This window comes from Cervus elaphus, chromosome X (assembly GCF_910594005.1).
Source record: "Cervus elaphus chromosome X, mCerEla1.1, whole genome shotgun sequence".
NCBI classification, from domain to species: Eukaryota; Metazoa; Chordata; class Mammalia; order Artiodactyla; family Cervidae; genus Cervus; species Cervus elaphus.
Genome location: NC_057848.1, coordinates 102,325,021 through 102,462,567, shown reverse-complemented (window position 1 = coordinate 102,462,567; position 137,547 = coordinate 102,325,021). Strand labels below are relative to the sequence as shown.

The 137,547-nt window shown below is 36.7% G+C and overlaps 1 protein-coding gene across 1 annotated transcript; it reads left to right on the top strand.

The window, feature by feature from the left end:
* Positions 1–43,521: 43,521 nt before the first annotated feature.
* On the top strand, positions 43,522–128,129 carry LOC122690430 (sodium/hydrogen exchanger 2-like). Its single transcript, XM_043897413.1, has 9 exons — positions 43,522–43,914; positions 44,442–44,692; positions 64,436–64,653; positions 69,274–69,470; positions 80,185–80,274; positions 86,891–86,961; positions 99,038–99,149; positions 107,418–107,552; positions 128,019–128,129. Exons 1-9 carry the CDS (start codon positions 43,522–43,524, stop codon positions 128,127–128,129), a joined length of 1,578 nt encoding a protein of 525 aa, XP_043753348.1.
* Positions 128,130–137,547: the final 9,418 nt, after the last annotated feature.

The following is a 137,547-nucleotide window of genomic DNA, read 5'->3' as shown; positions in this document are numbered from 1 at the left end:
TCTTTTTCTTCTCTGATTGCTGTGCCTAAAACTTCCAAAACTATGTTGAAAAGTAGTGATGAGAGTGGGCACCCTTTGCTTGATCCCGACTTTGGAGGAAATGCTTTCAGTTTTTCACCTTTGAGGATAATGTTTGCTGTGGGCTTACCATATATGGCTTTTATTATGTTGAGGTATGTTCCTTCTATGGCTGCTTTCTAGAAGCTTTTTATCATAAATGGATGTTGACATTTGTCAAAGGCTTTCTCTACATCTATTGAGAAAATGATGTGGTTTTTATGTTTCAATTTGTTAATATGTTGTATCCCGTTGATTGATATGCAATTATTGAAGAATCTGGGTTAAGGCCCACTACGTCATGGTGTATGATCTTTTTAATATGTTTTCAGATTCTCTTTGTTAGTATTTTGTTCAGGATCTTTACATCTATGGTCAGCAGTGATATTGGTCTGTAGTTTTCTTTCTTTGTGGCATTTTTGTCTGGTTTTGGTATTAAAGTGATGGTGGCCTCATAGAATGAGTTTGAAAGTTAAACGTCCTCTGCCTTTTTCTGGAAGAGTTTGAGTAGGATAGGTGTCATTTCTTCCCTAATTTTTGGTAGACTTCACCTGTGTAGGCAAATGACCCTGGGCTTTTGTTCGTTGGACGATTTTTAATTACAGTTTTAAGTTCTATGCTTCTGATGGGTATATTTCCTCCTGGTTCAGTTTTGAAAGGTTATACTTTTCTAAGAATTCATTCATTTCTTCCAAGTGGTCCATTTTATTGTCATATAGTTGCTGATTGTAGTCTCTTATAATCCTTTGTATTTCTGTGTTTTCTGTTGTGATGTCTCCATTTTCATTTCTAATACTGTTTATTTGATTCTTCTCCCTTTTTTCTTGATGAGTTTGGCTAATGGTTTGTCTATTTTATTGATCTTCTAATAGAACCAGCTTTTAGTTTTGTTGATTTTTGTTGTAGTCTCTTTTGTTTCTTTTTCATTTATTTCTGCCCTAATTTTTATGATTTCTTTCCTTCTACTAAACCTGGGGCTCTTCATTTTTTCTTTTTCTAGTGCTTTAGGTGTGAAGTTAGATGATTTATTTGATTTTTCTCTTGTTCCTTGAGGTAAGCTTGTACTGCTATGAAATATCCCCTTAGCACTGCTTTTGCTGAATCCCATAGATTTTGGCTTGTCGTGTTTTTATTTTCATTTGTTTCTACACATATTTGGAATTCCTTTTTGATTTCTTCTGTGATTTGTTGGTTATTCAGAAGCATGTTGTGTAACCTTCATATGTTTGTAATTTTAGTAGTTTTTTTTTCCTGTAGTTGACATCTCATCTTACCACATTGTGATTAGAAATGATGCTTGAGATGATTTTTTTTTTTAATTTACCAAGCCTAGATTCATGGTCCAGAATGTGATCTATCCTGGAGAATGTTCCGTGTGCATTTGAGAAAAAGGTGAAATTCTACATTTTGGGGTGAAATGTTCTATAGATATCTATTCGGCCTAACTGGTCCACTGCATCATTTAAAGTTTTTGTTTCCTAGATAATTTTCTGTTCAGTTGATCTATCCATAGGCGTGAGTGTGGTATTAAAGTCTCCCACTAATACTGTGTTACTGTTAATTTCCCTTTTCATACTTGCTAGCATTTGCCATACATATTGTGGTGCTCCTATGTTGGGTTCATATATATTTAAAATTGTTACATCTTCTTCTTGAATTAATCATTTAATCATTATGTAGTGTCCTTCTTTTTCTCTTTTCATGGTTTTTATTTCAAAGTTTATTTTATCTGATATGGATATTGCTACTCCTTCTTTGTTTTTTTCTCCACTTGCATGAAATATCTTTTTCCAGCCCTTCACTTTCAGTCTGTATGTGTCCCTTGATTTGAGGTGGGTCTCTTGTATACAGAATATATAGAGGTTTTGTTTTCATATCCATTCAGACAGTCTTTATCTTTTGGTTGGGGCATTCAACCCATTTACATTTAAGGTAATTATTGATAAGTATAATCTTATTGCCATTTACTTTGTTGTTTTGGGTTCAAGTTTATAAAACTTTTCTGTTTCCTGTCTAGACAAGATCCTTTAGCATTTGTTGAAGAGATAGTTTGGTGGGACTGAATTCTCAGCTTTTTCTTGTCTGTAAAGCTTTTGATTTGTCCTTCATATTTGAATGAGATTCTTTCTGGGTATAGTAATCTGGATTATAGGTTTTTCTCTTTCATCACTTTAGGTATGTCCTGCCATTCCCTTCTGGCCTGAAGAGTTTCTATTGAAAGATCAGCTATTATTCTTATGAGAATCCCCTTGTGTGTTATTTGTTGCTTTTCCCTTGCTGCTTTTAATATTTGCTTTTTGTGTTTGATCCTCATTAATTTAATATGTGTCTTGTGGTGTTTCACCCTAGGTTTATCTTATTTGGGACTCTGGGTTTCTTGGCCTTGGGTGGCTATTTCCTTCTCCCTTTTAGGGAAGTTTTGAACTATTATCTCCTCAAATATGTTCCCATGCCCTTCCATTTTGTCTTATTCTTCTGGGACTCCTATGATTTGTATGTTGGAGCATTTCACATTTTCCCAGATGTCTCTGAGATTGTCCTCATTTCTTTTAATTCTTTTTTCTTTTTTCCTCTCTGCTCATTTATTTCCATCAGCCTATATTTCACCTCACTTATCCTATCTTCTGCCTCAGTTATTCTACTTTTTGTTACCTCCAGAGTGCTTTTGATTTCAATTACTGCATTATTCATTATTAACTGACTCTTTTTTTACTTTTTCTAGGACCTTGTTAAAGATTTCTTGCATCTTCTCAATTCTTGTCTCTAGTCTATTTATCTTTTAGTCCTTTTTGTTTTCAAGATTTTAGATCATCTTTACTATTATTATTGTGAATTATTTTTCAGGTAGACTCCCTATCTCCTCCTCTTTTGTTTGGTTTAGTGGGCATTTATCATGTTCCTTTACTTGCTGAATATTTCTCTGCCTTTTCATTGCTGTGTTTGGGGTGGTCTTCCTTTATTCTTGCAGTTTGTGGTTCCTCTTTACTGTGGAGGTTTCTCCCTGTGGGTGGGGTTTGGACTAATGGCTGTCAAGATTTCCTAGTTAGGGAAGCTTGTGTCTGTGTTCTGGTGGGTGGAGCTGGATCTCTTCTCTCTGGAGTGCAATTAAGTGTCCAGTAGTGAGTTTTGGGGTGTCTATGGGTTTGCTGTGACTTAAAGAAGCCTATATTTTAATGCTCAGGGTTATGTTCCTGCGATGCTGGAGAGTTAGCATGGTATGTCTTGTTACGGAACTTGTTGGCTCTCTTGTGGAGCTTGGTTTCAGTGTAGGTTTGGGTGCTTTTGGATGACCTCTTGTCGATTAATGTTCCCTGGAATCAGGAGTTTTCTGGTGTTCTGAAGTTTTGGATTTAAGCCTCCTGCCTCTGGCTTTTGGTCTTATTCTTACAGTAGCCTCAAGATTTCTCCATCCACACAGTACTGATGATAAAACATCTAGGTTAATGGTGAAAAGATTCTCCACAGTGAGGGATACCTAGAGAGGTTCCCAGAGTTGCATGGTGTAGAGAAGAGGAAGGAGGGTGATAGAGGTGAACAGGAGGAGAAGAGGGGGTGTCAAAAGGGGAAAGACCAATCTAGCCAGTGATCAGTTCCCTGAGTGTTCTCCACAGCCCAGAACACCCAGAGAAATTCACAGAGTTAAGTAGAGAAGAGAAGGGTTATGGAGGAAATAGAGGTGACCTGGTGGAGAAAAGGAAGAGTCAAAAGGTGAGAAGAACTGGAACCAGTAATCAGGCCCCTAAGTAAAAACAGGTACTGAAGATTAGATTCTTAAAGGTGAAAAATTGATAACAAATACCAAAAAGCAAAGAGTAGATGTTAGACTGTCAAAAATATAATATTAAAAATACAAAACAAAATAAATCACAAAAAGCATAATATATATATATATATATATATATACACATACGAAATTTGCTTTAAAAATAGGATCTCTCTTTTTTTTTTTTGCAAGGTAATCGTGGGTTATAAAAATGAAAATTAAAGGAGTAATAAAGAACTCAAAATAAATAACAATTAAGAAATATTTTAAAATGTTAATAGTAACAATATATCTAGTAATTTCTCTGGAGCTGTTGAGGGCAGTGTGGGGTCAGTTCAGTTTCAGATAGTTACTTGTTCCAGCTTATATTTCTTCCCCAGGTCTATAAGCCCCTTCCAATCCTTAGTCAATGCAAACTACAGGGTTTCAATCTGTTTCACCTATCAATTCCAGAGCAGTTCCCACTTCTTTGTTCATTTTGGCTTCCTCTGTTTGAAAGTCTCTTCAGGGTCTAATTTCCCCCCTGACACAAGGGGACGAAGGTGGTCATTTATTTAGGCTCACTTGTTCAGTTGTGCCATGGAGAAGGAGGAACACTGCAATCAAATATCACTGGCATGTGTGGGGATTGCTCGCAATGTATGGACCACACTGGGTTTGACTCAGCTCAAGGTGGCGTGTGATTTCCCAGCTACACTGCTCAGGCTCCAGGGTGTTCTGCAGTGCACTGTCCAAAGTGGACCCTGCCTTTTGTGCACTTCTAGGGTCTAAGCTGCTCAGGTTCAGGTTCTTGTGTACTCCACAAAGGCACAGACTCGGTCAGGCGTGCATTTTGTGCCCTTCCCAAGTCTGAGCAGCTCAGGTGACCAGGCGCTTATTGAGCGCACTGTCCCAGGTAAGCCATGCATCTTAATCACTTCCCCACTCCTGACTGCTTGGTTTCCTGGGTGTGCCACAAGAGCACCCTCTCAGGTGTGCCAGATGTCTCCTCTGGGGAGCTGATATTAGGCTGTGATCCTCCTGTCAGATGTCAACTGTCCAGGTTCCCAGGAAGACGTGGTAATCAAAAGGGAGCCTGCTCACAGTTTGGTGGAGGATGCCATCTCTGGGGCTGAGATTGCCCCTTGCCTTCCGGCCTTTGCTGTCGCACACCTGCCTCTCTCCCTCCGGTGGGTGGAGGGGCTGACCTACAGCTGGCTAGCTCTCCTTTGGTTTTCTCTCAATCCTTTGTTCTATGAGCAGGCCAGGCTGTGCCTTAGGTTAGAGCTTTTCAGGGGAAAGTTCTCTCTCTCTCTCTCTCTTTTCCTCTCTCTTGCTATCCCACAGTTTGGGTTGCTACCTCATGTTAGCTCACTCATATTGTCCTCATGGCATTGAGGCCAGGTCCTTATCCTAAGCAGGCAACCTGTGCCTCCCTGTGCAGTTCCCATTCACTGGTGGCAGATGTGAGCATCTGGGCTACTTCTCCACTGGGAGTTGTGGTTAGGTGCATATTCTTTGTGTGTGTGTGTGTGTGTGTGTTTTCCTCTCGGTTATGCTGCCCTCTGAGATTCTAAAACTCCCCACAAACCCACCAGTAAGAGGATTTCCTGCTATTTGGAAACTTCTACTCCTTCACTACTCCCTCCCTAACTCTTTTGTCTCACTTTTTTGTCTTTAATATTTTGTTCTACCTCCTTTCGAAGAGAATAGACTGCCTTTCTGGATGCCTGCTATCCTCTCCCAGTGTTCAGAAGTTGTTCTCTGAAAGTTGCTCAGCACTCAGATGATCTTTTGATGAATTTGTAGGGGATAAAGTGATCTCCCCATCCTATTCCTCTGCCATGTTAGGACCACCCCCCCATAACTATTCTTAATAAATTTTATTTATAAGTTATATTTACATTTTCTCTCCTTAAATGTTTCTTCACATCAAGTTACTTTCCTTGCTGACAAATTTGCTGTACATATAACAAGATTTAGCTTATATTAAATCTAGGTGTAATAAAAATATTATACTTACTGTTGATGACTCTTAAGATGTCTATATTAATTAGATCAACAATCTCAAACATTAATGTCACATATTAATTTTTGAATATTTCCCAGTTCACATGAACCTGAAATTAATTCTAGCCAGTTATCTTCTATATTTTTTGATAGTTAATATAAGTTCTTAATTTCCTTTAATCTGATTAAGTAGATTTCATTTGCAAATTAATTTCTGATAGTATCATTCAAAGGTAAAATAGAGATTATGCATACATAAACACAGACACAATGAGAGATCTTATAGCTTCATTTTCTAAATTTAGTAATGAATCAGATATCACAATCTAAAACCCGTTTGTTTTAAATGACTGTTGGAATAAGAAAAACTGTTAAAAGCCTTTATCCACTATTTTTTTCTTAGTTTCAGAAGTTAGAGATGGTCTAGATAAGATAATTGATCTTGGGCACTCGGGTCTGAAGGCACAGTGAGAGAAAATCAGGTTCTCTTGAAAGTGAAAGTCTCTTGGTCCTGTCTGACTCTTTGTGATTCCATGGACTATACAGTCCATGGAATTCTCCAGGCCAAAATAATGGAATGGGTAGTCTTTCCCATCTCCAGGGACTCTTCCCAACCCAGATATCAAACCCATTCTCCTGTATTGCAGGTAGATCCTTTACCAGCTGAGCCACAAGGGAAGCCCAAGAATACTCGAGTTGGTAGCCTATCCCTTCTCCAGCAGATCTTCCTAACCCAGGAAATGCACCGGCTCTCCTATATTACAGGCAGATTCTTTGTTAATTTAGGATTTATTCCCTCAGTGTCAGAATTCTGAAGAGACATACATATTATTTTTTCAAGCTAGCTTTCTTTAATGTTTAGGAATTAAACAGGGGTCAGTTAACCTTCAAATTGCCAACATACATTGGATCATAGAAAAAGCAAAAGAATTCCAGAAAAACAACTACTTCTGCTTCACTGACTACACTAAAGCCTTTAACTGTGTGGATCACAACAAATTGTGGAAATTTCTTCAAGGTATGGGGATTCTAGACTACCTTACCTACCTCCTGAGAAACCAGTATGCAGGTCAAGAAGTAATTGTTAGGAATGGACATGGAACAACAGACTGGTTCCAGTGTGGGAGACCTGGGTTCAGTTCTTGGGTTGGGAAGATCCCTAGGAGAAGGGAATGGCTACCCATGGCAGTATTCTGGCCTGGAGAATTTCAAGGGGTCACAAAGAGTCAGACACTACTAATCAACTTTCACTTTCACTTTCTAAATTGGGAAAGGAGTAAGTCAAGGCTGTATAGAGTCACCCTGCTTATTTAACTTATATGCAGAGTACATCATGTGAAATGCCAAGCTGGATGAACCACAAGCAGGAATTAAGTTCTCCAGGAGAAATATCAATAACCTCAGATGGACAGATGACACCACCCTTATGGCAGAAAGCTAAGAGGAACTAAAAAACCTCTTGATGAAGGTGAAAGGAGAGAGTGAAAAAGCTTACTTAAAACTCCACAGTAAAAAAAAAAAAACAAAAAAACAACAAAAACTAAGATCATGGCATCCGGTCCCAACACTTCATGGCAAATAGATGGGGAAATAATGGAAACCGTGACAGACTTAATTTTCCTGGGCTCCAAAATCACTGCAGATGATGACCACAGCCATGAAATTATAAGATTCTTGCTCCTTGGAAGAAAAGCTATGACAAAACTAGGCTGTGTATTAAAAAGCAGATATATTACTTTGCCAACAAAGGTCTGTATAGTCAAGCAATGGTTTTTCCAGTAGTCATGTATGGGTGTGAGAGTTGGACAATAAAGAAGACTGAGCACTGAAGAACTGATGCATTTGAACTGTGGTGTTGGAGAAGACTCTTGAGAGTCATCTGGATAGCAGGAGATCAAACCACTCAATTCTAAAGGGAAACAATCTCGACTATTCATTAGAAGGACGGATGCTGAAGCTGCAGTTACAATACTTTGACCATCTGATAGGAAGAGCTGACTCATTAGAAAAGACCCTGATGCTGGGAAAGATTGAAGGCAGGAGAAGGGGACGACAGAGGATGAGATGCTTGGATGGCATCATTGTCTCAATGGACATGAGTTTGACCAACCTCTGGAAGATGGTGAAGGACAAGGAAGACTGACGTGGGTCTTCAAAGAGTAGGACATAGCTGAGCCACTGAACAACAGTTAGACTTCAGCTTGCATTGTGCACTTAATTGGCACAATTGAAAGTTCATTATTGTCGTATATATCCCCTTTTTCTTCCTTTTTATTTAATTAGTTAATTTCAACTGGAGGCTAATTACTTTACAATATTTTGGTGGGTTTTGCCATACATTGACATGAATCAGCCACGGTGTACATGTGTCTCCCATCCCAAATGCCCATCCCACCTCCCTCCCTATCCCATCCCTCTGGATTGTCCTAGTGAACTGGATTTGAGTGCCCTTTTCCATGTATCGAACTTGGACTGGTCATCTATTTCACATGTGGTAATATACATGTTTCAATGCTGTTCTCTCAAATCATACCACCCTTGCCTTCTCCCAGAGAGTTCAAAAGTCTGCTTTTATCTCTGTGTCTCTTTTGATGTCTCACATATAGGGTCATTGTTACCATATTTCTAAATTCTGTATATATGCATTACTACACTATATTGGTGTTTTTCTGACTTACTTCACTCTGTATCATAGGCTCCATTTCATACGCCTCATTAGAACTGATTCAAACCCAGTCATTTCATAGCTGAGTAATATTCCATTCTACATATGTACCACAACTTTCTTATCCACTCATCTGCTGATGGACATCTAGGTTGCTTCCATGTCCTAGCTATTGTAAACAGTGCTGTGAGGAACACTGGGGTACACGTGTCTCTTTCAATTCTTGTTTCCTAGGCGTCAATGCCCAGAAGTGGGATTGGTGGGTCAAATGGCAGCTCTATTTCCAGTTTTTTTAAGAAGTCCCCACACTGTTCTCCATGGTGGGTGTACTAGTTTGCATTGCCAGCAACAGTTGTAAGAGGGTCCCCCTTTCTCCACATGTTCTCAAGCATTTATTGTTTGTAAGCTTTTTGATATCAGTCATTCTGACCAGGGTGAGATGGTACCTCACTGTGGTTTTGATTTGCACTTCTCTGATAATGAGTTATTTTGAGCTTCTTCTCGTGTGTTTGTTAGTCATCTGTATGTCTTCCTTGGACAAATGTCTGTTTAGTTCTTTGGTCCATTTTTTGATTGGATCGTTTATTTTTCTGGTATTGAGCTGCATGAGCTGCTTGTATATTTTTGAGATTAATTCTTTGACAGCTGATTCATTTGCTATTATTTTCTCCAGTTTTGAAGGTTGTCTTTTCACCTTGCTTATAGTTTCTTTCTCTGTGAAAAAGTTTTTAAGCTTAAGTATGTCCTATTTGAGTAATTTTGCTTTTATTTCCATTATTCTTGGAGGTGGGTCATAGAAGATCTTGCTGTGATTTATGTCATAAAATTTTTTGCCTATGCTTTCCCTTAGGAGTTTTAAAGTTTCTGTTCTTACATTTAGATCTTTAATCCATTTTGAGCTTATTTTTGTGCATGGTGTTAGAAAGAGATCTAGTTTCATTATTTTACATGTGATTGACCAGTTTTCCCAGCACCACTTGTTAAAGAGATTGTCTTTCCTTCATTGTACTTTTTTTCCTCCTTTGTCAAAGATAAGGTGTGTGGATTTGTCTCTGGACTTTCTATTTTGTTCCATTGATCTATATTTCTATTTTTGTGAAGGTACTATAATGTCTCGATAACTGGAGCTTTGTAGTATAGTCTGAAGTCAGGCAGGTTGATTTCTCCAGTCCCATTCTTCGTAAAGATTGATTTGGCTCTTTGAGGCCTTTTGTATTTCCATACAAACTGTGAAATTATTTGTTCTACTTCTGTGAAATATACCGTTGGTAGCTTGATAAGGATTGCATTGAACCTGTAGATTTCTTTGGGTAGTATACACATTTTCACTATATTGATTCTTCTGCTCCGTGAACATGGTATATTTTCCCATCTATTTGTATCATCTTTGATTTGTTTCATCAGTGTTTTATAGTTTTCTATATGCAGGTGTTTTGTTTCTTTAGGTATATTTATTCCAAACTATTTTATTCTTTTCATTGCAATGATGAATAGGATTATTTCCTTAATTTCTCTTTCTGTCTTCCCATTGTTATTGTATAGGAATGCAAGGGACTATGTGTATTAATTTTCTAACCTACAACATTAGTATAATCATTGATTAGCTCTAGTAATTTTCTGGTGGTGTCTTAAGGGTTTTCTATGTTGAGGATTATGTCATCTGCAAACAGTGAGAGCTTTACTTCTTTTCCATTTTGGATTCCTTTTATTTCTTTTCCAATCTTTATTCTTTTTATTTCTTTTTCTGCTCTGATTGTTGTGGCTAAAACTTTCAAAACTATGTTGAATATATTTGTGAGAGAGGACACCCTTGTTCCTGAGTTTAGGGGAAAAGTTTTCAGTTTTTCACTATTGAGGATAAAGTTTTCTGTGGGTTTTTCATATATGACTTTTATTATTTTGAGGTATGTTCCTTCTATGACTGCTTTCTGGAGAGTTTTTATTATAAATCCTTGTTGAATTTTGTCAAGGGCTTTCTCTGCATCTATTGAGATAATCATATGGTTTTTATCTTTCAATTTGTTAATTTAGTGTATCCCATTGATTGATTTGTGCATATGGAATCATCCTTGCATCCCTGGGATAAAGACCACTTGCTCATGATGTATGATACTTTAAATATGTTGTCGGATTCTATTTGCTAGGATTTTGTTGAGGATTTTTGCATCTGTGTTCATCAGTGATATTGGCCTGTAGTTTTCTTTTTTTGTGTCATCTTTGTCTGGTTTTGGTATTAGGGTGATGGTGGCCTCATAGAATGAATTTGTCATTTTACCTTCCTCTGCAATTTTCTGGAAGAGTTTGAGTAGGATAGGTGTTAGCTCTTCTCTAAATTCTTGGTAGAATTCCCCTGTGAAGCTTTCTGGTCCTGGGCTTTTGTTTGTTGGATGATTTTTTATTACAGTTTCGATTTCCATGCTTCTGATGGGTCTGTTAAGATTTTCTTTTTCTTCCTGGTTCAGTTTTAGAAGGTTGTACTTTCCTAAGAATTCATTCATTTCTTCCAAATTGTCCATTTTATTGTCATATAGTTGCTGATAGTAGTCTCCTATGATCCTTTGCATTTATGTGTTGTCTGTTGTGATTTATCCATTTTCATTTCTAATTTTGTTGAATTGATTCTTCTCCTTTTTTTTTTTTTTTCTTGATGGGTCTGACTAATGGTTTGTCTATTTATCATCTAATAGAACCAGCATTTAGTTTTGTTGATTTTTGTTGTAGTCTCTGTTGTTTCTTTTTCATTTATTTCTGCCCTAATATTTATAATTTGTTTCCTTCTACTCACCCTGGGGTTCTTCATTTCTTCTTTTTCTAGATGTTTCAGGTGTAAAGTTAGGTTATTTATTTGATTTTTCTCTTGTTTCTAGAGGTAATCTTGTACTGCTATGAACTTTCCCCTTAGCATTGCTTTTACTGAATCCCATTGGTTTTGGCTTGTCATGTTTTTATTTTCATTTGTTTATATGCATATTTTGATTTCCATTTTGATTTCTTCTGTGATTTGTTGGTTATTCAGTAGCATGTTGTTTAGACTCCATATGTTTGTATTATTAATAGTTGTTTTTTCTTCCTGTAGTTGACATTTAATCTTACCACATTTGATATGGAAAGATGCTTGAAATGATTTCAATATTTTTTTAATTTACCAAGGCCAGATTTATGGCCCAGGGTGTCATCAATCCTGGAGAACGTTTCATGTGCACTTGAGAAAAAGTTGAAATTCATCATTTTGGGATGAAATGTCCTATAGGTATCAATTAAGTGTAACTATATAGAGCTTCTCATATATGCCTGCAAAGAATATAATCAATCTGATTTCAGTGTTGACCATCTGGTGATATGCATGTGTAGAGTCTTCTCTTGTGTTGTTGGAAGAGGGTGATTTCTATGACCAGTGCCTTCTCTTGGCAAAATGCTATTAGCCTTTGCCCTGCTTCATTCTGTAACGGGAGGCCATATTTGCCTGTTACTCCAGGTGTTTCTTGACTTCCTACTTTTGCATTCCAGTCCCCTATAATGAAAAGTACATCCTTTTTGGGTGTTAGTTCTAAAAGGTCTCATAGGTCTTCATAGAACCATTCAACTTCAGCCTCTTCAGCATTACTGGTTGGGGCATAGGCTTGGATTACCGTGATATTGAATGGTTTGCCTTGGAAACGAACAGAGATCATTCTGTCATTTTTGACATTGCATCCAAGTACTGCATTTTGGACTCTTGTTGACCATGATGGCTACTCCATTTCTTCTAAGGGATTCCTGCCCACAGTAGTAGTTACAATGGTCATCTGAGTTAAATTCACCCATTCCAGTCCATTTTAGCTAGCTTATTCCTAGAATGTCAACATTCATTCTCTTGCCATCTCCTGTTTGACCACTTCCAATGTGCCTTGATTCATGGACTTAACATTCCAGGTTCCCATGCAATATTGCTCTTTACAGCATCGGACCTTGCTTCTATCACCAGTCACATCCATAACTGGATATTGCTTTTGCTTTGGCTCCATCCCTTCATTCTTTCTGGAGTTATTTCTCCACTGATCTCCAGTAGCATATTGGGCACCTATCGACCTGGTGAGTTCCTCTTTCAGTATCCTATAATTTTGCCTTCTCATACTGTTCATGGGGTTCTCAAGGCAAGAATACTGAAGTGGCTTGCCATTCCCTTCTCCAGTGGACCACATTCTGTCAGATCTCTCCACCATGACCCATCCGTCTTGGGTGGCCCCACAGGGCATGGCTTAGTTTCAGTGAGTTAGACAAGGCTGTGGTCCATGTGATCAGATTGGCTAGTTTTCTGTGATTAAGGTTTCAGTGTGTCTGCCCTCTGATGCCCTCTTGCATCAGATTTCTACCCTCTTACTTGGATTTCTCTTACCTTGGACGCGGGGTATCTCTTCACAGCTGCTCCAGCAAAGAGCAGCCACTGCCCCTTACCTTGGACGAGGGGTATGTCCTCACAGCCACTCCTTCTGATGTTGAGTATGGAGTAGCTCCTTTCGGCACTCCTGCAACCACGCATCCGCTGCTCTTTGGATGGTGCAGTTGCTCCTCTTGGCCACCACCCCAGACCTCAAGAAATGTACAAAAAAATATCTTCATGACTCAGATAATCATGATGGTATGATCACTCACCTAGAGCCAGACATCCTGGAATGTGAAGTCAAGTGGGCCTTAGAAAGCATCACTATGAACAAAGCTAGTGGAGGTGATGGAATTCCAGTTGAGCTAATTCAAATCCTGAAAGATGATGCTGTGAAAGTGCTGCACTCAATATGCCAGCAAATTTGGAAAACTCAGCAGTGTCCACAGGACTGGAAAAGGTCAGTTTTCATTTCAAGCCCTAAGAAAGGCAATCCCAAAGAATGCTCAAACTACTGCACAATTGAACTCATCTCACACACTTGTAAAGTAATGCTCAAAATTCTCCAAGCCAGGCTTCAGCAATATGTAAACCGTGAACTTCCAGGTGTTCAAGCTGGTTTTAGAAAAGGCAGAGGAACCAGAGATCATATTGCCAACATCTGTTGGATCATCAAAAAAGCAAGAGTGTTTCAGAAACAAACAAACAAACAAATACACATCTATTTCTGCTTTATTGATGATGCCTAAGCCTTTGACTGTGTGGATTACAATAAACTGTGGAAAATTCTGAAAGAGATGGGAATACCAGATCACCTGACCTGCCTCTTGAGAAACCTATATGCAGTTCAGGAAGCAACAGTTAGAATGAGACATGGAACAACAGACTGGTTCCAAATTGGAAAAAGAGTACATCAAGACTGTATATTGTCACCCTGCTTACTTAAATTATATGTAGAGCACATCATGAGAAATGCTGGGCTGGAGGAAGCACAAGCTGGAATCAGGATTGCCAGGAGAAATATCAGTAACCTCAGATATGCAGATGACACCACCCTTATGGCATAAAGTGAAGACGAATTAAAAAGCCTCTTGATGAAAGTAAAAGAGGGGAGTGAAAAAGTTGGCTTAAAGCTCAACATTCAGAAAACTAAGATCATGGCATCTGGTCCCATCACTTAATGCGGAATAGATGGGGAAACAGTGGAAACAGTGTCAGACTTTATTTTGGGGGGCTCCAAAATCACTGCAGATGGTGATTGCAGCCATGAAATTAAAAGACGGTTACTCTTTGGAAGGAAAGTTATGACCAGCCTAGGTAGCATATTAAAAGGCAGAGACATTGCTTTGCCAACAAAGGTCCATCTAGTCAAGGCTATGGTTTTTCCAGTGGTCATGTATGGATGTGAGAGTTGGACTGTGAAGAAAGCTGAGCGCTGAAAAATTGATGCTTTTGAACTGTGGTGTTGGAGAAGACTCTTGAGAGTCCCTTGGACTGCAAGGAGATCCAACCAGTCCATCCTAAAGGAGATCAGTCCTGGGTGTTCTTTGGAAGGACTGATGCTGAAACTCTAGTACTTTGGCCACCTCATGCGAAGAGTTGACTCATTGGAAAAGACCCTGATGCTGGGAGGGATTGGTGGCAGGAGGAGAAGGGGACGGCAGAAGATGAGATGGCTGGATGGCATTACCGACTCAATGGGCATTAGTTTGAGTAAATTCTGGGAGTTGGTAATGGACAGGGAGGCCTGGCGTGCTGCAATTCACGGGGTCGCAAAGAGTCGGACACGACTGAGCAATTGACCTGAATTGAATTGTGACCGGGATGAGGTGATACCTCATTGTAGTTTTGTTTTGTGTCTCTCTGATAATTAGAGATGTATTATTGAAAAGAGGTTGAGTATGTTTTCATGTTCCTCTTGGCCATCTGTATGCCTTATTTGGAGAAATATCTATTTAGGTATTCCTCTCATTTTTTGATTGGGTTGTTTCTTTTATTGATATTGAGCTGAATAAACTGTAGATTTTGCAGATTAATCACTTTTTGATCACATCATTTGCAAATATTTTCTCCCATTCTGAGGGTTGTCTTTTTATATTGTTTATGGTTTCCTTTGCTGTTTAAAAGCTTTTACTTACAGGTCCCATTTGCTTATGTTTGCTTTTATTTTCATCTCTCTAGGAAGTGGTTCAAAAAAGATATTGCTGCAGTTTATGTCAAAGAGTGTTTTGCCTATGTTTTCTTCTATGAGTTTTATAGAGTCTGGCCTTATATTTATATTTATAATCCATTTTGAGTTCATTTTTGTCTATGATGTTCTAGAGTGCTAATTTTTTTTTTCTTTTACAAGCAGCTATCCAGTTCTCCAAGCACCACCTATTGAAGAGAAATTTTGCTCTTCATTGTATAGTATTGCCTCTTTCATCATAGTTTAAATGATCATTGGTGTGCATATTTGTCTCTGGACTTTCTGTCCTGTTCCACTGATCTATTTTTTCTGTATTTGTACCAGTACCATACTGTCTTAATTACTTTAGCTTTGCAGCATGGTCAGAAGTCTGGGAGTCTGATTCATCCAGTTCCATTTTTCTTTTTCAAGATTGCTTTGGCTATTCAGGGTCTTTTGTGTTTTCATACAAGTTGTAAAATATTTTGTTCTAATTCTGTGACAAATTATATTGGTAATTTGATAGGGGTTGCATTGTATCTGTAGATTCAGCTCAGTTCAGTTGCTCAGTCGTGTCCGACTCTTTGTGACCCCGTGGACTGCAGTATGCCAGGTTTCCCTGTCCATCACCAACTCCCAGAGCCTACTCAAACTCATGTCCATCACATCGGTGATGCCATCCAGCCATCTTGCCCTCTGTCGTCCCCTTCTCCTCCTGCCTTCAATCTTTCCCAGCATCAGGGTCTTTCCCAATGAGTCAGTTCTTTGCATGAGGTGGCCAAAGTATTAGAGTTTCAGCTTCAGCATCAGTCTTTCTTACGAATATTAGTATAGTAATATACTACAGTATAATCATTTTCACATGACTATGTAGTATAGTCATTTTTCACAATATTGTTTCTTCCAATAAAAGAACCTTGTATGTTTTTCCATCTGTTTGTATCATCATTGATTTCTTTCATCAGTATCTTATAGTTTTCTGAGTACAAGTCCTTTATCTCCTTGAAAGTGAAAGTGAGTGTAGGTCTTTTGTATCCTTTGGTAAGTTTATTCCCAGCTATTTTATTATTATTATTATTTTTTAAAATTTTATTATTATTGTTGCAATAGTAAATGGGATTGTTTTCTTAATTACTTTTTCTGATTTTTCATTGTTAGTGTATAGGAATACAAGAGATTTCTGTGTACTAATCATGTATCCTAAAACTTTACCAAATTCATTGATCACCTTTAGTAGTTTTCTGGTGAATTCTACAATTTTCTATGTATACCGTGTCATCTGTGAACAGTGAGAGTTTTGCTTATTCTTTTCCAGTTTGAGTTCCTTTCATTTCTTTTTCTTCTTAGTCGTACCTAGGATTTCCAAATCCATGCTGAATAATAGTAGCGAGAGTGCACATCTTTATTTTGATCCTTATTTTAAGGGAAATGTTTTCAGTTTTGCACCACTGAGAATGATATTTGCTGTACATTTGTTGTATATGGCCTTTATTATGTTAAGGTAGGTTCCTTCTACGCCCACTTTTTGGAGCTTTTGTCGTAAATGTGTGCTGAATTTTGTCAAAAGATTTCTGTATCTATTAAGATGATCATATGATTTTTATTCTTCAATTTGTCAATGTGGTGTACCACATAGTTTGATTTGTATATATTGAAGAACCCTTGCATCCTTGGGATAAATCCCACTTGATCATGGTGTATAATGGTTTTAATGTGCTGTTAGATTCTGTTTGCCAGTATTTTGTTGAGAATTTTTGCATCTATGTTCATCAGTGATATTGTCCTGTACTTTTCTTTTTTTATGATGTCATTATCTGGTTTTGGTAACAGGGAGATGACGATAGCATGCATTAAGTTTTCCTTCATCTGAAATTTTTGCAGTAGCTTCAGGGTAATACGTGTTAGTTCTCTCTAAATATTTTGCAGAATTCACCTGTCGTTCTTCTTTAAGTGCTTTAGTTGTAAGGTTAGGTTGTGTATTTGAGGTTTTTCTTCCTTCTTGAAGTAAGATTGTATTGCTATAAACTTTCCTCTTAAAACTGCTTTTGCCACATCTTGTGCATTTTGCATCATCTTGTTTTTGTTGTAATTTGTTACTAGGTATTTTTTGCTTCCTCTTTGATTTCTTCAGTGATCCATTGGTTATTTAGTAGGATATTGTTTAACCTCCATGTGTTTGTGCTTTTTACAGATTTTTTTTCCCCTGTGACTGATTTCTAACCTCATAGTGTTGTGTTTGGAAAAGATGCTTAATATAATTTCAATTTTCTAAATTTATTGAGGCTTAATTTATGACTCAGATGTTATCTGTCCTGGAGAATGTTCCATGTGCACTTGAAAAAACATGTATTCAGCTGCTTTCAAATGGAATGTCTTATAAATATATCAATTTCCTATCTGATTTAATGTGTCATTTAAAGCTTGTGTTTCCTTATTAATTTTCTGTCTGGATGATGCATCCATTGATGAAAGTGAGGTGTTAAAGTCCCCCATTGTCATTGCATTACTATTGATCTCTATGTTTATGGTTGTTAATATTTGCTTTACATATTGATGTGCTCGTATTTTTTAAATTTTTATTATTTATTTTTATTAGTTATTTTTATTGTGTAAAAATGATTTTGTACTTGTAAAAGTATGAATAAAAATAGAAAAAAATGTATTTGTAAAAATGGCTGTGTATTTTTATTAACAATTTTTACTATATCTTGGATTGATACTTCAATAATTATGTAGTGTCTTTCCTAGTCTCTCACGAAAGTGTTTAATGTTTATTTTGTTTAATATGAATATTGCTACTCCAACTTTCTTTTTATTTCAATTTGCATGGTATGTTTTTCTTCTCCTCTCTTTTTGTCTGTATGTATCCCTAGGTCTGAAGTGGTTCTCTTGTAGACAGCATATATATGGGTTTGCTTTTGTATCCATTCAAGCAGTCTGTGTTTTTCCATTGGAGCATTTAGTCCATTTAAGGAGCATTTATTACCATTTAAGGTAATAATTGATATGTACATTCCTATTGTCATTTTCTTAATTTGTTTTTACAGATGTTTTTTCTTCCCTTCCTCTTGTTTTCTCCTCTACTATTTATCACCTGGAAAAGTTCCTCTAGCAATTGTCCCATGTGAGTTTGAGATGAATGTTTATTCTGCTGTTGTTGGGTGTAACAGTCTATAGATGCTACTTATATTCTGTTGATTTATGGTGCTGTGGAATTCAACTATGTCCCTACTGATTTTCAGCTTTCTGGATCAGCTCATTTCTGTTAGAGGAGCGTTGAAGTCTTTAACTACAACAGTGAATTTTTCTACTTCTCCTTGAAGTTTTATCAGCTTTTTTTCTTGCATATTTTGATGCTCTGTTTTTAGCTGCATATATTTGGGTCTTCTTTGTAGCCCACTCTCTCAGTCTATCATTTAATTAGTGTGTTAGACCCTTAACATTAAAATGATTATTGATATGTCTTTATCAATATTTACCATGTTTAATATTGTTTTCTATTTTTTCCCTTTTTTCTTTATTTTTATTTTTCACACTTTCTCTGCCTTTTGTGAGTTTTAATTGAAAATTTTGTATAATTCCATTTACTTTCTTTTCTTAACATATCAGTTCTACTTTTTTTCACTTAAAAAATATTCCTATTTCTGCCTTCCCATTTTCTGCATCATTGTTATTATTCATTTATTTATACATAAACATATATAAGTATATAAATATACATAAACATAGAAAGCTGAATATTTTGTCATTATTATTATTTTGCACAAGGTATTATCCATTAGACCAATTAAGAATAAGAAAAAAGGTTTTCTTCTATTCCTTCTCCAATTCCCTTTCTTTCTTTATATAAATCTGAGTTTCTGACATATATCATTTTATTCTCTCTGAAGTAGTTAGCCTCCAATTAAAATACATAAATTTATATTATAAAAAAAGATAAAAAAAGATTTCTTGCAAAACATGTGTACTGGCAATAGATTCTCTCAATTTTTATTTGTGAAAGAAATTATTTCTTCTTCACTTTTCAAGAATAATGTTGCAAAATACAGAATTTTAGTTTCGTGTGTGTGTTTCCTCTCAACACTTTAGGTATTTTGCTCTACTCTCTTTTTTTTTTTTTTTTTTAAATTTGCTCCTATATAGGTAAGATACTTTTTTCCTATGACTTCTTTCTAGATCTTTCTTTATCTTTGACTTTCTACAGTTTGAATAGGCTATGCCTGGTTGTAGGATTTTTAGCATGTATCCTCCTTGGTATTCTCTGGGCTCCATGGATTTTTGAATTAATGTATGACATTAATACTCATTCACTATTCTTATTTATTCATTCTTCATTATTGTTTTTAAAAATCTGTTATTTTCTATATTATCCTTCTTTTATTCCTGTTATATATGTGATACATTTTATTGTGTCTGTCTTACATTTCCTGGACACTCTGTTCCATTTTATTCAGTCTTTGTGCTTTTGCTTTTTAGTTTTGGAAGTTTCTGCTGCAAAAATGTCTGCCAAATTCAGAGACTTTTTTTCCTCAACTGTGCCCTTTATTAATTAGCCCACTAAAGGCATATTTCATTTCTATTTTTTGCCTCTATAATTTTGACTGTTTCTTTGAATTTTGATCCTTCTGCTTATATTGTCTATCTATATTTTCATGTTGTCTACTGTTTTTCTTTAGCCTCCTTATCAAAATAGTAGTAGTAGTTTTCAGGTCTCAGTCTGATAATTCCAACATCCTTGCCACATCTGAGCTTGGTTCTGATGCTTGTTCTCTCTTTTCAAACTGCATTTGTGGCCTTTTAGTATGTCTTTTAATTTTTTGAAAGCCAGATATGATATACTAGGGTTAAGACATGGTGGCAAATGTGTTTTTGGTGGTAGAGTGGTAAGGTATAGGACGGGAGAAGCAGTCTTTAACTCTATGATTAGGTCTTTCAGTGAACGTGTGTCTCTGGTCTATGCATCTCAAAAATATTTATCAGTTTCTTCACCTTCTTAGGTGGGGCAGGATAACTAGCATGGACAGAAATTGAAGGCTTTGCGTGTGTTTGTGTGTGTAAGGCTAGAGAGGACTTGAGCTTCCCCCCAGGTCAGTTGGGCTCCTAATAGCTTAGGCTTTGGTAAAATAGTTTATCCTGAGGGCAGATTTTGTTTAAAAGAACAAAATGCTGTGGTGTATTTCAAAATGACTATTTTTCCCTTCCCCACTTTAAGAAACACAATAGGAATTTCTCTCTTCTTCTATATTCACTGTGAGAACATGGTAGACCTTCTAGAATTAAAGCATGGGAACCCTTTGTAACTGCCCTTCCAGAGTTTTAAAATTTTAGACATGCCCACACTGATCCTCTAGGAATTTGTCAATTGAAGTTTAAGATTTTGTACCCTGGTACTTGCCTCAGGAAAGTTTTCTGCTTGTGAGTTTTTGCTCCAGAAGCTTGTGATACTCTATATTCCAAGTCTACAAAAAGAGAAAGTAGTTAATGAAGAGTAGAATATAGTGCATATTGAAGGTGATGGTAGAGTGTATGTCTGGAGTAGGGAGTCATTTAACTATTTAGTTCAATAAATATTGATAAAAATTGCTATTTTCCAGCCACAATGCTAAGAACAAAGGATCTATAAAATAAGAAGGTATTCCCCTGAAGGGGCTCATAGTATAGTATGGAAAATAGTAAAGACTAAAAATTATTTCAATATAGCAAATAAATACAGTGATAGATGCATGGTGTAATATGGGACATTGAGGAGGGCTATTTAGTACAATTTAATTTCCTGGAGAAAATGACATCTGAATTGCAACTTGAAAGATGAATAAAAGTTATCTAGGTTGCTTCCATGTCCTGGCTATTATAAACAGTGCTGCGATGGACATTGGGGTACACGTGTCTCTTTCAGTTCTGTTTTCCTTGGTGTGTATGCCCAGGAGTGCACTGGGATGACCCAGAGGGATGGGATGGGGAGGGAGGTGGGTGGGGGGTTCAGGATGGGAAACACATGTAAATCCATGGTTGATTCATGTCAAAGTATGGCAAAAACCACTACAATATTGTAAAGTAATTAGCCTCCAACTAATAAAAATAAATGAAAAAAAAAGGCATCAAGCAAAAAAAAAAAATTGTCTAGAGCAGAAATGTAGGTATGGCTTTCTGGAAACAACTAGAGCTATGATCATAGCATAGAGGTGAGGAATATCATGTTTTATGAGAGCAATCATAAATATTTTTGTGTTATTAAAGTATGATATTAGAGGAAGAAAGTGGAAAAGACAGTGGATAGGTACATATGATTGAAATAATGATCAGCATTTTTCATGTTTGAATTTTATTCTCTTTGTAGTTGAGAGCCAATGTGTTTTATACATGGATTGACCTTATCTAGTTGATAATTCAGAAAGATAACATTGGCAAGCATTATGTTGAATGGTTTGGATGATGATGAGAACAGATATAGGAAGAACTGTTAGGAGGTGATTACACAGGTTCCAGGGAGAGATGCTGAGGCCACAAACTGATACAGTGTAAACAGAGAAGAGAAACATATGAGAAAAGGATAGGAAATGAAATTATTTGGATTTGGTAATATATTTGATATATAATGTAAGGGAGAAATGTCAGGAATAACTCCCAGGTTTCTAGCATGTGTGAAATGGTGGTACTGTTAGAAAATCAGGATTAGAGTAGAAAATAAGAGTAATATATACAATTCTGAACAAGTTGAGTAGGAGAATGGAGTTTATAAACATTGTATATGTTTTAAGAAATGAATATATTTTTAATGATATAGCTCTCTGACTATAAATGCTTCCATTTTAGTCTTGATACTTTTTAAGGGGAACATTTGAGTGCATTTAGACCCTTGTGGCTCAGAGGTAAAGAATCCACCTGCAATGCAGGACACCTGGGTTCGACCCTTGGGTTGGGAAGACCCCTGGGGGGGTGGCAACCCACGCCAGTATTCTTGCCTGGAGAATCTCCATGGATAGAGGAGCCTGACAGGCTATAGTCCATAGGGTTGCAAAGAGTTGGACACAGTTGAGCGACTAAGCATAACACAATATAGGCTTCTTTTTGGTCCAGATGGCAGATTGGGATAGTGTGTGTGTGTGTGTGTGTGTGTGTGTGTGTGTGTGTACAGAAGCATGTTCACATGCTTGCAGAACCAGCATATGTTAAAAAAAGGCCTAAGCCCTGCATTGATCTAGGAGAGGTATATAGTGGTGTGAAATTGCAAGTACAGTCTTGGACATGCCATCAATATCATATTACTTACTTTAAAACATCAAATTAAAGTTAATTTTGAGGTCCCATAGTAATCAACTGGTATTTCAATCTCAGTCACTGTATTTTGCATGAATACATCTGTGTGTGTGTGTGTGTGTGTGTATGTGTGTGTATTTCCTTTCTTTAGAATCTCACAGAAATCTGGAGGTTATACATGATTTCTAGAGATCTTGTCTTTTCTGCAACATCAATGTTATTGACTTGTTCATTGTCTGAATCTACATGATACCTTAAAGGCCCATTTTACTTGTGTCAAGGTTTGGCATGATATTTGTCAAGTTTGGAAGCTGTCCTGTCTATGGTCCAGCTTCCCTGGATTGCTATATCACAACTCCACTCTCAGAAGGTCATGGCATCTTTCTAAGGCATCCAATTTAGAGCATAGGTTGTCTGTTGTTTGTGGAACTCCAAGCCATAATCCTTTTCCTGGTCTTGGGGAATTTTATTCTATTTCATTGCTTATGCTTCTCTCTCCTCAATTTTATATATTTTATTATTTGTTTCCAAACCTATTGACCTCAGGTTACTTAAGATCCTGGAAAACAAAAAGTAGGAATATTATATTTTCTGAAAACAACTTCAGCATTTAACACTAAGGGCAGTTTCAACCCTCCCCTAAGATGAGAAACACAAAGGAAGGGAAAAATACAGCAAGAGTGAAATATATATGTCTTCTCCTGGATTATCTTCAAAGCTGAGACTGATTCAAAAGCTTTTTCATGCATGTAGTTTATTTGGGAATTGATCTTAGACAATGGGGATGAGGAACCAGAGAGAGTCAAACAGGGAAGGAGAAAAATCAAATTATGTGTAATTAAGTTGGCTACTGCTGTAGATAGTTGATATCACTCTAGATAGACCATTCTGAGGAGATATATAGGTTGCACCTCAGAATGACCACTGATTTAACAGGTGTTGTCTTTCCATTGACTCCTGGCCATAATTTAGTTGAGGATTATTTTATTGAGATGAGGTACTGTCAGCATGAACTGGGATTAAAGCTTGCAGACCACTTTTTGTCATTATATGGCTGAAATCAAACCTGAGGGTGAGATGCTGTAAGATGTGTCCTATAAAGTCCACCCTTTGCATTTACTGTTTCTCATTCTCTCCATTAAGTATTTTTCCATTAAGCTGAGATCAACTGCTTTCTCTAAAACTGACAATACACGGGGGAGATTAATGGGACATGCTACTATTGTTCCTACCATTTCAACTGGTCTCAAGTTTGTGTTTAAAATCCCTTATGATTTTACAGTGGAAGTGACAAATAGATTCAAGGGATTAGAACTGATAGAGTGCCTGAAGAACTATGAGTGGAGGTTCATGACATTGCACAGGAGGCAGTAGATCAAGAAAAATAAATGCAAAAAGGCAAAAGTCTGAGGAGGCCCTACAAAGAGCTGAGAAAAGAAAAGACACAAAGGGCAAAGGAGAGAAGGAATTATATACTCATTTGAATGCAGAGTTCCAAAGAATGGCAAGGAGGGATGAGAAAGCCTCCCTCAGTGATCAATGCAAAGAAATAGAGAAAAAGGATAGAATGGGAAAGACTACAGATCTTTTGAAGAAAAATAGAGATACCAAGGAAATATTTCAAGCAAAGATGGGCACAATAAAGGACAGAAATGGTATGGATCTAACAGAAACAGAATATATTAAGAAGAGGTGACAAGAATACGCAGAAGAAGTATACAAAAAAAGATCTTCATGACCCAGATAATCACGATGGTATGATCACTAACCTAGAGCCAGACATACCAGAATGGGAAGGCAAGTGGCCTTTAGGAAGCACCACTATGAACAAAGCTAGTGGAGGTGATGGAATTCCAGTTGAGTTATTTCAAATCCTGAAAGATGATGCTGTGAAAGTGTTGTACTCAGTATGCCAACAAATTTGGAAAACTCAGCAGTGGCCACAGGACTGGAAAATGTCAGTTTTCATTCCAATCCCCAAAAAAAGGCAATGCCAAAGAACGCTCAAACTACCACACAATTGCACTCGTCTCACATGCTAGCAAAATAATGCTCAAAATTCTCCAAGCCAGGCTTCAACAGTATGTGAACTGTGAGCTTCCAGATGTTCAAGCTGGTTTTAGAAAAGGCAGAGGAACCAAAGATCAAATTGCCATCATCCTCTGGATCATTGACAAAGCAAGAGAGCTACAGACAAAATATCTATTTCTGTTTTATTGATTATGCCAAAGCTTTTGACTCTGTGGATCACAACAAACTGTCGAAAATTCTTAAAGTGATGGGAATAGCAGACCACCTTACCTCCCTCCTGAGAAATCTGTATGCAGATCAAGAAGCAACAATTAGAACTGGACATGGAATAACAGACTGGCTTCAAATCAGGAAAGCAATACATCAAAGCTATATATTGTCACTCTGCTTATTTAACTTACATGCAGAGTACATCATGAGAAATGCTGGGCTGGATGAAGCACAAGCTGGAATCAAGATTGCCCGGAGAAATATCAATAACCTCAGATATGCAGATGACACCACCCTTATGTCAAAAAGCGATGAACAAAGTCTCTTGAAGAAAGTGAAAGAGGAGAGTTGGCTTAAAGCTCAACATTTAGAAAACTAAGATCATGGCATCCAGTCCCATCACGTCATGGCAAATAGATGGGGAAACAATGGAAACAGTGATAGACTTTATCTTTTGGGGCACCAATATCACTACAGATGGTGACTGCAGCTATGAATGTAAAAGATGTTTGCTTCCTTGAAGAAAAGTTACGACCAACCTATATAGCATATTAAAAAGCAGAGACATTACTTTGCCAACAAAGATCCATCTAGTCAAAGCTATGGTTTTTCCATTAGTCATGTATGAATATGGGAGTTGGACTGTAAAGAAGGCTGAGTGCTGAAGAATTGATGTTTTTGAACTGTGGTGTTGGAGAAGACTCTTGAGAGTCCATTAGATTGCAAAGAGATCAAACCAGGTGATCATAAAGGAAATCAGCCCTGAATATTCATTGGAAGGGCTGATGCTGAAGCTAAAACTCCAATACTTTGGCCATCTGATGCAAAGAACTGACTTATTTGAAAAGACCCTGATGTTGGTTAAGATTGAAGGTGGGAGAAGAAAGGGACAACAGAGGATGAGATGGTTGGATGGCATCGCCAACTCTATGGACATGAATTTGAGTATCCGGGAGTAGGTGATGGACAGTGAAGCCTGGCATGATGCAGTCCATGGAGTTGCAAAGAGTCGGACATGACTGAGCAACTGAACTGAACTGATCAGCTATATGTGCAATGATTGTGCTTTATAATAGAAAGATTGTGCCTCAACCCTGTAGGGGGTAGTCACAAATGGAACATTCACTCAACATCTGCTAGGTGATTCCATTTGACTGATCTCAGATGATGTGATATATAGTAGAACTAGTGGATCTCAGATAGAAGAGGAATTATGTCATTTACCAGCCACAAAAGCTGGCTGTTTTGTTTGAAGGATCATATTATATTGAGCCCTCAATACCAGTCTCTGATGCTGGTAGATTGGGCATTCAGCCGTAAAGTAATTATTTCAGCCTAGGTTAGAGAAAGCCTTTGTCTAGCTCTCAGTGCTGTCATTGTAGCCACTTTATTCATAGTTCCATTAAAAAAGCATTGGGATATCCTAGGAAAGAGGTTGACTGAATCTATAAAGTGAATTACCCTATTCACTTAAATGTTGAGAACTTCCTCAACATTAATATGTGTTACAAATTTTGTCATGTTTTTCCCATTCCTATGTGTCATTCACATGCCTTTACTGTAGACTTCTTTGTCTCCAGTATTTTAATATTTTTATTTACAGGCCTCTTATCAGCCAGCCAAGCCATTTATCATTACCCAAAAGTCTATGGATATACATACTTCCAGCCATTTCTCCTACATTTTATCAGTTAGCTATTGCTGCATAATAAATCACTCCAAAATTAAGCTGTTTAAAACAGTAAATACATATTTTCACTCATGAGATTTTGGTCAGCTGGATGACTCTGTTTTTCTAGACCATGCTTGGTTGATCTCAGTTGGTCTTATTCATGCATCTGTGGCCAACTAGTGCATCAGCTGAGAGACAGATTGGTCTAGGGGGACTTTTCTCACAGGTATGGTATTGCCTAGCATAAGTTGGGGCAAGGGTACATGCATCTCATCACCCAGCAAACTATCCTGAACTTATTCATATGATCATCTCAGAGTTCTGAGAGAGAGGAAAAACATAGAAAACCTCTTGAGTACTAGGCCATGAACTGATACTTAATGCTATATCCAATGGACCAAACAAATCATGAGGCCAGCCCAGGGATTAAAGGGGTAGAGAAATAGACTCTATCTCTTAATGGGAGGATTTGAGAAATTAGAAAGAACAGGTTGAGGAATTGTGGTCATTTTTCTAATTAATTTATTATATACAACAAATTGATAACCAGGTGTACTATGTAAAACTTTGCCAAGTGGTAAGATTTTCACTTATTTCTGTCCTTTAGGGACATCTATATATATGGCTGGTAGAAGCATTTACAACAGCATATTGAACCTACTATATGTGAACAAGGACCTCTCTCTCTTTTTACAGTTGATCATATGGTACACTAGGAGAGGGAGAGGCATCAATGCAACAGAGGTAAATGACATGAGATCTAGGCTTTCTGTTTGTGTAACTTACTTGAGACTTTAGGACCAGTCTATTGTATGATGGATTGCTATTGACATGGTGCATCTGATAATAACCAGCTTATGATGGTCAACTCTATTAGTAGTCACTGATGTCCCTTAGTCATGTGTTTAGTCTCTACTAGGGTCTAGTGTTAGTTGCTCAGTCATGTACAACTCTGCAACACCAGGCACTGTAGCCCACCAGGTTCCCCTGCCCATGGGATTCTCAAGTCAAAAATATTGGAGTGGGTAGCCATTCCCTTCTCCAGGGTATCTTACTGACCCAAGGATTGAACCCAGGTCTCCCACATCACCGGCAGATTCTTTACCATTTGAGCCACTGGGGAATCCCTTACTAGGGTCTAGTAGTGCATTTAGGTCTTCTTTTCAAACATCAAGTAGTTATCTGCTGCAGAAAGCATGGACTTGTTCCACTACCCTTTGAGTCCGTGTTATAACTCTAATTGGGGTCATAGAATCCATACAACATCCCCATCCACTATACCTTTAATACCATCAAATCTGCCTGATCATATGACCTAAAAACAGGCAGTTTTCACCTTCATCTTTTCCAGAGCTTCTGTGATAGGTCTAAAATTAAGGTCAAATATTATATGTTCTCTTGATATCTGAAACCAGAAATGCCCCAAGTGGCTTAAAGCAAAGTTCCCCTTTGTGGATAATGTCTCCTAGTCAGACCACCCTCCCTATCAAGGGTGCCAGGCACAGTTCCTGCTTATCCCTGGATAGTGGGTTTCAGTTCTCTACCAGCCATAATTTTTATTTATTTATTTTTAATATAAATTTATTTATTTTAATTGGAGGCTAATTTCTTTACAATATTGCAGTGGTTTTGCCATACATTGACATGAATCCAACATCCTGAACATCCCTCCCACCTCCCTCCCCATCCCATCCCTCTGGGTCATCCCAGTGCACCAGCACCAAGCACCCTGTCTCATGCATCGAACCTGGACTGTCTGCCAGCCATAATTATCCAAACAAACCAATTTCATGTTCTGACAAAAACTAGGCAACACCCTACTCTCTTGACACTATAAAGCCTGCCTTCTGCAGCCCTTTCTTGTTAACTCAAGTTGCAACACACAGGTAGTATTATGTGACATATGATGTCCTCCTTCTTTGGACTGTGAGTATATATGACTCTTAAACTGCTGTTAATTTCCTCTGTCCAGTTGTTGTGTGTTTGACCAATGCCAGAATTCTAGGGTGTTTCTCACCAATGGGGATGAATGGGAAGCAATTAAAACAACCTTTCTTGCTGCTCCTAGCCTTACTCAAAACTGTGCCTTTTAAATGTCTTGATAAATGGGTAAGAACAGTATTTCCAAGTGCAATATATTACTACATCGAAAGTTCAGTGATGACTGCCAATCACTGGGTTGCTTTTATATTGGAAGGGGATCCAATATAATATTTCTGCCAGATATTGAATATACTCCAAACCAGTTATTACCCATGGACTGCAGAAATAACAATGACATGGGTCCATAGAATCTCTGGCTCCACTGTCAGATTGATTTAGGTCAGAATTCCATGTATCATCCCAGCCTCCTTAAGCTCCCATCTTATCGAATATGTCAGGTCCTTTAAAATCAGTGTCATCTCCAAATTTACATCAAAGAGGTTTTTCCTTGAATCTCTTTTGCCAGATATTAATATTGTTATATTCCTTTTCATTTTAAAAATTTTTATTTTATTCTTTGCATTTTCAGAACTTGTTTTCGTATCTGTGGACACAGTGGTCTTGGTCAACGACTCACCCATATTTTCTGCGTCTACATGAAGTACTTTTGCTAAAGTTCTTAATAATGCCTTTGTGGCCCTATGGCACATAGAATGGTGATGATTTGCATTTCTCTGATAATAAGTGATGTTGAATATCTTTTCATGTGTTTGTTAGCCATCTGTATGTCTTCTTTGGAGAAATGTCTGTTTAGTTCTTTGGCCCATTTTTTGATTGGGTCATTTATTTTTCTGGAATTGAGCTGCAGGAGTTGCTTGTATACTTTTGAGATTAATCCTTTGTCTGTTGCTTCGTTCACTATTATTTATAAAACACTGATGAAAGAAATCAAAGAGGACACAAACAGATGGAGAAATATACCGTGTTCATGGATTGGAAGAATCGATATTGTCAAAATGGCTATACTACCCAAAGCAATCTCTAGATTCAATGCAATCCCTATCAAGCTACCAATGGTATTCTTCACAGAACTAGAACAAATAATTTCACAATTTGTATGGAAATACAAAAAACCTCGAATAGCCAAAGTGATCTTGAGAAAGAAAAATGGAACTGGAGGTATCAACCTGCCTGACTTCAGACTATACTACAAAGCCATAGTCATCAAGACAGTATGGTACTGGCACAAAGACAGAAATATAGATCAGTGGAACAGAATAGAAAGCCCAGAGATAAATCCACGAACCTATGGACACCTTATCTTCAACAAAGGAGGCAAGGGTATACAATGGAAAAAAGACAACCTCTTTAACAAGTGGTGCTGGGGAAACTGGTCAACCTTTTGTAAAAGAATGAAGCTAGAACACTTTTGGACACCATACACAACAATAAACTCAAAATGGATTAAAGATCTAGATGTGCTGTTTTTTGAAACATCCCACCCTCACCTTCTCCCACAGAGTTCAAAAGTCTGTTCTGTATTTCTGTGTCTCTTTTTCTGTTTTGCATATAGGGTCATCATTACCATCTTTCTAGATTCCATATATATGTGTTAGTATGCTGTAATGTTCTTTATCTTTCTGGCTTACTTGACTCTGTATAATGGGCATGTATACTATCTATGGTGAAACAGATCACCAGCCCAGGTGGGATGCATGAGACAAGTGCTCGGGCCTGGTGCACTGGGAAGACCCAGAGGGATCGGGTGGAGAGGGAGGTGGGAGGGGGGATCGGGATGGGGAATACGTGTAAATCTATGGCTGATTTATATCAATGTATGACAAAACCCACTGAAATGTTGTGAAGTAATTAGCCTCCAACTAATTAAAAAAAAAAGTGTAAAAAAAAAAAAAAAAAAAAGATCTAGATGTAAGACTAGAAACTATAAAACTCCTAGAGGAGAACATAGGCAAAACACTCTCCAACATAAATCACAGCATGATCATCTATGACCCACCTCCCAGAATATTGGAAATATAAGCAAAAATAAAGAAATGGGTCCTAATGAAACTTAAAAGCTTTTGCACAACAAAGGAAACTATAAGCAAGGTGAAAAGACTGCCCTCATATATTTGTATTTTGAATAGTTTTTTTTTTTTTTTCCTGTAATTGACATCTAATCTTACCATACTGTGATCAGAAAAGATGCTTGGAATGATTTCATTTTTTTGGAATTTAACAATTTTAGATTTATAACCCAGGATATGATCTACCCTGGAGAATGTTCTCTGTGCACTTTAGGAGAAGGTGAAATTCATTTTTGGGGGGTGAAATGTCCTATAGATATCAATTAGGCCTGACTGGCCCATTGTATCTTTTAAAGTTTGTGTTTCCTTGCTAATTTTCTGTTTGGTTGACCTATCCATAGGTGTGGTGAAGTGTGAGTCTCCCACTATTGTTGTGTTACTGATAATTTCCCCTTTCATAGCTGTTAGCATTTGCCTTACATATTGTGGTGCTTCTATGTTTGGTGCAAATATATTTACAATTATTATATCTTCCTCTTGGATTGATCCTTTGATCATTATGTAGTGTCCTTTTGTCTCTTTTCATAGCCTTTATTTCAAAGTTTATTTTCTCTGATATGAGTATTTGCTTCTCCTGCTTTCTTTTGGTTTCCTTTTTCATGAAATACCTTTTCCAGCCTTTCACTTTCAGTCTGTATGTGTCCCTGTTTTGAGGTGGGTCTCTTGTAGATAGCATACATAGGAATCTTGTTTTTGTATCCATTCAGTCAGGCTTTGTCTTTTGGTTGGGGCATTCAAACCATTTACATTTAAGGTAATTATTGATAAATATGATCTTGCTGTCATTTACTTTGTTGTTTTGGGTTCAAATTTATAAACCTTTTCTGTGTTTCCTGTCTAGAGAAGATTCTTTAAGATTTGTTGAAGAGCTGGTTTGGAGGTGCTGAATTCTCTCAGCTTTTGCTTGTCTGTAAAGGTTTTCATTTCTCCTTCATATTTGAATGAGATCCTTGCTGGGTATAGTAATCTGGGTTGCAGGTTTTTTGCTTTTTTTTTTTCTCTCATCACTTTGCATATGGCCAGCCACTCCCTTTTAGTCTGAAGAACTTCTATTGGAAGATCAGCTGTTATTCTTAAGGGAATCCCCTCGTGTGTTATTTGTTGCTTTTCTCTTCCTGCTTTTAATATTTGCTTTTTGTGTTTGATCTTAGTGAATTTGATTAATATGTGTCTTGGGGTGTTTTGCCTTGGGTTTATCCTGTTTGGGACTCTGCGTTTCTTGAACTTGGGTGGGTATTTCCTTCCCCATTTTAGGGAATTTTCCAACTATTGTCTCCTCAAATATTTTCCCATGCCCTTTCTTTTTTCTTCTTATTCTGGGACTCTCCTATGATTCAAATGTTGGGATGTTTAGCATTGTCCCAGAAGTCTCTGAGGTTGTCCTAATTTCTTTTAATTATTTTCCCTTTTTTTCCTCTCTGCTTCATTTGTTTCCACAATTCATCTTCCTCCAAACGTATTCTATCTACTGCCTCAGTTATTCTACCCTTGGTTACCTGCAGAATGCTTTTGACCTCAGTTATTACATTATTAATTACTGCTTGACTCTTTTTTATTTCTTCTAGGCCCTTGTTAAACATTTCTTTCATCTTCTCAATCCTTGTTTCTAGTCTCTTTATCTGTCACTCCATTTTGTTTTCAAGATTTTTGATCATCTTTACTATCGTTATTCTGAATTGTTTTCCAGATAGACTCCCTATTTTCTCATTTTTGTTTGGGTTGGAGGGCATTTATCATATTCCTTCCAGTTCAGTTCAGTTCAGTTCAGCTGCTCATTCAAGTCCAACTCTTTGTGACCCCATGTCCCACAGCACGCCAGGCCTCCATGTCCAACTCCAACTTCCAGAGTTTACCCATTAAGCCAGTGATGCCATTTAACCATCTCATCCTCTTTAGTCCCCTTCTCTGCTGCCTTCAATCTTTTCCAGCATCAGGGTCTTTTCAAATGAGTCAGCTCTTCACATCAGGTGGCCAAAATATTGGAGTTTCAGCTTCAACATCAGTCCTTCCAATGAACACTCAGGACTGATCTCCTTTAGGATCTACTGGCTGTTTCCCCTTGCAGTCCAAGGCACTCTCAAGAGTCTTCTCCAACACCACAGTTCAAAAGCATCAATTCTTTGGCACTAAGCTTTCCTTATAGTACAACTCTCATATCCATACATAATTATGGGAAAAAAAAAACATCGCCTTGACTAGATGGACCTTTGTTGCCAAAGTAATGTCTCTGTTTTTTAATACGCTGTCAAGGTTGGTCATAACTTTCATTCCAAGGGGTGAGTGTCTTTTGATTTCATGGCTGCAGTTACCATCTGCAGTGATTTTGGAACCCCGCAAAATGAAGTCAGCCACTGTTTCCAGTGTTTCCCCATCTACTTGCTATGAAGTGATGGGACTGGATGCCATGATCATAGTTTTCTGAATGTTGAATTAAGCCAACTTTTTCACTCTCCTCTTTCACTTTCATCAAGAGGCTCTTTAGTTCGTCTTCACTTTCTGCCATAAGGGTGGTGTTATCTGCATATCTGAGATTATTGATATTTCTCCTGGCAATCTTGATTATAGCTTCTGCTTCAACCAGTCCAGCATTTCTCATGATATACTCTGCATATAAGTTAAATAAGCAGGGTGACAATATACAGTCTTGATGTACTCCTTTTCCTATTTGGAACCAGTCTATTGTTCCATTTCCGTGTTCTAACTGTTGCTTCCTGACCTGCATACAGATTTCTCAATGGGTAGGTTAGGTGGTCTGGTATTCCTATGTCTTAAAGAATTTTACACAATTTATTGTAATCCACACAAAGGCTTTGGCATCGTCAATAAAGCAGATATAGATGTTGTTCTGGAACGCTCTTGCTTTTTGATGATCCAGCAGATGTTGGCAATTTGATCTCTGGTTTCTCTGCCTTTTCTAAAATCAGCTTGAACATCTGGAAGTTCATGGTTCACTTATTGCTGAAGCCTGGCTTGGAGAATTTTGAGCATTATTTTACTAGCGTTTGAAATGAGTGCAATTGTGCGGTGGTTTGAGCATTCTTTAGCATTGCCTTACTTTGGGATTGGAATGAAAACTGAACTTTTCCAGTTCTGTGGCCAAGGCTGTGTTTTCCAAATTTGATGGCATATTGAGTTCAGCACTTTCACAGCATCATCTTTTAGGATTTGAAATAGTTCAACTGGATTTCCATCACCTCCACTAGCTTTGCTCGTAGTAATGCTTCCTAAGGCCCACTTCACATTCCAGGCTATTTCTCTTTAGGTGAGTGATCTCACCATCGTGATAATCTGGATTATGAAGTTCTTTTTTGTGCAATTCTTCTGTGTATTCTTGCCACCTCTCCTTAATATCTTTTGCTTCTGTTAGGTCCATACCATTTCTGTCCTTTATTGAGCCCATCTTTGCATGAAATGTAAAAAAGCTGAGTTCTCCAACTCTCTGAGTGTGGTACTTGGTTTCTCGAGTACTGGTTTCTGCAACAAGTGAACATGACTGCTAATGTTTTAGCTTCTGCCAGATCATTCTGGCCACACTGATAAGTTTCCATCTTCTCTCTTCAGCCTAGGGGTAGTAGTAGCTTCTTGTTGTTGTTAATCTTTCTAATCTGTCAACTTTATGTTTTCCTTGTCATGTCTATTTCAAGTTGTTGCCATTTCTCAATAGGTCTCAATGTCTTTATTCATGTGGTGTGCTAAGTCGCTTCAGTCATGTCCGACTCTAAGAGAACCCATGGCACACCAGGCTCTTCTGTACATGGAATTTTCCAGGCAAGAATACTCAAGTGGGTTGCCATGCCCTTCTGCAGTCTTTATTCATACTGTCGACTAAAAAATTATAGTCACAACCTGAAAGTAAAGAGTTATTTTATTTGATGGGAATGCTTAGGACTCTGAGCCTGAAGACAGCATCTCAGTAGCTCTGAGAAAACTGCTCCAAGGAGGTAGGAGGGGAAGTCAGACTATAAACAAGTTTCCAACAAAGGGAGTAGGTAGCCTGAGCATCAAGATCAGGTATCAAGTTAAGGAATTTAGCATGCTATGTATGGGGAAATGTAAGCCTCTGGGCTCATCAAAATTCATTCCTTTCATATGCACTTCAGCTACCTGGGGCCAGTCCTGTTTCCTTGTTCACCTCTTGCATTGCCCCAGCTCCTGAGCAATCACTGTCAGGGGGTGGCATCATCCCCTGGATAGCAGTTTGGGGAGCCTCATTCACATTTGGAGGCTGGAAATTGCTGATGGCTGTGACATTTCTTATTTATTAATAGGGCAGGAGATATTTTCATTCCACAGTACCTTTTATTTAAGATGCATTCACCTTTTTTTTTTTTCCATTCCCAGAATTTGCCATGATCTTTCTCTGGTTGCTTATGTCTCTATTTTGTTTTGGCAGTGAATCTTATCCTTTTTCTTTTTTTTTTTTTTTTTAGCTATCTCCAACTTTTCCTCCTTTGAGTCTCAGTTAAGATTTTTTTCCCAGGACATTTTTTCAGCCTTTCTTTCTTTAGTCTGGATTAAGAACCTTGACCCTGTGCTCTCATGTGTTTTGTACTCCCCCAGGATCTAATTGTATTGCATTAGGATTGGATTTTTAATTTGTGTCTCTCATTAGTCTGTACCACAAAGGCCAAACCTATATTGAAAGTATTTAGCATCATGTGCCCAGTACCTAGCAGCAAATGCATAATGAACACTCGATAGACAGCTATTGGTTGTATATGTATTGTTGAATGAACCTCACTTATTATATTCTAATGACCTTAGCTGTTTATGTGCCTATTTTCCTCTCTAAATCATAAGTTTCTTGATTGCAGGGTATTAGTATTATCCCTCATGTCTACAGCATGGAGTTCTATACCCACATAGTATAAAAAGTACATACAAGACACAAATGATTTTGAACTCTAAACATTATTTTTGAAAAGGAGTAAATAGAAGTTCACAAAGGTTAAGTAAACTGACTAAGGGCATCAAACTAGGACCTAATGGTGAGACGAGACTCCAGTCTCCTAATTCATAGTTTGTTGATCTTTTATATTTACCAAATCCTCTGAGTTCAATAATTTATCCGATACCATGAATTTAAGTTAACAATTACCTTCTTTACAGATTTACACTGCTGCTGCTACTGCTAAGTCACTTCAGTCGTGTCCGACTCTGTGCGACCCCATAGACGGCAGCCCACCAGGATCCCCCATCCCTGGGATTCTCCAGGTAAAATTACTGGAGTGGGTTGCCATTTCCTTCTCCAAAGCATGAAAGTGAAAAATGAAAGTGAAGTCGCTCAGTCGTGTCCGACTCAGGGAACCCATGGAGTGCAGCCTACCAGGCTCCTCCATCCATGGGATTTTCCAGGCAAGAGTACTGGAGTGGGGTGCCATTGCCTTCTCCGACAGATTTACACTATATAAGTCTTAATAACAATGGACTACAGAATTAAATATTTGTCTTGTATTTTTAAAAGGAAGGAAATATCTATCAATTACATGCATAGACAATTATCCCCTCAAAATGAAAAAAAAGAAAAAAAGACATGCATCAACCAAAACTTGTTCACCAATATTCATAGCAACCTTTTCCACAATAACCAAAACTAATAACAACCCAAATGTCCATCAACATAAGAATAGATAAATTGTGATATATTTTATAGTGAAACACCACTTGGCATTAAAAAGTACTAAACTAGTGATGTGCATAACAACGTGACTAATTACCATGCTGATTGAAAGAAGCCAGACACAAGACAGTACATACTGTTTGATTTAATTCATATACAGTTCAAGAATAGACAAAAACTAATCTATATTGAGAAAAGAATGGTGCTTGTTTGTGTGTTAAGGTGAGGATAAGCTGAGAAGTAGCATGAGACAAAGGTTCAATATCTTCTTTGGGTGGTAGTTATAAAGGTGTATGTAAATTGCCAAAGCATGAAGCTGAACATTTAAAAACTGTGCATTTTATTAAATATAAATTTTGTCAAAACATCAAGTTGAACATTTAAAAACTGTACATTTTATTAAATATAAATTATACTTCAATAAAAAGAGAAAAGAATGGAGAGGTGCTTTTCTGGGAATAAACTTCCATAGATCTTAAAACCACATTATGTGTCTCTTCTATAAAAGGCTAGACTTGATAATTTCGACAGCAATATTGAGTTGTTATTGTTGTTCAGTAGCTCAGTCATGTCCAACTCTTTACGACCCCGTGGACTGCAGCACACCAGGCTTCTCTGTCCTTCACCATCTCCTGGGGCTTGCTCAAACTCATGTCCATAAGATTACTCCAGAACTTGGTCTAGTGGAAACCTGGAAAATAATTACTAAGAATAGTGTGTGAATGTGTGCTCAGTCATATCTGATTATTTGTGATCCCATGGACTATAGTCTGCCAGACTCCTCTGTCCACGGAATTCTCCAGGAAAGAATACTGCAGCAGGTTGTCATTTCTTACTTCAGGAGATCTTCCTGACCCAGGGATCAAACCCATGTTTCCTGCTTCTCATGCATTGACAAGTAGATTCTTTACCACTGAGACACCTATAATGGTTAGTGTCAAATTTGCAATCTTTGATCTGAAAATAAAGTAAATAGCTAAATGCTGTGTATAGGATGATGATAAATAAAATTGCAGTTGGAGAAATTTACAGGGAAATTAAATTTTCAAGATTTTTAATTTATGCCCCACTTAAAAAAAATAGATTTATTTTCAAGAAGACTGCTCGTTGACATATTAAAATCATATATATTGGTGAGTTTGTGTCTTCAAATTATTCCTTTTTTGTTGAAAAATGGGTCATTGATTTATCATTAGTTGTTAGCTTAAATGGTGTTAGGCAACTAAGGAAAAATGGGTCATTGATTTATCTAATAGCCTCGGGCTCCCATACTTTAATTACCTGTGTTCTCCATGAATAGTTAACTATGGTAGTAGCCCCACATCCTGTCCTGTGAAATATTTACTTATCTCAGCCTTCATTTCTTCTTTCCTCCTTCCCTTCCTTCCTTCCTCTTTTTCTATGTGTGCCTATGTATATGTAATTTTTGCTTTCTATCAGAAAGGCAAGTGTGACTATTATTAAAACAAGAATTTACCAGGAAATCATTTACCCACTTTTACTGTATTATTTTGCTGTATTCTGAGCACACAAAAAACAAAAAAAATACTTTTCTTTGGTATCATAAATATCTATATTTTCCATAATGCTCAAAGTGTACATCACTCTAAAATAGGCTCATTAACATCCTCCATGATTTTTTAAATTGCATACTTATTGCAAACATTGCTATGTAAACATATGTCTTTCTATTAGCAATATGTACAAAGCAATGTTTTTACCCTGAGAAAATAGTGATCTATTCGGGTCTATTTAATTTCAGAGGGCGAAAATACAAAATATTTATAGGAAAGAGATAATACTTATAAATGATTTTATGATATTATGGGACAAATACAAAGATGTAGTTCAAAAATACGATAGTAATCAGAGAAAATTCATCATTTTTGTCAACATGCCACAGGATTCATATGTATATTATTCATAGTAACTGTTAACTATATGGACAGTGTGCTGTGGATGCTTAGCACTGAAAACTCAGGGAAAGAACTCAAACAGGTATCGCATAAACCCTTTCCTTCCGTTGTTCATGTGTGCATGCTCAGTTGCTTCAGTAGTGTCTGACTCTTTGTGACTCTATGGACTGTAGCCCACCAGGCTCCTCTGTTTGTAGGATTCTCCAGGCAAGAATGCTGGAGTGGGTTGCCACGCCCCCCTCTAGGGGGTCTTTCCCACCCAGGGATGGAACCCGCATCTTCTGTGGCTCCTGAATTGCAGGCAGATTCTTTACCACTGAGCCACTGGTGAAGCCCTTTCCTTTTTTTAGACTGGCTCTATTCTTTCTCTGAAACTAATAACACAATACATTTGTTGATGAAAATAATCAACAAGCAATCCATAACAGAAATAGAAAATAATTTTAGTTGAGCCAAACTGAGAACTCTAGCTCAGAAGATAGCCTCTCAGATAACTCTGGGGAAATGCTCTGGAGAAGCATGGTTTTCAGTACAATCTTATATATCTTCAGAATAAAGAACGTTAAACATGCCAGGAATGCATTCCTTTAAGGTTTCAAAAAACACAGATTAATACATACACAGTGAGTCACTATGGCTTTGGCACCTGGGAAGGGAATCTTATCATCAAAGAAATACCAGCATTGATGTCCAGGAACAGGAGGCATTTAATCTTTACTTTTAACATGGCCATTATTTACTTCTGGTCAATCTGCATGTTTCTTTATTATTTATTTATTTATTTTAGTTTTCGCATCTTGTTAAAAAACTTTCAAGAAACAATACAAACCATGGATAGCAAAATACACAGCCTCATTATAGGAATAAATTCTGTTAGAAGAACAAACGAACAAATGTAGGATGGGTGGGGTGAGCAACAGGACGATTGAAGAGATGTCAAGCCCAGGTTAGAGTAGTAACCTCTTCCACCCTTAGTGCCTCAGAAGAGGGGAGAAGAAGCCCTGCTTGCTAACACAGCATTGGAAGGGATCTCCCAATCCAGAACCCTCATTTCTATCTACTAGGAGGTGGGGGAGTAGCTAGAATGAATACTTGGGGGTCAGAATTCAACAGTCAGGAAGATCCAGTTCCTGAGTAAAGGGGAAATCAGGAAGCGTTCTGAATGTTAGGAAGAAGGCTGTCCTCTGTAGAAGATACCCTCTGTATTCAATGGCCATGTGTTCAATAGTCCACAAATGAGCTGTTCAGTTAGCATAAAAATCATGTTTACTTATGTAAGACAGAAAATGACTTTCTCATACTTTAATAAGGGAAAACTTGCATCACTTTCCACTTTTAATTGCATATTTTCTCAGTTGCCACAGGCAAACATGTAGTCAGCATTAAACTTGTGATGCCATTTCATTTGGTAATCTATATACCACATCTATGTAAAGAGTTTGACAAAGGAAAACAACAGAAAGGAAGACATCAGGTTTAAAATCATGCTAAATTGGAGGATAATAAAAATGAAAAGGGCACAATGATACAAAGAGAAATGTAACTATTTGGTAAGTCAGTCTCTCTGGTGAAATCTCACTGATGTTATAAGGAACCAGTACATGTTTTTCATGGTGAAACCTGAGAAAATTGATTAACAAGTAAAATAGGCATAATTTACATGGAGTAGAAGTGGGAGCAGAAAGTTCTTGTCCTTCTTCTAGAAGTTATATTGAAAGATATCCCATTGAAGATAGGAATTATGGTTAAAAAAATAGTACTTGTATCCTGCTCTTAAGTACTAGGGCTCTTACTCACACTAAAGAAAAGTTTTTCTCCTGGAATTTTTAGGAGCAGATGATTTAAGTTTGTCAACCCCTTCACCTCTCTCTGTGGAAACAAGGAGCTCTAAGTTTAGAATTTTGCCCAAGAGGCAGCTTGAATTTGGCATCCTAGTTAAGGTTCTCTTATGCACAGTCCTTGATAGTCTTTGGAGATTTAGGAATTCTTCTTGAACAGTTTTCCATATACTTTATGAATTGGAGTTATCTTATAGTAAGAAAATAGATTCCTAAGTGGCCAGAATCCAGTTCCAGTAGTTTTCTTCCCCTGGAAGTTAGGACTTTTCTATGTCAATCAATGAATTTGTTCCAGTTTCCTCCCTTTGCTGGCTCAGACTCTAATTTCATTCCAGGGCATCACAGCCCAGCATTTCTCTTCTGGGACTCCAGGGAGCTGCTGAAATTTTCACTGATCATTAAATACTAGCCAGGGAGACTAAGGGTCAAGGACAGCAAACCACATTTGTGAGCAGCTGCAGTTGGAGAGGAGATCAAATACTTAAGCAAGCACAGCTGGAAGAGCTGGTGATGGCTCACAGGCTGGGGCTCCTGTTGCCTCTGCTGCTGGGTCAGCTCTGTTCCCAGCTTCTGGGAACCTCTGGGAATAGCATGCTGCATTATTGGAACCTGAGGGCAGAAAATGGCAGCTGGGGATCCAAAAGAATTCAGGATAATGCTTCAGTGGTGTCTGCTCACACACTCCTCTTCTCTCTGGATTACCAGCATGTGCAGACTCCTTTTGAGATCACACTCTGGATTATGTTAGCCTCTCTGGCAAAGATAGGTAAGTGAGGAATTTCCTGAGGCTTTCCCAGGGAGTTGCCTAATAGGGACAGTGGGGCAGGGAGTGGGCGGGGGGATCTCAGGGCTTTTCCAGATGTTAAGAAAGGGACCCTTTTCCTAATAGACCAGAGAAAGGCAAACTGGAATATCTGCCTCCTGTGTTCTGCCAAAGTGATCTTTATCTTCATATCTCAAACCTTCTTGCAGTGATCATGTTCAAATGTTGGTGGTCTCCCAGTGGGAGGAGGCAGGAATAGGCCCAGCAAAGGGACTTAGACTGAAAAGGGTCCCAGTTGTTCAAGGGTTGAGCAGACAAAGCATAATTTTAAAAGGGTGAACAGAGTATAGAATGATTCTAACTGATCTGAGTCTTTAGACAGCCTTTTTTCCTCACAGGATGCTTGCTATCATTGTCAGGTAGTAACAAAGTGGGACAAGTCCGTTTTCTATTTTTTAAAAGATAAGCCTTTATGTCATTACTCAGAATTTAAGAGAAAACACAAACTAAGACCAAATCCAGCAAGAAAAGAACTGTTGTTTTAACTACTTCAACTTTATGAACACCCTGAATTTCTAGCGTTATGATTCTCTTAAAGGGGTTTATTTCATTTTTCCTTTTATGTTCTTTAATAATTTATCAGACCTTTGCCTTGATGGTGTTAAAAGTATTTATGATCAAGTTATCATTTTCATAGGTTCAGAACATAAGCAATGTGGGCAAAACATCAAAGTATATAGAATTTTATTTTAAAATGAATTTCTTCTAAAATAAATCATGTTCAGCATTTCAAAGTTTTATTTAAGTGACTTTATATGCTAAAGCTTTACCACTCATGAAATATATTATTTAATGATGACACACAAAATCCATGATTCATAGCATGATAGGTTGTCAGAGCTGGAAAAAACCTTAGAAATCATTCTTATCCAACTCCTTTATTTTGTAGATAGGAAATCTGAGGCCCAGGAAGAGAAGATGCTTTGTGAAGTTCAACAAACCGAAACTAGAATGCTCATTTCATGCCTCCTTGATTAGAAGTACATACTGTCTTGGATGATAATAAAGAGCAATTGTGTATTCTTTTAAATTATTAAGGTTAATAATTAAAGTTAGTAGGGTGCAGATTCTTTTAAATTATTTTTATATTATTAGATATGTTGATTGTATTAATAGTCTAATTAAATGCTAATTTCAAGATTGTAGGGCAAAGGAACTTCCCAGTAGTCTTCCATTCCCATTTGTTAAAGTAGGAACTTATTGAACTATCACTGACAGATAATTTTTTTCTGTGACCTTGTAAGAGAATGTAAATTTAAAAAGCTAACCAAAAATAAAAAAAATATATAAAATAAAATAAAAATTTAAAAAGTCTTACTTGTTAGCAATCATTCAACACATTTTTTTAACACATTTTATGTGTGAAGAATTATACTGGGGCCAGGGGCTACAGTGATGAATAAGGCCCCATCCTTCCCAATGAGAAGTTTTCAAATTATTTCAATAACTAGAGAAAATAAGTGATTCTGTAGAGGATAAAGAAGGACACATCATGGTTTAGTGGAAAGATAAGATTACTATGAACTATTTAATATTTGCTCAAATTAGGAGCCAGTGCCTGGCACATAGACAATCAATATATATGTGTTAGATAAGTAAAGTACTTCTTTGTTTCATATTTATCATTTCTAATATGAAAATAACAGCATTTACATTGCTATGCTGGTATGATGGGCTTCCCTGGTGGCTCAGATGATAAAGAGTCTGCCTGCAATGCAGGAGATCTGGGTTAGATCCCTGGGTCAGAAAGATCCCCTGGAGAAGAGAATGGCAATCCACTCCAATATCCTTGCCTGGAGAATTCCATGGAGAGAGGAGCCTGATGGGCTACAGTCCATGAGGTCTAAAAGAGTTGGACACGACTGAGTGACTAACACTTTGCTGTTGCTTTGATGAGAGAATCAAATAGAAGCATTTATGTGAAAACACTTTTGAAAAAGACTTTGAAAAGTCTGGCATAGGAACCAACTGGCTTTCTTTTCTAAAATGTGTTTATTATTTATTTGATAAGTATCTGTTGAGCTATTTCTATGTGCTAGCAATGTGCTAGGGGATTATTGTAAAAACTACCCTCAATCCTTGAGAAAATTGTAGTCAAATTAACTAACAAATATATTAGAAAGGGATCTCAGCAGTGTATTGGTGAGGACTGGATTAGACAGGAAGGAATGGATTAGCTCAGATGATCATTAAGATCCTTTCTATAATAGAGAGGATTGATGATAGAGTCATTTTCTGTAGGCTTCATGTAAGCTAGAGCATGATGATGTGGAATATAATGTGGGCAGAGGAAAAAGAATACAGGATAAAACAGAGAACTGCTGCCATGTAGGTGGCTAGAGATGGCTGTATTTCCCTCATGGGAAGAAAGAGTCCTATCATTCTATGAAGAACAAACTTTATAATTGGGGTTGTATTTTGATAATTCAGTAGTATGCATTAATGTAAGCCCATATCTGTCAATCATACTAAGTGAAAGTTTGGGATAATTAAATGAACATTGAGCTAAAAGTCAAGATACCTGTCTGGGTTGTCATCCCAGCTCCACCACATACTTACTGTTCAGCCATGAAAAGTAGCTTCACTTCTTTGGCCTCAGTTTCCTTATAAATAATTATGATTCCTTATCAATGAAGAATCAGTTATGATTACTAAAGCCCTTTTCAACTCTTATTATTCAAAGCAGGCATTTGAATTATGGTTGTCTTTTCTATATTTTTAAGTTTCTGATGTCTTTTACTATGATCATGAGAAGAGCAGAAGAACATTGCAAGCTGATAAATGTGTTGTTTCTATTTTAAAATACATACTCATATTTGAAAATGATTCAGTGGGCATATGAATAAACTTGCTGTTAATTGTGAATATTTTAATTCTATTAGTAAATATTTTCCATTGTAAAGGAAAGTGTCTCCACTAGTGCCTCTGCATCTCTTTATTAAGTCATTATTGAAATGTAAAATGACTGAGAAACTATCTTCCTGACATCATGAGACTTGACAAGAAGGCTGACATAAAGAGATGATTGATAATAAAGACATTTATTAGTCTATCTTTTTTTCTTTTTTCTAGGATTTCACCTCTATAATAAGATACCCTCAGTTGTACCTGAAAGCTGCCTTTTGATATTTGTAGGTCTCATCATGGGAGGACTAATTTACAGTTTAAATGACAAATCCCCACCAGTCATGAACAGTGATATATTTTTCTTGTATTTACTTCCACCAATAGTCCTTGATGCAGGATATTTTATGCCCAGTCGGCCATTTTTTGAAAACATAGGAACCATTCTGTTGTATGCTGTAGTTGGAACGATTTGGAATGCATTTGGAATAGGCCTTTCCCTCTATGGCATATGTCAGGTGAAGCTCTTCAACCTTGAAGATGTGTCATTGCTCCATAACCTTTGGTTTGGTAGTTTGATTGCTGCTGTAGATCCTGTGGCTGTACTCTCTGTATTTGAAGAAATTCATGTGAATGAAAAGCTTCACATTTTGGTGTTTGGAGAATCCCTCCTTAATGATGCTGTTACTGTTGTAAGTATCCCAGGAATGACTTTTCATGGTAATTAACTGGGTTCCCTTATGCTCACCCTTGAAATTTAAATAGTAATTTAATTCTGGCTTAGACCATGATTGAACAATTTAGTCCAAGGAATAAGGTTATGAATTTAGAGAATATGATTTACTCACCATTTAATATATTTTCAAAAATAAAAATGCTAACCTTTATCAGTTTGTTAAGAGAAAATTAGGGTATGCCTTCTAGAGGTCACAGTCTTCCTAGTCATGTTACAAGAATATTTTAGCCATGACGGATATATTCACAGCCCATCAGACAATTTTCAAACAGAATCATGCATAATTTAATACTGACCTGCAGAAATATCTTTTGATATAAGGAAGCTTTCTAGGAACTCATATTGGGAAGGAAATGGGGAGTTGAAGAACTTCAAAGTTGAGAAACTTCAATTTAGAAGGATATATAGGGCATAAGTTGAGACTTTCCTGATTGGTAAATTCACTCTAATCTTTTTTTTTTTTTTTTCCTTTTTTTAATACAGGTGCTCTATAAGCTGTTCAAATCTTTCTCTGAAATGCCATCTATCAAACCATTGGACATTTTGGCTGGGATAGGAAAGTTTTTTTTGGTTGGAATAGGAGGCATTTTCATTGGGCTCTTGTTTGGCATGATTGCTGCCTTTACCACACGCTTTACCAAGACCATCCGGGTCATCGAACCTCTCTTTGTCTTCTTATACAGTTATCTCTCCTACCTGACAGCTGAAATGTTCCATCTCTCAGGTATTGTGGCGTAAGTATCTGGACACATCTTTGATCTATTGAATTTCTCTTAGGAATTGATTCTTATTTTCCACTAGAAATCTAGGAAGTTGCATTTCCTAAATATGGAAGGTGACCCTCCATGTATGTTCTTAAAGGTTTTCCTGTTACCTCTAATAGTCACTTAGTCATAGGACTGCAAGTGTTATCGTTGTCAAGCTCATGGACTCCCTGTAGAGATTAAATGGCTACATCTCAACTACCTTGTTTGTGTTGGGATTGGGGGTCAGTATGACTCTCATTGCATAACAAAAATTGCTGAGAATTTGGCATGAGGCTGCCTAGAGCACTCCTCTTTTTACAGGGGAGAATCATTCTCCTAATGGATTAATGTATCTGGACCCAGTAACATTCCAGTGGTAAGTAATTAGATAGCACACTATATAAATAAGCTTGGCATTAGCTCTTATATAGATGGATTTTCTGCCATAACAAACAACTTTATGGCTTGTTTGTAAACCATATGGCATATGCTATATTTTTCTCTCTATCACTGACATTTAACCAACGATGACAGTACTTCATATCTAGCTTATAAGGCTAAATGCCCAAATGGTAAGTATTAACACCTAAATGCTTTTGTGCTAGGGTTTAGATAGACCACTCCATTCTATGTTTTTACAATAAATAGAATGAATTAATTTTTTCAAATGACACATGTTTTCTGAAAGCTCAAAGAGAAAAAAAAAGAAAAGATTTATTTTTAAACACAGATTATTTATTTATTTTAATTGGAGGCTAATTACTTTACAATATTGTGATGGTTTTTAAAATTAAGTTCTTTAGAACTAATGCCATTTGACTTTAGGTTACTCTTGGTTCTCAAAGGACTTACTGTACATAAGAAATGTCATAAAATGGTGATTGAAGTTAGTCTGTTTTAAATAAAATGTTCTAGGTTGAAAGCAAGGATTCTATCTAGCATCTGCCTGGGTGATTGCATTTTAATTTGTTGAGAGATGTAGTTTGTTTTAAATTGTCTTTGCTTTTTTTGTAGTTTGTGTTTTAAATTGTCTTTGTTTGTATTACTATTAATGAAAGACATGTAGAAAAAAGTCAAAAAAGGAATTGGATGGGGCAATTTAGCAATTTAAATTCTTTTAATCTAAGGCATTTTACAAAGTTTTAATATAGTATCATTTAAGTGACTTCCTTCTTTTGAGCACCCTGCACTTTTAAAGAACTTGACAATGTGGTGAGTATTGCCATAACTGTGTTGAGTACTGAAAGAAAGAAACAGGGAAAACAGTGTTGTCAGTATTACTTGTTTCCTCTGAAACTCTCCTGATTCTTAACTTTCTTATAACACTAATATAGTTTATTTTGGATTAAGAATATGAGAATCAAAAAAAAAAAAGAATATGAGAATCTTTCAGGGTTATATCTGAAAATCTTGTTTCTTTTGACTGCTAAGGGTGTTGGATAAAAGACCTTCCTTTATTTTTACAGAGGTAGTTTAACAAAATAATTAAATGATTAATTCAGACCATCTTAGGCTAACACTTTATATGCATTTTTGTTATTTTAAAAGGTACTTGTGTAAATATCCTTTAAATATATATATCTTTATAAACTTTGTGTTATATGCAAAACCTTGTCTTACTTAAAGTGAAATTGTTTTGAATGTAGTTGGAAAAGAAGAGCACAAGTATGATTTAAAGTATTTGAGAAAATGTTTTCCTAAGATATTGTATTAATTGGAAAATTAATTAGGCTGAAAACACTGGATTAAGAAATAGAACTCCAAAATTTAGGTCACATAAGTGACCAAATAATGATGATATTTGAACTTGCAATAAAATGAACAAACTGATTATTCAACTGTCAAATCATAGATTTTAAATATTAAATACATTTGAAAAATTATTTTTGTGATGGAAGTAGAAAACCTCCTCCAAAACCTTCTGAGTTTCAGTTTCTTTATCTGTTAAAAGTAGATGATAATATCTACATTACAGAATGATTGTAATAAAATGAAATAGCATATTAACTGAATGACTATTTAAATATATAAAAAACAAATTTTAGACATTATGTAGTTATTTATTGATTGAATCACTGTGTTAAGCATGAAACAAAAGTATAATCATAGTCACAATGTCACTTTGGGAAGATTTTCCCTTCCTTTTATTTTGTGGCATTATCCAATATGAAAATGTAGCACAAAACACTTAACACTCAGTCAATCATTAGTCATTTTACTTTCATAAATGAGCTGTGTTCTGTCTGAAGGATTACTGATTCTTAGAATGGTCAATATCATCGATTTTTTTTGTTGTTGTTGAAATGGAAATGAGGAAGCAATTTTACTGTGAGAAAAGTAATTAAAATCTATTAGAATTGTGAGGTTGAAGACTATTCTTAGCCTTAAAGCATAAAGCATCCAGTCTTAATGATGGGTGCTTTTAACAGTGGTATATTGCATCCATTATAGGACTCATTTTTGTTCCTTTTCAATAATTCATTGTTTTTGAAGTCAATAAGTACACATTTACTGGTATCTTAAAATAGGTTTTGTTATATTATGTGGCCTCTTACTTTAGAATTTTTTCATAAAAGAAAATCTGCTCAACAGAAGTACCAATTGCTATATAAATTTATTTTCTAAATTACCAAATTTATTTATTTATTTATAAAAGTGCCAATTTATTTATAAAATATTAAACTTTATTATATCTGTATATATAAATTTATAGAAAATTAAATATAATTTAATTTTATTAAATATAGAAAATTAAATATATGTATATATATTTGTATTATAAGTTAATAGTTGTTAGTGATTCTTTGAGATGAATATTCAAGTCTAGATTTGTATTAGACACTTGATAATATGATTTTTTATCACCATTGTATTTTGTTACATTTTTAAAAAACTTGACAAATGTGAGTTTGCTTCTCTGAGCTTCAAATTGTTCTGTATTTCATTCAAAAATTGTTTGCTATTGTTGCCTATCAGCATAGGTGGAGAACAGTGTTTTTTAATTAACTTTGGTTGAGTCAGAGAGCTATGACTGCCTAATATTGTTTTTGAGAATCTCAGAAAATAGTAGGCATTGTTAGTTTTAAATTAATCTCCAAACTATATTGGCATTGTTTTAGATGTCAGATTGACATCACTGTTTGGCAGAGGAGACAAATAATTTCTATATACAATTAACAAAGTGCACCATTTGTTGGCCCTGTATATAGTATTGCTTTCCTGGTGGTTCAGATGGCAAAGAATCCACCTGCAATGTGGGAGACCTAGGTTCAATCCCTAGGTTAGGAAGATCCCCTGGAGAAGAGAATGGCTACCCACTCCAATGTTCTGGCCTGGATAATTCTATGGATTTTATAGTCCATAGGGTCACAAATAGTAGACAGTATTATAACAAGGTTATAGTGTAGAAAATAGCAGACCGATTAATTTCTCATCTTTCACCCTTATATTGTATAGCTTCCCTGGTGGCCCAGATGGTAAAGCATATTCAAATATAGATTTATGTTCTCTACACAAAATTATTTGTGCAATTAGCTTGTTTGTGATTTCTATTCAGTAGCTTCTACAAAGTTATTTTACATTCTAATAAAAATTAATAGTTGTAGCTAAAATACTCAAAGGGCGTTCTTTTTTTTTGGGGGGGGGTGTTCTTTTTATATACTGTTTTCTTCACCCTGTCATGAAAAAAACAACTTTCTAAATTTTGTAGAAAGAGACACTATAGAACATGAAGATTTAGAAATAAGTTTTTACATAATGACAAATACTATTTTTATGATAATAAAAATACATTAAAGTTATTTTCATGCATTTGATATGAACTATAAAGCTAAGGTGATAGAACTTAGGAATGTTCTAGCTTAAGGCTCCAGTTCTATAGAGTTTGAGCTGTGCCAGTTGGTAATTCCATAACTTATTGTTTTCACAATATAATAATGCTCTATCAAACAAAGTGTAATCAATTCCACACAAAAATGCCCTATATAATGAAGCTTATATATTGTATTATAACTTCCCTTCACTTTCAAAACTGTTGGAATCTAATAGAAATTTCTTTTTGTTTGCTCAAATGCTAAAACTCTATGCCTGTGGAGCATAGTTCTCTTTCACTTTTGGAAAGAGTTTTTTTTTTTTTTTTCCCTAACTAACTGACACAACTGATGGATTTTTTCAACTGTGGTCTTCATTATCTATAGATTCCAGATAAGTACCTTCTAATTACTTTCTAGCCTAGTTGGACACTTTAAATACTAAACCTAGATTTAAAGTGAAGTCCTAGCTCAAAATATGTACATAAATAAAATAAAATATTATAGCTACAGTCCATGTTATATTTTTGTGGTTGATACTATTAGTCTGAGAATATTCTTTAAAGATATAAAATATTAATAGAACCATAGAATTTCTTTAAAATGTCATTTTCTTTCTATTTCTTTTGAAATGTATCAAGCCTATACACCTTTGTCACTTGGAGTAACAGAGAGGATACTTGTACATTTAACCACTGATATTAGAGCAAACAATTGAATTGGGAATCATGAAAATGTTTCTGCTTACCAGTTCCACTGTTTTAATTCAAAATTTCCAAGACTGAAATGGAATAGGTTCTGTTAGCTGTCTTTAGTAAAACTTCTCTGGCCTATCCAGCTTACTCAGTTTTGAAATTTCAATGCCAACAATGTTCTCAGGAAAGAACCAGTGCTTTTGTGCTGAGAATGATATAAGAAGCAAGATCTGTAGAGAGACTTGCACACAGTAGGGACTCAATTGTTTATTTTTGAATGAATACACACATGAATGCATAAATGACTAGGGAAATTTTAGATGAGACATCATGAGACCACTTCTGTAAAAGAAAGTACTTGTATTGATCATGTTTTTATGACTCATAAACAACCTCGCCTATAGAGAAATGGATCAAGGAAGTGAGAAAATGGCTTTGAGTATCTCATACTTGAGGAAGAAGGTAAAATTAATTCCCTAAAGATCTGTAATGAGTCTATGACAGACATGACCTTTTATTCTAGAATTTACCTACTAAGAAACTCTTTTATTCATAAGGCAATCAATAGTCAAACCTTTAAAATTCAGAGTTTAGTCTTAAAGACTGAGAAATTTTATTGAGTTCATCAACAAGGCTAATTCTATTAAGAGAGAAAAGACTTGGAAATAATCTATGATTTTTATTTTTACATCTTATTTAGGTTTTAGATTTTTGCCTGTGTATGACTGCAAGAGTTTATGCATTGAGGTGTTAGATTTTTGCCTGTGTATGACTGCAAGAGTTTATGCATTGTTGTGACTTCTGCACAAAGGGGCTAAAATAGCCTAAAAGGATGTGTTTTGACATTGTGAAATGCTTCACAGTGATATGAAGTGAAGAGAGAGTGTTAGTCACTTATTCATGTTCGATTTTTGTGACCACCCAGAGACTGGAGGAAGTAACCATTCCTTTCTTCCCTTGAATGGAAGTAGCATTCAACCCAGGGGGATTTTTAGGGACCTTCCCAAGCCAGGGGTTGAAACTACGTCTCTTATGTCTCCTGCTTTGGTAGGAAGATTCTTTACCTTCTGAGCAACCAATATAGGCCTAAAATATTCAAAGTGTGGTTCATGAATTCTTGTGTGCTGTGCTGTGTTAAGTTGTTTTAGTTGTTCCCAACTCTGTGACTCTGGGCTTCCCTGATAGCTCAGTTGGTAAAGAATCCACCTGCAATGCAGAAGACCCTGGTTCAATTCCTGGGTTGGAAGATCCCCTGGAAAAGTGATAGGCTACCCACTCCAGTTTTCTTGGCCTTCACTTGTTGCTCAGCTGGTAAAGAACCTGCCTGCAATGCAGGAGACCTGAGTTCGATCCCTGGGTTGGGAAGATCCCCTGATGAAAGGAAAGGCTACCCACTCCAGTATTCTGGCCTGGAGAATTCCACAGACTGTATAGCCCATGGGGTCACAAAGAGTCAGACATGACTGAGCGACTTTCACTTTCCCTTTTCTTTGTGACCCTATGGACTGTATGTGACCTTATGGACTGTAACCTGCCAGATTCCTCTGTCCATGGGCTTCTCCTGACAAAGTCAGCAAAGAACTATATCTCCTCTAGATGTATCACTTTTTCTCTTTAAATCAAACAAATCTAAGTTGAATTGAGAAAAGTAAGATGTCAATTAAATGTTTTCCCTTTGATTACATTTTAATAATGATTCTTTAGCCTTAAAGATACACGTGATTAGTCTAATAGATTTGCTTTTAAAGAATTATAACCCTGCATAGCAATCCAGACAGTCAAAGCAATTAAAAATAATTATTTTGAAAAATCAAATTTTTTATTCTCTGTGACATTTCAGCAATAAATCTCTAAAAAACTAAAGCGCCAACCACGTAAGTCAAGATAAATGAAAGTTACAAAACTGCAAACTCTTTTTGAGTGACACTTTTTATGGAAAATATTTTTTCAGAAAATAAGTACTCATAAACTAATGAGTTCCTCTAGGGAAAAATAACCAAAAAAATGTTTTGTACAATCAAGTAAATGTTCCTACTCAATGTATCCCCCTCCAACAAATCTCAAGTTGCTCAAATTATACTAATTCCTCAAAGACCTGAATCACTTCTTCATGAAGACTGTATCACTCATAGAAATTTATTTGCAACTTTGTCTTAACTCTAGTCACATCTGCCTTGTGTCATGGCTACTCATTTATTAGATGTTTCTCCCTCACAAATATTAGCTAATATTCATTGAGCACATCCAGTATATCAGACATTATACTGACTGCTTTACATACATACATTATGCTTATTGCTTTTCTTGTTTAATTCTCATGGCAATTGGATCAGTTAGGCATTTATTTTGCCCATTTTGCAGATCAGAAAACTCAAGTTTAGAAGGATTAAATAATTTGCCTAGGGTTATGCCCCCTGGCAACTATAAGAGCAGGGATTCACTTACACATCTGTCTTACCGCAGACCCCAATGTCTTAAAAAGTGAAAGTGTTAGTTGCTCAGTCATGTCCGACTCTGCGACCTCATGGACTGTAGCCTCAAAATGGATTAAAGATCTAAATGTAAGACCAGAAACTATAAAACTCCCAGAGGAAAACATAGGCAAAACACTCTCTGACATAAATCACAGTAGGATCCTCTATGACCCACCTCCCAGAGTAATGGAAATAAAAGCAAAAATAAAGAAATGGACATAATTAAACTTAAAAGCTTTTGCACAGTAAAGGAAACTGTAAACATGGTGAAAAGACAGCCTTCAGAATGGGAGAAAATAATAGCAAATGAAGCTACTGGCAAGGAATTAATCTCAAAAATATACAAGCAGCTCATGCAGTTCAATACCAGAAAAATAAACAACCCAATAAAAAAATGGGCCAAAGAACTAAATAGGCATTTCTCCAAAGAAGACATACAAATGGCTAACAAACATGAAATGATGTTTAACATCACTCATTATCAGAGAAATGAAAATCAAAACCACAATGAGGTACCATCTCATGCTGGTTAGAATGGCTGCTATCAAAAAGTCTACAAGCAATAAATGCTGGAGAGGGTGTGGAGAAAAGGGAACATTTTTACACTGTTAGTGGGAATGCAAACTAGTACAGCCACTATGGAGAACAGTGTGGAGATACCTTAAAAAACTTGGAACAGAACTGACATATGACCCAACAATCCCACTGCTGGGCATACACACTGAGGAAACCAGGATTGAAAGAGACAAATGTATCCCAATGTTCATCACAGCACTGTTTACGATAGCTAGGACATGGAAGCAACCTAGATGTTCATTGGCAGGTGAATGGATAAGAAAGTTGTGGCACATACACACAATGGAATATTACTCAGCTATTAAAAAAACAGATTTGAATCAGTTCTAATGACGTGGATGACACTGGGGCCTATTATACAGAGTAAGGTATGTCAGAAAGAAAAAACATCAATACAATATATTAACACATATATATGGGATTTAGAAAGATGGTAATGGTGACCCTAAATGTGAGACAGCAAAAGAGACACATATAAAGAACAGACTTTGGAACTCTGTGGGAGAAGGCAAGAGTGGGATGATTTGAGAGAATAGCATTGAAACGTGTATATTACCATATGTGGAACAGATGACCAGTCCAAGTTTGATGCATGAAACAGGGCACTCAAATCCAGTGCAATGGGACAACCCATAGGAATGTGATGCGGAGGGAGGTGGGAGGGGTTTCAGGATGGGGGACACATGTATACCCATGGCTGATACATGTCGTTGTATGGCAAAAGCCACTAAAATATTGTAAAATAATTAGCCTCCAATTAAAACAAATAAATTAATAATTTAAAAAATTGTTCTATCCAATAAAACCAAAGGAAAAACTTATACCCCCAGCACTACAGGACCTCCAGTTCACAGGATGTGTAAGTCAGTTTGCTACCACTTATTATTAATAGCTATGTTCTGGATTAAATAGATTTTATGTGATGGTCTGTGAATACAACTGTAATTCATAACATTGATGCTTTCAAATTCTAAATATAGACTTTTGAAATGCATTTCATTCATAAATGAATGTTTGTAGACAGTTTGTATCCTGCTCATATCTAATTCCTTGGAAATGCAAAGTACAACAGAGACCTGTGCATGGTTTTGTGTGACAGATAATCATTATTTACTATTTGTGTTTCTATTCTTTTAGTTAGTGTTTTATTTGTTTTTTTGCTTTTTTTTTTTATTCTTGAGATCAAGTCCCAGAAACAGCAACTATTATTTGATACATAAATTCTGGAGATTTTGGAATGAAGGGATTCCAGAATATATTCAATACATGAAATAGTTATTGTAGAACTAACACATTCATGTTTTTGTGTTTGAAAATATAGCTCACTATTCATTATAATTAAATTACTTTTAGTATGATGAGGGTCATTTGTTTTTTAAACTGAGATAAATTTGGAGGACAGTACGTAGCATAGGATAGTGATTAAGACCATAGGGTTTGAAATTAAACAGATCTGGGTGAAGTCTCAGCTCTACTATTAATACTTAATAGCTTCGTGAGTGTGTTTTATTAAAAACTAGATGTAAAGGGCTTAACACAGTACCTGGCCTATGACAAGAACTCAGTAAATGGTATATTATATGGTTGTATTCTATTTTCTCTTCATCCTTGAGAATATGTGAGCCTTATACTGTATTAACTGTAATAAGAAGAAATCTTACTCATTTCTGCCTACCGGATTTTCTCTTTATGCCGGGCACACATGGAACTGGTAACTTATAGTGCTGCTGCTAGCTGTGTATGAGTCACACTATGTAACTTTGGAAAGTGGTTTCATTTTTTCTTATAAATTATTCATATTCATTGCAAAATATTCACAAAATTGGCAGAATTAAAAAAAAAATCTAACCAAATATGTAAAGATAACCATAAGCAATATTCTGGTGGACATTTTCCAGTTTTTTTTTTTTCTTCTATGTATTATGGCATTTAAAAAGCATAGTAAGAAATCCACTATAAAGAAGGGAAAGGGTTAGTTTTAATTATGGAACAGGCTGGTTCTATTTCTTTCAGGGCAATGGGGCCACGACTGTATTCAGGTTGAGTACAATATAATGGTGGTCTTTCACCAGTATAGAGTGGCTTCTCTCTGCAAAGACATATAAAGGTCATTTCTTTCTAAGCCATGGCAGCTTTCTTTTCTCCATATACTGAAAAACACTGGACTTATTATAACTTGTTATACTAGGCAAATTTTATACTTCACTAGTACTTTTTTTTATTTTACTTAAATTGAATTATTTATGAATTATCTAAGAATTACAAGCCAATGCAACTGCTGACATTTGCAGGGGGCATGGTGAAGCAATGGGCTTAAACCCATTGTTATAATATTTTTTTCTCTTCTCAAGTTAAGACGTAACAGCAACCTGATTAAAATTAGATTTGAACAGGACAAAATAATATACATTTTACATTGATCCAAAGTCTAAATACATTCAAAGATTAAAACTTCACTCGTATAAAAGCACAAAAATTCTCATTTCCTCACTCTTCTCAAACTTAATGAAATTATTTACATGTAAATCATTAATTGCTACATTTATTGCTTTAATGTATCAGTATAGCAACAATACATTCAGAGATTTATCTGATTTTAGTTATCCACTGATAATACTTGATGCTTGTTTTGTCTACTTTTCAGAGTGAAATGCACTTCTTATTTATTCTTCTTCAAAATTAAAAAAAAGAAGTATAACATTAAAACAAACTTTACAGCTAGAAGGAAACTTAAAGATAATTTTATATAACCCCCTCCTTTTTCAGCTGAGGAAACTGATGTCCAGAAAGACACGAGATGTGCGTATGATTACATATTTGAATTTTTCACACAGGAGTATAACTAAGTTATCTCAACAAATCAGAATCTCGTCTACTTTTAAAGAGTTCCTAGAGAAAATGATTCTACACAAAGTTCGGCCAATTTAAAAAAGTTAATTGTGGCAAAAATTACATAATATAAAATTTACCATCTTAACTATTTTAAGTGTACAGCTCAGCAATATTAAATATATTCACATTCAGCCAGTTTTTCTTTTTTCTTTCTTTCTTTCTTTTTTTTTTTTTTTTTTGCTTAAACTTATTTTGTAATCACCTCGAGATCAAAAGCCATACTATTCTATTAAAAGGTTCAGTTGTCATTTTTGTACTCTTGGAGTGACAACTCTAAGATGTGAAACAATAAATAGTGGATGAAGGCTGGTAATTTTGTAACTGTTACCTAAATATCAAACCATATCAAATACCATATGAAATTAGTTAAAAGGCAAAAGAGAGATTGTTGTAGGAATAATAGCCAGATCGTTAAAAATCATTATTTCTTTTGCTTTTTATATACTGGGATGAGACTAAAGAGAAACATAATTTTCACAAGCCATTTGAATTATTTTGTTTTGTGATAAAGTACAATTTTTGCATTTCATCCTTTCAAAGGAAGATTTAACTTCTAGATATTTTATAAATTTTAACATTATTATGAAACCATCATGAAGATATTCCCCCAAACGTTTTATTATAGAAGCTTATGGAAACAAAGAATTCTTGGTTTTGATTGGTTCTTGATACATGGAGATGCTTTTAGATATAGTTGAATCAATTAGTATCTCAAACACTTTTCATAAAGGCATACTATAATTTTCTCACTTAGCTTCATTACTGACTACTGCATTGGGACTGGAGTGGAAACAGTCACATCGAGTGAGGGCTCTCTCAGGTTAAAATGAATTCCAGTCAAACTTTTTTCATTGTCCCTGAGATACACTTAAAAAAAAAAAAAAAAAAAGACTAGTACTTATGAGCTCCTATATTCTCAGTGCTGGAGGGTAGAAAAGGTAGAAGAGGAGGTTGGCTTCATTACTTTATCAGCACTGAAGACCTAGAGCCTGTAGCATTCCCTGCCAGCTTCCTTGTTTTGTTTCCCATAATAATTTCTTTTAATCTTTAATGCCATTAGATATTGCAGTTTCTTTTTTTTAACCTTTGTATTGTGGTATAACCAATTAGCAATGTTGTGATAGTTTTAGGTGAACAGTGAAGGGACCTAGCCATGCATCCACATGTATATATTCTCCCCCAAACTCCCCTCCCATCCAAGCTGCCACATAACACTGAGCAGAGTTCCATGTAGATATTGCATAGTTTCTGATTCATATTAACTACTTAAATAGTGAAGACAAATTTTAACCAGCTACTCATTAAATCTTTTGTTACCAAACTGAGGTTCAGCTGCTTGCATCTTGAAAGCCAGTACTGGGGACAAAAGTGTTGGTTGGAAAAGGAAAGTTCACCCTATTCAGGAGGCTGACAACCTGGGGAGAAGGCAGACTTTTGTCCCAGAACCAATTCCAAAGATTCTGCTCTAGTCATGAAAGTTTTTAAAGGGGAAGCTAATCACAGTTAATCATTTCAGGATGGGATGAGAACCTTCATCATCTTTCACTGTGTGCAGACTTGCTGACTCTGTGTGATCTTTCTTTAGATGCTATCTCATTCATACAGTAACTGGGGAAAAGATCTACTAATCAGTCAATTATTCTTCATTTTATTTTTCCAGTCTAAGAAAAGAATCAACAAATAAGTCAAGGCATTATGTGATCAAAAGATTTGAGAGATATGCTTGGGCCAGAGATTAATGAAGTAGGGGGGCACCTGGTATAAAAGCTAAGTTAAAATATAGCTGCTAAAGTGGTGAAACAAAGGAACTCTTAAAAGGAGCTACTCCCTGCAAAAACCTGTTTTTTGCAAAGAGCGGCTTACAATTTGACAGTTAAATTAAGTGCATAATAACCCAAGTTACAGTGCTAGGTGCTACATACAAAATTTGTGTACAGAGATAAAACTCCCTTTTAATTATTAGAGCTTGCCAATACTTCAATACTGTATATTGTAAGGGTGAAAGCAGATAAGTGATTGAAATTAATAGTTTAATAAGTGATCTAAAAATAAAACTGTTCTTTCTTTAAAATCCTTGTCATAGTATTTTCTTGAAGAAAAAACTATTGTTAGAAATTTATAAATAAGTGGCTGTACTTCAAAAAATGCTATTCCTCTCTCTTTTTAAAATATTTTGCTGAAAGAAAATTTTGAAGTTTTAAAATGAAAATAGAAAGAAGTGAAGAGTAAAAAGGGCTGACCAAAAGTCTGTTGGGTGACAACTGATAGTGAAGGGAAAATAAATCAAAGAAATAGGGATAGGGAACCTTATAAAGTAGATGCAAATTATTGCCAAATTAGCTTTTGAGGAGTACCAAACTACAAGAACACAAATGTAGTTTATGTAGGCAGGCTTCATTTGTTTTGCGTGGAGAACTATAGGAACCATATCTGATTATTACCGGTAAAGATTTGACATGGTTCTTTTCTTTTCTTTTTATTTTTTCCCAATTATTTTTATTAGTTGGAGGCTAATTACTTTACAATATTGTAGTGGTTTTTGCCATACATTGACATGAATCAGCCATGGATTTGCATGGTTCTTTTCAGATACAAGTTTTAGATTGTAGATTCTAGTCCTAGCCATTACATAGAGAGGTGAATAGTTATAACAATCTTATAGCAATTTACTATTGCCCCATATAGAGTTGGTTATGTAAAGGGAAATCATAAGGTATGCAGAGTGTAGGAAGTAAAACATACCTGAAATTGTTTGAGTCTAGTGAAGGCATATCTCATTTTATTGTGCTTCACTGTATTGCAGTTTGCAGTTATTGCATATTTTACAAATTGAAGGTTTGTGACAATCCTGCATTGGGCAAGTCTATCGGCACCATTGATCTAATAGCATTTGCTCACTTCATGTCTCTGTGTCACATTTTGGTAATTCTTGCAATATTTTGAACTTTCCACTAACAGAAAGATTACAACTCATTGAAGGCTCAGTTGATGGCTAGTATTTTTAGCAATAACAACTTTTAAAATTAAGACATGTACAACTGATTTTCAGAAATAATACTGTTGCATATGTAATATATTATAGTACAAAGTAAACATAACTTTTTTTGTGCACTGGCAAACTACAGTCTGTTGGGTTGCAAAGAGTCGGACATGACTGAGCAACTAACACTTGACTATATGGACCTTTGTAGGCAAAGTGATGTCTCTTTTTTAATACACTGTCTAGGTGTGCATAGCTTTCTTCCCAAGCAATAAGTGACTTTTAATTTCATGGCTTCAACCACTATCCACAGTGATTTTGGAGCCCAAGAAAATAAAGTATGCCACTGTTTCCATTGTTTTCTCGTCTATTTGTTATGAAGTGATGGGACTGGATGCCAGGATCTTTGGTTTTTGAATGTTGAATTTTAAGCCAACTTTTTCACTCTTTACTATTCTTCAACAGGCTTTTTAATTCCTCTCCATTTTCTGCCATTAGGAAGGTGTCATCTGCATATCTGAGGTTATTTATATTTCTCCTGTAAATCTTGATTCCAGCTTGTGTTTCATCCACCTTGGTATTTCTCATGATGTACTCTGCGTGTAAGTTAAACAAGCAGGGTGATAATATACGGTCTTGATGTACTCTTTTCACAATTTGGAACCAGTCTGACATTTGATATCTTATTCTCACTTTTGCTTCTTGACCTGCATACAGGTTTTGAAGGAGGCAGGTAAGGTGGTCTTGTATTCCCATCTCTTTAAGAATTTCCCACAGTTTGTTGTGATCCACAGAGTCAAAGGCTTTAGTGTACTCAATGAAGCAGAAGTAGATGTTTTTTCTGGAATTCTCTTGCTTTTTCTATGATCCAATGAATGTTGGCAATTTGATCTCTGGTTCCTCTGTCTTTTCTAAATCCAGCTTGTATATCTGTACATTCTTGGTCCATGTGCTATTGAAGCTTAGCTTGAAGTATTTTGAGCATGGCCTTGCTAGCATATGAAATGAGGGAAATTGTGCAGTAATTTGAATATTCTTTGGCATTGGTCTTCTTTGGGATTGACTATTCCCAATCCTGTGGCTTCTGCTGAGTTTTCCAAATTTTCTGGCATATTGAGTGAAACACTTTCACAGCATCATCTTTTAGGATTTGAAATAGCCCAGCTGAAATTCCATCACTTTCACGTTTTGCTTGTAGTGATGCTTCCTAAGGCCCACCTGACTTTATACTCCAAGATGTCTGGCACTAGGTGAGTGATCACACCATTGTGGGTTTTTTGAGTCATTAAGATATTTTTTGAGAATTTTTCCGTGTATTCTTGCCCACTCTTCTTAATATCTTCTGCTTCTGTTATGTCCTTACTGTTTCTGTCCTTTATTGTGCCCATTTTTGCATGAAATGTTCCCTTGGTACCTCCAATTTTCTTGAAGAGATCTCTATTTTTTCCTCCTCTATTTATTTGCATTGTTCAGTTAAAAAGGCTTTCTTGTCTCTCTTTGCTTTCCTTTGGAAATCTGCATTCAGATGAGTATGTCTTTCCTTTTCTCCTTTGCCTTTCACTTCTCTTCTTTACTCAGCTCTTTGTAAGGCCTCCTCAGACAACCATTTTGCCTTTTTGCATTAATTTTTTTGGGGTATGGTCTTGATCACCACATCCTGTACAATGTCATGGACCTCTGTCCATAGTTCTTCAGGCACTCTGTCTATCAGATCTAATCCCTTGAATCTGTTTGTCACTTCCACTGTACAACCAGAAGGAGTTTGATTTAGTTCATACCTAAATGGCCTAGTCATTTTCCGTACTTTCTTCAATTTTCGTCTGAATTTTGCAATAAGGAGTTCATGCTTTGAGCCGCAGTGAGCTCCCTGTCTTTTTTGGCTGACAGTGTAGAGCTTCTCCATTTTCGGCTGCAAAGAATATAAACAGTCTGATTTCAGTATTGACTTTCTGCTGATGTCCATGTGTAGAGTCTTCTCTTGTGTTGTTGGAAGAGAGTGTTTGCTATGACCAGTTCACTCTCTTGTCAAAACTCTGTTAGCCTTTGCCCTGCTTTATTTTGTACTCCAAGGCCAAACTTGCCTGCTACTCCAGGTACCTCTTGACATCCTACTGCTACCTTCCAGTCCCCTCTGAAGAAAAGGACATCTCTTTGTTGTTGTTAGTTCTAGAAAGTCTCCTAGATTTTCATAGAACCATTCAACTTCAGCTTCTTTGGCATTAGTGGTTGGGACATAGACTTGGATTACTGTGATACTGAATGGTTTGCCTTTGAAACAAACAGATATCATTCTGTCATTTTTGAGATTGGACCCAAGTACTGCATTTCTGACTCTTTTGTTGACTATGAGGGATACTCCATTTCTTCTAAGGGATTCCTGCCCACAGTTATAGATATAATGTCATCAGACAAATTCACCCATTCTGGTTCATTTTAATTCACTGAATCCTAAAACGTTGATGTTCACTTTTGCCATCTCCTGTTTGACCACTTCCAATTTACTGTACTTCAGGCACCTAAGATCCCAGGTTCCTACGCAATATTGTTCTTTATAGAATTGGACTTTATTTCTAACATCAGTCACATCCACAACTGGGCGTGGTTTTTGCTTTGCCTCCATCCCTTCATTCTTTCTGGAGTCATTTTTCCACTCTGCTCCGGTAGCATATTGGGCACCTACTGACCTAGGGAGTTCATCTCTCAGTGTCATATCTTTTTGCCTTTTCATCCTGTTCACGGGGTCCTCAAGGCAAGAATACTGAAGTTGTTTGTCATTCCCTTCTCCAGGCCATGTTTTGTAAGAACTCTCCACCATGACCTGCCTATCTTGGGTGGGCCTACATGGCATTGCTCATAGTTTCATTGAGTTAGACAAAGCTATAATCAAAGCAATAAGTTTAGTTAGTTTTCTTTGATTATTTCCATTTTGTCTGCTTCTGATGGATAAGGATAAAAGGCTTGTGGAAGCTTCCTGATGGCAGGGACTAGCTGTGGGGGAATCTGTGTCTGGCTCTGATGGGCAGGGCTGTGATTAGTAAATCTTTAATCCAATTTTCTGTTGATGGGTGGGGCTGTGTTCCCTTCCTGTAGTTTGGTCTGAGGCCAAACTATGGTAGGGACAATGGCAGTAATGGTGACATCATTCAAAAGGTATTATGACAGGACTGTTGTATTCAGTGCCCCTGACCCCACGGCAGGCCTCTGTCGACCCATGCCACTGCTAGAGATTCCTGGACACTCATAGACAAGCCAAGCTCAGTCTCTTGTGGGGTCACTGCTCCTTTCTCCTGGGTACTGGTGTGTACATGGTTTTGTTTGTGCCTTCAAAGGGTCTGTTTCCCCAGTCCTCTGGAAGTTTTATAATCAAATCCCACTGGCCTTCAAAGTCAAATTCCCTGGAGCTTCTCAGTCCCTTTGCCAGATACCCAGGTTGTGAAATCTGTTGTGGGCCCTAGAAATTTCACAACAGAACTTAACTGGTATGATTGTTTTCCAGTTTGTGGGTTGTCTGCTTGGGGGCTCTATGGTGGGGCTCACACACCATGCCTTTCAGGTCTGCTGCAGCCAGTGCCCCTGTCCCTGTGGCAGGCTACTCCTGACCCATGCCTCTGCAAGAGACACTTAAACACTCAAGGGCATGTCTGGATCAGTCTCTTGTGGGGTCCCTGCATCCTGGTATCCATAAGGTTTTATTTGAGCCTTCTGATCATCTCTGGTGGGTATGGAGTTTGATTATAAATGCTATGTCACCCCTCTTACCATCTTGTTGGTGCTTCTCCTTTGCCCTTGGACGTGGAGTATCTTTTTTCTTTTTTTTGGTGGGACCCAACATTTTGTAAATGGTTTTTCAGCAGTGAGTTGCAATTTTGGAGTCCTCAATGGAGAAGATTAGCACAAATCCTTCTACTCTGCTATTTTGTTTAGCATATTAGAAAGCAAAGGCATTGCTTTGCTGACAAAGGTCCATATAGTCAAACTTATGACTTGTCCAGTAGTCAAGTACGAATGTGAGAGTTGGACCATAAAGAAGGTTGAGCACCAAAGAATTGATGCTTTTGAACTGTGGCATTGGAGAAGACTCTTGAGAGTCCCTTGGACAGCAAGGGGATCAAACCAATCAATCCTAAAGAAAATAAACCCTAACTATTTATTGGAGGTATTGATGCTGAATCTGAAGCTCCATGACTTTAGCCACCTGATGCAATTAACTGACTCATTGGAAAATACCCTGATGCTGGGAAAGATTAAAGGAAGGAGGATAGGGGATGACAGAGGCCGAGATGGTTGGATGGCATCACTAACTCAATGGGCATGAGCTTGAGCAAACTCCAGGAGATGATGAAGGACAGGGAAGGCTGTTGTGCTGTGGCCCATGGGGTCGCAAAGTCGGACACGAGAGTGACTGAACAACAACATGGTAGAAAACAGACTAGAAAGAAAAATACAATTTATCTTTGAAAATAGTTTATATGCAAATTGTATTTCTAACTTAATATATGTACTGTCAGAGTGACATTTTGTTTCTTAAGATCATAAAGTGATTTAGACTAAGGACTTGTCTGAGGGGGGAAATCGCACAGTTCACCATACCTTTCAGTAAATATTAAGCATTTTGAAAAAAAAATATTAAGCATTTTATCAACTGTGAATTGCTTTAGATATGGTATTAGTGCATGCAAGTTGGCAATAATATATTCTGGGTAATATTTTAATTAGTTACCAACCCTAAGATACTCAAAGATGCAAATGAAGAACTCTCTTGTACTGAAAGACACCAGACAGCATGTAGTATTTCAGAAATTTCAGCTCATCCTCTATGTAAATCTTACTCTTTGAGGTTTTCATTATTTCATTTCTCTCAAAGAATCACAAATTGACCCACAAGAATGGACATTTGTGGCTACTGAGCTGTTTTCTTTTCTTTTCTTTTTTCTTTTTTAACAGAATAGGATATGAGAATAAAACTTGCATGTAACAAGTTGGAAAACAAGAAATTTATGATACTTATCAAGTAACCAAATGCTACTTTTAGAAAAAAAATTATTAAACATAGTGAAAGTATTAAGGGAATACATTCTCTTGAGATTAATTAGCACTTGACAGTTCACTTAAAGCTTTTGATTCCCAATTATTTTAGATATTTCAAATATTATCCAGGAATTGTTTTAAAATATAAAAAAATAATTTTTCACTAACCAAATAAAACTGGTCACTCATGAGACACCTACACTTATACAGGAACTCAGTTTTTGCCTTCAAAATTTGCACAAAGAAATATAACTGAAAGCAAAATTCTACAAAAGATTGACAGCATATAGTTGTCTATTACATTTTAAAAGGCTGGTAATTTACTAGTTAACCAAGCCTATCTACCTAAAGTAGTTGAGAGTAGAATGAAAATAGAGCAATTAAAAACATATACAATGTTTTTCCCCCTTCCCTGCTCCCCAGTTGTTAAGAAAATATCTAAATATCTGACCCTTAAATGAATAAGAGTGAGAAGGCAGTCTTGCAGGCAATAAATCATTTTGGAGGATTGAAAGGTGCAATGAAATACTCTAGAGTAAGGCTTGGAAAAGATTATTCAACAGGAATATAACAACATAATCTTGAAAGCATAGTGAATAGAATAAAACAGTAAAACACTCCCTGACTATCAAAAATTGCTTTATTTATAACAGTAAAGCTTTAGAGGCTACAAGTATGTATTATTTCTCATATTAGCCCTTGCCTCTTAGCGTATTTACTGCCAACTAATTATTAGAACCTGTCAGTGCAACCCTATTTAAAGAGGACTGATTAGGCAATGGGCTTCCCTGGTGGCTCAGACTGTTAAGAATTTGCCCGCAATGAGGGAAGCCTGGGTCTGAGCCCTGGGTCAGGAAGATCCCCTGGAGAAGGGAATGGTTACCCACTCCAGTATTCCTGCCTGGAGAATCCCACGGACAGAGGAGCCTTGCAGGCTAGGGTCCATGGCGTTGCAAAGAGTCAGACAAAACTGAGTGACTAAACACTGAATGACTGACTGATTAGACAATGTTAAAGATGATAAAGCAGACACATTATTCTCAGCACACAAAAGGACACAGAAGCTGTCATTTATTTTGAAAATTAAGCATTTGATTGTCTTATAAATGTTATTGTATAAATTCTGGGGAAATGGCATGTTTTTTATGTTCTGGAATGAAGTAAGGCATCTAGAATAACAGAGATCCTAATTTAGTCTTCAACAACATTTGTGTGATCACTTTCCCTTAAAGTTAAATGCAAATATTTACTCTTACACATCTTTTCCTCTTCTTTAGAGTTATTGCCTGTGCTATGAGCATGAAACGTTATGTGGAAACTAACATTTCTCAGAAATCCCATACAACTATCAAGTACTTCATGAAGATGTGGAGCAGTGTTAGTGATACTCTTATTTTCATCTTCCTTGGTGTTTCTACCATTGGAAATAACCACGAATGGAATTGGCCTTACATTTGTTTCACTGTCATTTTCTGTCTTATTTGGAGAGCATTAGGTATGGTGAATATTGATTTTTTATGTAAAATGTGTCAGCTTGTTTCGAGATTGCATTAGAAACAAGAAATTTAAAATTCCAATGTGCTTTATTTGCTTTAATTCTCATAAGTAGACTGTTTTCTATTCCTCACTTATGCAGGGGTTCCATAATAGCAAGGTTAATAAATTGGCTCTAAAATCAGATTGAGTTCAAATTCTAGCTTCACTACATAGCCTTTTGACTTTGAAAAAAATCATATAACCATGCTAGGAGTAAGAGTCCTTAACTGTAAAATGAGAATGGTTAACACTATAAACTTTTGCCAACTATTGTGAGAATTAAATGATATAATGTAATCAAAGAGTTTATCATACAGCCTGGTACATCATAAATTCTCAGTAAACATTAGCCTTTAGTACTACTATTATTGGGCTTCCCAGGTGGCACCAGTGGTAAAGGATCTGCGTCCAATGCAGGAGATGCAAAAGACCTGGGTTTGATCCTTAGGTAGGGAAGATTCCTGGAGTAGGAAATGGCAACCCACTCCAGTGTTCCTGTCTGGAAAATTCCATGGATGGAGGAGCCTGGCTGCCTGTAGTCCATGGGGTCACAAGGAGTTGGAAGTGACTGAGTACCCACACAGGCATAAAAACCCTCTTCTAATCCAGTGTTTACATTTAAAAAAATATATACTCCACTGGTACTGAAGTGAAATACACATGTAAGCATATTTTTCATCCTGAAAACATCACAGCTTCATTGTTACTTAAACTAAGCTGTCTCTTTAATCTTACACGTTGTAGTGTACATAAGAACAGTTTACAGTTTATCATATTTTTTTGACATTTCTATCTCTATTTTCCACCTCCTCAACATATGAACAGAATCATTGTAGACTTTTCTTTGGAGACTATGAAAATTACCCTAGCAATACTTAGGGACACATTAGGGAATTTGTTTATAATTTTAAGAATGAATAATGAGACTGACCAGGGTATGCTTTATTATCTGCTGAAATATATTTAGGTTGCATGAACAGTGAAACTATAAGCTAAATGTCATGCAAGTTCACAGAAGGCAATTTCTAATTTATTCTGATCCCACTGGAAAATCTCACTAGAGTTATAAAATATTTTTTAAGCTAAGTGTCTTTTTAAATAAAATTGAACAAAACATCTACTTTGTGCTCATGTGCTATAAAAAACAGCTGGTGGAAACAAAAATTCCAAGAATAACTGAAAATATTTTCCTATAAACTGTTAAGACCTACAGTCTCCCAAAGCAATAGAAATAAAAGCAGAAATAAATGAATGGGACTGAATCAAATTTAGAGGCTTTTGCACAGCAAAAGAAACCATGAACAAAAAGACAATCTATGGAATGGGAGAAAATGTTTGCATACAGTGTGACTGACAAGGGATTAATTTCCAAAATATGCAAATGACTTATATAACTCAATGACAAAAAACAACTCAATCAAAAATGGACAGAAAACCTAAATAGACATTTCTCCAAAGAAGATATACAGATGGACAATAGGCACATGAAAAGATGCTCAACATTGCTAATTATTGTTGTTCAGTCGCTGAGTTGTGTCCAACTCTTTGCCACCCCATGGACTGCAGCACACCAGGTTCCTCTGTTCTCCACTATCTCCCCGAGTTTGCTCAAATTCATGTCCATTGAGTCAGTGGATGCTAATTATTAGAGAAATACAAATTAAAACTACAATGAGATAGCATTTCACGTTGGTCAAAATGACCATCATTAAAAATCTACAGATAACAAATACTGAAAAGGGGATTGAGAAAAGGGAGCTCTCAATCACTGTTGGTGAGAATGTAAGTTGGTACAGCTACAATGGAGAATTATATGGAGTTTCCTCAGAAATCTAAAAACAGAGCTATCATATGATCCAGCAATCCCACTCCTAGGCATGTATCTGGAGAAAACCATAATTCAAAAAGGTACATGCACCCCAATGTTCATTACAGAACTATTTATAATAGCCAAGACATAGAAGCAACATAAATGTCTATTGACAGATGGATGGATAAAGAAGATTTGGTACATGTGTACAATGGAATACTGCTCAGCCATTAAGAAAAAAATGAATACTATTTGCAGTAACATGGATGGACTTAGAGGTTATATACTGTTTAGTATGTTTATATAGTACTAAATTTATATCATATGATATCACTTATATGTAGAATTTAAAATGTGATACAAATGAACTTATTTATGAAACGGACTCACAGACATAAAAAAAAGATCTATGGTTATCAAAGGGGAAAAGGGAGGGAAGAAGAATAAATCATGAGTTTGGGATTAACATATACAAATTACTAAATATAAAATAGATAAACAACAGCATCCTACTGTATAGTACAGATAATTATATTCATTATCTTATAATAAGCCATAATGGAAAAGGATATGAAAAAGAATATATATAAGTGAATCACTTTACTGTGCACTAGAAAATAACACAACACTATAAATCAACTATATTTAAACTGAAAAAAAGAGTAGTAAAATTTTAAGGCCTAATAAGAGCAAACATTAAAGATGAATACCAGGATTTCTATAGATTTGTATATGTAGCTTTTTTAATTAATTTTTTATTGAAGGATAATTGCTGTAAAGAATTTTGCTGTTTTCTGTCATACCTCAACATGAATCAACAATAGGTATACATATATCCCCTCCCTTTTGAAACTTCGTGTGAAAATTCATGAGATGAAACAAATCTTCTGTCCAATAACACTTTATTTATAAATTATAATGTGTAGATAATCACTACATCTGGTATGAGAAGAGAAAAGGAAAAGATCTTTATCATAAATCAATGAAGTATCTGCACTTTTTTAAGCCTGACACCACGCTTTAGGTTAATTTTGTGCCTAAATAGACAGAGGAAAGATGTGCTGAATTCAGGCCATAGGAGGCCATGTTTTTTTTCCCCTTTTGGATTTTAGCTATATTAAATGATGTGTATTTTTTGTAATTCTGTTAAATTAGAAGGTTTCATTAGAATATTCTCATTCCTTTGGTTTGGGAATACACATAGGATAAATAAAATTATATATAAAAAATAAAAATATATTATTACATAGAATAATAAAATTATAAAGTTAGCATTTTGACAATGTCAATATGACTGAAGCAATTCACTTCAGTTGTCCAAAATGCAATTTGACTCAAAATATGCTGGATGAATTTCTATTCAATCAAAATGATAACTTGGCCTCAAATATAATGTCACTAGCCTTGAGTTCTGGTAATTATACAGAGTAAGAGTAATTAGAAATTTTATTGCATATATTTAGGCAGCATTGGAACATCTTAAATGTTCAAGTGTAGATAAAGCAGTTATTATCAGAAAAATAATAATATAAGCAGTCATGTGTGGCTTTGGAAGATTTTATCCAAAGTGTTAGGAATTCTTTTCTCTGGATGGGTGGGAATATAGGTGCTATATGCTTCCTTTGCATATTTGTATTTTTCTCTAAAAGCTACCTTTGCTTTTGTAGTAATATGAAAGAAAATTAAGAGCTAAAGAGATAGTTTTTAAAAGATAATTAAAAGATCTTAAACTTTCAGTGGATTTAGTTCTCATTTATTTTAATTTAATTATGACTGATCTAATAGTTTTACTATGCTTTCATTTTCTGGCACTGTTTAAAATATATGAATTGAATTAAAATGTTTTTAAAAACAGAAAAATGAACCAAGATTCTTAGTCATATGAAGAGGCTGCAAGACTACTCCTATGGCTCTCAAATTGTCAATACCATACTACAGTGAAGAGGATATGATATTTTTTCCAAACAAATTAATTTTGGCTAAATTGTCTGCTGGCCAACTTATTTCAGCTCAAATTTTAGTAAGAATCTCCACTTTCAGCCCTCTTGGCAAGGATTTTTGCCTTTCTGGTCTTGAAGTAAATTATCTGCTAAACCCATTCACAATAAGATACTCAAAACATAATCACTGGGAGTAAGATCTGTGGGATAAAGTTTTAACTGATGCTCTTCAAAATAGTACTGGTACATGAGAAAATATTTCTTTTGTGGTTAAGGCTATTTTTGAGATTACCAACAAATGTGAGAAGTAAAAATCTTTGGTTGAGACTTGAGTCTCAGAACTCTAGATTCTGGGTGACAGGGGAAAAAAAAAAAAAAACTTGTTTTTGAAGCCTTGAGGAATATGGAATCCTGGCTCATTGAAGATTAAAACCAACACAGGTCACATTACTTACCATTTAGTTCACTAGTTGGGTCTGCTCACTAGCATTTATAAGACTGAAGATAAATATTATATTCTGTTTGTAGAGACTACTTTTGCAGAATGCCCCGGATTAGTCCACATAGACCTAAAGAAGAGAAATGCACTGCTTTCATTCTAAAAAACTGAGAAGAATCAAAGGAAAAACCAAAACACAAACAAAATAAAATGCATCTGTTTAAAGAAAGCTCTCTGAGGAAGTAAACCTTTTAATAGTTTGGTTCGTTTAGGCTTTTAAATTATTCATTACAAATCCTTAGAATTTTAATCTAGTTTAACACTACTATATTTGTAGCATTTCCTTCTGTTGATTAATTACTCAAGTATTCTTCTTATTGAAAAATTTAGGAGTTCTTGTGCTGACTTTCTTCGTGAACAAATGTCATGTGAATACAGTCACCAGAAAGGACCAATTTATTATAGCCTATGGAGGACTGAGGGGAGCAATCTGTTTCTCCCTTGTTTTTCTGCTCCCAGAGTTTTCCAGAAAGAAGCTCTTCATTGCAACAACCACAGTTGTTATCCTCTTTACTGTTATTGTTCAGGTAAACAAAACAAAATAGTACAATTTGAAATCTTCCACTTATATGGATATGAATGGGCCAACATTCTCTTTCTAGGTCTTGAACTGAGTTATATTTAGGAGAGACAATTATAGCGTGTGAAATAGTCTTTACCATAACTTAAACAGAACATTTGCCAAAGCTGAGATATTTCTTTTTAAAGCAATAGGAGAATGGATGAAGGTGCCATTTATTTAAGTATCTGACACCAATAGTTTTACAACAAGTACTGCATTTTAGCTACTTAAAAAGATAAGGTTGGGATTGAGTGCAAAGGAGAAAATAAATGAAATACTTTAAGAATTTAATTCTGAAGAAGCTTTTCTCTTGAATTTTCTCTTTATCTTGTCCATATCATTATTTTTCTTTAATCCCCAATTTACTGCAGTTTGATTTTATACAGCTGGCCAAAAGAATATTGGAAAAAAGTATCTAAAAACCTATTCAGCAACTTAATGAGATAGGATTTCAAATTTTGGCTAAAATGTTTTAACTAGAGTAATGATGGTGTGTGTGTGTGTGTGTGTGTGTGTGTGTGTAGTGGGAGAAGACAAGTCAGAAGATGTGAATTTGGCAGGCTTCTCTTTAAAATAATTATTTCTCTAGAATGGGTGAGATAATTCCTTAGGCTTTGAATGTTTTATTTTGTTTGTAAACGACTGACTAAGATTGAACACTTAAATTTTATTTAAAACTTAATGAATTTTATTAAACCTGTCCCAAATCAAATTATACTTTTATCTGATTAACTGATTTTCACTTTAATATGTGTCAGGTAGCACAATGTTACTTCAAAATACAAAGTCATTTTAAAGAATAAACTTACAATTCCTATATGTTTTAGAATTCTTACCTAATATCTCTGATAATTTATCAATAATAGTCATGAAATGAAATGAAATGTTAGTTATTTTGTCATGTTTGGCTCTTTGCAACGCCATGGCCTGGGGCTCACTGGGCTCCTCTGTCTGCGGAATTCTCCAGGCAAGAATACTGGAGTGGATTTCCATTCCCTTCTCCAGGAGATCTTCCCGACCCAGGGTTTGAACCCGGGTCTCCTGCATTGCAGGCAGACTCTTGACTGTCTGAGTCACCAGGGAAGCTCTCTAATATTCTCCTTTGATTTTACATTTCCTCCAAGTATTCAAATGCATCTTACTCCTAGAGACTTCATCATTTGACATTTACATTTTCCCATCGATTAGTACTATAATCTATTTAAGACCCTAATTGGGGAGTTCAGGTGTTTTGGAGGGATGTTGTTGGATGATTGCAGTTGTAGACAAATTGTACAATGGAGAACTTCTCATGTTATTCTAGTACCATCTAGTGGTGAAAATATTTGCAGAGATTTAATTTTTGTTTGAGAATAAAGACCCATTGGGGAGAAAAGAGCAAAACCACAATATATTTTGCTTCTTAGACATTGATAAAATTGCCATGTTACACTTCAGGTAAATGTGTGCCTGGCCCACCATCAGTATAACATGTCTTTGTATTTTTTCTTCTGTGATATACTGGAGATATTCTGATTTGGCCATTTTTACCCCATTATTCTTGAGGGGAAAGAAGTACTAAAGTCGAAATCAGAAGACCTGATTGCTAATCACAACTTCATTCCAGATGAGCTTTCTAATCTCAGACATTTGAATGATTACTCAGTGGTTTTTTTTTTTTTGTTTTTTTGTTTTTTTTTTGTAGAAAGAGGATACAGGACTTATCTTTTAGGGTTGTTTTGTTATAAAGATTAAATAATAATATAAGTTTAAAAGACTTTGTATTTATAAGATTATATTGTTATTATCACTATGACTGAACACAGAAGTTATCTTCACATATTGTGTCAGTTTTTCAGTTCCACTTAACTACAATTTGGATTCTGCCCTCACTGTTCCACCAAAATTATTCTTGCCAAAAGGTCTCTGCTGGCTTCCGAAAGGGCTTCCCTGGTAATTCAGATAGTGAAGAATCTGCCTGCAATGCAGGAGACCTCCAAAATCCCAAGTTAGGACAATTCTTTTGTCCTAACATTATAAAACTTGTCAGCAGAGTTTCAAACAGTTTACTACTTCTTTCTTGAAATGCTTTCTTTTTTGCTTTTCTTAGCATCATACCCTCCTAGTGTTTCTGTCTTTCTGGGAATTTGCTGGATGATCCTTTTCTGTTGGGTCTCTAAATATGAGAGTTCTCCAGTATTAGGTCATGGACATTCAATTCTCACAATACTTTTTCATTAGATGTTTATATCCATTTTCATGGCTTCAAGTACAATATAAACTCTGATGACTTCTAAATGTTTGCCTCCAGCTCAGCTATCTACTCTGAGGTCTAGATATTTATATTCAACTATTACATCATACTTCCACTTGGATGTCTCACAAGAAGATCACAGTTGTGAACTGTGGGAAAAAAAAGCCTAAAAATTGTGAGTTATGTTTTATTCAGAGAGCTCACTGAGGACTATAGCCTGGGAAACAGCCTCTCAGTTACCTATGAGAAAGTGTTAAAAAATGGTAAGAGAGGAGCCAGGATATATAGGAGTTTTTGTAGGGGAAGAAAAAAAAAGCATGTTGTCAAACATCAAAACATTGCTAATTACAAAAACCAAACATCTCAAGTTAATGATTTCAGTGTTTTTCTATATATGGGAAGATGCAAGAGAATGAGTGCATTGAAATTATTCCTTAGATATGCATCTTAACTTTCCAGGGGCAGTGTCCTGTTTTTCTCCATTCTGAATTCCCCTAAGGGTATAACTTTGAGGATGGCTGCAATGGGTGATGGCAGGAAACATTCACTTTTTATGGGAATGGCAGATAGTATTTATTTTTTGTTCACACAGCCAATATGTCTACAGAGGATAGATCTGATCCTTATCTTTTTTTCTTCTATCTTAGTAAATGACACTGACATCTGCCCATTTACAAAGACACTCTACAGAAATGTAGAATACATATTTGATTATTTCCTTTTACTTATCCCTCACATCAAACCCTGTGGTTTCCAATTCCAAAATATATCTTTAATATATGTACTTGATTTTAAAATATGTCTAGATATAGAAAGTTGTATTAATAATATATTTTGATTCATGACACCGACACCAATTTGAATCATTGACCCAATGAAAGAAAGAGGAAGTGTTAGTTGCTCAGTCATATCTGACTCTTTGTGACCCCGTGGACTGTAGCCTGCCAGACTCCTATGTCCATGGAATTCTTCAGGCAAGAATACTGGAGTGGGTTGCCATTTCCTTCTTCAGGGGAACTTCCCAACCCACGGATTGAATCAGGGTCTCCTGCATTGCAGGTGGATTCTTTATGGTCTGAGCCACCTGGGAAGCCTATTGAAAGAAAGTGAAAGTGTTAGTCACTCAGTTGTGTCCAACTCTTAGCATTCATTTATTCATTCATTCAATCACTCAATACTTCTAACAGCTGTGAGCCCAACACTAAACCTGATAAAGTTAATAATAATCCATGCAATGCACTATCCTATTTTCTTTCATCTCTCTCTCTCTCTTTACAGGTGGCTGATATCCTGAATTAAATAATTTATTATTCTCCTGTTTTTTAAAAAAATGCTTTTTGAAATCACATATTATACACATAGGCACACACACAAATAATATAGTTATCAGTTTAAATTATTTTTTAACTTTATAAAAAGTCTCTATATGGGGGTGTGTATATGTATGTTTTGCATGTTCAGTTCAGTTCAGCTCAGTCATGTCTGACTCTTTGAAACCCCACGGACTGTGGCATGCCAGGCTTCCCTGTCCATCACCAGCTCCCGGAGCCTATTCAAGCTCATGCCCATCATGTTGGTGATGTCATCCAATCATCTCATATTCTCTCCATCTCATCCAACCATGTTATGCATATAGCCTTCTAGAATTTTTTTGTCTATTAACATTTTATTACTAATATTTATTTATATAGTTGTAAGTAGCTGTAGCTCATTAATTTTCAGTGCTCTACAATACTACATTTTATGAATATATACAAATTTATTAATTTTCCTTTCAGTTGATAAAGGTTTTCTTTTTTAATTTTAAAAATGGTATTTTCATGAGTATTCTCATATCTATCTTCTTGTGGAATCTCTGTGCTATTCTCTATTACCATTGCCATCATCTTAGTCCAAGTTGCCATCACGTTTCCAGAACTGCCTTAAAATTTTCCATTTTCCTTTCCTCTTTCAATCTATTATCCCCACAGAATCAAAAGCAATATTTTTAAAACACAAATTATATTACATACCTTCCAAAATTCTTTTATTGGTTCTTTTTTAACTTTTAATAAATTCCAAAACACTTAGCATGACTATAAGTTCTCTCTAACAAATATGGCTCATATCTACCTTTGAAGTCCCATGTTTTGTGGCCATTCTCCATCTTGTTCCCTGTGATTTAAGCCTCCTGAACTGCATCAAACTTGACAAACTTTTTCTCAAGTTGAGCTTTTTCCAACACGTCATTCACTCTCCCTAAAACACTATCTCCTAAGTTCCTTGCATGTCCATCTTCCTTTTATCCTTTAATCTTCAACTATGTACAGCCTCCTCAGAGAAGAATTCCCAGGCCACTCTATGTAAGTGTGTTTGATTTCATTTCTGGGAGAGAAGAAACTAATTAAATTAAGCCTTGGTTTGATGGTGTGGGGCTTAGTATAAATGTCTCCATTTTGGGCTTATAGTTTTGAATACTTTCATAGGATTTCCAAGGTAAGAGAAACCCAAGTAAGATGGTAGGTGTTGTGAGAGGGCATCAAAGGGCAGACACACTAAAACCATAATCCCAGAAAACTAACCAATCTGATCACACGGACCACAGTCTTGTCTAACTCAGTGAAACTAAGCCATGCCCTGTGGGGCCACCCAAGACGGACAGGTCATGGTGAAGAGGTCTGAAAGAATGTGGTCCACTGGAGAAGGGAATGGCAAAGCACTTCAGTATTGTTGCCTTGAGAACCCCATGAATAGTAGGAAAAGGCAAAATGATAGGATACTGAAAGAGGAACTCCCCAGGTCAGTAGGTGACAAATATGCTACTGGAGATCAGTGGAGAAATAACTCCAGAAAGAATGAAGGGATGGAGCCAAAGCAAAAGAGTACTCAGTTGTGGATGTGACTGGTGATAGAAGCAAGGTCCAATGCTGTAAAGAGAATATTGCATAGGAACCTAGAATGTCAGGTCCATGAATCAAGGCAAATTGGAAATGGTCAAACAGGAGATGGCAAGAGTGAATGTCAATATTCCAGGAATCAGCGAACTAAAATGGACTGGAATGGGTGAATTTAACTCAGATGACCATTATATCTACTATCGTGGGCAGGAATTCCTTAGAAGAAGTGGAGTAGCCATCTTGGTCAACAAAAGAGTCCGAAATGCAGTACTTGGTTGCAATCTCAAATATGACAGAATGATCTCTGTTCATTTCCAAGGCAAACCATTCAATATCACGGTAACCCAAGCCTATGCCCCAACCAGTAATGCTGAAGAAGCTGAAGTTGAATGGTTCTATGAAGACCTCCAAGACCTTTTAGAACTAACACCCCAAAAAGATGTCCTTTTCATTACAGGGGACTGGAATGCAAAAATAGGAAGTCAAAACACCTGAAGTAACAGGCACATTTGGCCTTGGAGTATGGAATGAAGCAGGGCAAAGGTTAATAGAGTTTTGCCAAGAGAATGCACTGGTCATAGCAAACACCCTCTTACAACAACACAAGAGAAGACTCTACACATGGACATCACCAAATGGTTAACACCGAAATCAGATTGATTATATTCTTTGCAGCCAAAGATGGAGAAGCTCTATAGAGTCAGCAAAAACAAGACTGTGGCTCTAATCATGAACTCCTTATTGCCAAATTCAGACTGAAATTGAAGAAAGTAGGGAAAACTACTAGACCATTTAGGTATGACTTAAATCAAATCCCTTATAACTACACATGGAAGTGAGAAATATATTTAAGGGACTAGATTTGACAGAGTGTCTGATGAACTATGGATGGAGGTTCGTGACATTGTACAGGAGACAGGGATCAAGACCATCCCCATGGAAAATAAATGCAAAAAGGCAAAATGGTTGTCTGAGGAGGCCTTACAAATAGCTGTGAAAAGAAGAGAAATGAAAAGAAAAGGAGAAAGGGAAAGATATTCTCATTTGAATGCAGAGTTCCAAAGAATAGCCGGGAGAGATAAGAAAGCCTTCCTCAGTGATCAATGCAAAGAAATAGCGGAAAACAAGAGAATGGAAAGACTAGAGATCTCTTCAAGAAAATTAGAGATACCAAGGGAACATTTCATGTAAATATGGGTTCAATAAAGGACAAAAAAGTTATGGACCTAACAGAAGCAGAAGATTTTAAGAAGAGGTGGCAAGATAACACAGATGAACTATACAAAAAATATCTTCATGACCCAGATAATCACAATAGTGTGATCACTCACCTAGAGCCAGACATCCTGGAATGTGAAATCAAGTGGGCTTTAGGAAGCATCACTACAAACAAAGCTAGTGGATATGATGGAATTCCAGTTGAGCTATTTCAAATCCTGAAAGATGATGCTGTGAAAGTGCTGTACTCAATATGCCAGCAAATTTGGAAAACTCAGCAGTGGCCACAGGACTGGAAAAGGTCAGTTTTCATTCCGATCCCAAAGAAAGGCAATGCCAACTAATGCTCAAACAACCGCACAATTGCACTCATCTCACACGCCAGTAAAGTAATGCTCAAAATTCCCCATGCCAGGCTTCAGCAATACGTGAACTTTGAACATCCAGATGTTGAAACTGGTTTTAGAAAAGGCGGAGGAACCAGAGATCAAATTGCCAACATCCACTGGATCATTGAAAAAGCAAGAGAGTTCCAGAAATACATCTATTTCTGCTTTATTGACTATGCCAAAGCCTTTGACTGTGTGGATCACAATAAACTGTGGAAAATTCTTAAAGAGATGGGCATACCAGACCACCTGACCTGCCTATTGAGAAACCTATATGCAGGTAAAGAAGGAAGAGTTAAAACTGGACATGGAACAAAACACTGGTTCCAAATAGGAAAAGGAGTACGTCAAGGCTGTATATTGTCACCCTGATTGTTTAACTTATATGCAGAGTACATCATGAGAAACACTGGGATGTAAGAAGCATAAGCTGGAATCAAGATTCCCGGGAGAAATATCAATAACCTCATATATGCAGATGACATCATGCTTATGGCAGAAAGTGAAGAGGAACTAAAAAGCCTCTTGATGATAGTGAAGGAGGAGAGTGAAAAAGTTGGCTTAAAGCTCAACATTCAGAAAACTAAGCTCATTGAATCTGGTCCCATCACTTCATGGGAAATAGATGAGGAAACAGTGAAAACAGTGTCAGACTTCATTTTTTTTGGGCTCCAAAATCACTGCAGATGGTGATTGTAGCCATGAAATTAAAAGACGGTTACTCCTTGGGAGGAAAGTTATGACTAACTTAGATAGCATATTAAAAAAGCAGAGACATTACTTTGCTAACAAAGATCCATCTAGTCAAGGGTATGGTTTTTCCAGTGGTCATGTATAGATGTGAGAGTTGGACTGTGAAGAAAGCTGAGTGCTTAGAAATTGATTCTTTTGAACTGTGGTGTTGGAGAAGACTCTTGAGAGTCCCTTGGACTGCAATTGATCCTTTTGAACTGTGGTGTTAGAGAAGACTCTTGAGAGTCCCTGGGACTGCAAGGAGATCCAACCAGTCCATCATGAAGGAGATCAGTCCTGGGTGTTCATTGGAAGGACTGATGTTGAAGCTGAAACTCCAATACTTTGGCCACCTCCTGAGAAGAGTTGACTCATTGGAAAAGACCCTGATGCTGGGAGGGATTGGGGGCAGGAGGAGAAGGGGATGACAGACGATGAGATAACTAGATGGCATCACTGACTCGATGGACATGAGTTTGAGTAAACTCCAGGAGTTTGTGATGGACAGGGAGGCCTGGCGTGCTGCGATTCATGGGGTCACAAAGAGTTGGACACGACTGAGCGACTGAGCTGAACTGAACTGATAATACATATCAGTATTTCTATCTTCTATTTTTTTTTTTTTTTTTGTCACTAAGTTGTGTTCAACTCTTTCCACTCCATGGACTGTAGCTTGCCAGGCTCCTCTGTCAATGGAATTTCCCAGGCAAGAATACTGGAGTGGATTGCCATTTCCTTCTCCAACGGGCTCAGTGGTAAAGAATCCATCTGCCAATGAAGGAGATGTGAGTTTGATTTCTGGGTTGGGAAGATCCTCTGGGGAAGGAAATGGCAAGCCATTCAGCAGTCTTGCCTGCGAAATCCAATGGGCAGAGGAATTTGGTTGGATACTGTCTATGGGGTCGCAAAAGAGTTGGACACAACTTAGCAACCAAAATACAACAATGATAATCTATCTTTTATTCATTCTCTTCTCCACTTGGGTGATGTCTGTCCCCTTGCTAAAGTGAATTCCATGAATGCAGGAAATAAATATGAATTATTCACCCCTATATACTCAGTCTACTAGTGTGGCTCCAATGAAATGAGCAATAAATATCTGAAGTGAGGAAATAAATGAATAAATAGTAAATAAAAGTTAATTTGACATATGAATATACATTATGAACATTTGTAGCAGAGGTTTGAAATCAAGACCATTTTTTAAACCATGATTTTTATTGAGTTACTCAAGCTTCATTTAACCATATATTATTTACTACAGAGATTTAAACATAAAGGACAAAATTTTGTCTCTCAACTATTCTACATCTTTAAAAGACCAGAGTATAATAGTACAAAATACGTAAAATGGCTTATAAGAGGAGATGTCACTGAGTCAGGTTGGTTTGACACGTTTATTTTAAAAGCATTAATATTGACCTATCCATGGTAGACTGAATAGAATGAAATAAGTTAAATGAAGATAGAGAGTCATGTAAAAGGGTTTAAAAATGCAAACATGGAGTCAACCTTTCAAAGACAGGTCGTGAGACAGATCATGGTAGGAGGCTTTTTGTCTGTGATAAATAGTGTTAACGGATGTAGTTATATCCCATGAAAGCACTGTATGGTGATTTTTTAAATGTCAGAATGAATTTAGTGGAATTGCATAACTGAAATATCATCTAAAAAGCAGGAATTACATACAATTATTTATGAAAACCATGTGAATAAGATGATCACCTGACTTTGGGCAATTCAGATGCATTTACAAAAAATTGCATAGCTCCAAATTGGAGAGGAAGCTTTTGGGGTGGCATGTTCATTTGGTGTGTTAAAGCAGTCAGGGCCACGGTAAGGCATTTTTGTCATTCAGAAGTGCTGACGAGTTGATGAAAAACTAGGACACCCCTGAGATTCCTTTAAGTTTCAACCTTAACATTAATGAAAATTATTACCTGCTTCTTTCCACATTTTTGAAATAAAGTAAAAATAGAAACCTCATGGGAATGCTTTTACAAAGTATTTTGAAAATGACTAGGTAGTGTGGAAGTTCATTTGAAAGCAGTAGATTTTGTTGTTTATTTCAAGCCGGGTTTTTCCATATTCCACTTCATATTTCTTACTTCAGTTCATAACTCTTTCTTAAAGTCCTTGTTTCCAAATGTAGATGCCAGGGCAAATCTCATCTTCTCTTCTTACTTTGCATTCAACCATACTTGGTTTAAAAAGACAAAGCAAAACTAAGTAAAGAGAACTCTGAACAGAGCAACTTGGCTTATAGTAGTCATCCACAGAAGCGCCCTTAACTTCCCAACATAACTGTATCTGTTCCTAACCTCTTCTTTCTTTTTCTTATAACAGAGCTGGGGGTCTCCTATCTCAAGCTATCCCCTGTAATCTATTCCTTTTTTGCCTTGTGTTTTCAATCATTTATTTTCTCTGATGTATATTTACACTGTTCTCAACTAGATTCTTCCCATCAACTTTAAACAGGCTCAAGCAATTCCTATTTAAAACACACTACAGCTACACTAAAGTAATGTTCTCTCTTGACCACATAAAACTTTGTTTCTCCCATCTTTTTTATTAAGGTTACTAATAGTCATTTGTCATTCTCATTTCACTTGAGCTTCCCCAGGGAATCCACGAGTCAAACTCCCACATTCTTGAAATATTCTTTTTTGTGTTTTGTGACAACTGACTTTCTGATTCTCCTCTTACTTCTCTGGTTTCTCTTTCTCTGTCTCTTTTGCAAGCTTATTCTCATTGTGTGTTTATTTACTCAGTTATGTCTGACTTTTTGTGACTCCATGACCCACTGAGCTCCTTTGCCATTCTCTTATCCAGGGATGATGAATAATAAAGACAGAAGTATATATCTGAGGTATTTGTCAATAATTGAAATGAAAATCTCTTGCAGCATTTTGGCTCTGTGATTTAAGTACTTTCTGATTTTGAAATATAGTGGTAGATTTTTTTTCAGTTTTTTTTTTAATGACCCACATTTTTGTCCACAATATATATTCCTGATTGATCTTTATGAGGGAAAATCACAGCACTTCCCTCTAGTGTTAGACCAATGATCCATCTGAATTTTAAGAAAATGTTCTAAATTTTTATCATGGGCAGATTAAGACACATGTGCATATGCACCCACACATAGACACACACAGAGACACACCAGGGAAACATTCAAGCACTAATTTCATATGAAAGAAATTCAGTTTTTTGTTTTTCATTTTGTAGGGAATGACTATTCGTCCTCTTGTTGACTTATTAGATGTGACAAAAAGAGGAGAGACCTCTCCAACTGTGAGTGAACAAATTCTCATTCGGGTAAGATGTCTATATATCATGTATGCCATCTTGTTGATTGGAACTAACCCTTGCATATTAGATCTTTACGTGTTAGATCTTCTTATACTTGAATTTCTCTAATAAAAGGAGTTGTGATTTTCTGAATAGGTATTTGTTATATTGGGCTTCCTAGGTGGCTCAATGGGTAAAGAATCTGCCTGCAATGCAGGAGATGCAGAAGATGTGTGTTCAATCCCTGGGTTGGGAAATTCCCCTGGAGGAGGGCATGACAACTTACTCCAGTATTCTTGCCTGGAGAATTCCATGGACTGAGAAGCCTGGTGGGCTGCAGTCCATAGGGTTGCAAGGAGTCAGACACGACTGAGGCGACTGAGCACACATGCATGTACTCATTTGCTATATTGTAACAATCTGTAATTTGAAAATCAATCAATCAGTTCTTTTAGTAAGTGATAAGATCAATTAAAGTCTGAATGTTAGCATTTGCTCTTGAGAGGGTAACAGGTAGGAAAGCTAGAGATCCCCAAGTAGCAGGAGGAAATAAACTGCAAGTGAAAGTGAAAGTCGCTCAGTCATGTCCAACTCTTTGTGACCCCATAACCTATACAGTTCATGGAATTCTCCAGCCCAGAACACTGGAGTGGGTAGCCTGTTCCCTTCTCCAGGAGATCCTCCCAACCAAGGTTTCCCGCATTGCAGGCGGGATTCTTTACCAGCTGAGCCACCAGGGAAGCCCAGTGGCAGACATTTTTTTTTTCCTTCTATACACAAAATTAAAAGATGCTTCTTTTAATTCTGTGTTGAAGACACCCGGTTCTGCCTTGAGCTAACCAATGTATTTTTCTTATGGAAATGTTTTTCTTAAGCTATGTTAATGAAACTAAGCATCAGCTTTGGAATCTGCCTTTCTTCAAAATGGTTCCGCCTAAGACCTTTTCTTTTCTCAAACCTTGGGCTGATAATGGCTCAACAAACCAGTATTCATGTCACTTGTTTTATGGCCACGGGATGACATGGTACCATCCTATCTCAAAAATGCATATTGTGGGAAAGGGGCCTGGTGAAACTCCCTCAGCCTTGAGGCATCTCTCTTATCTGATTAATAGCTTTCTAACAGCCATAAAACACCTTGCTAAAAACTAGCAATGGGGCACTCTTTCTGTTCCTTTCTGATCTCTATGTCAAAATCTTTCCCTATCTCTGTTATGCTTTAATAAAACTTTGCTGCACGAATAGCTCCAAGTAGTCAAGCCTCATCTCTGACCCCCAATAGAAATCCTCTCCTCTGGAGATCATGAATCCTGATGTAACACAAGGCTTGCAGCAGCAACCTTTCACTCTGTTACTATCTGGCTTCCCACATTATCTTAGGAAAGTCTTTTAACATTTTTGTGCACTTGGTTTCCTAATCAGTAAATTTGAATGGCTGTTTACATGATCTCTGAAGGCCCATCCAGGTTGAATAACCTATGAATTAAGATTTTTTTACTGTAAATTATGATTATAAGTGTTTTGGTTTTAACATATTAATTCTTAATACTAGACTAAATTATCCAGTAGCTGAATTGATTTTTTGTTTGGTATTGTAAAGCAATTGCTTACAAACTGACCTTGTAATCTTTATGTAGTTGGGAAATTTTTCTTGGGATATTTTAGCCTTTGGTGGAGTTTTTAATATACAACCAAGGATTGAGAAAGTTAAAAATTTCCATATGCAAATTGCAAAATATACTCTTTGACACAGAGTTTCAAAATTACCCAGAGTTTAGACAAAAATGCCTTATTTCTACATTAGAAGTAAGGAGAAGATCAGAGAAATTTAAAGATGTGAACTCTGTCACTTGGTTTTGTCTTCCTATAGAAATAGAATTGTTATTTGCTTATCTTTGGTGGGCTTTTATAGAATGTAGCAATAGGAATATAGAAATATAGAGAATGTTAAGAATGCTATCAAGATATTCTTATTTTTATTAATATGGAAACATTTTGGGAATTTTAGTCAAAGGGAAGGGCTGGTTTGTCCACCTTACCTCTAACTTCAATATGGAACAGACCATAATTTTCTGGGATACATTTTCTGCACATATAATGACTTTCATATGTAAAATACTTATTTTATTAATAATTATGTGCCTAAGAGGGCTTCCCAGTGGCCCTAGTGGTAAAGAACCCACTTGCCAGTGCAGAAGACATAAGAGACATGGGTTCAATCCCTGGGGTGGGAAGATTCCCTGGAGAAGGGAATGACAAGCCACTACAGTATTCTTGCTGGGAGAATCCAATGGACAGAGGAGCCTGATGGGCTATGGTCTATAGGGTTGCAAAGAGTTGGACAAGACTAAAGCGACTTAGCAAGCGTGCATGTGCCTAAGAATGTGTACAGATAAACATGATTAGCTCAACTGATTACATTCTTCTTTCAAATTTTATTAGCTAATTGCCCAAGTTGTAAAATAAGCATATGTTGATAATTTTATTATAGGGAAAATCATATTTTTCCTGTGTTATTCCTACCATATGGATGAGTTTTAATGATTGCATAATATATATTATATTGATAAAACATAATATAGCCAATTTATAGGACCAAGTCAAATTCTATTTCCTTTTCCAACTTTTTATTTTAAAGATGTCAAGTGTACAGATTTCAAACATAATTCAATGAATACATATATACCCTTTACCTTGACTCTCTGTTACATTTGCCACATTAGTTTTACCACTCTATATTGGTATATATTATTACTGTCATTTGCTGAATGATTTGAAACTAGGTTGCAGACATCCTGACTATTCACTTCTAAATGCTTCAGCATGCATTATATTTTTAAGTAAAAGGACATTCTAGTACAAAATCACAACTGTTAATCAAATTCAGAAAGGTTAACAATAGTGTTATCTAATTTAATTATGTATTCAAATTTTTTCCAAATGTTCCAATATTTTGGGACAATAGTATTTTTCTCCTCATCTAGGATCACAAGTTGCATTTATTTAATTATTATTATTTTTTCATTTATTTTTATTAGTTGGAGGATAATTGTTTTACAATATTGTAGTGGGTTTTGTCATACATTGACATGAATCAGCCATGGAGTTACATGTATTCCCCATCCTGATCCCCCCTCCCACCTCCCTCTCCACCCGATCCCTCTGGGTCTTCCCAGTGCACCAGGCCCGAGCACTTGTCTCATGCATCCAACCTGGGCTGGAGATCTGTTTCACCATAGATAATATACATGTTTCAATGCTGTTCTCTCGAAACATCCCACCCTTGCTTTCTCCCACAGAGTCCAAAAGTCTGTTCTGCACATCTGTGTCTCTCTTTCTGTTTTGCATATAGGGTTATCGTTACTATTTTTCTAAATTCCATATGTATGTGTTAGTATGCTGTAATGTTCTTTATCTTTCTGGCTTACTTCACTCTGTATAATAGGCTCCAGTTTCATCCATCTGATTAGAACTGATTCAAATGAATTCTTTTTAATGGCTGAGTAATATTCCATGGTGTATATGTACCACCACTTCCTTATCCATTCGTCTGCTAATGGGCATCTAGGTTGCTTCCATGTCCTGGCTATTATAAACAGTGCTGCGATGAACATTGGGGTGCACGTGTCTCTTTCAGATCTGGTTTCCTCAGTGTGTATGCCCGGAAGTGGGATTGCTGGGTCATATGGCAGTTCTATTTCCAGTTTTTTAAGAAATCTCCACACTGTTCTCCATAGCGGCTGTACTAGTTTGCATTCCCACCAACAGTGTAAGAGGGTTCCCTTTTCTCCACACCCTCTCCAGCATTTATTGCTTGTAGACTTTTGGATAGTAGCCATCCTGTCTGTCATGTAATGGTACCTCATTGTGGTTTTGATTTGCATTTCTCTGATAATGAGTGATGTTGAGCATCTTTTCATGTGTTTGTTAGCCATCTGTATGTCTTCTTTGAAGAAATGTCTGTTTAGTTCTTTGGCCCATTTTTTGATTGGGTCATTTATTTTTCTGAAATTGAGCTTCAGGAGTTGCTTGTATATTTTTGAGATTAATCCTTTGTCTGTTTCTTCATTTGCTATTATTTTCTCCCAATCTGAGGGCTGTCTTTTCACCTTGCTTATAGTTTCCATTGTTGTGCAAAAGAATTTAAGTTTCATTAGGTCCCATTTGTTTATTTTTGCTTTTATTTCCAATATTCTGGGAGGTGGTTCATAGAGGATCTTGCTGTGGTTTATGTCGGAGAGTGTTTTGCCTATGTTCTCCTCTAGGAGTTTTATACTTTCTGGTCTTACATTTAGATCTTTAATCCATTTTGAGTTTATTGTTGTGTATGGTGTCCAAAAGTGTTCTAGTTCCATTATTTTACAAGTGGTTGACCAGTTTTCCCAGCACCACTTGTTAAAGAGGTTGTCTTTTTTCTACTGTATATCCTTGCCTCCTTTGTTGAAGATAAGGTGTCCATTGGTTCATGGATTTATCTCTGGGCTTTCTATTCTGTTCCATTGATCTATATTTCTGTCTTTGTGCCAGGACCATACTGTCTTGATGACTGTGGCTTTGTAGTATAGCCTGAAGTCAGGCAGGTTGATTCCTCCATTTCCATTCTTCTTTCTCAAGATTATTTTGGCTATTCGAGGTTTTTTGTATTTCCATACAAATTGTGAAATTATTTGTTCTAGTTCTGTGAAGAATACCGTTGGTAGCTTGATAGGGATTGCATTGAATCTATAGATTCACATTTTCACAGTATTGATTCTTCCAATCCATGAACACGGCATATTTCTCCATCTATTTGTGTCCTCTTTGATTTCTCTCATCAGTGTTTTATAGTTTTCTATGTATAGGTCTTTTGTTTCTTTAGGTAGATATACTCCTAAGTATTTTATTCTTTTTGTTGCAATGGTGAATGGTATTGTTTCCTTAATTTCTCTTTCTGTTTTCTCCTTGTTAGTGTATAGGAATGCAAGGGATTTCTGTGTGTTAATTTTATATCCTGCAACTTTACTATATTCATTGATTAGCTCTAGTAATTTTCTGGTAGAGTCTTTAGGGTTTTCTATGTAGAGGATCATGTCATCTGAAAACAGTGAGAGTTTCACTTCTTTTCCTATCTAGATTCATTTTACTTCTTTTTCTGCTCTGATTGCTGTGGCCAACACTTCCAACACTATGTTGAATAGTAGTGGTGAGAGTGGGCACCCTTGTCTTATTCCTGATTTCAGGGGAAATGCTTTCAATTTTTCACCATTGAGGGTAATGCTTGCTGTGGGTTTGTCATATATAGCTTTTATTATGTTGAGGTATGTTCCTTCTATTCCTGCTTTCTGCAGAGTTTTAATCATAAATGGGTGTTGAATTTTGTCAAAGGCTTTCTCTGCATCTATTGAGATAATCATATGGTTTTTATCTTTCAATTTGTTAATGTGGTGTATTACATTGATTGATTTGCGAATATTAAAGAATCCTTGCATTCCTGGGATAAAGCCCACTTGGTCATGGTGTATGATTGTTTTAATATGTTGTTGGATTCTGTTTGCTAGAATTTTGTTAAGGATTTTTGCATCTATGTTCATCAGTGATATTGGCCTGTAGTTTTCTTTTTTTGTGGCATCTTTGTCTGGTTTTGGAATTAGGGTGATGGTGGCCTCATAGAATGAGTTTGGAAGTTTACCATCTTCTGCAATTTTCTGGAAGAGTTTGAGTAAGATATGTGTTAGCTCTTCTCTAAATTTTTGGTCACACATTGCATTTAGTTGTCATATCCTTTCAGTTACCTTTAATCTAACACTGTTTTTCAACATTTTGTTACTTTTCATGGCACTGCCATTTTTGAAAAGTTCATGAATATATTTTGTATCAATATAATATTACTCAAATTGGGTTTATTATTTCTTTATAAATATATTCAGTTTATTTTTTGTGATGTCATGTCAAATTAAACTTTTAATCTTAGCACTTAAAATCCTTTGTTAACTGCTTTCTTTCCCCACCCTTGATGTGCATCTATCCAACGTTCTTTTTTCATAAATCTCTTATAAAGTTCCTTATTTTCTCCCATGTATGTTACTCATGATGTTCCCATTACAAGAATGATTTATTTTTTCCGTATATAACCCCATTTCTTCTAGGGCAAGCTCACACTGCACAGTTTCATATAAGCCTTCTCTAAATTCACCTTTTTCTATTTCTTTCCTAAATATTCCTTTTCTTGCTGCATTTATACATATACACATGCCAGGTTTAAATTGAATTATCATGTATGTGCTTTGATCTTGCCTCTCCAGTTCGGTTCTACATCTTTCAGAAGCAAGAATTATGCCTTTTACATCTTTTATTTCTTTCACTTTACCAGGCCTAGACTTTGGTAATTGAATGAATTTATCATATGATACTGATTAATATGTGCATTTTCATTTTTAAATGGAGACTGTCTAATGCTTATGCTAGAATTATTGCAAACATTCACATTTATAAATATAGATGTTCTTTTTTATGCTTACCCTGAAAAGAGTTTAGGATTAAAAAAAACAAGCAACTCAGATGAAATCAACAACTTTGAAGATGGTTTTAGGAGATCCTTAAGCATTAACTAACCAAGTTCCTCATGTATACTATATACTTAGACATATGTTTTGTTTTATTTCAGTTCTTTGATCATTTGCTGGCTGGCATAGAAGATATATCAGGACACTGGGGACAATATTACTGGAAAGACAAGTGAGGATTTGCCAAAAATATGCTTGTGTACATGCATAGAAAAATGGAAATGAGCCTGTGTATCTTTCTGTATGTTTCTGTTAGGAATAGTTGAGATTTACTCATTCACATGTTTAAAAAATGATAACAGCTAAAGAAACAAAGATCTTTCTTTTTCTTATCATGAAGGATATGACCAACCCTAAGTCCGGACCTTAAAACTAAATAGTGTGTCATAAAATTCTCAGACCTTCCTGGGGTGGGGGTGGGGGGTATTATGCACAGTTCCAGGGAAAGTGATTTTACTTCAAATCATGTTACTATCCTAAATGAAGTCTCTAATATTTTGTCACTTAAAACGTATCCAAACTTTTTTATACGTCAGTTTACAATTCTAACTACTGTTAGCTTCCTTCCACATCTCTTTCTGTTCTCTCTGCCATATACCATACTGTAGTCATGTCTTTACTAACACAGTAAGTTCAGCACATTGTTACCTTAAAGCCTTTATGTAATGTTCCTGTTGCCTGAAATTCTCTTTTACTTGATTTTTGCATGCCTAGTACCTTCATGTCATTTAAGCCTTGGCTAAAATTTCATTTCCTCAAAGAGTTATTCCCTTAATATTCATTCTGTATTATATCAATGTACTGTAATTATCTGATATTTTAATGTTTTTTATTTATTAAATGATATTTTATTTTAATTTAAAAATATAATTCATATAAAATATATCATTCTTATAAGTTTCTCTCCAACTAAAATATAAGTGGCAAAAGGACAGAGACCTTGTTTGCATTGTTAAGTTATGTAACTGTAGCACTTAGAAAAGTTCCTTCTACATAATAGGTGTGCATGTGTGCATGCTAAGTCACTTCATTCCTATCCAACTCTTTGCGACCCTATAGACTGTAGCCCGCCAGGCTCCTCTGTCCATGAGATTCTTCAGGAAAGAATACTGGAGTGGGCTGCTGTGCCCTCCTCCAGGGTATCTTACTGACCCACAGGTCGAGCCCATGTCTCTTATGTCTCCTTCATTAGCAGGCAGGTTTTTTACTTCTAGCGCCACCTGGGAAACCCTACATAATAGGTACCTGATAAATATTTTTAAATAAAGAAGTGAATGACTGAGTGAATTATAAAAGGAATACTTTTAATGCTGATATTAAATCTAGTCTGAGATTTTAAATCCAAATATTTAAACTATTCTAAATTAAGACCTATTCATAAGTACCCTGGTAGCAACACATATTAAAATTTGCTGCTTCAGCCTAGATTCCTTGCAGGAGCTGTGTAAAAAAACAAATACGGCTTTAGCAGCAAACACTTGGCACAAGCAGTAGGGTCGATACTTTGTCAATATCCTTTTATGCCACATTACAGGAGAGATGGCTTCCATGGTGAAGTTAAGATCAGAGAACCAAGAGAAATTTTACTAGTGTTCATCCTCAAAGAAAGTTAATTTTAAACTCTGATAAGGAAATATTCATTTACCCTTCTTGTAAATGCAAAGGATCTAACAAAAATCATTTTTTTTTCCATGTTTGATTTGGATGCATGCTTTTGATCATAGAGAAGGGATGTAGACCATGATAAACCATGATTGGGACATGTTTGTGTGTGTTAGTCCCTCAGTCATGTCTGACTCCTTGTGACCCAATAGACTGTAGCCCACCAAGCTCCTCTGTTCATGGGAATTCTCCAGGCAAGAATACTGGAGTGGATTGCCATTCCCTTTTCCAGGGTATCTTCCTGACCCAGGGATCAAATATGGATCTCCTGCACTGGAAGTAGATTCTTTACCATATGAGCCACTAGGGAAGCCCCTACACTTACTGTCTTGCCCTTTCTAATAATGCAAACAGCCTAGCACTTTTTTTTTTTTTTTTACAATAAACAATTTGAGCTAATTACCTGGCTCTCTGCTTAAGTATGTTCCATGTGGTTTTATGCAGTGACTTTTGTTGGTAGAAGAGCTACACACACACTTCGAAGACTTTATACTTACACAGATTTGGGTCATCTCCTTTCCTTCTCCCTTTGCTCTCACCTGTTGTATACAAATATCCTCTTCCTCTAAAGTAGAATCTCTACCATGCCCCATAAATTTCTGGGTCCAATTTTTTCATTGGCAAAAATTGCTATTTAACTTTGTAAAGTTTTGTTTTTCTGATATTGACTCTCTTCCTGAGCAAATTTCATGTTGACGGCTTGAGCCTAGAGTCAAGGTGGCTTTAAACTCCTGGAGCATCAGAAAGTGACTTTAAAGTATGTAAACATTTAAAAAAGAAATAGACCTCAGGGAACTATTCAAGATTGTGGTGAATTTTTTTTTAATGTGAACTTATTGCCTATAAATCTATATTTAGCTGGTATTTTCACTCAAGTGTTGTGAAACTGTAGTTTCACATGGTTTATTTTTCATTTTGTGAGTTTACTGTGTGAGTTTAAAATCAGGTTCCTTAAGCAAATAGTTAACACTGGTGTTCCAGTCCTTTTCTCATTCATTGAAATAAACTATATTTCAGTGGCCTTCTCTGAAATATAGACCCTATATAGCCAGTACTTCTGTCTTTGGTGTAAATATTTTTTCTTCATAAGTCTGTATTTCCCTTGGCTTGATTGATGATAGTGGGATAATCCTAAAGCTGCAATTTCCTAATAAAGACATTTGAAATTAAAATTTCTTATGTTTTTTTTTCTTCTCTTTACACCTTAGAGTAAATTTTCCATTTAAACAAGTTACATATGAAATAGGCAGTGGGTGAACCAGTTCTGGGACCTTCTAACTATAGCATAAAAATTCCTGAAATAAATGGCACTAATTTCCTGGAATTTTTATTTTATTTACTTCTTGAACAGATTGGAGTATTTGAACAGCAAGTATCTGCAGAAGATTTTGCTCAGAGAATATGATCAGTCCAGATCAAGCATTGTGCTTCTTTATGAAAAGCTTGAAAGAAAACATGCTATTGAGCTAGCAGAAGCAGGCCAGTTAGTGCACACACCATCTAGTACATCTTTGCTGTAAGTGCGTGCATGTGTGTGTTTATGCATGTGTGCAGTGCATGCATGTATTTATGCATGTGTGTGTCTATGTTTTCATTGGTTTAGTGAAATATCACACAAAAATTGCAGAATTATTTAAAGTTCTATCCCTTAAAAGTGCAATCATCTTTCCTTGAATCACTTCCTGGGAAAATATGAAGAACTCAGTAAATTGAGGATGTTTGAGTAGCACAGGCTGCATTGTTTAGCAAACAGTGGTGAACAAATCTTAATGGAATACATTGTCTATGAAACTTCAGCTTCTAAGAGTTTAGAAATGTTGTCTCTTTTAAGAAATATACGTTTGCATTTTTATTTCATTTAAAGACTCATGTTGGATTTGCATATAGGGTTATCATTACCATCTTTCTAAATTCCATATATATGTGTTAGTATACTGTAATGGTCTTTATCTTTCTGGCTTACTTCACTCTGTATAATGGGCTCCAGTTTCATCCATCTCATTCACCAGCCCAGGTTGGGTGCATGAGACAAGTGCTCAGGTCTGGTGCACTGGGAAGACCCAGAGGGATCAGGTAGAGAGGGAGATGGGAGGGGGGATTGGGATGGGGAATACATGTAAATCCATGGCTGATTCATGTCAATGTATTACAAAAACCACTACAATATTGTTAAGTAATTAACCTCCAACTAATAAAAATAAATGAAAAAAAAATAAAGACTCATGTTGGGTAAAATAATTTACCATTAGCTTTTGTTGACTAAGAACTGAACTGAGTGTTAAAAGGTATTTAGTTTTTCTTTTTTATTTTGCTGAAGAGAACAAATGGAGAGAAATATAATTTAGAGATTTCTTTGCTGTAGGTCTTTAGGTAATTGTTTGGAGAGAATAGATAGATCTTGAAAAGGGAAAATAAAACAAGGGGAAAGAAATAAGGAAAGAAAATTATGTTACTATGAATAATTATTAACTGTATTTGGTGCTGAGTAGGAATTGATGCTTTCCTGCATCACAAAATTTTGAGGAGGGGGGAGGTTCTTTTATTAATTCTTTATAGATTGTTAAGATCCTTCAAGAATAATTTGTTTTAACAGGTATGAGGCAACTGTAGTTGCATATTTAGTCTAGGACAAAATAATTAACTACCTTACCCTAAGGCCCATCATTCTTAATCAGCAAGTGCAGATTTGACAGGAATGCATTTCACCAGTGGATAGATCATTTCTCTATTTTACATTCAGAAGTTGAGGCCTCGCTGTTTAGCCATTGTTTAATAGTAATTGGCTAGAACATTATTATAGCCCTTAGATATAAATGGTGTGTACTGACATGGAACTATATCCAGGACATAATATTGATTAGAATCAGAATACTGAAAAATGAAAGTGTAGCATGATCACTTTTATAGAAAATATAATTTATTTACCTGTATCTGTATGTGTGCATAAAAATTCTGAAAATGTGTACACCAAGAGTTAACTGTCATTTTTCTCTAGGTAATGAGATTGCTTGATTTTTGTGTTATTCTTTATATTGTTGTATATTTTTGGTTATGTATACATTAATTTTAGGGAAAAACCTTAAATCCATTGAGGAAAGGAAATCGTCAAAATCCAAAACAAAACAGAACTTAAGGAAAAAAAAAAAGATCCCAAACTCCACAGTGTAAGAATGGGAGTCCTCTGGGTTCCAAACAGTTGACCAAAGTTAAGTGATGTTTTTCTCAACAATAAGTTAGGAAATAAACACTAGAATACTATATTTTGATATAGTACAAAATAATTTTTGTTTTCAGAGATTATTATTTAGAATACAACATTTTTTTTCATTGTTGAGTTTATGACTTGCCTTTTTAAAGTGAACTGCACCAGATGACCTACTGAAGTATTTTCTGCTATAAAGTATTGCCGCTATTGTCTCAGTTGAATCTTCTGTATTAAGTAGAGGTGGCTGGCTATGGGGAGGGGAAGTTAGATGGGTAACAATTTTTACGCCATAGACTCTTGAATAGATCAGGCTTTGGACATATTTAGGAATATTAATATTTTTCTTTTAAGCCAGGTACAAATAACCAAAACACAGTTAAGAGCTAAATAAATTTGATGTATTTGAATAGTATACATAGCAATTCTGATTTATTCAGGACTCTAAGTGTAAATTCTATTTTATGTAAATCACACAAATAGGCTCACATCATTGTCTGAAATGACCTCAGAAATATTGACATTTCCCTTTGAAATAGTAATATAAATCTGGCATTAATATTAGGATAAGAAGTATGCAAACCTTTTAGTAATTTATAAGCCTTTACTAAAGATAATATATTTCTGAATTTGAATGGAGACAAAAGCTTCAATTGCACAATTGTTATAAAAATATTGTAAGTTTGTTTATATAGGAGAAGGCAATTCTCGTTAGATGGTTCAGTTCAGTCGCTCAGTCATGTCCGACTCTTTGCGACCTCATGAATCACAGCACGTCAAGCCTCCCTGTCAATCACCAACTCCCGGAGTTTACTCAAACTCAAGTTCATCGAGTCGGTGATGCCATCCAGACATCTCATCCTCTGTCGTCCCTTTCTCCTCCTGCCTCCAATCCCTCCCAGCATCAGGGTCTTTTCCAATGAGTCAACTCTTCGCAGGAGGTGGCCAAAGTATTGTCGTTTCAGTTTCAGCATCAGTCCTTCCAATGAACACCCAGGACTGATCTCCTTTAGGATGGACTGGTTGGATCTCCTTGCAGTCCAAGGGACTCTCAAGAGTCTTCTCCAACACCACAGTTCAAAAGCATCAATTTTTCAGCACTCAGCTTTCTTCACAGTCCAACTCTCACATCCATACATGACCACTGGAAAAACCATAGCCTTGACTAGATGGACCTTTGTTGGCAAAGCAATGTCTCTGCTTTTTAATACACTATCTAGGTTGGTCATAACTTTCCTTCCAAGGAGTAAGCATCTTTTAATTTCATGGTTGCAATCACCATCTGCAGTGATTTTGGAGCCCAAAAAAATAAAGTTTGGTAGCATACTTTAAAATCTCAAGACACTTCATACCCATTAGAATGGCTGTTAAAAAAAAAAACAAAATAGAAAATACCAAGTATTGGACAGAAAATAACATGTGTTGGCCAGACTGTGTTGGGATTGGCACCCTGTTGGGGATGTAAACAGGTGCAGCCTCTGTGGAAGATGATACAGTGATTCTTCAAGAAATTTAAACATAAAATTACCATATGATCTAGCAATTCCACTTCTGGGTATTTACCCAAAAGTAGTGAAAGCAGAGACTTGAACAGATATTTGTATGTCTTTGTTCGTAGCAGCATTACTTACAATAGGCAGAATGTGGAGGTGACCTAAGTGGCCGTTGATGAATGAATACACAAATTGTGGTAAATACATTATATATATACACATCTTTTAGAATTTGAACTAGCTCAACTATAATTCCATCACCTTCACTAGCTTTATTCACAGTGATGCGTCCTAAGGGCCATTTGACTTTGCACTCCGGGATGTCTGACTCTAGGTGAGTGATCACACCATCATGATTATCTGTGTCATTAAGATCTTTTTTGTATAGTTCTTCTGTGTATTGTCACCATCTCTTCTTAATATCTTCTGCTTCTGTTAGGTCCATATCGTTTCTGTCCTTTATTGTGCACATCTTTGCATGAAATATTCCCTTGGTATCTCTAATTTTCTTAAGAAGAACTTTGTTTTTCCCATTCTATTGTTTTCCTCTATTGCTTTACATTGATCAATTAAGGAAGGCTTTCTTATCTCTCCTTGCTATTCTTTGGAACTCTACATTCAGATGGGTATATCTTTCCTTTTCTCCTTTGCCTTTAGCTTCTCTTCTTTTCTCAGCTATTTGTAAGGCCTCCTCAGACAACCATTTTTCCTTTTCACATTTCTTTTTCTTGGGGAAGGTTTTGATCACTGCCTCCTGTACATTGTCATTAACCTCTGTCCATAGTTCTTCAGGCACTCTGTCTATCAGATCTAATCCCTTGAATCTATTTGTCACTTCCACTGTGTAATTGTAAGGGATTTGATTTAGGTCCTACCTGAATGATCTAGTGTTTTTTCCTACTTCTTTAAATGTAACTCTGAATTTAGCAATAGGGAGTTCATGATCTGAGCCACAGTAAGCTCCCAGTCTTGTTTTGTTGATATGAAGAGCTTCTCCATTTTCAGCTCAGTTCAGTTGAGTTCAGTCACTCATTTGTGTCCTACTCTGTGACCCCATGGACTGCAGCATGCCAGGCTTCCCTGTCCATCATCAATTCCCAGAGCTTACTCAAACTCATGTGCATTGAGTCAGTGATGACATCCAACCATCTCATCCTCTGTCAACCCCTTCTCCTCCTGCCCTCAGTCTTTCCCTGCTTCCGAGTCTTTTCCAATGAGTCAGTTCTTCCCATCAGGTGGCCAAAGTATTGGAGCTTTAGCTTCAGCATGAGTCCTTCCAATGAATATTCAGGACTGATTTCCTTTAAGATTGGCAGGTTTGATCTCCTTGCAGTCCAAGGGACTCTCAAGAGTCTTCTCCAACACCACAGTTCAAAAGCATCAATTCTTCAGTGCTCAGCTTTCTATATGGTCCAACTCTCACATCCATACATGACTACTGGAAAAACAACAGCTTTGACTAGACAAACCTCTGTCAGCAAAGTAACATCTCTGACATTTAATACACTAAGTTTGTCATAGATTTTCTTCCAAGGAACAATCTTCTTTTAATTTCATGACTGCAGTCACAATGTGCAGTAATTATGGAGCCCAAGAAAATAAAGTCTGTCACTGTTTCCATTGTTTGCCCATCTATTTGCCAGGAAGTGATGGGACTAATTGCCATGATTTTAGTTTTTTGAATGTTGAGTTTTACACCAGCATTTTAACTCTCCTCTTTCACCTTCATCAAGAGTCTCTTAAGTTCCTCTTCACTTTCTGGCTTAAGAATGGTGTCATCTGCATATCTGAGGCTATTTATATTACTCCCAGTGATCTTGATTCCAGCTTGTGCTTCATCCAAGCCTGGCATTTCACATGATATATTCTTCATGTAAGTTAAATAAGCAAGGTGGCAATAGACACCTTGGTGTACTCCTTTACCAATTTGGAACCAGTCTGGTGTCCCATGTCCGGTTCTAACCATTGATCCTTGACCTCCATATAGATTTCCCATGAGGAAAGTGGTCTACTATTCCCATCTCTTTAAGAATTTCCCACAGTTTGTGTTGATCCATACAATGAAAGGATTTGGTATAGTCAATAAAGCAGAAATATATGTTTTTCTGGATTTCTCTTGCTTTTTCTATGATTCATTGGATGTTGGCACTTTGATCTCTGATTCCTCTGCCTTTCCTAAATCCAGCTTGAACATCTGGAAGTTTTTGATTCATGTACTGTTGAAGACTAGCTTGGAGAATTTTGAGTATTGTTTTGCTAACTTGTGAGATGAGCACAATTGTGTGGTACCTTGAACAATCTTTGCCATTGCCTTTCTTTGGGATTGGAATGAAAACTGACATTTCCAGTCCTGTGGCCACTGCTGTGTTTTCCAAATGTGCTGGCATATTGAGTGCAGCAGTTTAACGGCATCATCTTTTAGTATTTGAAATAGCTCAACTGGAATTCCATCACCTCCACTAGTTTTGTTCATAGTGATGCTTCCTGAGGCCCACTTGACTTCACACTCCAGGATGCCTGGCTCTAGGTGAGTGATTGCACCATTGTGGTTATCTATGTCTTTAAGAACTTTTTTGTATCATTTTTTTCTGTGTATTCTTGCCATCTGTTCTTAATATCTCTTCATTTCTGCCATAAGGTTGGTGTCATCTGCATATCTGAGGTTAGAATATAATCAATAAGAATTCGGTATTAGCCATCTGGTGATGTCTAGGTCTTCTCGTGTGTTGTTGGAAGAGAGTATTTGCTATGACCAGTGTGTTCTCTTGGCAAAACCCTGTTAGCCTTTGACCTGCTTCACTTTGTATTCCAGGCCAAACTTTCCTGTTACTCCAGGTATCTCTTGACATCCTACTTTTGCATTCCAGTCCACTATGATGAAAAGGACACTTTTTTTTTTTTTTTTTGATGTTAATTCTAGAAGGTCTTGTAGGTCATCATAGGACTGTTCAGTTTTATTGGCATTAGTGGTTGGGGCATAGTCTTGAGTTATGGTGATATTGAATGGTTTGCCTGGAAATTAACAGAGATCATTCTGTCCTTCTTCTTCTTCTTCTTTTTTTTTTTAAACTTTACAACATGGTATTGGTTTTGCCATACTTTGACTTGAGATTGCACCCAAGTACTGCATCTCAGAATCTTTTGTTGACTATGAAGGCTACTCCATTTACTCTAAGGGATTCTTGCCCACAGTAGTAGGTATAATGGTCATCTGAATTAAATTTGCCCATTCTGGATCATTTTAGTTCATTGATTCCTAAAATATCAATGTTCACTCTTGCCATCTCTTGTTTGACCACTTCCAATTTATCTTTATTCATGAGCTAACATTCCAGGTTCCTATGCAATATTGTTCTTTAAACATAGAACTTTACTTCCATCACCAGTCACCTCCACAACTGGGATGGCTTTTGTTTTGGCTCCATCTTTTCATTCTTTCTGGAGTTATTTCTCCACTCTTCAGTTCAGTTCAGTCACTCAGTCGTGTCTGACTCTTTGCAACCCCAAGGACGGCAACATGCCAGGCTTTCTTGTCGATTACCAACTCCCAGAGCTTGCTCAAACTCATGTCCATTGAGTCGGTGATACCATCCAACCATTTCATCCTCTGTTGTCCCCTTCACCCCACCTTCAATCTTTCCCAGCATCAGGGTCTTTTCCAATGAGTCAGTTCTTCACATCAGGTGGCCAAAGTACTGAAGTTTCAGCTTCAGCATCAGTCCTTCCAATGAGTATTCAGGATTGATTTCTTTTAAGATTGATTGGTTTGATCTCCTTGTAGTCCAAGGGACTCTCAAGAATCTTCTCCAACACCACAGTTCAAAAGCATCAATTTTTCATTGTTTAGCTTTCTTTATAGTCCTGCTCTCATTTCCATACATGCCTACTTGAAAAACCGTAGCTTTCCAGTAGTAAATCGGCCACCTACCCACTAGTGCCATATCTTTTTGGCTTTTCATACTGTTCATGGGGTTCCCAAGGCAAGAATATTGAAGTGGTTTGCCATTACCTTCTCCAGTGGACCACATTTTGTCAGAATTATCCACCATGACCTGTCCGTCTTGGGTGGCTCTACACGACATGGCTCATATTTCATTGAGTTAGACAAGGCTGTGATCCATATGATCAGTTTGGTTATTTTTCTGTGATTGTGATTTTCATTCTATCTGCCCTCTGATGGATAAAGATAAGAGGCTTGTAGAAGCTTTCTGATGGGATGGACTGATGTGGGGAAATCTGGGTCTTGTTCTGATGGGCGAGGCCATGCTCAGTAAATCTTTAATCCAATTTTCTGTTGATGGACAGGTCTGTGTTCCCTCTTATTCTTTGGCCTGAGGCCAAACTATGGTAGGGGTAATAGTGACCTCCTTCAAAGAACTTATGCCAGCACTGTTGTATTCAGTGCCCCTGACCCCACAGCAGGCCTCTGTTGACCCATGCCACTGCTGGAGACTCCTGCACACTCACAGGCAAGCCATGCTCAGTCTCTGAGGTCACTGCTCCTTTCTCCTGGGCCCTGGTGTAAGCAAGGTTTTGTTTGTGTCCTCCAAGAGTCTGTTTTCCCAGTCCTGTAGAAGTTCTGTAATCAAATTCTACTGGCCTCCAAAGACAAATTCCCTGGGGCTTCTCGCCCCTTTGTCAGATCCCCAGGTTGGGAAATCTGTCATGGGTCCTGGTACTTTTATAACAGTGAGAGAACTTCTTTGGTATAATTGTTTCAAGTTTGTGGACCATCTGCTCAATGGCTGTATGGTGAGGCTAATGGCGACCTCGTCCAGAGGACTTATGCTATATGCCATGCCTCCCAGGCCTGATGCAGCCAGAGACCCTGTCCCTGTGACAGGCCACTGCTGACCCGTGCCCCTGCAGGAGACACTGAAACACTCAAAGGCAGGTCTGGCTCAGTCTCTGTGGGCTCTCTAGTTCCTGGTGTGCACAAGGTTTTGTTTGTGCCCTCCAAGTGTTTCTGGCAAATATGGGGTTCTATTCTAAATGCAATTCTGCCCCTTCTACAGTCTTGTTAGGGCTTCTCCTTTGCTCTTGGACATGAGGTACCTTTTTTTGGTGTGGTCCAACAATCTCCTGTCCATAATTGTTCAGCAGCGATTCTGGAGTTCTCACAGGAGAAGATGAGTGCATGTCCCTCTACACCATCATGGGTACCTGAAATAGGCAAATTCATAAACAGAAAGTATAATGGTGGGTTCCAGAGCTAGAGAAAGGTGAGAATCAGGAGTTATTGTTTAGTGGGTACAGACTGTCAGCTGGGAAAGATGAAAAAGTTCTACTGATAAATGGTGGTGATTGTTGTAAGAGCTGTAAATATATATATTGCTACTGAACTACTTAAAATGGAAATAAAAGAAAAACCTCAAAAGCCATTTGAAATGCTACTATGAAACAGCATAATTCTGATAGCTAGCCTCAGTTATCACAATTAAATAGATCTGCAGTTTTCCTTGAATAATGAGTGAATAAGTACTTTAACTTAAAGTTCAGCAGATATTCAATCTGTATCTTTATTAAAGCCATTTTGAAGAAACATTGTCAATGATTTATACAAACTTGTTTGGTTGTGTATAGAGTGAACACGGGTACAGATTATAAAAAATTTAGTACTCACAAACAGAACTGTCCTTTGAAATATTTTTAGCCTGATATTAAGATAAACTGACTTAGAAGTATAAAGTCCCTGAATGTCTGAATTAGCTACCCTTAAGGTTCATTTTTCTTTTTTTCATTGAGTCTCCCTCTCCATCTCAGCCTCATTAGTCTTTCAAACAATCTTTGTAATACATATATTGATATTTTAGCTTTGATGAATGCATTTATGAAAATAGTATATTTATGTGGTGAATGCCTATAATGAATCCAGGTACCTTTTTTTTCAGCCGCCATCATGGAACAGCCAAGTCCGTCCCATTCCCAGCACATCAGGATCAAGACACTATGGATAATATTCAAGACCTACTGGCTACAAACCTTTATAGGATCAGGAGAGTGGTAAGATTATTATTCAGTACATATTACTTTATTCATCAAACAAATGGAATAAATCTATATACACTTATTTTTATAATTCCAAATGAACTTTCTCCCCATATATGTCACAGAAATATTAGTAGGGTAAATAAAATGACAAATCAGTGTTTAAGTCACTCAAACTTGTTACTCATAGGAAAGTCCTATAACATTTTCTATTTAATTGTCAGTTTTTTTTTAAGGAAACTCCATACTGCTTCCATAGTGGCTGGATCAACTTACAGTCCCATCAGCAGTGCAAGAGGGTTCCTTTTCTCCACACCGACTCCAGCACTTGTTGTTTGTGGATTTTTTTGAGGATGGCCATTCAGACCAGTGTGAAGTGATACTTCATTGTAATTTTGATTTGTACTTCTCTAATAATGAGTGATACTGAGCATCTCTTCATGTGTTTGTTAGCCATCTGTATGTCTTCTTTAGAGAAATCTGTTTAGGACTTTTGCCCACTTTTTAATTGAGTTGTTTGTTTTTCTGGTATTCAGTTGTATGAGCTGCTCGTATATTTTGTAAACTAATCTTTCATCAGTTGTTTCATTTGCTATTATTTTCTCCCATTCTGAGGGTTGTCATTTCACCTTGTTTATAGTTTCCTTTACTGTGCAAAAGCTTTTAAATTTAATTAGGCCCCACTTGTTTATTTTTGTTATTATTTCCATTTCTATAGGAGGTGGGTCATAAAAGATCTTGCTATGATTTATGTCATACAGTATTCTGCCTATATTTTCTTTTAAGAGTTTTATCATTTCTGGTCTTATATTTAGGTATTTAATTCACTTTGAGTTTATCCTTAAGTATGGTGTAAGAAAGTGTTCTAATTTCATTCTTTTACACATAGTTATCCAGTTCTCCCAGCACCACTTATTGAAAGTAAAGAAGTGTTAGTTGCTCATTTGTGTCTGACTCTTTGTGATCCCATGAACTGTAGTCCACCAGGTTCCTCTATCCATGGAATTCTCTAGGCAAGAATACTGCAGTGGTTTGCCATAACTTACCTGATTTCAGACAACACTACAGTGGTACAGTCATCAAGACACTGGCACAAATACAGAACTATAGACCAATGTAACAAGATGGAAAACCCAGAGACAAACCAGACACCTATGGGCACATTATCTTTGTATATTCTTGCATCCTTTGTCAAAGATAAAGTTCCCATAGGTGTGTGGGTTTATCTCTGGGTTTTCTACCTTGTTCCATGGGTCTATACTTATGTTTTTGTGCCAGTACCATACTGTCTTGATGACTGTTGCTTTGTAGTATAGTCTGGAATCAACTAAGTTGATTCCTCCAGCTCCATTCTTCTTTCTCAAGGTATTCGGGGTCTTTTGTGTTTCCATTCAAACTGTGAATTTTTTGTTGTTGTTGTTCTAGTTCTGTGAAAAATGCCATTGGTAATTTGATAGGGTTTGCATTGAATCTGTAGATTGTATTTGGTAATATAGTCATTTTCACATCCATTTCTCAGTCATTTCACATAATACAGTCATTTCACAGTCATCCACATTTCACATGGATCCTTCCAACCCAGGAGCATGGAATATCCCTCCATCTGTTTATGTTGTCTTTGATTTCTTTGATCAGTATCTTATAGTTTTCTGTATGCAACTCTTTTGTCTCCTTAGGTGGGTTTATTCCTAGGTATTATTTTATTCTTTTTTGTTGCAATGGTATATTTATACCTTAATATCCTTTCATTTTGCTGAAATATGAAAAATTCTGCCAGTGTCCACACCTGATCAGGCAACTCATCCAGCTAACTCACTCAGTGCTGAAGTCCTGCCTTCACTCCCTGACTGACAGCAGAATCCTGCCATCAACTCTGACATACCATGGGACACTACTAGGAGTCAATATTTGACCACAGATGTTCATTTCATTTTGAAGTACTCATTTCAATTTGAAGAACTATTCATTTCCATTGGAATAACTCCCTTTTGCACTTCTTGTAGAGCAGGTCTGATGGTGACAAACTCCAATTTGTGTTTATTTTAGAAAGATATTTATCTCTCCTATTTTTGAAGAACAGTTTTGTCATTTACAGTATACTTATTTTGTGGTTATTTTTCTTTCAATACTTTGATTGATTATTCCACTTTCTCCTGGTCTGCAAGATTTTTGCAGAGAAAAATGTATATATTCTATTAGTGGCTTTCCTAAATTTGTGAGTCATTTTTCTCATGTTACTTTCTCATGTTACTTTAAAAATTCTCTTTGTCTCTGACTTTTGACAATTTAGTAATAATGTATCTTATATAGACCTCTTCAGGTTTAACATATTTGGGGGTTAATCTGAATATGATGTCCATTTTTCTCTCAATATTTATATATTTCAGTCATAATTTTATCTTACAATAGCTTATTTTAATAAGCTTTTATACTCTTTCTTATTTACTTCTGGTACTCCTATTGTGCATATATTGATTTACTTGATGGTTTCTGAAAGCCTCATAGGCTTTCTTCATTCTTTTTCCTCTTGTTCCTCTGATTATGTAATCTGAAATGAATTGGCTTCAAGTTCAAGAATTGTTTTTTTGCTTGAATGAAATTTATATATGAACCATGGTACTGAAATTTTCTATTCAGTAATTATTCAGCTCTTGGATTTCTGTATCCACCTCCCCCCAGCCATGGTTTCTTTTCTTTACATAAAATTTAATTTTGAACTGTTCATGCATTGTTTTTCCTGTGTTCTTTTAGTTCACTGAACTTTTTAAAGATTATTATTTTGAATTATTTGTCAGGTAGTTCTTTGACCTCAATTTCTGTAGGATTATTTGTTGGAGACTTATTAGCTTCCTTTGATAATATCATGCTTCCCTGATTCTTTGTGATCCTTGAGTTTCCTTTTGCACATTTGAAGATATGATCACCTCTTCTAGCCTTACAGGCTGACTTCAGGAGAACAAGACAGTCATTAATCAGCAGAGACTTGTATTCTGGGAATGTAAACTGACTATGACCATAAACAGGCAGTGACTTATTCCAGGGTCTGCTAGTAGCAGAGAATTGCTGTCAGTTTCTGTGGATCTGATGGGCCTGTTGCTAGAATCTATGCTCAGATGTTGACTCCAAACAGTGGTATGTCAGAGTTGTTGGCAGGATTCTACCATCAGTCAGGGGCTGAAGGCAGGACTTCAAGGAATGGGTAGGCATTGTGGATAGGCAGAGCCTGCTGGTTTGGCTCTGTACCCAAGAGGGGCTAGTTGGGCTCTAGAGTTGCATTGGGTCAACTGGCAGGCTCTGGGCTTTGCTGATGCCACATTTAGGGCTCCATGGTCAGTCAGGGGTGGTTGGCTTAGTTCCAAATTTGGGTGTAGCAGACTGGATTGACTGCAGTTTCATGGGTCAGCCTATAGGGACCTCTGTTGGATAAGGCTGCAGGTGGTACTCTAGGGTTGGGCTAAGCTACTGGAAACCTCCTCTTTTGGGTAGGTACAGGTGGCACTGTTCTGTGGTTAGATGAGGTTGCTGTTAGGGGCTGTCATCTTGCCATACAGCTGTCAGAGACTGCAGAATGACTTTTCAGATCTGTGTATGTTTCCTGCTGAGATTCCCCTGCACCTTTTACTTTTTTTCTAGGTGTCTGTAAGTAGTCTACCTGTACTAATTCCTCCAGTGTTCTGCATGAACAGAAATGGGCCTCTGAGGCATTTCTCTCAAAGTTAGCAAAGTTCAAAGTCCACTTCAGTTTCTCTTTCCCTCACTGGAAAAATTACAAACATTATATATCCTTAGAAATGTGCTATGCTGATTTTGGGGAACAGCAATATGAAAAAAAGTAAAACACCTAAAAAAGTAAACCTTTTTTCCTTACTCTCTTTGGATGCATTTTTCTCATTTTTTGGTGTTCTATTATAGTGCTGTAACCTCTCCCCTGGAATTTGGAATTCTCTCAAAGGTATTCTCCTCTGTGGATAACTAACAATTACTGTTTCTGTAGAGGTCAAGGACTAGGGATGTCCTTTTCTGCCATATTTGCTGGCATCACTCCAGGATGGAATGTTTTATCATTGTGAAATGACCCACCTTATTGCAGGCTTCCTCTCCCTGCATCAGGGCATGAGAGCTCTCCCAAGGCAATTAGCTGAGGCAATTTCAAGCATTATCTCCTTAGTTGCCCATTTTTCTGGCTTCGCTCTCTTCCATAGCTTGATTTAGTGTTTTGCTCATCTTTTTTTTTTTCCTATTTGTTGATTTTCAATCTCTAAGTCATGACCAACTCTTTGGAAACCCCTGAACTGCAGCACACCAGACTTCTCAGTACTTCACTGTCTTTAAGAGTTTGTCAAACTCATGTCCATTGAGTCAATGGTGCTATCGAACCATCTCACCCTCTGCCACCCCCTTCTCCTTTTACCTTCAATGTTTCTCAGCACCAGGGTCTTTTCCATTGAGTCAGCTCTTCCAGTCAGGTAGTCAAAGATTTGGAGCTTCAACTTCAGCATCAGTCCTTCCAATGAATATTCAGGGTTGGTTTCCTTTAGGATTGACTGGTTTGATCTTGCAGTTCAAGGGACTCTCAAGAGTTTTCTCCAGCACCATAATTCAAAAGCATCTATTCTTCAACAATCACCCTTCATTATTATTTAGTCACCCTAAATCTCGCATCTGTACATGACAGCTTAAAAACCATAGCTTTTGGAGAAGGAAATGGCAACCCACTCCAGTAATCTTGCCCAGAGAATCCCATGGACAGAGGAACCTGGCGGGCTACAGTCCATGAGATTGTGAAGAGTCAGGCACGATTGAGCAACACACACACACACACACACACACTGTTCCCAGAGATTCCAGCTTGGCCTGAGGACGAGCCGTCCTGTGCAAAACAGAACCAGGCACCCCTCACCCCCATCCAGAGGATCCTTAAGCAGCCAAGGTCAACCTAAGCGTTTCACTTTGCTTTCAAGCTTACAATAGCCTCTGGATCCTGGAGCAAACCATTTCACCAGTTCAACCTCAGCACCAAATCAGGTACAATGGACTTGATGCAGTGTTTTTCTCATATCAAGTTCAAACCTCTGGAAATAGAGTTTGGTTGCTAAAAGATAATCACAATTACACCATTGTCATTAATTTGAGAAAAGATGAAATTATTTATATGTATTTAGTCTTAATAAAAAGATAAAAGAGGGTAAAGAATCAATTATGTATTTGAAAAATAAAATACTTTTTCTAGTAAAAAAACAAAAAACAAACAAACAAACAAAAAAAACATAGCTTTAACTATAGGAACCTTTGTCGGGAAAATGATATCTCTGTTTTTAATATGCTGTCTAGTTTGTCATAGCTTTACTTCTTTTAATTTCATGGCTGCAGTCACCATTTGCAGTGATTTTAGAGCCAAAGAAAATAAAATCTGTCACTGCTTCCACTTTTTCTCCTTTTATTTTTCAGGAAGTGATGGGACCAGATGGTGTGATCTTAGTTTTTTGAATGTTGAGTTTTAAGCCAGGTTTTTCACTCTTCTCTTTCACCCTCATTAAGAGGCTCTTTAGTTTCCTCTTCATTTTTTGCCATAAGGGTGGTGTCATCTGTGTATCTGAGGTTGTTGATGTTTCTCCCACTTATCTTGATTCCAAATTGTGATTCATTCAGCCCAGCATTTCACATGACATAATCTGCATGAAAGTGAAAGTTTTAGCCACTCAGTAGTGTCTACCTCCCCAGGGATGGCGGAGCCTGGTGGGCTGCCGTCTATGGGGTCGCATAGAGTCAGACATGACTGAAGCAACTTAGCAGCAGCAACAGCAGTGTCTAACTCTTTGTGACCCCATGGACTATAGCCTGCTAGGGTACTCTGTCCATGAGATTCTCCAGGCAAGAATACTGGAGTGGGTTGCCATTTTCTTCTCCAGGGGATCTTCCTGAACCAGGGATCAAACCAGGGTGTCCTGCATCTCAGGTGGATTCGTTACCCATTGAACCGCCATGGAAACCCTGTCCTTCTGTACTCTGCACAGAGGTTAAATAAGCAGGGTGGCAATATACAGTGTTGTCATACTCCTTTCACAATTTGGAACCAGTCTGTTTTTCCATGTCTGATTCTCATTTTTGCTTCTTGAACTTCATACAGGTTTCTCAGGAAATAGGTAAAGTGGTCTGGTATTCCCTTCTCTTTACAAATTTTCCACAGTTTTTTTTTTTTTTTTTCCAATTCACAGAGTCAAAGGCTTTAGCATAGTCCATAAAACAGAAGTAGATACTGTTCTGGAATCCCTTGCTTTCTCTATGATCCAATGGATGTTGGCAATTTGATCTCTGGTTCCTCTGCCTTTTCTAAAGCCAATTTGTACATATTGGTTCTTGGTTCACATACTTCTGAAGCCTAGCTTGAAGGATTTTGAGCATAAACTTACCACTATGTGAAACAAGTGCAGTTGTATGGTAGCCTAAACATTATTTGACCTTACCCTTCTTCGGGATTGGAATGAAAACTGACCTTTTCTGGTCCTGTGGCCACTGATGAGTTTTCCAAATGTTCTGGCATATTGAGTGCAGCACTTTCACAGCGTTGTCTTTCAGGATTTGAAATATTTTAGCTGGAATTCCATCACCTCCATTAGCATTGTTTATAGTATTACTTCCTCAGGCCACTTGACTTCACAATCCAGGATGTTTGGTGCTAGGTGAATGACCACACCATAGTGGTTATCTGGGTCATCGACCCCTTGTTTGTATAGTTTTGTGTATTCCTGCCATCTCTTAATCTCTTCTGCTTCTGTTTCTGCTATAGTTTTATCTATTGCTTTACTTCAGGAGACAGGATAAATATGATCTCTGTTACTCTGTCTTGGCTGGAACTCAGTTTTGTTTTCAATTTTTTTTTCCTTTTTATTTTTTAAAAAAATTACGTAAAATATTTTTTAGTTCAACTGTTCCATGTATAGTGCAGGATACATTCAGATAAGTCTAGACTTCATTGCTATTTCCTCCTACACTGTTTTTTCCTTCCATCTAAAGGCAATGGATTTTTAATTAGAGGTAGTTTGTATTCATTTTTTTCCTTTTGAAAAAGTAATATATATATATATATATATATATATATATATTTTTTTTTTTTTTCTAATGGTGATCTAATTCTGTCACCAAAATTGGGATATATACTCAGTTTCAAAAGTATCATCAAAATCTCTAAAATGTGATATGATTATAAAATAAACATTGTTTGTTGTTGCTGTTGTTCAGTTACTCAGTTGTGTCCAACTCTGTGATGCCATGGACTGCAGCACACCAGGCTTCCCTGTCCTCTATTTCCCAGAGTTGGCTCAAAGTCATGTCCATTGAGTCAGCGATGCCATCCAACCATCTCATCCTCTATCAACCCCTTTTCCTACAAACCTGTCTATCCCAGAATCAGGGTCTTTTCCAATGAGTTGGCTCCTCACATCAAGGGGCCAAAGTATTGGAGTTTCAGCTTCAGCATCAGTCTTTCCAATGAATATTCAGGACTGATTTCCTTTAGGATTGACTATTTTGATCTTCTTGCCTGTCCAAGGGACATTCAAGTGTCTTCTCCAGCACCACAGCTTGAAAGTATCAATTCATCAGTCCTTATGCATCTTTATGGTCCAACTCTCACATCCATACCTGACTACTGGAAAAACTATAGCTTTGACTATATAAACTTTTGTTGGCAAAGTGATGTCTCTGCTTTCTAATACACTGTCTAGGTTTATTACAGCTTTCTTCCAAGGAGCAAGTGCTTTTTTTTTTTTTTTTTTTTAATCTCATGGCTGCAGTTGTCATCTGCAGTGATTTTGGAGCCAAAGAAAATAAAATCTTTCACTGTTTCTATTGTTTCTCCAACTATTTGCTGTGAAGTGATGGGAATGGATGTCATGATCTTAGTTTTTTGAATGTTGAGTTTTAAGCTAGCTTTTTCACTCTCATCTTTCACCTTCATCAAGAAGTTGATGAACAATTTAAATATAATCTAAATGAGGTTAAATGTAATATTTTGTTCTGTTACATTTTTACAGTCTCTTTAGCTGCAGAAATTTTGAATATGTTTGGATGATAAATATGCCTCAAATTTTTAGCTTAATGCAGGATTATAAAAAAAGATAAAAATAAATTTCATATATTCTTGAACTTCTTTGATAAATTCTAATATATTTTACACAATAACAATTATGTTAATTTTATTAATATATATATTGAGTTTATTCATTAATGTTCATATTCGTGGTGCTTCAATTATGAAACTTCTGTGTTGTGTATTTTGACCAGGCTCCAACATATAACAAGTATGCCCTTCCAGGAGAAAGAGGAACAACAGAACAAGTAAAGGAAATCCTCATTCGCAGACACAAGAGCCTGCAACAAAGTCTTTCTCAAAGTGACTCTGATCAGTCTCAAAAAGAGGTATATTTAATGTTGTTTTCTCTTTGTTCTAGCTCTTCTGTTGTAATTAATTCTTATTTGGAAGATTTTCTTTCCTGTACTAGAATCAGGATTACATGAACTTTTCTTTATTTTTTTAATCAGCTTCTTAGTAGGCAGGCCTTAGCAGGGGAAGTGGAAAGTCGAATTTACACTTGTCACAAATTATTATTGATACAGTAGTGGAAGACCTCAGTTTAAAGACTAGATTTATATATGACTATACAGCAGTGCCTTGGGAACTGTGTACCAAATAAACTATTCATTAGTACTTTTGGCTTAGGGCTATATTTTCTATCACCTGCTAGCTACCATACTGATTTAGGGTGGACATGAGGGAGGAATACAGGTAGAAAGGGAGCCCTGAATTCCCTTAGGCAATGTTAGTGGCAAAATATGGAGGTTAAGTCAAAAGTTTGGATTTTCTTTTTTTTTTGTCTTTTTCTTTTCTTTCTTTCTTTCATTTTTTTTTTTTTTTATAGGCCCTTTGCAGAGCTGGCCTGCAGCTCACTGTTTCTTTCTTTCTTTTTTTTTTTTCCTTTCTTTTTCTTTTTTTCATTTATTTTTATTAGTTGGAGGCTAATTACTTTACAATATTGTAGTGGCTTTTGCCATACAATGACATGAATCAGACATGGATTTACATGTGTTCCCCATCTCGATCCCCCCTCCCACCTTCCTCCCCATCCCATCCCTCTGGGTCTTCCCAGTGCACCAGCCCTGAGCACTTGTCTCATGCATCCAACCTGGGCTGCTGATCTGTTTCACCTTTGATAGTATACTTGCTTCAATACTATTCTTTCAGAACATCCCACACTCGCCTTCCCCACAGAGTCCAAAAGTCTGTTCTGTACATCTGTGTCTCTCTTTCTGTTTTGCATATAGGGTTATCATTACCATCCTTTTAAATTTCATATATATATGTGTGTTAGTATACTGTATTGGTCTTTATCTTTCTGGCTTACTTCACTCTGTTTGATGTGCTCCAGTTTCATCCATCTCATTAGAACTGATTCAAATAAATTCTTTTTAATAGCTGAGTAATATTCCATGGTGTATATGTACCACCACTTCCTTATCCATTCGTCTGCTGATGGGCATCTAGGTTGCTTCCATGTCCTGGCTATTATAAACAGTGCTGCGATGAACATTGCGGTGCACGTGTCTCTTTCAGATCTGGTTTCCTCAGTGTGTATGCCCAGAAGTGGGATTCCTGGGTCATATGGCAGTTCTATTTCCAGTTTTTGAAGGAATCTCCACACTGTTTTCCATAGTGGCTGTACTAGTTTGCATTCCCACCAACAGTGTAAGAGGGTTCCCTTTTCTCCACAGCCTCTCCAGCATTTATTGCTTGTAGACTTTTGGATAGCAGCCATCCTGACTGGCGTGTAATGGTACCTCATTGTGGTTTTGATTTGCATTTCTCTGATAATGAGTGATTTTGAGCATCTTTTCATGTGTTTGTTAGCCATCTGTATGTCTTCTTTGGAGAAATGTCTGTTTAGTTCTTTGGCCCATTTTTTGATTGGGTCATTTATTTTTCTGAAATTGAGCTTCAGGAGTTGCTTGTATATTTTTGAGATTAATCCTTTGTCTGTTGCTTCGTTTGCTATTATTTTCTCCCAATCTGAGGGCTGTCTTTTCACCTTACTTATAGTTTCCTTTGTAGTACAAAAGCTTTTAAGTTTAATTAGGTCCCATTTGTTTATTTTTGCTTTTATTTCCAATATTCTGGGAGGTGGGTCATAGAGGATCCTGCTGTGATTTATGTCGGAGAGTGTTTTGCCTATGTTCTCCTCTAAGAGTTTTATACTTTCTGGTCTTACATTTAGATCTTTAATCCATTTTGAGTTTATTGTTGTGTATGGTGTCCAAAAGTGTTCTAGTTCCATTCTTTTACAAGTGGTTGACCAGTTTTCCCAGCACCACTTGTTAAAGAGGTTGTCTTTTTTCTATTGTATATCCTTGCCTCCTTTGTTGAAGATAAGGTGTCCTTTGGTTCATGGATTTATCTCTGGGCTTTCTATTCTGTTCCATTGATCTATATTTCTGTCTTTGTGCCAGGACCATACTGTCTTGATGACTGTGGCTTTGTAGTATAGCCTGAAGTCAGGCAGGTTGATTCCTCCAGTTCCATTCTTCTTTCTCGAGATTGCTTTGGCTATTCGAGGTTTTTCTGTATTTACATACAAAATGTGAAATTATTTTTTCTAGTTCTGTGAAGAATACCGTTGGTAGCTTGATAGGGATTGCATTGAATCTATAGATTGCTTTGGGTAGTATACACATTTTCACAGTATTGATTCTTCCAATCCATGAACACGGCATATTTCTCCATCTATTTGTGTCCTCTTTGATTTCTTTCATCATTGTTTTATAGTTTTTCTATGCATAGGTCTTTTGTTTCTTTAGGTAGATATACTCCTAAATATCTTATTCTTTTTGTTGCAATGGTAAATGGTATTGTTTCCTGAATTTCTCTTTCTGTTTTCTCATTGTTAGTGTATAGGAATGCAAGGGATTTCTGTGTGTTTATTTTGTATCCTGCAACATTACTGTATTCATTGATTAGCTCTAGTAATTTTCTGGAAGAGTCTTTAGGGTTTTCTATGTAGAGGATCATGTCATCTGCAAACAGTGAGAGTTTCACTTCTTCTTTTCCTATCTGGATTCCTTTTATTGTATTTTTTTTTCTGCTCTGATTGCTGTGGCCAACATTTCCAAAATTATGTTGAATAGTAGTGGTGAGATTGGACACCGTTGTTTTGTTCCAGACTTTAAGGGAAATGCTTTCAATTTTTCACCATTGAGAATAATGTCTGCTGTGAGTTTGTCATATATAGCTTTTATTATGTTGAGGTATGTTCCTTGTGTTCCTGCTTTCTGGAGAGTTTTTATCATAAATGGATGTTGAATTTTGTCAAAGGCTTTCTCTGCATCTATTGAGATAATCATATGGTTTTTATCTTTCAATTTGTTAATGTGGTGTATCACATTGTTTTATTTGTGAGTATTAAAGAATCCTTGCATTCCTGGGATAAAGCTCACTTGGTCATGATGTATGATCTTTATAATATGTTGTTTGATTCCGTTTGCTAGAATTTTGTTAAAGATTTTTGCATCTATCTTCATCAGTGATATTGGCCTGTAGTTTTCTTTTTTGTGGCATCTTTGTCTGGTTTTGGAATTAAGGTGATGTTGACCTCATAGAATGAGTTTGGAAGTTTGCCTTCTTCTGCAATTTTATGGAAGAGTTTGAGTAAGACAGGTGTTAGCTCTCCTCTAAATTTTTGGTAGAATTCAGGTGTGAAGCCATCTGGTCCTGGGCTTTTGTTTGCTGGAAGATTTCTGATTAAAGTTTTGATTTCCATGCTTTTGATGGGTCTGTTAAGATCTTCTATTTCTTTCTGGTTCAGTTTTCGAAAGTTACACTTTTCTAAGAATTCGTCCATTTCTTCTAAGCTGTTCATTTTGTTGGTATATAGCTGCTGTTAGTAGTCTCTTATGATCTTTTGTATTTCAGTGTTGTCTGCTGTGTTCGCTCCATTTTCATTTCTAATTTTGTTGATTTGGTCCTTCTCCCTTTATTTCTTGATGAGTCTGGCTAACAGTTTGTCAATTTTAATTATCTTTTCATAAAACTGGCTTTTAGCTTTGTTGATTTTTGCTATGGTCTCTTTAGTATCTTCTACATTTATTTCTGCCCGAATTTTTGAGTTCTTTCCTTGTATATTTTTGAGATTAATGCTTTATCTGTTGCTTCATTTGCTATTATTTTCTCCCAAACTGAGAGCTGTCTTCTCACCTTACTTATAGTTTCTTTTGTTGTGCAAAAGCTTTTAAGTTTCAGTAGGTCCCATTTGTTTATTTTTGCTTTTATTTCCAATATTCTGGGAGGTGGGTCATAGAGGATCCTGCTGTGATTTATGTCGGAGAGTGTTTTGCCTATGTTCTCCTCTAGGAGTTTTATAGTTTCTGGTCTTATATTTAGATCTTTAATCCATTTTGAGTTTATTTTTGTCTATGGTGTTAGAAAGTGTTCTAGTTCCATTCTTTTACAAGTGGTTGACCAGTTTTCACATCACCAATTGTTAAAGAGGTTGTCTTTTTTCCATTGCATATTCTTGCCTCCTTTGTCGAAGATAAGGTGCCCATAGGTTCGTGGATTTATCTCTGGGCTTTCCATTCTGTTCCATTGATCTATATTTCTGTCTTTGTGCCAGTACCATACTGTCTTGATGACTGTGGCTTTGTAGTATAGCCTGAAGTCAGGCAGGTTGGTTCCTCCAGTTCCATTCTTCTTTCTCAAGATTATTTTGGCTATTCGAGGTTTTTTGTATTTCCATACAAATTGTAAAGTTATTTGTTCTAGTTCTGTGAAGAATACCGTTGGTAGCTTGATAGGGATTGCATTGAATCTATAGATTGCTTTGGGTAGAATAGCCATTTTGACAATATTGATTCTTCCAATCCATGAACACGGTATGTTTCTCCATCTGTTTGTGTCCTCTTTGATTTCTTTCATCAGTGTTTTATAGTTTTCTATGTATAGGTCTTTTGTTTCTTTAGGTAGATATACTCCTAAGTATTTTATTCTTTTTGTTGCAATGGTGAATGGTATTGTTTCCTTAGTTTCTCTTTCTGTTTTCTCATTGTTAGTGTATAGGAATGCAAGGGGTTTCTGTGTGTTAATTTTATATCCTGCAACTTTACTATATTCATTGATTAGCTCTAAAAATTTTCTGGTAGAGTCTTTAGGGTTTTCTATGTAGAGGATCATGTCATCTGCAAACAGTGAGAGTTTCACTTCTTCTTTTCCTATCTGGATTCATTTTATTTCTTTTTCTGCTCTGATTGCTGTGGCCAAAACGTCCAACATGATGTTAAATAGTAGTGGTGAGAGTGGGAACCCTTGTCTTGTTCCTGATTTCAGGGGAAATGCTTTCAATTTTTCACCATTGAGGGTGATACTTGCTGTGGGTTTGTCATATGTAGCTTTTATTATGTTGAGGTATGTTCCTTCTATTCCTGCTTTCTGGAGAGTTTTAATCATAAATGGATGTTGAATTTTGTCAAAGGCTTTCTCTGCATCTATTGAGATAATCATATGGTTTTTATCTTTCAATTTGTTAATGTGGTGTATTACATTGATTGATTTGCAGATATTAAAGAATCCTTGCATTCCTGGGATAAAGCCCACTTGGTCATGGTGTATGATTTTTTAATATGTTGTTGGATTCTGTTTGCTAGAATTTTGTTAAGGATTTTTGCATCTATGTTCATCATTGATATTGGCCTGTCGTTTTCTTTGTTTGTGGCATCTTTGTCTTGTTTTGGAATTAGGGTGATGGTGGCCTCATAGAATGAGTTTGGAAGTTTACCTTCTTCTGCAATTTTCTGGAAGAATTTGAGTAAGATAGGTGTTAGCTCTTCTCTAAATTTTTGGTAGAATTCAGCTGTGAAGCCATCAGGTCCTGGGCTTTTGTTTGCTGGAAGATTTTTGATTACAGTTTCGATTTCCTTGCTTGTGATGGTTCTGTTAAGATCTTATATTTCTTCCTGGTTCAGTTTTGGAAAGTTATACTTTTCTAAGAATTTGTCCAAAAATATACAAGCAACTCCTGCAGCTCAAGTCCAGAAAAATAAATGACCCAATCAAAAAGTGGGCCAAAGAACTAAACAGACATTTCTCCAAAGAAGACATACAGATGGCTAACAAACACATGAAAAGATGCTCAACATCACTCATTATCAGAGAAATGCAAATCAAAACCACAATGAGGTACCATTACATGCCAGTCAGGATGGCTGCTATCCAAAAGTCTACAAGCAATAAATGCTGGAGAGGCTGTGGAGAAAAGGGAACCCTCTTACACTGTTGGTGGGAATGCAAACTAGTACAGCCACTATGGAAAACAGTGTGGAGATTTCTTAAAAAACTGGAAATAGAACTGCCATATGACCCAGGAATCCCACTTCTGGGCATACACACTGAGGAAACCAGATCTGAAAGAGACACGTGCACCGCAATGTTCATCGCAGCACTGTTTATAATAGCCAGGACATGGAAGCAACCTAGATGCCCATCAGCAGATGAATGGATAAGGAAGCTGTGGTATATATACACAATGGAATATTACTCAGCCATTAAAAAGAATTAATTTGAATCAGTTCTAATGAGATGGATGAATCTGGAGCCCATTATACAGAGTGAAGTAAGCCAGAAAGATAAAGATCATTACAGCATACTAACACATATATATGGAATTTAGAAAGTTGGTAATGATAACCCTATATGCAAAACAGAAAAAGAGACACAGATGTACAGAACAGACTTTTGGACTCTGTGGGTGTAGGCGAAGGTGGGATGTTTCGAGAGAACAGCATGTATATTATCTATAGGGAAACAGATCAGCAGCCCAGGTTGGATGCATGAGACAAGTGCTCAGGACTGGTGCACTGGGAAGACCCAGCAGAATCAGGTGGAGGAGGTGGGAGGGGGGATCAGAATGGGCAACACATGTAACTCCATGGCTGATTCATGTCAATGTATGACAAACCCCACTGCAAAGTTGTGAAGTAATTAGCCTCCAACTAATAAAAATAAATGAAAAGAAAAAAAAAAGAAAAAAAAATAATTATTTCCTTCTACTAACCCTGGGGTTCTTAATTTATTCCTTCTCCAGTTGCTTTAGGTTTAGAGTTAGGTTATTTCTTTGATTTTTATCTTGTTTTTTGAGGTAAGCCTGTATTGCTATGATCCTTCCCTTTAGCACTGATTTTACAGTGTCCCATAGGTTTGGGTTGTTTTCTTTCATTTCTATGCATATTTTTATTTCTTTTTAAATTTCTTCTATGATTTGTTGGTTATTCAGAAGCGTGTTATTTAGCCTCCATATGTTGGAATTTTTAATAGTTTGTTTGTTTGTTTGTTTTGTTTTCCTGTGATTGAGATCTCATCTTACTGCATTGTGGTCAGAAAAGATGATTGGAATGATTTAAAATATTTTGAATTTACCAGGGCTAGACTTATGGCCCAGGATGTGATCTATTCTGGAGAAGGTTCCATGTGCATTTGAGAAAAAGGTGAAGTTGATTGTTTTGTGGTGAAATGTCCAATAGATATCAATTAGGTCTAGCTGGACCATTGTGTCATTTAAACTTTGTGTTTCCTTGTTAATTTTCTGTTTTGTTGATCGATCAATACGTGTGAGTGGGGTATTAAAGTCTCCCACTATTATTGTGTTATTGTTAATTTCCCCTTTCATTCGTGTTATCATTTGCCTTACATATTGCGGTGCTCCTATGTTGGATGCATATATATTTATAATTGTTATATCTTCTTCTTGGATTGATCCTTTGATCATTATGTAGTGTCCTTCTTTGTCTCTTTTCACAGACTTTATTTTAAAGCTTATTTTATCTCATATGAGTATTGCGACTCCTGCTTTCTTTTGGTCTCCTTTTGCATGAAATATTTTTTTCCAGCCCTTCACTTTTAGTCTGTATGTGTCCCTCGTTTTGAGGTGGGTCTCTTATAGACAGCATATATAGGGGTCTTGCTTTTGTATTCATTCAGCCAATCTTTGTCTTTTGGTTGGGGCATTCAACCCATTTACATTTAAGGTAATTATTGATAGGTATGGTCCCGTTGCCATTTGCTTTGTTGTTTTGGGTTCACGTTTATACAACCTTTTTGTGTTTCCTGTCTAGAGAAGATCCTTTAGCATTTGTTGGAGAGCTGGTTTGGTGGTGCTGAATTCTCTCAGCTTTTGCTTGTCTGTAAAGCTTTTGAATTCTCCTTCATATCTGAGTGAGATACGTGTTCAGTACAGTAATCTGGTTTGTAGGTCATTCTCTTCCATTACTTTAAGTATGTCCTGCCATTCCCTTCTGGCCTGAAGAGTTTCTATTGAAAGATCAGCTGTTAGCCTTATGAGAATCCCTTTCTGGGTTATTTGTTGTTTCTCCCTTGCTGCCTTTAATATTTGTTCTTTGTGTTTGATCTTTGTTAATTTGATTAATATGTGTCTTGGGGTGTTTTGCCTTGGGTTTATCCTGTTTGGGACTGTCTGGGTTTCTTGGACTTGTGTCACTATTTCCTTCCCCATTTGGGGGAAGTTTTCAGCTATTATCTCTTTGAGTATTTTCTCATGGCCTTTCTTTTTGTTTTCTTCTTCTGGGACTCTTATGATTCGAATGTTGGTGCATTTCACATTTTCCCAGAGGTCCCTGAGTTTGTCCTCATTTGTTTTAATTCTTTTTTTTTTTCTTTCTTCCTCTCTGCTTCATTTATTTTCACCATTTTATCTTCTACCTCACTTATCCTATCTTCTGCCTCCGTTTTTCTACTGTTGGTTCCCTCCAGAGTGTTTTTGATCTCATTTATTGCATTATTCTCTTTTTATTATTTTTTTTATATTTTTCATCAGAATGTGATTTTCGTTTTTTTTAATTAATTAATTAATTGATTAATTAATTTTCCATTTATTTTTATTAGTTGGAGGCTAATTACTTTACCTGGAAGAAATAAAAAATAGTCAATTGAAAATCAATAAGGCATTATTCATTTTCAATTGACTCTTTTTTATTTCTTCCAGGTCCTTGTTAAACATTTCTTGCATCTTCTCAATCCTTGTCTCCAGGCTATTTATCTGTAACTCTATTTTGTTTTCAAAATTTTGGATCATTTTTTATTATCATTATTCTAAATTCTTTTTTCAGGTAGATTCCCTATCTTCTCCCCTTTTGTTTGGCTTGGTGGGCATTTTTCATGTCCCTTTACCTTCTGGGTATTTCTCTGCCTTTTCATCTTATTTAGATTTCTGTGTTTGGGGTGCCCTTTCTGTATTCTGGTAGTCTGCAGTTCCTTTTCATTGTGGAGGTTTCTCTCAGTGGGTGGACCTGGACGTTTGGCTTTCCAAGGTTTGCTGGTTAGGGACGCCTGTGTTGGTGTTCTGGTGGGTGGAGCTGGATTTCTTCTCTCTGGAGTGCAATGGAGTGTCCTGTAGTGAGTTTTGAGATGGGTCTATGGGATTGGTGTGACTTTGGCCAGCCTGTATATTGATGCTCAGGGCTATGTTCCTGTGTTCCTGGAGAATTTGTGTGGTATATCTTGCTCTGGAACTTATTGGCTCTTGGGTGATGGTTGGTTTCAGTGTAGGTATGGAGGCTTTTGGATGATCTCTTATTAATTAATGTTCCCTGGAGTCAGGAGTTCTCTGGTGTTCTAGGTTTGGGGCTTAAGCCTCTTGCCTCTGGATTTCAGTCTTATTCTTCCAGTAGCCTCAAGACTTCTCCATCCATACAGCACTGATAATAAAACTTCTAGGTTAATGGTGAAAGGATTCTCCACAGTGAGGGACACCCAGAGAGGTTCACAGAGTTACATGAAGGAGAGGAGAGGGAGGAAGGAGATAGAGGTGAGCAGGAGGAGAAAAAGGGGGATTCAAAAGAAGAGATACAAATCTATTCAGTACTCTGTTCCCTAAATGTTCTCCACAGCCCAGAACACCCACAGAGATTCACATAATTGGATTGAGAAGAGAAAGGGGAGGGAGGAAATAGAGGTGATCTGGGGGAGAAAAAGGAGAGTCAAAAGGGGGAGAGAGTGATCACACCAGTAATCACACTCCTGAGTAAAAATCGTTGCTGAAGTTTGGATTCTTAAATGTCCAAAATTGATATCAAATACTGAAAAACAAAGATTAAAAATCTAGAGTAGTGGTTAGACTCTTAAAAATACAATATTAAAAAATACAGAAACACAAAAAATTTAAGAAATATATGTGAAGTTTGCTTTAAAATAGGGTCTTTTTTTTTTTTTTTTTGGCCAGGTTATAGTGGGTTTTAAAAATGAAAATTAAGGAGTAATAGAGGAGTAATTGAGGGCTTTAAAAAAAAGAAAGAGAATTTTTTTTAATTAAAAAAATAATAGTAAAAACATATCATATATCTTTGAATTTCTCTGGAGTTCTTTTGGGCAGTGTGGGTTCAGTTCAGTTTAAGATAGCTCCTTGTTCCAGCTTACACTTCTCAATCTCTATAGGCCCCTTCCTGTGTAGTCAGTGTTAACTACAGGGATTTTAATCTGTTGCACCTGTCACTTCTAAAGTGGTTCCCTTTGTTTATTTGGCTTCTGTTTGCATGTCTCTTCAGTGTCTAATTTCTGCCCTGACACAAGGGGGTGGAGGTGGTCTCTTGTTTAGGTTTGCTTGTTCAGTCCTGCTGTGGGGAGGGAGGGGCACTGCAGACAAGTATCACTGGCGTGTGTGGGGAGGACCCACAGGGTTCCAGCCACAGTGGGTTTGCCCCCACTCACAGCGTGTGTGCTTTCCCCATCTACACTGATCAGGCTCCAGGTTTCTCTACAGGGAGCGGGCCCTGATTTGCGTGCACTTCCCAGGCCTAAGCCGCTCAGGTTCAGGTTTTTGGGTACTCCACAAAGGCACAGACTCAGTTGGGCCTGTGTTTTGTGCCTTCCCCATCTGAGTAGCTCAGGCAACCAGGAGCTTGAGGAGCACACAGGAGCTTGATGAGCACACTCTCCCTGGGTGTGGTGTGCCTTATTCCCTCCAAGGTCCCAGCCTCAGTTTCCAGGCATGCAGTTCAGGTGTGCCTTGTGTCTCTTCTGGAGAGCTTATTTCTGGCTGCAACCCTCCCAGTGGATGTCAGCCATCCAGAATCTCAGGAAGTCTTTGGTTAGAGACTGGAAGCCTATTTGCAGTTTGGTAGGGGATGCCGTCTCTGGGGCCGAGTTTGCCCCTTTCCCCTCCCCCCTGCCTCCTGCCTCTGGTGGGGGATGGGCCAGTCTGCAGCCGGCTAGCTCTTCTCTGGTATTTGCTCAGTCCTTTGTTCTGGGAATGGGCAGTTAGTGCCTAAGTTTAAGGCTTTTCCCAGGTTAATTCTCTCTCTCTCTTGCTATCCCACAGTTTAAGTTGCTATCTCTTGTTAGCTCCCTCAGATTGCCCTCAGGGATTTCAGGCCCAGTCCTTACCCTAAGCAATGCCACCGCCCACTCCTCTCCGTTCAGCCCCCACTTGCTGGTGGCAGATGCAAGCGTCTGGGGTACTTTTCTGCTGGGAGTTGTTTTTAAGCATGTAATATGTGGGTTTTATTTATTTTTCATCCCAGTTAGGTTGCCCTCTGAGATTCTAAAACTTCCCCCAGACCTGCCAGTGAGAGGGTTTCTTGGTGTTTGGAAACTTCCTCTATTAAGACTCCCTTCCTGGGACGGATCTCTGTCCCTAATTCTATTGTCTCTCTTTTTATCTTTTATATTTTGTCCTACCTCTTTTTGAAGACAATGGGCTGCTTTTCTGGGTGTTTGATGTCCTCTGCTAGCGATCAGAAGTTGTTTTGTGGAGTTTGCTCAGCGTTCAAATGATCCCTTGATGAATTTGTGGGGGAGAAAGTGGTCTCCCCATCCTATTCCTCTGCCATCTTCCAGCTCACCTGGATTTTCTAAGTAGGAATTCCATTAGTAGAAAGTGAGAATTGGGGAAGAAGGCAGTTTGTGTTTGGCTTCAATATATAGTCTTTGTGAGCTAGATTCTAAATTCCTTAAAATAGTGGGCTATTATTGTCTTGTTTACCACTCTGTTTCCAGTACCTGGCAATAGCCTACTGTGTAGTAATTAGTAATAATAGTATTGATATAATAAGTAACATGATGTAATATTTTTAGTATATATTCAGTAACCATTTTAAACATTTTACTTTATCTCATGTAATTCTCACAATCCCTTTGATGCAATTACCATTATGGGCTCCCCTGGTAACTCAGACAGTAAAGGATCTGCTTGCAGTGCAGGAGGCCTGGGTTTGATCCCTGGGTCAGAAAGATCTCCTGGAGAAGGGAATGGCAACCCACTTCAGTATTTTTGCCTGGAGAATTCTATGGACAGAGGAGTCTGGTGGGCTACAGTTTGTGGGGTCACAAACAGTCGGACACAACTAAGTGACTAACACTATGCTTACTATCATTATGCTCCATTTAAAAATGAAGTAATTGATAAATAAGGAAAAGTAGATAACTAGTCCAAAGAATCAGAATTCTAATATGTTCAGCGTAGGTCCTCAAAAATTCTATGATAAAACCAAGAATGTTTGAATGAATGAACTGATTTACTAGGTTATTCTCTATACCAAGAGTAATGTGAGCTACTGAGCATGCTGAAGCTGGAGTTGATTTATAAAACTATCTGATATCCCTGAATATATCATGGTATGGACTTGTTAACCTTGGGTCAAAAGTCAGCTGTTTCCTTTGTCATAGAGCTGAAACTTAGGGTGCAAGAAAATATTTTTCCAGTTTCTTCTTTAGTGGAACAGGTGGTATTAGAGCACTTACAAACTAACATAGCCTGTCTCACAGAAAGAGGTATCATCGTTCATGGTCTGTCCACTGAGATTCTCAAACATGAGTGGATATCAATAATGAACACCAAGTTCTATTATAATTTAGTTCCAAAATAGAAGGTCATTAGTGATGCTATTATATGACTGAATAAAAATAATGGTAGCAAATATATATATGTATTTGGGTCTGGCCGTGGAATATATGGAAGAATTAGGCATATTTTGAACCAACTCCTGATCCAAGACTTAACTAAATGGCAGTATAACATAATAGTTCACAATATAGAGCCTAAGGTCAGACTGATTAAATTTAAATCCCAGCTCTCTCAGGTACTGGTTTTATGACTTTGGGCAATGTACTTTGTTACTTTAAATCTCAATTGATTTGTCTGAAAAATAATTTTACTTGAACTAATGTTATTGTTGTAAGGATTAAATATAATAGTGTATGTGAGGTGCTTAATGTCTGATACATCAGTATTTAATATATCTTAATATTATTACTATCATTTGTATTAATATTATTATTACTGTGCATTCAAAGTTATAAAATTAACATATTTATTTGATTTTTAGAAATAAATTTCTAAAAGTTTATAAATTTGTTATTTATTTTTTATTTTATTTCTAAAATTTTTATTTTAAATTGGGGTATATATGGTTAACAATGTTGTATTAGATTCAGTGTAAAATATATACATGTATTTATTCTTTTTCAAATTCTTCCCATTTAAGTTATTACAGAATATTGTGCAGATCTCCCTGTCTTATACAGTATGTCCTTCTTGGTTGTCTATTTTAAATATAACAGTGTATACATGTCAATCCTAAACTCCCAATCTATCCCTCCCCACCACAGTTACACCTCTGGTAACTATAAGTTCATCCTCTAAGTCTGTGAATCTCTTTACACTTTGCAAATATATTCATTATGTAACATATTTTTTTAGATTCTGCATATAAGTGATATCATACAGTATTTGATTTCCTCTATCTGACATACTTCACTTAGTATGATAATTTCCAGGTTCATCCATGTGGCTGCAAATGGCATTATTTCATTCTTTTTAATGGCCAAGTAACATTTCATTTTATATATGTACTACATCTTATTTATCTACCCACCTATTGATGGACATTTAAATAGGTTGCTTCCATGTCTTGACAGTTTGACAGTTATTGCACTGAATCTGTAGATTGCCTTGGGTAGTATAGTAATTGTAACAATGTTGATTCTTCCAGTCCAGGAACATAGACTGGAAGAATGGTATATGGTATATCTCTCCATCTGGTTGTGTCATCTTTCATTTCTTTCGTAAAGTGGTTGGTTTTAGGATTATAGGTATTTTTCCTACTTAAGTGGGTTTATTCCTAGACATAATGTTAATATTGATACATTGGTAATTGGGGTTGTTTAATTTTTTTTCTGACTTTCATTTTTAGTGACTTTCATTCTGACTTTCATTTCCTCTATAGAAATGTGACATATTTCTCTGTATTAATGTTGTATTCTGCAAACTATTAGATGCATTGATGAGTTCAGGTAGCTTTCTGGTAGCATCTTTCAGTTCAGTTCAGTCGCTCAGTCATGTCTGACTCTTTGCAACCCCATGGGTTCCCTGTCCATTACCAACTCCCAGAGCTTGCTCAAACTCATGTCCACTGAGTCAGTGATGCCATCCGACCACCAAATCCTCTGCCATCTCCTTTTCCTCCTGCCTTCAATATTTCCCAGCATCGTTTTATTCCAATGAGTCAGTTCTTTGCATCATGTGACCAAAGTATTGGAGCTTCAGCTTCTTTAGGTTTTTTCTATATATAGTATCATGTTATCTGCAAACGGTGACAGTTTTACTTCTTTTCTAATTTAGATTTGTTTTATTTATTTTCTTCTCTGATTACTGTGGCTTTGACTTCCAAAAGTATGTTGAATAAAAGTGGTGAGGGTGAGCATCTTTGTCTTGTTCCAACATTATATGTGGTGTTAGCTGTACATTTGTCATGTATTGTCTTTATTATGTTGAGGTATGTTTCCTCTGTGCCCCTTTTATAGAGAGCATTTTGTCATAAATTGGTGTTGAATTCAGCTTTTTCTGCATTTATTGAGATGATCATAAGGTTTTTATTCTTCAATTTATTGCTGTGGTGTATCACACTGTTTGATTTGTGCATTCTATTGCTTTTGGATTAAATGCTCTATAAATATCAGTTAAGTTCATCTGGCCTAATGAATCATTTAAGGCCTGTGTTTCCTTATTGAATTTGTCTGGATGGTATGTCTACTGATGAAAGTGACATGTTAAAGTCTCCCACTCTTACTGTGTTACTGTTGATTTCTCCTTTTATGGCTGTTAGTATTGCCTTACATATTGAGGTGCTCCTATGTTGGCTGCATGTATATTTACAATTGCTACATACTTCTTGAATGGATTCTTGGTCTTTATGTAGTGTCCTTTTTTGTCTCTTGTAACAGTCTTTTTAAAGTTTAATTTGCCTGATATGGGTGTTGCTATTCTAGCTTTCTTTTGATTTTCATTTACATGGAATATCTTTTTCCATCCCCTCACTTTCAGTCTGTGTGTGTCCCTAGATCTGAAAGAGGTCTCTTGTAGGCGGTATATATATATTTATATCTTGTTTTTAGTTTCATTCAGTTAATCTATGCCTTTTGGTTGCCTTCCATTTTACTAATTGTCTTTTCCACTAAATACTGTTAATCACATCTATTAAAATCCTTAATTTTGGTTCTTCAGGTTTAGTATTGACATTTGATTATTTTTTTTAAACTGATTTTACTTCTTTGCTGCTATCCTATATTTTACCCACTATTTTTTTATGAACATACTATTTATAGTTTTTTTTTCTTTTTGTTTGTTTTGTTTCTTTCTGATAACTCTGATATCTGGAACTCATGTGGATCTGTACCTTTGAGTATTTTTCTCTTGTATTTTGGTCAATTTAAAAATCCATTATATCATACACTTCTTTTTGAATATTGTATATTGTGTATGAAAACTGGTAGATATAATTTGAAGGTATTTATTATATCTTCTTCAGGAAAGATTTACCTTTTTTTTTTTTTTTTTTCCCTGCTAGGCAGTTAAAGTGGAAGATTGCCATCTTAATCCAATTACTGATTAGCTAAATGAAGTCTGACTTTTATTCTTTTAGAGAGCTTGTTTATTTCTGGGTTTTGCTGTTAATGTTGATTATATTCACATAGAGGATTCAACTCAAACCTTCCACCTTCCTCGGCCTCAAACTACAATTCTTGCTTCAATTCTTTCAGATGTTGGAAATCTCTGCTCAGCCTCTCAACCTCTTGGCCTCACTTATGAACTGAAAATTGAAAAAAAAAATGCCTTGAGATGTGAAACAGTCTGCATGTTCCCTATAGATGTTTATCATATGTTCAGAATCATATTCCTGATAGCTCTTTGATTCCTTCATGTAATTTTTTTTTTAAAGTATTCAGTCCAGTTCAGTCACTCAGTTATATCCGACTCTTTGCAACTCCATGATTTGCAGCATGCCGGGCCTCCCTGTCTAACACCAACTCCTGGATTTAAAATTATTGGTCCTTTCTATTTCTCAGCTGAAGGGTTAGTCTGATAAACACTTGTAGTCCAGAGTTAGAATAGTATTTGGCATGGTCTCTATGTTAATTCTTCTAGAGAGAAACTGTTAAGACTGCATTATGTGTGCAAGAAAGTTATTTTTGAAACATCTATGAATAATGGAGGGAACTTCAGTTGTGATTCAAGATACTTATGATTCAAGTATGAAACCTGTAAAAGAATAGAAGGAAGAAAGAACTGGGCAAAAAGATGCTCAGATCACAGTGAAGTTCTGATAAAGTTTTTCAGGCCTATATGGAATCCCCAAGAGAAGGAATGGTTCAGCACCAGTACCTCCACTGTACTTCCTCAATGACCGGGAGTAGCTCTGGTTAAGAGGGTAGGTCACTGTACGTTGCTTAGAAGTATGGATATCTTCTTAACTTTGGGCCATTTCTACCTTCACATAAATTAGATTACCAGGTACCACTTATTTCTATTAGAGTTTTCTTTCACCTGATGATGATCTTGCTCAGTTTTTCTGTGTATTACAATACTTGCATTTAACAAGCAAAGAGCATAAAATCTTTTGAAAGATACATGGCATATTTATGCCATCTGTCTGAATACTTAGGCCATGTTTCCTCTGGGCTACCCCTAGCCAGTAATAAATAAATTTAAAAAAAAGGTGAGAAATTAATGACAATCCACTTTTGATAAAGGCAGGATCCATCTAAAAGGAAATTCAAGTCAAGGACTCTACCTTGGTCTTGCTGAAACATTCTTGGAATGTTCTGGAGTCTTAGTACCTTCCAATTTGATCCTTTATTGAATATACCTATTCTCACACTCAAATCTTTTATATCTTAATTATTTTTTTACCTGCTCAAGCTATTGGTTTTTGGTAGAGGTACTTTAAAATCTTGCACCATGGTCATAGATGTGTCAACATCAGATTTTCACTGTTTTACTTTTTATATTTTGAGCCTCTATTATCAGTTGTATAAAAGTTATGGGTTGATTGAAATTTTTAGATTTTCTTTTTGTGCACTATCTCTGTAATTATTATTGGTATTTTAATTTAAGTTCTACTTAATTCCATTAGGTTTTAAGATTGTTTCCTAAGTTGTTATATATTTGATACACCTGCAGGTAAATTTATCTTTATTGTGCTTAGTATATAGAACCAATTTTGAGTCTGAGAATTCATGTATCTTCAATTCTCAAAAAATTTAACTCTTACCTCTTCAAATGTCACTTTTATTCGTCTTCTTATTTTATTCTTCTGAAACTATTATAAACTCTTGTTGTTCAAGAGCCATAGTTTTATTTCAATTAGTAAAATTTTCCTTTTTAAAGTTTCTAATGTATTCATATCCATCATATCTTATTTTGATTCTGCCTGCTTTTCTTTTATTTTTCTTATAAATATTATTCATCCATCTCTGTGAATTTACTTATTTTATAGTCTAAGATTACTTATTTTATAGTCTGTTGCTTTTTGACTTGGAGATATTTTCCCTCATTTTCTCTCAAGCTCTCCTTTTCTAGCATTTTTCTCTTACCTTCACCCAGCCCCCTTGTATCTTCACTCCAAAACCAGTGTGTCTAGTTTGGGCTACCATAACTAAGGTAGAGCCCTACTATTGATTCAGAATCTGAAACAATAATTTCAGTTTAACTGTTTATTTTAAAGTTGATACAAGAAATTTCTGTAAATGTAGTGAAGATGAGGTAGAAACAGGAAAGTAGTCAAAAAAGTTTATTATTAAGAAAATTATCACTCTGGACAAATGAAGCTTTATTCTTCTGGAAAATTATGAGATACAGTGTAAATTACCCTCCTCAGACTTATCTTCCTAAAGGAATGAAGGAGCTGGAATATTTATCCACCAATTTTCACAAAGCATTGGTTGAGGGCTACTCTGGGGGACATTAATTCTCTGGCATCTCTGGTTTGTTGTATGGGTGACAAATAGTATTTTAAATGCCAAATAAAATCTGGTAACGAAATACACTGTTTGGCATTATGAAGTCAGATTAGTGTGAAACACTAGTAGTGTCTAGTATGTAGGATATGTTGATGGTTCAGGACTGCTGTCTCACATTTATATTGGACATAGTTTGAATTCAATCATTCAGTCTACAGGAACCTGACTCAGTTTCTGCTCATGATTCTGTGGTCTGTGTTCTTGAGTCTCCCAACATATGCTGCTTCACATAATCTGCCATAAGTTGATTGCTAGCTTTCTTCAAACTTCTTTCATGAGTGGGAGGACTCAGTCCTAGATCTTGGTTTAATCAGCAAGCCTAACTTTAGTTTACAAACTTACCTGAAACACTTTGACCTCTCAGGACTCTTGCAGATTCATTCCTAGATCGATTGCCTGATTTTGGGCCCAAAGAACAGCAGATCGTAGCTTTAGCTTTACTCATTGCTATATATATTTTTTTTTAAATTTAGGATTCACAGATAATGTTTTATTTGTTGGCCTGATTATGTTGTTAATTTTTTTCTATATTTTACCTAAAATTATTATATGTTTGGTACAGAGTAGTGTCTCAGACAATGAACTTAAAATTCCATGCCAATTGGAAGTCTAAACTCTTTCCCTTGCCTTCACAATCCCATTTCATCAGCTTCTTATTATCTTTAGAAAATTTCCACATTATTTTCTTTTTGTCTATCTCTATCAATTGCTCCTCTCTAACATAATATCTGGATATTTGACCCTTATTTAGCTTTCAATTTTGGCATCTTATATTTATCTCAGTCTCCATCTCTGACTTTAGTTTTGAGATTTTATCATTCTCTTTTAATATCAATCATGTTGTTGTTGCTCCGCTGCCCAGTCATGTCCGACTCTTTGCGACTCCATGGACTGCAGCTGGCCAGGCCTCCCTGTCCCTTACTATCTCCCAGAGTTTGCCCAAGTTCATTGCATTGGTGATGCCATCCAGCCATCTCATGCTCTGATGCCCTCTTCTCCTTCTGCCCTTAATCTTACCATGCATAAGTAAATTTTCCAATTAGTCATCTGTAGGCATCAGATGACCAAAATACTGGAGCTTCAGTTTCAGCGTCAGTCTTTCCAGTGAATATTCAGGGTTTATCTCTCTTAATATTGACTGGTTTGATTTCCCTGCTGTCCAAGGGACTTTCAGGAGTCTTCTCCAGGATCACAGTTCAAAGGCATTGATTCTTTGGTGTCCTGCCTTATCTACAGTCCAGCTCTCGCAACCATATGTGACCACTGGAAACACCATACCCTTGACTATACAGACATTTGTTGGCAGAGTAATGTCTCTGCTTTTCAACCACACTGTCTAAGTTTGTCATTGCTTTCCTGCCAAGAAGCAATCATCTTCTGATTTTATGACTACAGTCACTATCTGCAGTGTTTTGGAGCCCAAGAAGAGGAAAACGGTCACTACTTCCACCTTTTCCCCTTCTATTTCCCATGCAGTATTGGAGCTGGATGCCATGATCTTAGTTTCTTTTTTTTCTTTTATTTTTTAATATCTAGTCTTAAGCCGGCTCTTTTACTCTCCTCCTTCACCCTCATCAAGAGGCTCTTTAGTTCCTCTTTGCTTTCTGCCATTAGGGTGGTATCATCTGCATATCTGTGGTTGCTGATGTTTCTCCCACCTATCTTGATTCCAGCTTGTAAACCATCCAACCCAGCATTTTTCATGATGTGTTCAGCATATAGGTTAAACAAACAGGTTGCCAGCAGACTGCTCAGTCTTACTTCTTTTTCAAACTTTTACCAATCATTTTTTCCATACAGGGATCTAATGGTTGCTTCTTGACCCGCATACAGGTTTCTCAGGAGACAGGTCTAAGAGCTTTCCACAGTTTGTTGTGATCCACATAGTCAAAGGCTTGAGCGTAGTCAATGAAACAGAGATCAATGTCTTTTTTTTTTTTTTTTTTTTAATTCCCTTGCTTTCATTCCTCTTCCTTTTCTAAACCCAACTTGGCCATCTGGAAGTTCTTGATTCACATAATGCTGAAGCTTAGCATGCAAGGTTTTAAGCATGATCTTACTAGCATGGAAGATGAGTGTAACCGTCTGATGGTTAACACATTCTTTGGTATTACCCTTCTTGGGACCTGGGATGAGGATTGCCCTTTTCCAGTCCTGTGGCCACTGCTGGGTCTTCCAGATTTGCAGACATAATGAATGCAAACCTTTGATGGGATCATCATTTAGGGATTTTAATAGTTCTGCTGGAATTTCATCACATCCACTAGCCTTAACAACAGTGCTTTTCAAGGCCCACTTTGACTTTGCACTCCATAATGTCTGGCTCTGGGTAACTACCCACACCATCATAGCGATCTGGTTCATTAAGTTCTTTTTTATACAATTATTCTGTGCATTATTTCCATCTTACATTGAAATATCTACATGTGAAACTTTTTCCTACCAGACCATAAATTTCTTGAGGGAAGGAAAGTATATTCAAACACTTCTGAAATAGGTAAGTTTCTAAATTTTAATTTTTATACTTGTTTTTATTTCAGAACTTCTACAGGCAAAACAAAGCAAAAATACAACTGCACAGAACCTATACTGATTTTCACCACAAGATGGAACCGTCAGAATTCAAATCACAAAAGATGACAAAAGATTAATAAAGCCAATGCTGTGAGAATTATCATGATTTTTCAGTGTTAATCAAATATTGAATAGGAACTTATACATTGCTTGTGATAGAAGAAAGGGCTCAACCTTTACATACTTTAGGCCTAAGCTCCCTGTCCTAAAATGAGAGCATAAGTGTTTTTCAGAGAATACATTTTTAGAAGACTGCTATGATTTTATATAAAGTATTTAAAGTACATAGTCACTATGTTTTAAAAATTAGAACACACTTATTGCCAGTCTCACAGAAAGAATCATTGTAGGTATTGTTTATATTTTATATTTTATTATCCTGACATATACAAACAAAACAAAATTTAAAACTTGCTTGCACTATAGAAGCCTGGGTTATTACACATTTTGTTACCTTAGGAGAATTCAGGAAAGTGAAAAAACTGCCTCTTTCAAGTGATTGTGAATTGAAAAGTCCTTTTATGACTTTAAAGAATTCACTATTAAATTGAATGGCCTCATAAGGTGATATTAATAGGTTTTTCTTTTAGTTTGCTCATTGAACAAATATTTGTTTTCTATTAATTGAAAGATGCTATTTTAAAAGAGCACAAAGAAATAACTTATCACAGTAAAATATTGACTCCTTGACCTACTACTTCTAGCTTACCATTCCTCAACCTTGTGTAATTCTCACTTTCTTCTTCTATATCTGAGTTCTTCAAAATTAGTAGTAAAAGTCACAAAGATTCCACTTTTGCTGTATTAAAAATGCATGTCATTTGGAGGTGGGATCAAGATGATGGAGTAAAAAGACATGGAACTAACCACCCCCATGAACACATTAAAAATACATTTACATGTGGAGCAATTCTCAATGAAAACTGACTGGACACCTACAGAAAGACTCCTGTACAATCAAAGCTGTAAGAAAAATACAAACTAATCAGATAGGAAGGAAAGAAAAACAATCATATTGGGACAATGCCTCTGGGAAGGGACTCAGGAAAAGGGAGATCACTTGGGTGAACACCTACCCTGGAAAATTAGCAGTTTTAGCCACAGACTAGGTGCCTTAGTCCTGGGATTATATGTAGAGAAGACAAGCCTCTTGACTGGTTGGAGGGCCACTGGGAAAAATAGAAGGGCTGTGGGAAGCCTGGGCTCTGTGCTTGAGGAGCTCATGTGTGCTGGCTAGCTCCCAAGGCAGGGCAAGAGGAGGTCAACCTTAGTAGCTACAGGGTTTCCTGTGACTGCTTTTCCATGTGTCTCATCCCAAGACAAGTGGAGATTCTGGCCCCACTAACTCCAGTTCACAGAGAACACTGGATCTGGTGTGCCCTTGACTGGGGAAAAGACTTGACTGTGGGACACAGAGGTGACCTAGTCTTGCAGTGGAGGCTGGATGGAGCTGTGGTGACAATTGGTGGTGCTTACCCAGGGGACACCTCAGAAGACTCCCAGATCTTTGATGGAAGCTGCTTTGCCACAGCATACTCCCTGATATGTGCTGAGAGTCCAAATGGGCCCTGCCTGCCCTGTGGAGTGATTCTACAAGATAGGAACAATAGAGGCTGGGAACAGTGATCAACTGTGAGGGACAAAGGGTCTTGGCTTGAGTCAGGGCAGAAAGAGATCTGCCCTAGCAGCTTCCAGGTTTCCTGTGACTATCTCACTAAGCTCCCAGCCAAGCTGAGTGAAATCACTGGTCCCATCCACTCTCTGTTGCAGTGCAGCCCTGGAATGCAGAGGCAACCTGGTCCTGGGCTGTAACCTGGGTGAGGTGGCAGTGGCCATTGTTGGAGCTTACTCAAGTAGCATCTCAGGAACTGCCAAAGTCTCTGCCACAGTCACTCCATCGCAACTTGTACTCAGAATTATGCTGAGAGTCCACATGTGTCCTTCCTGCCCTGCTGAGATTCCATAACAGAGAGGAGGTGGTGGAAGCTGGGGGAAGTGATCAGCTCTGAGGGGAGAAGGGTAATTGCACTCAGGACTGCATCTGAGTGGAGCTCAGCACAAAGAGCACATCAGACCATTGTCTGAGTATGGGCCCCATTGCATTAGTACCCTCCCTCTGCCCCCTGCTCCTGGGCAAGAATCCTGGTTCAGGGAGAGGGAAAAGTAAACACTGAAAAGGAGCAGAAGCAGCTCATGCATGAATCTTAGAGCTTCTGCTCCAGCAACTTCAGATCAGACCCCATCACCTATAGGGCAGGTTATTGAGTGTGTGTGTGTGGGGGGGGGGGTCGGATTTAATTCCCTACTCTGTCTCAAGTCTCTCCATTGCAGCCCCACCTCATACCAAGCTGAGAGCCACCAACACACTCTAAAGAAAGATGCAACTTCTGTTTTGCATATAGGGTTATCATTACCATCTTTCTAAATTCCATATATATGCATTAGTATACTGTATTGGTCTTTATCTTTCTGGTTTACTTCACTCTGTATAATGGGCTCCAGTTTCATCCATCTCATCAGAACTGATTCAAATGAATTCTTTTTAATGGCTGAGTAATATTCCATGATGTATATGTACCACAGCTTCATTATCCATTCTTCTGCTGATGGGAATCTAGGTTGCTTCCATGTCCTGGCTATTATAAACAGTGCTGCGATGAACATTGGGGTGCATGTGTCTCTTTCATATCTGGTTTCCTCGGTGTGTATGCCCAGAAACGGTATTGCTGGGTCATATGGCAGTTCTAATTCCAGTTTTGTAAGAAATCTCCACACTGTTTTCCATAGCGGCTGTACTAGTGTGCATTCCCACCAACAGTGTAAGAGGGTTCCCTTTTCTCCACACCCTCTCCAGCATTTATTGCTTGTAGACTTTTGGATAGCAGCCATCCTGACTGGTGTGTAATGGTACCTCATTGTGGTTTTGATTTGCATTTCTCTGATAATGAGTGATGTTGAGCATCTTTTTGTTAGCAACTTCTATTCATGTCAAAACCGGTTCTCCCACCAAAGGCATTAGGCACATGCAATCTGCATAGAGATGCTCCCATACAAGAATACCCTTTCAAGAATGTAATAGGTAACTCTTTCACATAAATTGAGAGGCATAAAAAGTTTAGCAAAATATAAAGGTAGAGGAACTACTTTCAATTGAAAGGTCAAGAGAAATCCTCTGAAAAAATAACTAATGAAACAGAAATAATTTACCAGATAAGGAATTAAAAATAATCGTAATATACATGTTAACTGAATTAGGGGAAAGAATTGATGTAAACAATGAACAAATCACTGAGGATCTCACAACTATAAACAAAACCCTAATCAGAACTAAAGAATTCAGTAGCTAAAATTAAAAAAAAAAAAATAACATGCTACAAGGAATAACTAGAAGACTATGTGGTACAGAACAATGCATTTGCGATCTGGGAGATAGAGTGGAAATCACCTAATCCAAATAGCAAGTTGAAAAACATTTAAAAATGAAAGCCAACTGAAGAAGTATCTAAGATAATTTTAAGCATGTCAACATTCACATTATAGAGGTCTCAGAAGGAAAAGAGACATGGAAGGGAAGTGAAAATGTATTTGAGGAAATTATAGATGAACGCATCCCAAATCTGAAGAAGGGAACAGATATCTAGGCACAGGAAACACAGTAGGTCCCAAAAAGATGAACTCAAGTAGACACACCCGAACACATAATAAAAATCGCAAAAGTTAAAGCAAAAGAGAGAATAATAAAAGATGCACTAGAAAAATGAAAAGTCATATACAAGGGGATCCTTATAAGGCTATTGGTTGATTTCTCTGCAGAAAATTTGCAAACCAGAAGGGCGTGTCATAACATATTCAAAATGCAGAAAGGGAAAAGCATGCAACCTAGGATATTCAAAATAGCAAGATTATCATTTAGAATAGAAGGAGAGATAAAGGACTTTTCAGTTAAGTAGAAACTCAGAGAGTTCATCAATAAAACCCTACCCTAAAATAATGTTGAAGAATCTTCTCTAAGGGGAAGAGAAGCAAAAATCTGTAGGAAGGGGGAAATCCCAGGAAAGGCAAATATATAGTAAGAACTGAGGATCAACCATTTAAGCAAGCCAGTAAAAAAAAATTAAAAGAGAAAAATTATAAGAGCAATTATTAACTATAATAAACAGTGAAATAATAAACATGAAGATGCAAAATATGATGTTAAAGCACAAGATGGAGAGAGTAAAAAAATGTAGATCTTTTAAAATATGTTTGAAGTTAAATGACTATGAGTTTAAAACAAGTAGATACAGTTATAAGGCAACATATATGAACTCCATGGTAACTGCAAATCAAAAACATACAGTAGGTATAAAAAAAACCAAAAAGAAAGAAACTACAGAAAAGCACAAACCAAAAGGGAAGGAACAAAAAGAGCAACTACAAAAACAATTGGAAATCAAGTAATAAAGTGGCAGTAAGAATGTATCTATCAATAATTACATGTCAATGGACTAAATGTTCCAAACAAGAGATGTAGGGTGGCTGATTGGATTAAAAAAAAAAAAAAAAAAAAGACTCTTCCATATGCTGCCACAGACTGAAAGTGAGCGGATGGAAAAGATATTTCATGCAAATGGCAACAACAAGAAAACAGGGATAGGAATACCTTGGCATGTCTTATCCTCATATTTCAAAGGTGACTGTGATCACTAATATAGCAATACTTCCTACAAACCATAGGTCATATCACTCAGTAGACACATTCTTAAGGAATATACACAGGTTATAAAAGTCATTCATGTGTGTGAATGTGCTCAGTTGCTCAGTCGTGTCTGACTCTTTCAAACCCCATGGACTATGCCCACCTAGCTCCTCTGTCTATGGAATTTTCCAGGCAAGGAACACTGGAGTGGGTTATCATTTCCTACTCTAGGGAATCTTCCTGACCCAGGGATTGAACTTGTGTCTCTTGTGTCTCCTACATTGGCAGGCAGATTCTTTAACAGTACACCACATAGGAAGCCTGGAATTCATGTTGGGGTCATTTGCGACAAGTTGGCCCAACCAGTTTTGGGAAGTTTTCATTACACTGAAATTTGGATTTACTTTGATAGGTCAGAATTATGATGAAAATGAATAATTTTAAACCCTTGGGATGATATAGATATGGTATGCATTAGACTCTTATTTTTGAAAAGGTTATTGGGGACAGTACAGAAATGAAAGATGAGATATTAGTAGTACCTTGTGAACTCCAGGAACCACTGTGCTCTGATAATTGAGGGCTTCTCAATCCAAGATCATAGACATTTAGTGTCATATTGAAATCTTGTTCAGCTAGGATGTGGTCTAGGAACTCAATTTCAAAACTCTTTAACTTGCCTTCATCAAGATTTGTGAAGAGGTGGTATAGTTGTTATCTCTTTAGACTTCCCAAGCCTATGGTTTTGTGAGAATCTATCTTCAGTGAATAAATAGGGATTTATGCAGGCAAATGATTAAAGCACTGTCTTGAAAACTTTTTAAAAATCCTGTTCTTGAGCAGTTAGAAGATAGTGGGAGTATTTCAGGCAACAAATAACATCAATATCTTTTCAATTTCCATGAGGTAAATTTGCAAATGCTTTCATTTGCCCATTTTTATGATTTAGACAAGGAGGTATACATCCCACATGTTCAGTCTTGTTAAAATTGGCTTGTGAAGGTGATGCAAAAATTCAGGTATTAGTAAAAGCTCTGCAACAAGCCATGTATCCATATATCCAGTTATAGCTGTAATAGCAGAACAAAGTCTAATATGTTGCTAAGATTTCCTTTAATCTCTCCTAAGGGGGATTGGGAAAGGTTGGATCAAGTAGCACTATAGAATGTTATCCTAGGTAGTACACATTTCCAGAAGCCTCAATGAGATGTGATCATGATCTCATCTATTATATACCTATGTGGATGATGGGGTATATGGTAGATTCTAGGAAAAGTGCCCAAAGCATCCTTCCCATCTTTTTCAGGAGTCAAGTGCTAGCTTGTAGGTGTGGTTTCACAAAAGCATGGGAGCTGGACTGAGAAGTTATCTGAAGAAATGCAAAGGGGTGAGAAAAATCAAACTGTTTGAGGGCTAAGGTCCAAGGAAACAAGAGAGCCAGAGACAGATATAGAAATTTCTAGCACCTTTCACATTGACTTTCCACTTCAATATTATTCACAAATGTAATCATTGTACTTCTATTCATAACTCACATGTCCCTCTTCACTAGTTTTTTCTTCCTTTGCTCTCTATGTCACAATAGACACAAAATAAATACTTTCTTTAAATACAACTTTTAAAAAGTGCTTTTATTTTTTAATTTAATTAATTTATTTTAATAGGATAATTATTTTACAATATTTTGTTGGTTTCTGCCATACATCAACATAAATCATCCATAGGCATACATATGTTTCCTACCTCCCACCTCCCACCCCATCCCACTCATATAGGTTGTCAGAGAACATTGGATTTGAGCTGTGTGTCATGCAGCAAATTCCCACTACCTACCTGTTTTACATATGATAACATGTATGTTTCAATGCTACCCTCTCAATTCGTCCCACCTTCTCTTTCCCCCACTGTTTCCGCAAGTCTTTTCCTTATGTCTGCATCTCCTTTCCTTCTCTACAAATAGGCTCATCAGCGTCATCTTTCTAAATTCCACATATATGTGTTAATATATGATATTTGTTTTTCTCTTTCTGATTTACTTCACTCTGTGTAATAGGCTCTAGGTTCACCCACATCATTAGCACTGACTTAAATACAATCCTTTTTTATAACTGAGCAATATTCCATTGTATATATGTACCACAACTTCTTTAAACACTCATCTGCCAATGGACATCTCAGTGCTTTCAAAATAGAGCTACAACGAACATTAGGGTACATGTGTCTTTTCAATTATGGTTTCCTCAGTGGCTGTATCAACTTGCATTCCCACTGATAGTGCAAGAAGGTTCCTTTTTGTCCACACTCTCTCCAGCATTATTGTTTGTAGATTTTTTTGATGACAGTCATTCTGATTGGTTTGAGGTTATACCTCAGTGTAGTTTTGATTTGCTCTCTAATAATGAGCAGTGCTGAGCTTTGTCTTTTTTTTTTTTTTATGTGTTTATTAACCATCTGTACATCTTCTTTGGAGAAATGATTGCATCTTCTGCCCACTTCTTTTTTGGATTGTTTTTCTGATATTGAGCTGCATAAGCTGTATATTTGGAGATTAATCCTTTGTCAGTTATTTCATCTGCTATTATTTTCTCCCATTCTGAGGGCTGTCTTTTCACTGTTTGTAGTTTCTTTCTCTGTGCAAAAGTTTTTAAGTTTCACTAGGTCCCATTTGTTTGTTTCAGTTTTTATTTCCTTTACTCTAGGAGGTGAGTCAGAGGGAATTTTGCTGTGACTTATGTCAGAGTGTTCTGCCTATGTTTTCCTCTAAGAGTTTCATAGTTTCTGGTCTTACATTTTGGACTTCCCTCATAGCTAAGTTGGTAAAGAATCTGTCTGCCTGGGTTTGATTCCTGGGTTGGGAAGATCTCCTGGAGAAGGAAATGGCAATCCACCCCAGTATTCTTGCCTGGAAAGTCCCATGGGCAGAGGAACCTGGCAGATTACAGTCCATGGAGTCGCAAGACTTGGACACAGTCTTACATTTAGATCTTTAATCCATTTTGAGATTATTTTTGTGAATGGAGTTAGTGAAGTTGCTCAGCCATGTGTGACTCCTTGTGATCCCATGGACTGTAGCCTACAAGGCTCCTCCATCCATGGAATTTTCCAGGCAAGAGTACTGGAGTGAGTTGCCATTTCCTTCTCTGGGGGATCTTCCTGACCCGGGGATAGAACCCAGGTCTCCCACATTTCAGGCAGATGCTTTACCCTCTGCACTACCAGTGAAGCCCAAAGAAAGTGAAGTCACTCAGTCATGTCCAACTGTTTGTAACCCCATGGACTGTAGCCTACCAGGCTCCTCCATCCATGGAATTTTCCAGGTAAGAATACTCGTGTGGTTTGCTATTTCCTTCTGCAGGGGGTCTTCCTGACCCAGGGATTGATCCCAGGTCTCCTGCACTGCAGGCAGACTGTTTACCGTCTGAGCCACAAGAGAAGTCCCTGAATGGTGTTAGAAGGTATTATAATTTCTTTCTTTTGCATGTAACTGTCTAGTTTTTCCAGCACCAGTTATTAAAGAGACTGTCTTTTCTCCATTGCATATTCTTGCCTACTTTGTAAAAGATAAGATGCCCAAAGGTGCCTGGGTTTATATCTGGACTTTCTATCTTGTTCTGTTGCTCTTTATTTCTGCTTTTGTTCCAGTACCATACTGTCCTGATGATTGTAGCTTTGTAGTATAGTCTGAAGTCTGGCAACTTGATTCCTCCAGCTCCATTCTTCTTTCTCAAAATTCCTTTGGCTATTTGGGATTTTTTGCATTTCCATACAAATTGTGAAAGCATTTGTTCTAGTTCTGTGAGAAATATCATTGGTAGTTTGATAGAGATTTCATTGAATTTATAGATTGTTTTTGGTGGTAGAGTAATTTTCAAAATATCCATTCTTTCAATCCATGAACATGGTATATCTCTCCATCTGTTTGCGTTGTCTTTGATTTCTTTCATCAGTGTTTTATAGTTTTATGCATACAAGTCTTCTGTTTTTTTATGTAGATTTAGCCCTAGGCATTTTATTATTTTTGTTGTAGTGATGAATGGGGCTGTTTCCTTAATTTCATTTTAAGGTTTTTCATTGCTCAGTTCAGTTCAGTTGCTCATGCCCGACTCTTTGCGACCCCATGAATCTCAGCACGCCAGGCCTCCCTGTCCATCACCAACTTCTGGAGTTTACTTAAACTCATATCCATCGAGTCAGTGATGCCACCCAGCCATCTCATCCTCTGTCTGCCCCTTCTCCTCCTGCCCCCAATCTCTCCCAGCATCAGGGTCTTTTCCAATGAGTCAATTCTTCACATCAGGTGGCCAAAGAATTGGAGTTTCAGCTTCAGGATCAGTCCTTCCAATGAACACCCAGGACTTATCTCCTTTAAGATGGACTGGTTGGATCTCCTTGCAGTCCAAGGGACTCTCAAGAGTCTTCTCCAACACCACAGTTCAAAAGCAGAAATTCTTTGGTGCTCAGCTTTCTTCACAGTCCAACTCTCACATCCATACATGACCAAGGAAAAACCATAACCTTGACAAGATAGACCTTTGTTGGCAAAGTAATGTCTCTGCTTTTTAATATGCTATCTAAGTTAGTCATACTTTTCCATCCAAGGAGTAAGCATCTTTTAATTTCATGGCTGCAATCACCATCTGCAGTGATTTTGGAGCCCCCAAAAATAAAGTCTGACACTGTTTCCACTGTTTCCCCATCTATTTGCCATGAAGTGATGGGACCAGATTCCATGATCTTAGTGTATAGTCATGCTGAGGCTTCCCAGGTGGCCATAGTGATAAAGAACCTGTCTGCCAATGAAAGAGACACAAGAGAAA

Coding starts and splice junctions, on each gene's coding strand:
- LOC122690430 (XM_043897413.1), top strand. CDS start 43,522: ATGGGAGGACTAATTTACAGTTTAAATGACAAATCCCCACCAGTCATG. Junction 64,654..69,273: donor TCTTATTTGGAGAGCATTAG/GTATGGTGAATA, acceptor TGAAAAATTTAG/GAGTTCTTGTGCTGACTTTC. Junction 99,150..107,417: donor TTTATAGGATCAGGAGAGTG/GTAAGATTATTA, acceptor TATTTTGACCAG/GCTCCAACATATAACAAGTA.